Source organism: Neltuma alba, unplaced genomic scaffold (genome assembly GCF_004799145.2).
Source record: "Neltuma alba isolate B1F8T4 unplaced genomic scaffold, ASM479914v2 tig00010875_pilon, whole genome shotgun sequence".
NCBI classification, from domain to species: Eukaryota; Viridiplantae; Streptophyta; class Magnoliopsida; order Fabales; family Fabaceae; genus Neltuma; species Neltuma alba.
Window position 1 is genome coordinate 566166 of NW_021635666.1, and position 144179 is coordinate 710344.

General features: G+C 33.9%; 8 protein-coding genes and 2 long non-coding RNA genes across 11 annotated transcripts; 4 read left to right on the forward strand and 6 right to left on the reverse strand.

Annotated features, from left to right (window-relative positions):
• Positions 1–10857: 10857 nt before the first annotated feature.
• LOC114759601 (uncharacterized) lies at positions 10858–11749 on the forward strand. The gene is made up of 4 exons (XR_003741931.1): positions 10858–11125; positions 11227–11323; positions 11436–11562; positions 11668–11749. It is a non-coding gene; the product is annotated as an uncharacterized LOC114759601 (long non-coding RNA).
• Positions 11750–30715: 18966 nt separating this feature from the next.
• LOC114759648 (RGG repeats nuclear RNA binding protein A) lies at positions 30716–34773 on the forward strand. The gene is made up of 7 exons (XM_028948857.1): positions 30716–31113; positions 31672–31993; positions 32070–32135; positions 32283–32412; positions 32754–32909; positions 33005–33061; positions 34296–34773. The coding sequence occupies exons 1-7, from the start codon at positions 30912–30914 to the stop codon at positions 34470–34472; spliced, it is 1110 nt and encodes a 369-aa protein (XP_028804690.1). The 5' UTR covers positions 30716–30911; the 3' UTR covers positions 34473–34773.
• Positions 34774–41012: 6239 nt separating this feature from the next.
• LOC114759636 (glycine--tRNA ligase, chloroplastic/mitochondrial 2) lies at positions 41013–80453 on the reverse strand. The gene is made up of 36 exons (XM_028948841.1): positions 80129–80453; positions 79605–79655; positions 77797–77867; positions 76772–76853; positions 76598–76661; positions 75550–75605; positions 75332–75409; positions 75054–75128; positions 74898–74968; positions 73938–74054; positions 73707–73808; positions 73123–73249; positions 70586–70669; positions 70325–70411; positions 68854–68955; positions 68701–68764; positions 65693–65748; positions 62942–63013; positions 55450–55532; positions 54561–54609; positions 54217–54279; positions 54047–54136; positions 53885–53971; positions 51631–51702; positions 51488–51546; positions 50998–51091; positions 48367–48585; positions 48106–48200; positions 47495–47585; positions 47304–47408; positions 46735–46773; positions 45023–45112; positions 43390–43488; positions 42190–42271; positions 41927–42012; positions 41013–41332 (listed from the first exon to the last, which is right to left on the reverse strand). The coding sequence occupies exons 1-36, from the start codon at positions 80375–80377 to the stop codon at positions 41234–41236; spliced, it is 3210 nt and encodes a 1069-aa protein (XP_028804674.1). The 5' UTR covers positions 80378–80453; the 3' UTR covers positions 41013–41233.
• A 6225-nt stretch (positions 80454–86678) lies between these two features.
• On the reverse strand, positions 86679–87511 carry LOC114759618 (L10-interacting MYB domain-containing protein-like). Its single transcript, XM_028948828.1, has 2 exons — positions 87257–87511; positions 86679–87113 (listed from the first exon to the last, which is right to left on the reverse strand). The coding sequence occupies exons 1-2, from the start codon at positions 87509–87511 to the stop codon at positions 86679–86681; spliced, it is 690 nt and encodes a 229-aa protein (XP_028804661.1).
• Positions 86996–93565, forward strand: LOC114759599 (basic blue protein-like). 2 transcript variants are annotated; one of them, XM_028948799.1, is made up of 3 exons: positions 86996–87007; positions 91994–92196; positions 92974–93565. In XM_028948799.1, the coding sequence occupies exons 2-3, from the start codon at positions 92028–92030 to the stop codon at positions 93363–93365; spliced, it is 561 nt and encodes a 186-aa protein (XP_028804632.1). In that variant the 5' UTR covers positions 86996–87007; positions 91994–92027; the 3' UTR covers positions 93366–93565. The 2 variants fall into 2 exon arrangements, with proteins under 2 accessions (XP_028804632.1, XP_028804633.1); XM_028948800.1 differs by having other exon boundaries at positions 86997–87007; positions 91997–92196.
• A 6092-nt stretch (positions 93566–99657) lies between these two features.
• LOC114759612 (glucan endo-1,3-beta-glucosidase-like) lies at positions 99658–101687 on the reverse strand. Its single transcript, XM_028948822.1, has 2 exons — positions 101612–101687; positions 99658–100607 (listed from the first exon to the last, which is right to left on the reverse strand). The coding sequence occupies exons 1-2, from the start codon at positions 101685–101687 to the stop codon at positions 99658–99660; spliced, it is 1026 nt and encodes a 341-aa protein (XP_028804655.1).
• Positions 101688–106559: 4872 nt separating this feature from the next.
• Positions 106560–107420, forward strand: LOC114759619 (uncharacterized). The gene has a single exon (XM_028948829.1). It carries the CDS (start codon positions 106560–106562, stop codon positions 107418–107420), a length of 861 nt encoding a protein of 286 aa, XP_028804662.1.
• A 5666-nt stretch (positions 107421–113086) lies between these two features.
• Positions 113087–122400, reverse strand: LOC114759642 (sugar transport protein 5). The gene is made up of 4 exons (XM_028948849.1): positions 122198–122400; positions 116226–116545; positions 114272–114901; positions 113087–113655 (listed from the first exon to the last, which is right to left on the reverse strand). The coding sequence occupies exons 1-4, from the start codon at positions 122331–122333 to the stop codon at positions 113218–113220; spliced, it is 1524 nt and encodes a 507-aa protein (XP_028804682.1). The 5' UTR covers positions 122334–122400; the 3' UTR covers positions 113087–113217.
• Positions 122401–125819: 3419 nt separating this feature from the next.
• LOC114759641 (uncharacterized) lies at positions 125820–131257 on the reverse strand. Its single transcript, XM_028948848.1, has 5 exons — positions 130805–131257; positions 129777–130220; positions 128174–128266; positions 126926–127065; positions 125820–126449 (listed from the first exon to the last, which is right to left on the reverse strand). Exons 1-5 carry the CDS (start codon positions 131237–131239, stop codon positions 126002–126004), a joined length of 1560 nt encoding a protein of 519 aa, XP_028804681.1. The 5' UTR covers positions 131240–131257; the 3' UTR covers positions 125820–126001.
• A 7814-nt stretch (positions 131258–139071) lies between these two features.
• Positions 139072–139470, reverse strand: LOC114759634 (uncharacterized). Its single transcript, XR_003741932.1, has 3 exons — positions 139403–139470; positions 139228–139309; positions 139072–139137 (listed from the first exon to the last, which is right to left on the reverse strand). It is a non-coding gene; the product is annotated as an uncharacterized LOC114759634 (long non-coding RNA).
• Positions 139471–144179: the final 4709 nt, after the last annotated feature.

The window sequence follows — 144179 nt, forward strand, 5'->3', positions numbered from 1 at the left end:
AGACAAGGCCTCCAAACTTTAGAATTTAAAGAGACATGAACATATATTTAACAAGTATTAACAGGTCGATAAACCATATGAAAAATTATCCAAAAAATTCATATGGAATTCTACAATACATAGTAGTGGCGAAAGACTCAATAAAATATCTCTTACCATGCTAGATGATTTAATAGAGCAATCCACAAAAAAGAGATAATTGAAAATACAAAGCATTATATAATCTTAATTAACTGCGAATATCTATTTACCTCTATTATCCTAAGGTCTTTATTTGTTCAAAATTTACTCAAGTCCTAATCTTTGTGTGTGCATTTCTCTCAACAAAATTTATACCGTTATAAAGCTTTCATTGCATATAAAAACATATTTGTAAAATTAGCATTGTTATTAGAAGCGATTATGGATATGTTGTGGGTATCATAGGAAGAGTGTAGAATAGAGGAAGAAAGATGAAAATCAGAGGGAGACAGGGAATTAGAAAGAAAACAATAAGAAAGAATAGAGCTAGAAACTAAATACTTCATTAAGCGGCTCCATCAACTATATTAGTAATACTGTTCCCTTAGAAGCCATGCAAAATCTTGGCTCATTCTCGGCTCCTCTCTAAAAACACTGTTCACAATAGTGAATCGGCTCCAATATAATATTCAAATATATTACTTTGGCTTGTATGAAGTCGTTCAATTTTCTTGATCTTCACTCCAGCAGCAACATGCACATGTTGAGTCCCGTGCATTAGATCCAAATTTTGAATTTCAAATTCATTTGAAATTCAAAATCAATTCCGGCCACACATACTATTGTTTTATATATAGCAGCATAACTTTGTTGAGGCTTGTGCCGATGGATGTCCTCCCTTGTCTTATGGTTCGCATACCGCAAGAGTCCTCATCCCATAGATTAGCTATAATCATGTTCACAAGTAAGTTATTGCAATGCTTGCCCCATGTACATGTAAGCCACATCTCTGTTATGCATCAAGTTTAGTTCCTCTACGAATTATGATTATGTTTTGTTGAACTCATATTGCAGATCATCATCAGAACATGTATGTTTGTTTACTGGTTGAGGACTTGAATTTTTTGTTTGAAGATCCACAACCACTTCATGTTTACAACGTGGTAAGTTGGGTGTGTGTTCTTGACGATCCTTCTAGAAGGGGTGTTGTAATGAAGGGGTTGTTTCCATGTACATGAAATAGAGCGGGACGAAGATGTATGTATTTTATCTCCATAAAAAGATATGTGGATGGTGTGAGGAATACATGGTGGAGAATGTGTTCATACTCTGGACTGTAGGCTACCACACAGAGTTATTTGAACGTTTTTTTTTTCCAATCACCAGGCGGTGATGATTATATATCAACTTTATCTCCTTAAGGACCTTGACCAATGTACAACATACTTGAATGCATTATTTTTTTTTTTGTCAAAGATGCTTGAATGCATTGAGAAGCTGTGAATTATGATGTAACCTCAGGAATCTTACATGATTTTGAATAATATTTTGTAATTTACCTATTGGTATTCGGCCCAGTTTCAGTGCCTCCATATGGTTGTCTTTTTTTGCTTCCACAATTGTTCATGATACATAAGATAACGTGAGTTAGTATATCCTTATATGAGGTGGCCTAATTAGTTTAAGTAATATTTAACGTAATCAAAAGGGGCCCGATTTTAGTTAACATCTTCGTCTATGAGTTAGATCTATTAGGTTAATTAATTATATGATGATGGGCCTTTATTCAAGCAGGGCCATGATGAGTAGTTGAAGTAATGAGTTGGCAAAATTGAAGTTTTTATTATGGACTGATTATGGACTTACTCATTTGGATTTGGAAAACCACAATGCTTAACAATTTATCTAAAGTCCTAAAATACCAATATCAAAAAACAAAGTCCTAAAATACCTTAAGCTGCAACTACGAAGCTGGAGTGTGTCGGTTAAACCTCACCATTTCTTGCCCTAAAATTCTACTTGCAAAAGACGATGTAGATCAACAGCCATGACATGAAGACGCACGCAATCAACGACCTTATCTCCTCCTTGATGGCCCGAATTCTTGACTTGATAATTCTGGTATTCTGCTCTACTTCTTCATTCATCATTTTGTTATTCTGCAACTTTATTTTTTCAATTTCACCTCGAAGATGGACCTTCTCAAGGAATAGTTCATCTATATTATCCACTAGGAGGTTGATCACTTTTTTTAGTTGATCATCTACATCGTCGTCATGCCACTCAAAGTGTCCACAACCCCCCTGTTTAGTGATTTGAGCAATTAGTTTTTCTGGTATGAAATTAAAGAGTTTAGGAATAAAAACACTCCATTACCTCCCAGTACTTTGAGCATCTATTGAATCTTCTACCAGGGTTTTCTTTCGTCCAAGAAGTCCACCGAGGTGCAGTAAGTCTGCAATGACAAAACTTATGCGGACCTTCATGCTCATATTCAGCATCTGTCCTAAGTATGAGACCTCTTAGTATCGTGCTTCTTGGCCGGGTACTTGCACTACCATCCATCTTATCTGTAGGTAGTGATTCTTGTGGTAGGAGGCTATGTCAAATATAATGCCTAAAGGTTGTGGAGTAAGTTTATTTTTACAAGTCACCTATGCACATCTTTAGTGAGTGGTTGTTCTCATAAAAATTTAGTAATCACAATAATACAAAATAGGTTTGAAATCTTAGGATTTACCATAGTAACTTTTGTTATGTTTATTTTATGTAAAAAACCAATCCACATGTCATTTTCAAATTGTAGGGCACAAAAGTATTTGCATATGGTGAATAATAATAAGAATCAAAGGGAAATAGAATTAGATTTTTGACTATATGTTATTTTGCTTTATAACTGGCTACATCTGTGTCTTATGTACATAATTAGTTGTTTTACAAATTTTTAGACATTTTCCTGTGAAATGTATAATTTTACTGCATTTGAAGTACAGGCTCACTATTTAAGAGTCTGATCAAATCAGTGAGTGGTTATTCTTAAAATGGAGCAAAAGAACAATAGTACAATATTGATTGCTTAGGTGGTGATCCAGAAGTTGTAAGGTGGATAGCAGAATCTGCATATAGCTATTAGTAGGAATAATATAAACACATATATCTATGGGTGTTTGCACTATACTTTATTATGTTATATGCATTTATTTACCCATGTAGTATTAACGTAATCATATGCTAAAAATATTGAAGGCATTTCCCTATGAATATATATCTTGCAAGTTCGGCAGTAGAATTAATCATGGAAAGTTGTTGTTGAAACCAATTAGTGATAGGTGGTTAATAACAAAACACCTTGTAAGATTAAAATAATACATAGTAAAGTCGTTAGCTTGCTGAAAACGTCTACGTCGGTGCTGAGTCATAGTTAAGCAGACGCTTAAGCATGTAGCTGTTAATAACAATTAATAAAATGTCTATATCTGGTAGTTATGTTTTATACTTTAATTACGTTTTTATACTTTATCAGATAACATATACAATACACTGGTATAAAGCTATATATGAAATCCCTGTACTTGGTAGTTATGTTTTATATAGAGGATTCTCCTGGATCTTTCACAAACTTTATTATGCAGGTATATACTTCATTCATTGTTTCCCTTGCACAAATGAATTCCATTTTTAGTAGGTTTTGACTTAATTCATTTGTTTGCATTAAAGTGTTAATGTAGAGGTGTATTATTGAGTTAATTAATTACTAGCATCAGCGATGACACTTCAAGATATTTAGAACTCTCATCTGATAAATACTCGACATAATCACTAACAATATGGGTGACATGATACTAATGTAGCTACATGACAAATACACTTAGATAGGATAAAGGGTTTTGAACGTAGATTGTATAGACAATAGACGTGATTTGACCTAGCAAATGACACTTGCTCTGACCACACTAGCACACTATACTAAAGTAGTCAACTAGGCACATGACATGGTATTAATAAAAACACACGAACAATAAACTACATGAAATGCATAGACATGACATCAAGTATGACTAGACTTTCACCTAATAGATCTCAACACAGAATGTCTTACACCTAATAGACTTGTACCTAATGACAGAGTGGATGACTTCATGGTTCGTCATTGTAATGGACAAATCTGAGATCAACACCAAGCTCCTCCGGACAAGGTAGGTTAAGATCAAAGTCATGCAGAGTTCTTCCACCTTGGTTTGGTTCTACATCTTCTACATCCGTGGTCTTGGTTATGGTCAGCGCTTTGTATATAGTGTGTGAGGGGTGTCGTCTTCGTTTTGGCAGAACTGGGTACACGTTCATGTAGGCATGAGACCACAAGTCATGAACAGTGAGTGGTTGAGTGACGAAAGTAGGGTATGTGGCAGTCACATATGGTGTAAAACGTGATAGGAAATTGAAGCAACCACTGTAGTCCAAGTATTTATACCTATTTGCTATATCCCAGCCTTGGCAACGAAATCCTTGATGATGCATGTAGCCATATATGCAGCGAAGAGCTATGTAATGGAAGCTATCCTAGCTAGATGATCCCACTCATGTTTCCCCTCTCTCCAGAGTGTAGTATTGTAGAGCATTTGTTGAAGGATCAGTAGTAGTGATCACAGTTAGTGGTCCATAGCAAATTCTAATGAAGTTCATGCCATCAGCTCTATCACTTTGATCATACTAATCTCCTCCACTATAGTCATAGTTGTTTTTACAACCTGCATAGTGATTGTTATGTTTGATGAGTGACCAGAACTACACACGCTGTCTCCTTTTATAGTTGGAGCACATGTTTTTCAAAATAAATTATCATTATAATCCCAGTTAATGAGGTACTTTCTAATTGTTATTAGTGTTTTATGGCCATAGATTCTCCTTCATGATAAGTGCACACATGAACGTTTTGGTTCCTATAAAAGGTGGAGAAGTAGGGTTTATTAGTTGGGATTTCACAATGCATGCATCGTGGTGTCTGTACACCTCAATTTTTTGACAATCCGTGCATCGTGGTGGTAGCTGTACTTTACTCCTTAGTCTTTTGAGATGTGGGAATGATGATAATTAAGGTTCTGCTGATTTATATTTAATATGTTGTTAATGTAAGTTATTTATCCATTACTAGCCAATATTCCCAATGAAAAACCAGATGGAGATAGTTATAATTTTGATCATAGATTTCCTTACTACCGTCCTGTGGCAATTATATTAGTTCTCTTCTAACTATCCAGTTAGAGCAACGTTACATATTTGTCTGTATTCTATTTAATTAGAATATTATCTTTGTTGATTTTGAACAGTTGCCATTTTTGTGAAATGAATGATCTTTAAATTAATTAACAGCTACTATTTGGTGGCATTAAAACAGTAAATGAATTTTCCAAATCTATATACAAGATCCAACTGATAAATTGCTAAGTGATATGATGGTGACATAAAGTATAAACATCAAAATCTATTTTATACCTTTTTGTCAAGTAATGATTTCTTTTTACACAGTTTTTTGATCATACGATGTTTAACCTTAAAGCAGGAATGAACAACAATGAAAAGCCTGTTATGTAATAAATGAGTTTCTTTTTGACCTTATCATAGTACGTATTTAAATATTATTAAATAGGGCATATTCTATATGACTATGTACGATATTGGACTATAAAGACAAACAACTTGAATGTACATGTCCTTCCTTATATCCAATGTGTTTTACACCATGTGTCCTATTTGTTATTAATTAAATAGTTCTATTTATTATAGGTTTAGGTTTGTGCATCTACATCTATTATCTTGCCATTAAGAAGTTTGGATGTCTTTCCCATGTGTGTGAAAGAATTAAGTTGTTCTATTTATAATTTGTTACTTATATAAGTTATAACTGTCTAGTTAGACCATAAATACATATTTGCGTCTATTATATTTAATTAGAATACTATCTTTGTTGCCTCTCAATAGTGGATTTTTTTTTTTTTAAATCCATGATCTGTAAAATAATTATTGGCTACTATTGGGTGCCATTAAACTAAAAATGAATTTTCCAATTCTCTATGCAAGATTCAAGTGATGAATTGTTAAGTGCATTGACAATGAGATAAAGTATGAATGTCAACGTCTATTTTATACCTTTTCATCAGGTAATGATTTCTTTTTACACAGCTTTTTGATCCATATGATGTTTACCCCTAAAGCAAGAATAAACAGCAATGAAAAGCCTGCTATGTAATAAATGAGTTTCTTTCTGTCTTATCGTAGTACGTATTTAAATATTATTAAATAGGGCATATTTTGTATGACTGTGTACGATATTAGACTATGGAGACAAACAACTTGAATACATATGTCCTTCCTCTTATCCGAAGCATTTTACTTCATGTGTCCTTTTTGTTATTAATTTAATGCTTTTCATTTTGCTGTATTGTAGTACTTATATAAATGAGTATACTGAGTATATGGAGGTATGCCACTCATCGACTAAGTTAATACACAAATGAATTTAATGCATATGTCGTTTTGTATCTTTATTAAATGGTTACTTTACATCTATTTTTTTATTAACTATTTTGCTACAACATCCATAAATGCAATGTATGATGTGCGTTATCATAAGTGACCCAGCCTTTCAGTTCTAGATGCAGACATATTTGTATTGTAGGCACCCTGTTATGGCACGTTTATTTAATCATATTTCAACAACTACCATGTAAATATAAGTATTGATTATTGTTGGATCATTAGCGTATATGGGCAGCCATGTCTTGCTTGAATACTTCTCAAATACATGTTAAATTTTGTGAGGGACGAGACATGGGTGTAAATGTTTTATTAGTTCAACCTCTAACTACTCTGTAATGTAGAAGAGATTTATGGTGTATGATGGTGAATTAGAGTATAACTGTGTCTGTGTGCTGCATACCTTTTGAAGTGTAATGTCCGACTATTTGATCTTTGTCATTTTGAACTCTATACCAGATATGAGTACAAATAAAAGGCTGTTTTTTATAAATGCTTTTCGTTTTGTCATGTTGTAGTACATATATAAATGGATATACTCAGTACATGGAGGTATGACACTCCTTGACTAAGTGCATAGATAAACAAATTTAATGCATTTGTCGTTTTGCATCTTTATTAAATGGTTACTTTTCATCTATTTTCTTATTAAATATTTTGCTACTACATCCACAGATGCAATGTATGATATGCATTATCATAAGTGACCTAGCCTTTCAGTTCCAGATGCAAGCATATTCGTATTGTAGGCACCCTATTATGGTATGTCTATTTATTTAATCATATTTCAACAACTACCATGTAAATATAAGTATTGATTATTGTTAGATCATTAGTGTATATGGGCAGCCATGTCTTGCTTGAATACTTCTCAAATACATGTTAAATTTTGTGAGGGACGAGACATGGCTGTAAATGTTTATTTAGTTCAACCTCTAACTACTCTGTAATGTAGAAGAGATTTATGATGTATGATGGTGAATTAGAGTATAACTGTCACTGTATGCAACATATCTTTTGAAGTGTAATGATCTGTACTCATCCTACTCTTTGATTTATGTGATGTTAAACTCCATGCCAGAGATGAGTACTAATGAAAAGCCTGTTTATTATCAATGCTTTTAGTTTTGTCCTATTATAGTACATATATAAATGAATGTACTGAGGTCATGGAGGTATGTCTCTCCTCGATAACACTATAGAAAAACGAATTTAATGTATTTATCTTTCAAAATCTTCAATAAAATGTAATTAGTCTTAATGAAAAATTATTATTAAACATTTTGCTGTGGGATCCATAAATGCAATGTATGTTATGTCTTGTCATATATGTCTCATCCTTCTAGTACGAGTTGGAGGCATTCATCTCAGTAATTTCATTTATTTATATTGTAATACACTTACACAGATATGTTTGTCTTATTTGCTTTAAATTATTTGTATTACATTTACTAATCTTGGGATGATGTCTTTATTTGTATTTCTTACATGACCACTAATCTTCAGAATATGAAGCAATAATCATATTGTCGCAGTTTGTAATGGGAAATTTGTTATTTGTGTCTCATAACTCTTGCATTTTGTAACATCCTGAGTTTTATTGGGTTTTAATAGCCTCTTTTGGTTGATTTTGAGGATAGATTAGTGTTTTAATGTTGATCTTGGAGTCTGGGTTGGAACTTGAGGTATATTGGAGGAATAGGTGAACAATCCCTCTCAGGGTTTGTTCGCCGCGGCGCACCGGGAGTTCCAGGGGAGAGTATCCTTTCAGGAAGGTTTTGCCATGGCGAAGGTGAAGGCATGCCGTGGCGAAGATTTTTCTGGGCGAGCAAGAGTTTCCTCTCAGGAAGCTTTCGCTGCGACGAAGTCGGGTTTTCTGGCGAGTAATCCCTCTCGGGATTAGTTCGCCGCGGCGAAGGAGTCCGAATCTATATAGTCGCGGGAGGGGTTTAGTTGTGCGAAAATTAGAAAAATCTGAGGTAAAGAGAGAGGCTTTGCTAGGGTTTCGGTATTTTGGCTTGGAGGGGGCATTTCTAAGGATCCATTACCTCAAGTAAGTGATTCTAACCTCTAATCTACTTTCTTTCTTGGAATTTCTGAAGATCTATGGTGAAACCCTAGAGTTTTCTAGGTTGTTATGGAATTGAGGTTTTTGACCGATTGTTTTGAGTTTAATTGATTGCTTTGGGTTATGTTAAGGAGGGTTAAATTGGATGTTTAATCGGTTTAGATTGTTGTTAAGACTTCAATTGTTCAAATGGGATGTTTGGAGGTTGAATTCCTATAGTGGGTCCTTGAGGTTTGAACTCTAATTGATGCTTAAAAAGGGGACTTGATGTTTTAATAGACTCTTATGACTTTGGAATGTTGTTTTAGTAGTTATACCCCTTTGAGTTGGATAGAGTTTTGGTTGGAGCTAGGAATTTTGTGTCCTCAATTGTTATTTTGGCCACATTATTAGTTTGAAAGCTAATACATGGTGGTTGTATGTTTGTGTGCTTGTGTAGACCGGTTGTGAGTCTTTGGTACACGGGGCATCGTGGTGGTTTGTTATTCCTTGCTCAGGTGAGAGGTAACTACTTTCCAATCCTTAGTACATGCTTCTGTGGTATTGTGAGTAGATTTATGTTTTGTGCTCCGAGTAACAATTATGTTCAAAGTGTATGTTGTATATAAAAAAAAAAGGAAAACCGTCTTGTGGGGTTTCGATTGATGATGAATGAATCTTGGAATTGTGAAAGATATGCCACTGAAAGAAGTTAATTATGAAATGTTCAATTACTATTTGATTATGGTTTGAGCATGATGCATGAATTGGGAATTGGTGAGAGTTTTTTATAGTTACTACCACGTGGTAAGGCCTCCATTAATGCATGATGGTTGGCTCAGTACGTCTCCTATAGTGAGGGATAGGTCTTTTGGCTCCCTACGTCTCCCAGAGTGAGGGATAGGCCTTTTATGGCTCCTTACGTCCCCCATAGTGAGGGATAGGCCGGGTTCGGCTCTTGAAAATCCCCCAAAGTGAGGGATATGGTTGATAGGAAATTGCATCATTGCACTTGCATAAATTGTTGTGGCTATCATTTATAATATTACTTGTGAAATGCCCCACTTGACACCTCACGAGCACCTATTTAGTAGTACCTTGAATTGGAAAGATTGGTTATTGGGACGTTTGTCTCACCCCGTGGTTTACAATGTTTTCAGGTGACAGTTCTAGGCATGCGCCTTTGGGAAGAGACGTAGAGGCTTGAGCTTGGTTAGCTTTAGGCCTCTAGCCTTTGTTTATGTATGGCTAGTTGTATATTGCCACAGTTAGAGTCCTTTTGAATTATTTTGATTACCAGGCCTTGTTGTAAACAGGAGAGAATGTTATCTCCTTATTTTGGTTGGCCGAAGGCCATTTCTATTGCTTTGTGAAACTTTGATATACATGGTTGAAACTAATTGGATGGGCTGATTTTGATGTCCTTTTGTTACCCGGGCCGGAGGCTCAGAGGCCCAATGGTTGTGAATGATTGATGTTAGTTGCATGCACTGAGTTTGGGTTTGACCCGAGTTTGAAAGTCAATTTCTAAAATTATGCAAATTTCTTTCTACTATGGTAGTTCATTTTAACAGATTTCCTTTTCTACCATAGTAGTGAATTTTATGATTTTGAGGTCAAGGGTTTTACAAATTAGGTTAAGGGTTTTACACATTTATCTTAGTTAGGAATACAACTATCTTCCATACACCCAAGTGTGCTCATCAAAGGATGTATTTTTTTTTTGACAATTTTCAACAAAAATCACATTAATAATGATGTGACAATTACATAAGAGTTAGCGTGTAAAAGAAATACAGTGCTCTTCACAATCAATCAAAAGTTGTCGTGAATACTTGAATATGTAGTGGTCCTAAAATTCCCGCCACATCTTTATACTCAATTCCGAATTTTGAATGAAATTATGAATGAAATTTCTAGCGAGACTATTGGCAAGAAGTCCCTATATGCATTGATTTCTCTATATATGCATCAACTTCTGCATGAGAGTTCATCTCACCATATTAACTTTTGATAACAAACAATTTGTTATATACAAAGATCCAAAGATGAGGAAAATTTCATCTATTCAAGAGTTGCATGATGGAACAGATAGGTGGAGGATTATTGCAAGAGTATTCTGAAAATGGAATGTGTTCCAAAAGTCAACACCTTCAGAGTTATTCTGCATATCTATGGTGCTCATAGATCAAGAGGTAAGAGTTTATTTAAATAGATTTTTCAAGATTCATTCATCTTTTTTTGGTTATATGTTTAGTTCCTTTAATTCTATTAATAATTGTTTTACTTATCAATTTGTCATTTATATAGGGCATAAGATTTAGGCAAGTGTTATAAATGCTGCTTTGCATGAACAATATATGAATAACTATATGGAGGGAGCCACATATTTCTTTGCAAATTTCATTGTGTCTCCTAACGTGACCCAATACAGAGCAATAACTCACCCTTTCAAGATTACTTTCACGCAACAAACATTCATGAGGAATGAACTTAATGTCATCCCGAAGATATCATACTCTCTTATGAAGATTGAGGACATTTTGAACATATTTGAAAGAAATCATGTAGACTGCCTTATAGGTATGTTATTGTAGTCAACCATAATTTTCAGGTGTACTTTGAGATATATAGTTTGTTAAATTTCATAATCATTTGACCACGTATGTTTTATTATCTTTCAGATGTCATTGGTTTTGTCAAGTATCTTGGAGGATTGGAGGAATACAGAAAGGATAATGAGACTAAGCACAAGTTGAGGATCATCATAGTTGATTAAGAGTAGGGTCTTTAATCTTATTACCCTAATAAATGTGTTATTTATGTTACTCTATTGTTCTACTGTTTACTACCATAATTCTCATTAGATAAATGTCCTTATCAATATCACCAGGGACAATCAAATCGCATGTGTATTATTCGATGAGTGTTCAACCAATGCCTACACTTCTTACCTGGAGAACATGAATACTCCTGTATGGCTTTATTAAATCTTGCAAGGGTTGTATTTGCAGATGATGGTAAGTAATCATTTAATTTAACAAGAAAATTCTTTACTTGAACAAGATTTTTGATCAATGGATTCCTATTTAAAATAAACGGTTTATGGTTTATATTGATAACAGGTACAGCATAGATATTCAGCTCTTTTAATGCGACCGTGGTTTATTTTAATCCCCAGATTGATGAAGTTAAAGAATTCCTTGACAGGTACCGAATGACTTTATCAAGGTTGTTGCATAAGACTTTTTTCATTTGTCATTTCTATATAGTTAAATTAGGCTATGATACAATTTCCTTTTAATTTTCAATGCCAAAAATAAAGATTCCCCTATCTTTTCAATACTAAGCCAACCTATGTCCTCTGATGTCTCAACCATCTACTATGAATATATTGAAGAAGGGCAATAAAGTTGTGTCAGATATTCATAATCAAAAGATGGTAAGAGTTGTAATATAAAAAATAATGCTTCTGATCAATAAAGTTTACCATCATATTATAACAGTCCTTGTCCTAACTATACAGGATGATCCTTTCATAATAAACTAAAAAATTGTTAAGCTTAAGACAAGGCATAGGCGAAATTACGATGGATGTGCAAAGTGTGCAGCTAAGTCGAAGGAGCAGAATAATGCTTTATATTGTGGGACATGTAAAAAGGCTCCTGATTCAGTAGAGCCAAAGTAAATTAGAAGTTTCATGACTCCATGTCCTTTCAACATCATTAATTTGTCCCAAATATAATATAGTTTGATATTACACTATCTTTGATTTTCAGATTGAAGGTTACATATATATATATCATTGAGGATGATACTGGTAAAGTCTCGTCACTTTCTGGGATAAGTTAGCTGTTCAAATGTTTAGCAAAACTGTTGCAAAGCTGAAAGTGTCTCTACCTAAGGTATGTTAACCAAGAACCTTTGTAATTAAACTATTCTTAGCTTAACATCAAATTAAATGTCATTCCAATTTATCAGGTAACATGTACATTTTAAGTGTTCTAAAACTACAAAGCTATATGAAATCCATCATGTTTTTGTAGGGGATGAGTTTGAGTTCCCAGAAGAGCTAGATGAAATTGTTGGGAAGAAGATGATTCTAAAAATGAAACTTAATGAGTACAATAAAAAGTATACCCAGTCCAGCATAAGTGTCTTACAGTATACTAACTTTGAAGATCTCATGGATCAATTCACTGAAGTATCTGTAGAGGTATTGTTAACATTTACATTAACTTAAATCATTAAGAAATATATTATACTGTGACATAAATTGTATTCTTATTATTGTAGTCTAGCAAAAGACATGGGAGTATTGCTACTAAGATTTAGACTATTAACATATATATTCTCATCTTTATGAAATGACTGTTGTTTTAGTACCTTAACAAGTCTCATTTGGATTGTCTTCTTATATTATTTCATATAGGCTACAAACTTATGAAGTTTCACCTCACACTGCAAGTGACAAGTCTTTGAACGATGGGATAGCTGCTTATGTTGAGGTTGATGACAACATTACTTTAGCGTCATTTTCGACTGCAAGACTCCTGCACGTAATAAAGGGGAAAGAAAGATCATTGCAAGGAAAACTATCATTTTAGATGAACCGAGCAATAGCTTCAAAGGCTCATCTTTCATCAATACTGAGGACTATGTTGTCAAAGTTATTAAGCAAGAGAAAAATTAAAATTCCCAAGTCTGTTGTTTGTCTTGTCTAGGTTGTTAGGAGTCATGATGTCATTTTGGTCCCAACTCATGGTAGTACTTGTTTAAGCTTATTATTATGTGTTATTTTCATCTATTTCTCATGTTTCTCCTTCCATGTACTATGTTTACTTTAAGTAATGTGATGCTGCCTTTTTTAATTATGCATTCTATATGATATATAGAGTAAGTTTCTCCCATAACGAACTGCAAACCTTATATTCTTTAATTTTTTTAGTACAGATTTTATATGTCTGATGAGTGTTTCAGTTTGCAAAATAACTATTATATTATATAAGAGTAGGACGGTAATGTTGCTTGGGATACTAATACGTAGTATAACACAAAGCTTATAATGAATGCTTTAAGGTTAATAAGTACCCTATAAATCTGTTGAGTGTCAAGATATAAAAATGTGAAGTGAATTGTTGAAGTCGTACTTAAGATTTATGTTATCGTACGTGAGTATGGGCCAACTTGAAAATACGAGCAAAACTATTAGGCTTTCATATGAGTAACGTACGTGTTGGATTAATAGGTTTCGCTACATATATAAGCATGATGATATACATTAGGTCCTGATTTGGATTCAGCCCAACCATGTATATATACTTTTTGAATGACACATTTTAATAATCATTCAACACTTCTGCTTCAGTCTGCACCAGGTTGTTGCTAATACTTGGGATCATGATGAGTTGTTTAACACCTTAACTACTTGCAATAGATGAAATTAGGGAAATAGTTTTTTCATACAGACTGAGTTTTAAAGTTTTAATAGTAACTTAATAAAGCAAATTTATAGAAATTAAGCCAATATGATATATAGAAATTAAGCCCATTGGGATCCTGATGAGTTGTTCAAGGTCTTACTAGCTATCAGACTCTTTAGTTTGTTAATACAAATTAAGCCCGTGTGATTTTAGAGAAGCACAATACAGTGTATCAATAGCAAATAAATAAGAACACATACTTGTATACAAAAGCTCCTGATAAGATACATGTTACAAAAAATATATGACAATAATATGCATTATATATATAAAAAAAAAAAGGTATTATTTAAAGATTCATAATAGACACTCAAAATAAAATGTGAGCATGAAAGAGTATGAACAGATTGAATTATGCGTAGACACATCTAATGCTAGATGTTTAATATTTAATAGACTGAAGCAGAAGTTCGCATCCAGTCTTATGATACTGAATTTTTATTTTAGATACCAAGTATAAAATCTACATTGCACACATTGATAATCTGAAACGGTTGAACTACGGTAAACTTTTCAAATATATTTGCTAGCACACACTTCACAATATATATTGCAGAGACATCTAGTGGAACAATTGTTCACTTATAATTATATTTTCTCTTAGATTGCAAACATTACCAAGACGTCGTGCTGTATTCGTTCATTGAGTACAAACCTATAACCTTTTCTGTCTGTTCAGCTTATGTTTTTTGTAGATAGTAGCTGGCTTTTTAGCATAAAGGTCCATATTTTATTTCCAGTTAAAGACCACTGAACACATATTTATCCACACCTCATTTACTATCTCACCCTTCATTTATTTGCTGGGCGTACTATCACTTGCCCATCATTATTACAAGCAATAAATGACTACTGAGACGAGGATTTCTTTCAGTGTTGTTTATTTTGCATTCTGTAAAATATGGCATATTCTAATACCATCTGTATTTTAATGCATTACATCCATTACTTCAAAACTTCATGCACAACCCGAGGTAAATTCGTTTGTTCTACTCTATTATATCCATTCATTTTAGGGGAACTATTCTGAGTCTCACACACATTATGTTGAATGAAGATGCTCTTGTCATCCAAGAGTATTGAAGGTATTTGCAAACTTGTGGGTTACTAAGGATACACTCATAACCATGGAGTAACTATAGACATGACTTCAACCTCTAGTTCTAAAAGGAAGTCTCGTGTTGGAGATGTAAATTCTTCCACAGTCAGGTTTGAACAAAATACAGAAGACGTGCAAACTCAACCATCTACAGTTTATAGCCCGCTAGATGATACCTCCCTACCTAAGCAACAAAGAAGAACATGTGCATTGCAAAATATCACCAACATTACCTCCAACCTATCAACCAAATTTCAAATAGTTCCCTCATAAGTTATGTGGAACTCATCTTATTACAAACAAAATCAATCTTGTAACTTTAAGATCTCTGATATTTTATCTACCACATTCTATGCAAGTAGGTATATAACATTATTATTTCATCAGATATAGATTAAAGTAACACAATTGTAGAGTTTATATAAGCAAGCAAACTCCTGGGTGCAATTATGCTTTTACCAGCAATGGGAATGCAGTTGATTTAGATTCAGTATATAACCATAAAAGCGCAAGGTTCAAATTCTTTTCCAACTTAGCCAATGACAACAATACTAATAATAGCAATTAAGCAAGACCTGCTACACATACAAGACGTTCAAGTTATGGGCATACTTTTAATCTATACCTTAAATTCATTTGAATTATGTATAGTTAAATATTATCATTATGATTACATCAACATATTATATAATTTACTATTATTTTTCCTTCAATATGTTTTTAGTGTTTCACATTCAATGTTTATTTGGCTATAAGAATAAGATCACAATAATATTTTAGCAAATTGAATTTATAATTTATTAAAACAATTTTGTTCATATGCAGACAAAGCTCCTGTGAGTAATTCAAAAGAATGATAAAATAGTAACTAATCGAAGTAACTCCAGAGCTAGAACAAAGGGCAAGCAATCCAAAATATCAATCAATGATAACAATAATGGTCATCCATTATGTTCTTCAGACTTGTCGTCACAATACTTCTCAGAGATCCAAAGTTCAATTTGTAAATTCATCTCGTCCATTACTTGATTCAAATTGTAGAAATAAATTTTGGCAGTGTTTGTATATTCTTTATTCCAAATTGCAGCTAATGTAGATAGAATAGATTACATAATGACAGATTTCTCATATCTATTTAAGTCCAATGTCGAATTTGATGTTAAAGTGATGATTAATGAGGAAAATGAAGGTTCTTAAATGTCTATAAGTCAGTATTCAGTTATTATTTCAAAATATCAAATTGACTATCTAATTTATTGAAATGACATAAATTAACAAATGGAGATGTTTGTGCGGAAGACATGCAATCGATACCTCCTAATGGAAACTCAGACCTATCAATCAGCATGGAAGGTAGAATCTCTCCATAGATAATGTCTATTATAAATTATACTTTCATGATAGAAGATCTGTTTAGTAGATAATAAATGGAAATGCATATTTATACAGAATATATGGATGAAGGTGATCCATCCCACAAATGTAATCATTGTGGAGCAATGCTTTGGTATAATGAAAGGGTCAAGAAAGACAAAAAAAGATTTGTGAATACCTTCTCATTATGTTGTTTGAAAGGAAAAGTACAATTACCTCTTATGAAGGCACCTCCTCCATTATTGTACCATCTGTTTTTTGACAAGAGTACAGTCAACTCCAAGAACTTCTATGCAAATATTAGACAATACAATAATATGTTCTCCTTTACATAAATGGGAGGTAAAATTGATCATGCCAAAAATTGTGGCTAAGGTCCTTACTCCTTCATTTTGTCTGGTATAAATTACCACAGCATTGGTAGTCTTCTTCCACTTGAAGGTGCAAAACTGGTGTACTCTCAATTATACATATATGATACTGAGCATGAAGTTTCAAACAGAATTTCTGCTGTTAGGTAATATATTTATGTTTTCAATTTTGTTAGTTGTAAATAGATCATTACCTTGCAAAGTATTATTTAGCATTCAGATATATGATGTATACTATTACTCTTTATGCAACAAGCATCATACCCAATCCACCATTAACCCTAACTTGGTTGCAATTATCAAACAAGTTTTGGATGAGGTAAATCCATTTGTTCATCAATATCATTATGCTTCTTCAATTATTAATAACAATGAAAGATTTGAGATGAAGATGCGTATTATTAATGCACGAAATAAAGATGGTCACATGTATAACTTGCCATCTACTTCTGAAGTGGCAGTATTAATAGTGGGCGATATCGATATGACATATAATATAATAATAGAAGAGCTGTCAAGATCTCTGAAACGAATAAGTAAATCGCATGCAGCGTATTTACCTCTTCAATATCCATTACTTTTTCCTTTTAGTGAAGATGGGTACAGAGATGATGTTAAACACAGAGAAGAAACTCTTACATGAACAAAGAAGCGAAAAAGGCTAAGCATGCGAGAATATTTCACTTATCGATTAATGGCAAGAGAAAATGAAATTTTTGTTCTACTATATGCTTCAAGACTATTGCAGCAATTTGTTGTTGATAGGTACAATATGATTGAAGCACAACGGCTACATTGGGTTAAGACACATCAAAAAGAACTTCAAGTTGAATTATATCAAGGTTTGTCTGATGCTTTAACAAGTGGTGAGAGGGATGCTTCATCAACTAGGAGGCATATAATTTTGCCTTCTTCTTTCACTAGAGGTGCTCGATAGATGTTACAAAATTATCAAGATGCAATGGCATTATGCAAGTGGGTTGGATATCCAGAAATTTTTATCACATTCACGTGTAACCCTGCTTAGCCAGAGATTAGAAGATTATGTGATTATTACAAGGTCACAACATCTAATTCACCTCAAATTCTTTCTTGTGTTTTCAAGATAAAGTTACAGACATTGATGAGAACAATAAAGAAGAAGAAAATCTTTGGTAAAGTTAGAGCAGGTTAGTAATTTTAATTGTTTATCACTCTTTAAATTAATTAATATCTACAACATCTATTCTCATATGAAGTGATATGTTATTTATTTATTTTATGTAGAAGTATATACAATTGAGTTTCAGAAGAGAGGATTACCCCATGCACATATACTTTTGTTCCTTGATCCACGTGACAAGATTAGAGAGCCAAAAGTGATAGATAAAGTAATGTCTGCAGAAGTTTCTGACAGGGAATTAGATCCTACTTTGTATTAGTTGGTTAAGAAATTCATGATTCATGGACCATGTGGGATGATCAATCCAAAATCCATGCATGAAAGACTCTAGATGCAGCAAATACTTCCTTAAAAGGTTTAATGACAAAACATTGATAGACGAAGATGGTTACCCTACTTATCAAAGAAGAGATGATGGCAAATCAATTGAGGTAAAATCTGTACTATTAGATAGTCGATATGTTGTGCCTTATAATCTAACATTACTAAAAATGTTTGAAGATCACATCAATATAGAGAAGTGCAATCAATCTACATCGATCAAGTACCTGTTCAAGTATACAAGTAAGAGTGATGACAGAGTGGTTGCTGGTATCTTCGATGCAAATGGAGGAATATTTGATGAAATTCAAGTACTACAATTTTAGGTACATATTTGCATTTGAAGCAGCATGGAGGATTTTTGGCTTTGACATACATCATAGACACCCTTCTATTGAGAGATTGAGCTACTATTTGCCAAACCAACAAATTGTGATCTATTCAAACACAGATAATGTTGCTGAATTACTTGACAAGCCAAGAGTGTGTAAATCACAGTTCCTTGCTTGGATGAAATTTAAAGAGAAAGGTGGGTTGGCCAGAATGCTTACATATGCAGAGTTTCCAAATCACTTTGTTTACCACAGAGATAAAAGGGAATGGAAGCTTAGATAGAAAGGATTTGCAGTTGGGACAATAACTAATGCTTCTCTATCATCAGGTGAACTATATTATCTTTGTATCCTTCTTACAAAAGTGAAAGGACTAAGGTCATTTGAAGAAATACGTATGGTAAATGACGTTGTCTATCCAACTTTTAGAGAAGCTTGCTTTGTACTTGGTCTATTGGAGAATGACAAGAAGTTCATTTATGCCATAAAAGAAGCATCTAGGTGGGCATCAGGATATTCCTTGCGTAAAATGTTTGCCAGTATGCTACTATGTTGTTGCTTAGATCGACCACATATTGTGTGGAAGGAAACAGCAAAGATTTTGTCAGATGATTTACTTTACATCCCATATCATGATCAAAATTCCTCAAGTACACTCACCTATTTCAAATTTTGTTAAATCATACGTTTGTCCATATTAAGTTATTAATATTTCTTTGTTCCAAGACATGCAATTACTTCAGAACATAGAGAACAAGTTGCATTATTAGAGATAAAGAAGTTGTTGCAAGCAAATGGGAAGAGTTTAAATGATTTTCTGCCTATGCTTATGCCATTAGATATTCCAGAAATTGATGTTACTAATCAGCTTATACTTCAAGAGTTAAATTATGACAGGGTTGAATTGGAAAAGGAGGCAACAGAACTGATTAAATCATTAAATGAAGAACAAAGAGAGATATTTGACAAGGTAATGAATTCAGTTAGGAAACCTTCTGGTGCTTTCTATTTTGTGTATGGTTATGGTGGAACAGGCAAGACATTCCTATGGAATGCATTGACATCTGCATTACGAGTGAAAGGTGAGATCGTATTGATAGTAGCTTCAAGTGGCATAGCAGAACATTATTACCAGGTGGGAGAATAGCACATTCAAGGTTTGCTATACCTATACAGATCAATGAGTTCTCTGTTTGTTCAATAGGGCAAAATTCTCTATTAGCTAAGCTGATCAAGAGTACAAGGTTGGTTATATGGGATGAAGCACCTATGGTGCAACGTTACTGTATGGAAGCTGTTGATCACACGTTCAAAGATCTAATGCAATCTACTCTACCTTTTGGTGGCAAGTGCATTGTTATGGGTGGAGATTTTCACTAGATATTACCATTAATTCCAAAGGGAACAAGAGTAACAATTGTTAATGCCTGTATAACTTCATCATATTTGTGGTCTTATTGCACTGTTTTTAAGTTGACTAGGAACATGCATCTTTCTTTTTCTTCTTCCACATGTCAAGGGAATATGTCGTTGGAGCAATTCTCAAGATGGTTGCTAGCTGTTGGTGATAGTGAGATTGGACTACCTCATGATGGTGTTGCAGATATCGAGATTCCTGAAGAGTTGGTGTTATCTAAATATAGAAATGCAATGGAGGCAATTGTGTCTTCAACTTACGGTGATTTGGAACAAAATCTCAGTCAGAATCAATTCTTTAATGAGAGAGCCATATTAGCACCAACTATTGAGCAGGTAAATCAACTTAATGAATACATGTGTTCATTATTACCTAGTGAAGGATACGAGTATCTTAGTTATGATACTGTCTGCAAGAGAAGTGAAGATTCTGATTCTTTCGATAACTTGTACACAACTGAATTCTTAAACACAATCAGCAGTTTTAGCCTACCACCACACAAGTTGAAACTTAAAGTTGGTGCACCAATAATGTTATTGAGGAATGTTGATCTAGCTACAGGTTTATGTAATGGCACTCGCATGTTTGTTACTCAACTAGGCAAGAATGTCATTGAGGCCACTATGTCAAGTAGAACCAGAAGGTGCTTCTGCATAGAATGTGTCACACCCCAAGTTTTGGGCCTAAGAATACATGGATTAGCCTAAGATAGGTAGGCTACTAAATCCCTATGAGCAGAAGTCCCAGAAATGTAAAAGGAATGTTGAAGGGTTTCAGGGACTAAACTGTAAATAGAGAAAGTTCTAGGGACTAAAATGTAAAGAAAGTTAGAGGGTCCAGTGAAGTCTCAAGGCTCAGAAATGAGAAAAGAAGTTAGTTCAGACCAAAGGTTATGATAGAGGCCATAATAGGGTGATTTATAAGGTTTACTTGACCAAGGGCAAAACCGTAATTTTGAAAAGTTTCGGGCCAGGAATAGGTAAAAATGGAAGTAATACCCAAAAATTCTAGAAAATTCCAGAAAATGAAAAATGACATTTTAAGGCCTGTATATGAGGAGAAATGATGAAAATGCCCTTGAGTTGACTTAAAAGGAATTTATAAGTTTATGGCTCAGTTTGAGATGTAGAGGTAGATTTAATTCTTTGAGTCATAAGGAAACCTCAGAAAATTTTGGTAAAATGGGGATATATGATCTAAGAGGCTATAGAATTTATAAAATTAGTTTCAATCCTAGAAGGCCAACAGAATGGTTTTAACATTTTTTTTTAGGCCAGAACTGCAGTTTATGGGTTTGTTATGGGAAATTTAAAAAGAAATACTTATGGTCTGAGTTATGATTTGAGAAAATTCATAGATTTTCTACAAAATTAAATGAATTTTATGGTATAAATAGATAACTTTTTGGAGTTCAGGATTGAATAAAATACTCCAGTCAAATGTTAAATAATTAATGTCCCTTAATTAGGAGACAAAGTTAGAAAATATCTCAGATATTTTGAGGAAGACAAGTTCAACTTGAATTCTCTTCTTTTTTCCCATGTGCTTCATTTATGAGAGTGATGAGTCATCATATGAGTCACCAGAAGATATTTTATGGGCAGTAGAAAAATTAGAATGCAATACAGGTAAGTGTTAGATAGTTCCCTATCTACCCGGTAGAGTAAAATTTCTACTAGGTGACACAATAAGGTTGACTAATTGGTCAATAGTATTGACTATTTTTTTTCCTATGCTCCTCTAAGGTGACACCATATATGTGCCTTTTATTGGCCAATATCAATTATTAAAAATACCTAGAGATCTCAGAAAATTATGAAAAATTAAAATAAATTCATTTAGGAATTATGGAGATTTATAAAATTATTTCCAACCCTAAATGATGAGGAGATTAGCTTTAATTGAATTTAAAGCTAAATTAATATTGATAGATTGTCTGTTTTTACAGAAATGGCAATTTAAAGAGTTATATGGGAGAAAAATTATGAAATTAATCAAGGAAGTTTCCTTTACTGAGATATAATTAATGATGATCTGATATAAGAATTTTGAGATACTAGAATTTTTCAGCTATCAGATAAAATAAACCAATATTATATTACGATTCAGTAGATTGTCAGGATAACTGGGGTGGTAAAATTTCTGACAGAATGTCAAGGACACATGTCATGCCCAAATTGGCCAAGAAAGGGAAAAAGAAAAAGGAAAAGAAAATACTAAATCAAGTTAGATTAAAATTTAATTAAGGATAAGTAAAATGATTATGGTTAAGTCATCTTCCGTAGGATCATGACACGTGGCAAATATGGTTCATTGGATGGCTAGGATTTAACCATCTATCTTTGAAAAGTTAAAAGTTTCTAGAAGAGTAATTAGCCAAGTTAATCAAGGAATTAAGAGAGTTAACCTTGATTAAAGTCTAATTAATCTTAATGGATAAGAAAGATGACATAAGCCCTAATGACTCACCATCCAAGTGTCAACATATTAAGCCACATTGTCAACATATTAAGCCACATAGCCTAAGATTTGTACATGTGGAAAGAGGTAAAAATAGGAGGGCTAAGATTAAATCTTATGCAAGAAGGGCAAATGTGGAATTAATGAAAAAGGAAGCCTATAAACACCCCCCAACATGTTCATTTTGTGTGAAGCCTTTCAAGTAGGAAACCTCTTGCAAATTTTCATGTAGAGAGAGAAAGAGAAGATTTCTAGTGAGAGAAAGTCATTTGGAAGCAAGGTAAGCTTCTACAACTCTCCTATTTCAAGTATAATAATGATATGTGGGTTTTGTGCTATTTTAATGATGATGGAAAGTCATTCAAAATGATAGGGAATGGTTTAGATAAAGCATGGTTAAGATTAAGCATGGTTAAAGGTTAAGGATTAAGTGATTACGTGTTAGTTTTGTTGAGAATCCTTTTCCCTATAATTATATATATGGTTCGGCCAAATTGAGAAATATAGGAGGGAAGATGTTTCAATTCAATTTGATGCTTCCAATGAGTTTAAATGATGATTTAGTGTAGGTATATACCAAAAAAGGGGATGTTGGAAGCATTAAAAATTGAAATGAAAATTTTGAACCTATTTATCCCTATGGTTCGACCAAGTCAAGTTCAATGGAAAGGGATTGGATTTTCATAAAATTAATATGGTATTGGAATTATACATGGAAAATTATGTAGGAAAGCCCAAGAAATTCAAGAATCAAAGCTAGAAAAAATAAACCCTAAAAGTCAAGAAAAAAGGGGTTTAAGGGGTTATGTTAAGTTATGGAATTGAAATAATGCTTAATGTTGTGTCATTGGTTGCCTAATAGGCTATATACAATAAAGAGGCAAAGATCTAGTCAAGAGAAAAGAGTTCAAGAGGAAGGAAAGCCAACAAGGTAGCTTTTGTATTCTATTAGTTATTAGAGTTACTATATATTGTATGTTCATTGCTATTTGTTATGATGTTATGCCATGATGCTTCCATGTATGTATACCTGGGTTTATACAAGGTTGAGATGATATGTTATGTTATGATGTTATGTTTTTCCATGGCAAGTACATAATACTCAAGTATGTATGTATGCATGTAGCTTGAATTACATTGTGATGTGTAACCATAGTAACGTATGCAATGTGCTACTAAGATTCCCTAAGAATCTTACCCCCATACTTAACAAACGCTAGGGCCTTCAACCTCCAAGAGCAAAGGAAAAGAAGTAGCTATAGTGGAGAGTTAAGTTTGCTTCAAGAAGAAGAAGAAGAATGAAGAAAAACCTTATGTTGGATGAATGTAATTAAGAGTATGCTTTAAGGTTTTAAGTTATGGATATATGCTAGCTTATGTGTTAATACGTGAAAGCATGCTAGTGTTGTCTAAAATGCATGATTATATGGTAGGAGAATTAGTATGCAAATAATTGGTCAAGTAAGACAATTTATCCTTATGAGGGGGATAAAAGTCAACATTATGACCTAAACTTTGACCAAAGTCAAATTAAACAATTGAATGAGTATAGCTATGAGATTCAATGAGCAAATAGATGGGATTTTTCTCTTTAAGATGAGAGTTGGTTCACCTGAATCTGATAACCACACAAGAAGTTATGCCTTTCCAAAGTTAGGCTAAAATAAGTGGAAAATGGAAAAATGACCATATGAACAGTAACTTTTTCAAAAAAAAAACTAGGCTTGAATTTTAAGGCAATCAGTCCAGAAACTATTTTCTCTCAAAATTTTATCCAAAGAGCTTTCTGTAGAACTTAGAATCACTCAATTTTGATTTTTTCACAATTAGTTATGAATTTTCGAAGTTTGCCACATTTTTGGATTACAATAAATAGTAATCCGTAAAAGAAAATTTTCAAACTTAATTTTTCATAACTTGTAGTCTTCAAAAGTGATTCCAAATGCTTCTGCAAGGCAAGTTAATTGGTATAAACATAAGGTGTTACAGAATGGACATGAACCCTTCAGAGAGTAGATGGCCATTCAAATTGAGAAGGCGACAATTTCCTGTTACTTTGTCATTTGCCATGACAATAACACTTTCCTATAAAAAAGATTGACCATGAAATCTAACTCCGTCCCATGATTAAAATAGTTGTGGCATAAATTTTAACTCTATTTAAATTACTACAGTCCTTTGCCCATCTAAATTCTGACAAGGCAACACCAATGATGTGGGACGAAGTTATTCGACTGAGTGTTGCATTGGGGGCATACAAAAACAAAAGGAAGAAGACCTTAATATTTGTAAAAAAATTACGAACACTTATGATTGAGTGTGTGAACAAGCAGTCAAGATGTGCTCACATGAGATGATGTCATTTTGATAAGTGAAATGTTTTTATTGTTAGATGAATTGAACAGCTCAGATCTAGCACATCATGGGGGGCAAATAACAATAGGTAGCTAGCACCCTTTGCATATTGAACAAGAGAACTAATAACCCAGAATCCTAACTATTTGAACTAATCTTAGTAAGGTGTTAACTAACAATTGTAGCATATTGAACCTGGCTTTGATACCACTATTCATTACTCGTTGAAAGGTAGCAAGAGCATTAGTAAGGCCAAAAGGCATCACCAACCATTCATAATGACTTGAATGGATACAAAAGGCAGTCTTAAGGTATCCTTTGGCTCCATCCTAATTTAATATTACCTAGCATGCAAATCAAACTTTGTAAGCCATTGATCAGACTTCAATTCATTTAACAATTCATTAACTAGAGGAATGCAATACTTATTCTTTACTGTCCTCTTATTGAGTGTAGCCATCGAAGCTTTAGAAGCTACCCTAAAACAGACTTTATGAGCATTTTTATATGCTACTCAAGATATCGTTTGATCCCCATAATTATTTTCTAACGCCAAATGCCACAAATAAACTTTGTTATCTAGGTTAATACTCATCATTATCACCTTTCTATTGTCTAGCTCTATTTTTGTGTCTTATAAGAGGTTGATACTCTTAAACCTTATGAGTTCTTTGGCATCGAACATGAGGATCATTCCCTCCTAGTTCACTAGTAATCCTAGATTCCTTTTGTTAAGACAAGTTTGCAATTTGGTTGGTCAAAATATGTATGGTACAAGGAAAGATTTTAAGCTTCCTTAATTCTTTCAATGCATCTTCAAAGGCTGTCTGAAAATCTTGTTTTAGGCATATACCCTAAGTGACCATTAGCTCTGATATCACTGTTGTGGTATTGTATAAAAGGTGAAGAAAGATGAAAACTAGAGGAAAGAAGGAATTTGAGATAGGACAAAGCTGGAAATTAAATAATTCATTAAGAAAAACTATTAGCTACTATTATTAGTGTCTTCCTTATTTATATAGATAGAGCCACATATATGTAAAATAATAAAGTTGACGACTTAAGAGGCTAACTACATAGGGTTTAAGATTAGCATGCCTTTAACTAACAAATATAGCTTATTGAATTTTTAATCACGCCTTTAACCTTTTCTTAATATTAATGGTTTACATAATATTTTAAACATCTATTAATGGAGGACTCAATCTCTTTCCTTGGTGAAAGAAACAGAAGAAGGAGAAGAAGACAAATAGGGTGTAAATTTCTTTACATGTGTTATATAAAAGGGCATGAGCCCACTTTTATATATATATATATATATATATTATTTTCTTTTTTTTTGTTATTCTTTCTTTTTAATTTATACTATAGAAAATTTTATTAATGTAACGCTCATGTTTTAGCATTTAGAAATCTCTAAAACATCTTTCTTAATTAACCACTATTAACTAAGATTCTCCAAAAGTCACAACAATTAGGCTATATTTGTATTTTACTCAAGTAAAATTTGAATAATATATAGATAATTATAATTAGAATGTCTTAGGTGGGAAACATTTTAATTACTTTTATTTAATTCCATCAAGCCTTATTAGGTTTTCCCTCTCTTTTTTCTAAAAGGTTAATTTGGGATTTTATCCTTAAAATTTAACCATTCTGGATAAATTCTCTCTACTCAAATAATTATATAGTACTCCTCCAGTCCTTAATATAAGACCCATTTAACTAATTTGATTAGATTAAGGAAGTTAGGTAAGTTAGTTAATTATAAGGAAAGTGACATATTTTTCCTAAAACACCATAATCATCTTTCTTAATACCACCTCTCCCTCTTCTACTTGATTATAGTTGAGGGAGTATTCATAGGGGTAATTTAGAGAAAATTGATAAATATGATAAATGAGTCTTATATTTAGGATCAAAACCAACTCAAGAATTGGGTCCTATATTAAGGACCATAATTTCTAATTATCATAAAATAAGCTCATTCTATTCTTCTCAATATTAATAAATATATAATATCTCCAATTTTGTACTTCGTAAAATAATAATGGATGCCTTAATATAATTAGACCAAATTTATATTGATTAGGATTTTCTCCTTCAATTTTTAATCGTATTCCATTATTTTCTCAAATTTGTACTTGATCTACTCTAAACCCACATTATTTAAATAATTTCATCTTAATAATAATTAAATACTAGAAATAAAAATTAGGATGTTACATTTATTCTATTTTATGGTATTAACATGCTTTTAGTTTATCACATTGAAATTTTGATGTTTGAGTTGGGTTTTTTGTTTTTGTTTTTTGGCTATTGTGATTTCTTTGGACTCTTGTTATGCATAGGCACAAGCTCCTTCAAAGGCAAAAGGAAGGAAGTGGAGAGAAGAGTTATATGTTACATGTTTTATATATTTTGTCAATTTGTCAATTCTCCCAAGTTATACAAGTTGTATAAAGCTGCCTATATAAGTTGGCAAAAAAAAAAAAACTATGTATATAAAGTTCATGTTAAGCTTGCATAATATGTTTAAAAGCTCATGAAGTTCCTACATGCATGTTGTGTAAGCTTATATGTATGCTAGCAATGAGTTAGTATTTCTTTCCTGAGCATCAAAATTTTGGCTAAGATGAGACAAAGAAAATGAACAAATTTAACCATGAGATTTGGTAAATATTTAGAAGACATCCTAAAGTTTAAAATGAGTCATAGAGCATGTAGTTTGGATATCTATATTAGAAGATATGATTTTCCATTTTTTTAGTTTGTTTCAAAAATCTGAAATTATATTTTTAATAAAATTAATAGTATATTTTTTGACATATTATTTCCTAGAAAATTGGAAAAGTGATTGAGATGAGTTATATTTTCCAAGTGTAGAGATTGTATAGAACGTTAAATAGAGACCGTTTCAATTTTTTTAGTTTTAACTACGAATTTCCAACATTCTAGAGATTGAAGAATTATCAAATGAATAATAGCTCAAGTATCAATTTGTAGATTTTGGATTTTTTTGATTGTCTAAAGGTTTCTAGAATCCAAAAATGATTATAAAGTGTCTCTATTTTATCCACACAAAAAAAAAAAGTATCGCTAATATCGAACAGGTTTTGCCACCATCTAGATTGGTCCTTGTTAGAATGAAAAATGGTTAGATGGAAGAAGGGGCATAATGGGAAAGAGGAGATCGAGAAGATAGATTGAATTTTTCTTTGATGAAATAGAAGATAGATTTTAAGAATAACTTTTAAAAAATAGATTTTGAAAGAATAAGTTTTGTGAATAAATTTTAAAAGAATGGCTTTTGAAAATAGATTTTCTGTGAAAAAAATCTTAATAAAGTGAGAATATGTGGATGGTTGTTATTACAATCATTTTTTTCATATGCAAATTACTAAAATGGCATAAGTTAATATAATAATTATATAAAAATATATTTTAATTTATATTTTTGTTTGAAATAATAAATTGTATATAAAAAATATAATTAATTAATATTACCTCCAGTTTTTAATATAAGAGTTAATTTGATATTCAATTTGATTACCAACATAAGATCCTGATCAACTTTGTCTCATATTTATTTATTTTTATATACCAAACCATGGTTTTATACCTTCAAAAGCAAAAAAAAAATCACTTTATGAAAAATTATGGTTTTAATCTCAAACCATGATTTTCAATTCAAAAGTGATTTCGTACATAATTTTTGGGTTTTTTTTAAACTATGGTTTTTGTGAAAAACTAATTTTGATAAAAATTAGCGTGCATGAGTAGTTGGATTCCCAAACTTTGGAGTCCATAACATATGATATGGAATCCCGTTCTCCTTATTTTCGGTGAAAATAAAATTGGATAATTTGGCATGTTCATACTACCAAATAAACATTTTTCAAAATTTCAATTCTAATTCCATTTCCATACTCCTGATTCCAACATACTAAATAGACCCTTGAGAATTATGCAATGTTAATTGCTTTGATGAGCCATTGGCTCCTTTTCTTTTCGTATTTTTGTAGGTTTTTGTTTTTGTAATTCAATTTTTTATTTGTGAAAAAAGAGTTTGAATTGTGAATCACCACTTCCCAAAAAGTGTTACGCATTCATGGAGCACCATGCCATGTTAATACTCTCCAAATAAATATAATTAATGTTGGCAAAAAAAATAGAGAAAATGTACTTCAATTGAAAAGATAAAAGCATGATTATATTATTTAATCTAAGATATTCTTTTAACATAGAAAATAAATTATATGTAAGTTGTGAGCCTCAGGCTTTACATGGGCTGACATTTAGTCAACCCAAGCCTCCCACTTTTTTTTAATATATATATTTCTATTTTTCTGTTCCCCCTATTTTTTGTTATACAATATTCCTGAAATTATAATGAAATCTTGTTCTTGATAAGCCCAAACGCTTAAATACATTTTAATAATTACAAACATCAAATATTCAAATTCTCCAAAACATAAAATATTTTAATTCAAACATGATTTCCAAATGAAATGATTGACACAATCAACAATCATAAATCATTAAATAATCTTTAAAATAATCAAGTTTGATACTTAAACTAACAACCTAGCGCAATAATTCATAATCCATCAAATATTCTATTTTTAAATTGATAAGAAATAAGGACAGAATAAATGAGCTTTGAAATTTAAATTTTAGTCAGTAAATTGATGTATATAAATATTTCAGTTTGTAATTAGTGAGTTATTAAACTTAAAATTTCATTTAAAAAATCATGTTTGAATGAGATGTTTTTTTTCTAATGTTTTTAAAAATTTAAATGTTTGATATTTGTGGTTATCAATAATATATTTCAATGATTTAGTTTTGAGAAGCAAAATATTTCATTATATTTTCATGTGCATTGTGCAAAGGGAAAATAGGTAACTCTTTTTTCAAAAAAAAAAGGTGACCCATCATGGTTTCAGGCCACGCGAGTACGGGCCAAACATTCGCACATAAAAGCGGGCCTATATTCCAGCAAACTTGAACCCACAATTTTTGATGAGTTGATGAGCTGACTTGTGAGCTGAGCTCATGTTCTTAACTGTGTAAAAAAAAAAAAAAAACTCTTGTTATTAGCTCTAGATGTGGGGTATCAGATAGCTGGTTAAAAAAAAAACAAAAAAAGACACGGGATACCAGATAATGCCTCCTAATAAGAAATAATTTTTATTTATTTATTTTATTAAAAACAATCTTATTCGAGATATTGTCAGACATTAAATATAAAAATATAAGATTTGAATATTAGTTACACATAAGGATTAACTTCAATAGTGGTTGGTATAATTTTTGTTCTCACATCCAGGGGACGAACCTTTTTGGCCAAAAAACGAATACGTGCCAACTTTTGAAGTTTTATACACACACACAAAAACAACAAGGACCAATATTTTGATTTTTAAATTAAAAATAAAGTATATTTTTGGTCATTTAATTTTATATAAAATTTCATTGTGATCTTTTAAATTTAAAAAGTATATTTTTAGTTTTTTAATTCAAAAAATATTATTAAAAATAATGATATTAAAATCTTAAATTTTGATAAACTAACATTAAATGTTAACATATTAAGTGTAATTTTAAAAACAACTATAAAAATATAATTTAAAATTAATAATTTTAAAATTAAAAGAGCTAAAAATACATATATTTTAAAATTAAGGGATTAAACCAAAAAATAATAATAATTTTCTCAATAAGCCAGGGCTAATGCGGCCCAGAGACTCCGCCCACTTACAAATAAATTCTCTCAGTTGAGATGAGGCTTCGGTCGCTTTTCACTCTTGCACACCCTTCACTCCCCTTGCGGCTAGGGTTTTTCCCTTCTTTCTTTCGTTTCGTTCTGGTTCATCCCTGAATCTATGTGGCATTCCATGGAATTTTTACTTTTATAGCGTTTAGTGGTCGCTTTCTCTTTGGTATAACTCTGTTGAGAAGTGGGTTCATTTGTGTATTATTGTATTCTGTAATGGCGACCTTGAACCCTTTTGATTTGTTGGGCGATGACGCTGAGGACCCGTTGCAGCTAATAGCTGCTGAGGAGCAGAAGGTTGTATCTGCACCCAAGAAAGCTCCTGGGCAGGACCATGGCAAGCCGGGAGTTCGTGCTCTGGCTCAGCAGAACAAGCCTGCTCAATTGCCTACAAAGCCTCCCCCACCATCTCAGGCTGGTGAGCTTCTGATGAACTTCTATTTGGTGGAGCGCGTCCTGTTTAGTTGGTATCTGTTGGTATGGAGAACTGGATGGTTTTGAGTTTAGGCGTTCTGAAATTATGCAAATGGAATCTAGCTGTTAGACCTTTTGAAAATGTGGTCTTTTGGATTTTGGTCCTGACCCTTCTGTGCTATTTTTTTACGTTCTAAGTCAGCATTGCGATTCTGTAAATTATTTATGTAACAGTGGGTGAATATTGATTATGTCTCTGGACACTTGTATTCATGTATAACTTTATCTCTAGAATGATCTTTATTTTCTTTAATACTGATTGTTTTAGCCTCTTATGGATTAAGAAGGTGGTATTTACCATAAACTCTTGTTTTTGTTTGTGACGGTGTTGAACACATCACTCTAATCATATATCATTTGGCTGCTCCAAAGGTCAATTTGCTCTTTATTAATAAAAGCTTTTATGCCTTGTATATCTTTTAACTTGAATTAACGCTCATTCTATTGATGATTCTCTTGCATAATTTTTTACATTGTTGACATTTTTAACATGGTTTACTAGTGAGGGAGGCAAGGAATGAAACTCCTCGTGGAGGCCGTGGAGGTGTACGAGGAGGCGGCAGTGGATATGGACGTGGTCGTGGAGGAAGGGGTTTTAATCGTGATTTTTCTAATGATGAGAACTCATTCAGTGGCAGTGGAGGCCTTGCTGGTCAAGGTGCTCTTGTAGATGGAGAAACTGGGAAGCCTGTAGAAAGACATGGTTATGGTGGACCTCGTGGATCTTTCCGTGGCGGACGTCGTGGTGGATTTAGCAATGGAGAAGGTGGCGAAGAGGGACGCCCACGGAGGGCTTTTGATCGCCGCAGTGGCACTGGACGAGGGTTCACATTTTCCCTTACTTTTTATTTCTTAAATTTCTGTTGCTGCCAACACTGATTTGACCCTTTATAATTGCAGAAATGAATTCAAGCGTGAAGGTGCTGGGCGTGGTAACTGGGGAACACCAGATGATGAACTTGTGCAGTAAGCATTCCAGTTTACAATCCCTTAGTTTCCTGCACCTATTTCCAATTCTATGCTGTAGGCAGACAAATTAAAATATTCTGTTTTCAATTTTTATGGTTTTCATTGATGCTTGTTACATTTCTTTGCTGAATGTCATCTTAATAGGGCAACTGAGGAAGTTGTGAATGACAGTGAAAAGAATTTGAGTGATGAGAAGCCGGCTGAGGAAAATGTAGGAGATGATAACAAGGAGAGTCCTGCTAATGGAGATGAAGAAAAAGAGCCTGAGGATAAGGTGAGTGTCCTATTTCATGGAATGTTTTAGGCTGATTTACCTTTTCTGTTTTGATTTTTTGGGAGATGGTGGGAGGGGCTTTTGCCTATGTGCTGTAGTGTCTATGAATAATGCGAACCTGTATTCTCGTTCATGTTAATAAGAAACTCTCACTTTATATTCCCTTGTCACAAAAGTGCATTTTTTTTCCAATATTGGGTTACGCCTTGACCTGTGTTCTTATGTTAGTAAGCATTTTGCTACCATTTTGGGCTTTTGTAATCAATCATGCATACTATTTACTTTATAAATTTATAAACACCTTATGAGCAATATATAAATAATTTGTTTTTTTTTGGTAGGAGATGACTTTGGAGGAATATGAGAAAGTTCTGGAAGAAAAAAGGAAGGCCTTGCAAGCACTGAAGACTGAGGAGAGAAAAGTTGACACTAAAGATTTTGAATCCATGCAGCAGCTGTCAAGCAAGAAAGACAATGATGACGTCTTCATTAAATTGGTGAAATCATTTTGGCCTTCGTTTTCCATTCTAATTTCTAGCTATTCATATGCCTTATGGTATCTTTTGACACCTGACATTCTTTTCCCTTGTAGGGATCTGAAAAAGACAAGCGCAAAGAGGCTTTCGAGAAGGAAGAGAAATCTAAGAAGGTGTGACCCATGTTGCATTTGATCCTTTTTGTTGTCTTCGTTCAAAGACTGTGCGCCTGCCTTTATTTTTAACTACAAGAATTGTATTCTAGCCAAAGATACATTATTTAATTTAGCTATATAAAATATATTAATTTAATTATTTATTTAATATTTTATTGGTTTGTGATCATTTTTACTCAATTACTTGTTTGTCGATCTTGAAGAATCAATGTGTTAAATATCGAGTGGTTGGTCTTGAAGTAGTTTTTCTGTAATTAGTAATAATCAGACACTTGTTAAGATGAGCATATGTCATTCTGTATATGTGTTGCTTATCTTCACTTGTGATTTATGCTTATTCTTTCTTGAGTTTATTGTTTCCCCTTTTTTCAAAACATACACTTTCCTCCAGTACACTTTCCACACACGTTTATGCTGTAATACAAACGTGTACATTGGCAATCATATTTCCTAATGCTAGTAGGACGAATGAAGGTTAAATAATGTATTTATGTCAATGTAGATTATTTCTTTAAAGTATTTCAAACGGGCTAACACATCATTGAACTTTTAATTTTGGGGAAGGAGCATGTGTAATCTAAAAGTCCTTGTAATTTTAGTAAAACTGAAGATTTGTGTATTTTATAGTATTTTATATAGTTCCTTCTAAGTATCAACTAAATTTTCTCAATTCTGTCTCCTGCATCTCGTCTTAATATTTGTCACAAAAGATGGGGTTGTTTTAGATTGCAAATGATGGGTTTTTGACATTTTATCTAAATTTTTGTTCTGTTTGTTTATTTTGATTTTTTCCACAGATGTTTTGCCTATTCTTTTCAAATGGTTTAAATTTTGTTAATGTCCTTGGAAACCTTTTAATTAAACTGTTGTAGCATGCTGGAAGGTGTCTGTATTTATTTAGCAGCTACTTAAATTTGCTACTTTCTAGATGTGGCTTCCTCTCTGAGGTCCTTGTTACATTCAGCTGTTCCCCTGCGTTTCTTCCCGTAGTGTGAATCAATGAGTTGTGATTTGATAATTTATGTACCTTGGTTCCATTGTCACTCGTGCTTTGCTGGGCTGCTGATCACTTTTTCTTGTGGTGATCTCTAATTGTGGCCATTGTATGATTTATGATGAAATATTTTTAGCATTGTAACATAGTTTTTTTTAATTGTTTTTTCCTCCCTGGCAACCTCTTATTATAAATAAATTTACCATGTTCATTTTATTTCTTGCTTCTTGTTCTTAGTCTGTCAGCATAAACGAGTTTCTGAAGCCTGCTGAAGGAGAAAGGTACTATAACCCAGGTGGTCGTGGTCGGGGTCGTGGACGTGGTTCGAGAGGTCATGGTGGCAATATGAGCCACAATGTGCAAGCTCCACTGATTCAAGATCCTGGGCAGTTCCCAACCTTGGGTGCCAAGTGAGCTTTTGCTTATCCATGCTGACAAACTCGCCCCTTGTTTCAATTTTGGGTCATGTGCTTTCTTCTAAATCAGGAGAACTATGCTAATTGGATTTCCTCTCTATTAGCAGGTTATTTAAAGTTTATGCCTTAAAATGTAAATTTATGTTGTTCTTCACATGATTTCATCCTCCCTCTCTAGCTTTTTTATTGTTACTGTGCTTTCTTTAACTCTGTCTGACCTTGGGGGTATGTCTCGCTGGATAAACATGTTGCTGAGTTTAATTTCTTAAATATATCCAATATTCAGTTTTGCTTAAAAATATGGTTTTACACGCCCTTTAGAACACGCTACTTGATCTGAAGCTCAAGCTGCTAATATTGTTGAGGCCCAAATAAAAACTACCTTTAACTGTTTTCTTGGGTTCAGGCCCAAATAAAAACTTTACTTATTCAAAACTTACGAAGCCACCCTTCAGTGAAGACAGGGAGGCTTGGTTTGGATGGAGGTGAAAAAGGGAGCAAAATAGGGGGAAGAGGATACTATGAAGGAAAACTTATAAAAATAGTTTTGAGGGTTTTCCCTCATTATTATTTCCTTTCTATTTTTCTTCCCAGGTGATTGTTATAGTAGAGCGTTTTTTGTTTCTTTGCAAGTTGAATCATGGTGATGGATGATGATGCCTTTCGGGTTATCCTTAAATATATGGACGGACAAATGATTATGTTCTATTTTCTCGATACCCGAAAAGGAAATTGTTATCAGGCAATTGGGTTATGTGTGACTTGTTCTTGGATTGTGAGTAACCCTCTGCCTAAAATGTCTATGCCAAAAGGTACAAATGTTGCTATAGCATCTGCTGCCCTCAAACGCTAATGCGAAGTGATTACAAGTTTGATGCCTCTTTGGCACTGGGACTGTAGTTTCGTTCCTATTGCATATTTGGTATATGCGTGCCTTGAAGTGGATGTTTGCTGAGTTTTCTGCTGAGCCTGTCCACCATCTAAAAATTTTAGATGCAAGTGGTGAGACCGAGGTGCCATAATCTGATGATGCGGGAAGCGGGCATGGATTAAAGGCTGAGGTTGGCATTTAGGTAACCCCTTGCCGCCCCTTCCTGTTATAAGACTTTTTAGAAGTGAACTGAAATTAAGTTTTAGTACATTTTGCTTTAGTGAAAGTAGAGATGAATAGTTAAAAATATAAATATGAATAACTAGTGCACATATCAAGAAAAAATACGGGGAATGAGGCAACTTAGGCGTTTTGCTTATAAACCAATATAAATATAGAATTAGACGTAAAAATATAAATGATGTGACACTGTTATGGAAGGTGTTTGGGCTAAAATCAAAGTAACGTCTTTTAGTTTGAGAGCTGTTATACCCTATGATTCGAGGAATGGGGCAAGCCTGGACTGCTTTTTAAATTCTAGACGTTTTCTGTCACATGAAAAAAATCCTTGTTATACAAACTTTGATGCTTTTAACGTCTTAAGATTCTCAGGAATGTGATTGATGATTTAGGGACAAGAATCCTGATCTTGTAAATTTGAAGAGAGAGTTACTATGAAGTCTCAAGAAAAGAAAATAACTATAAAAGTCTCAAAAGTTATTGTTGTAAATTTCTAAATAACATGAGAGAGCATTGCTTTTAAAGTCCTTTGAGTCTGAGTCATATAAACATCAAATATATCTGAAATTACTATGACGTCTCAAGGGTAAAAAAAAAAGAAGGGAAAATTAATGAGAAGGAACTAAAAAAATTAGTATTTATTAAGAGGGATCTTAAAAATTGTAATTAATTTGAAGTACCAAAAATTAAAATATGAATTTACAATTACGAAATTATCCCTAGTCAAATCCTTATATTATCTCCAACACCCATCTTAATATTTGACTGTTAGTTGTCAATTGAAATATAAATTTATAATTACTAAATTGCTCCCATTTAAAATTAAAAACTGAACACATCAATTAACCAAAAAAAAAATAAAGTCCTATTTTTCAACCATTTATATCAACATCTACTAGCCTTTCATTCCAATATGGTTGGAAAAATTTTTGGCTTGCACGACTGCGATTTTGCCTTTCATTCTGATGTGGTTGGAAAAATTATTAGTGAAGCTTAAGTTACGAAGCGGTAGTATTTACCTGATTTTCATATTTTTATTAATAGCAAGAACTATATTTTTATTCATATGAGAAGCTTTGTATAGGTAGCATGATTGTGTTCATATGTATATATAGTTGGGATTGAATGAAGGTACAAATATATACTTTTATATTCATCCAAGAAGTCTTTATATTAGATGCTTTTAATCAAATATTAGCGAACCAGGATGCTAAAGAATTAAAATTTAAGTAATTATAACTCCTCATTAACTTAATAAGGAAATTTGAACAATATTATTGCATTATTAAGGAAAGTTGAACCAAATATTATGACATCAAACTGATGCTCAAAGGTTATAGGTTTCAAAGATACATGGTTAATATCAAGTAAATCAAGCAACTAAGAAAACATTAAAAAGTTAAAAGTTCACTTTAGCAAAGCATATATCCTATGAGCGATCCAAAACCTTGTCTTTTACATTGTCTCCATCACCACAAAACTCAATTTGAACTTGGATATATAATTGCACAAAATGGCGTGAGCAGATCAAATAACTTATCATAATGCAAACTAGAATATCTATGCACATATTGCACAATAATATTGACTTCAATCAAGAGCCTATGTTATTAATGAACTAAATATCTATCATATTCGCCTGAATTCTATGACACTACCTATCTTATTATCACTATTAGTTCGTATTCATCCAAATTTGTATACAATATATTGTAATAAAATTGGGTGCAAAACATATACATATAAATAGTGTAAGTATATTACTAATGTTTACAGTTCAGGGATTGAACATTGGGATAGAGGCCACAAGAAAATAAGAAAACATTCGATACAAACAAATTAAAGGAGGGAAAATAATACTCAGAATACATGTACTGTCCAATAAATAGTTGATTCCTTTTAATTTGTTTTCTTTGTTCTAGATTTACAAGAAGACAATTGCCATTGATAGAAACTTTGTGTGCATCAAAAAAAGATACGCTGAGAGAGAGAGAGAGAGAGAGAGAGAGAAAGAAATCAAGTTCAATTGATAACTAACCATCAAATTGAGATAGGAAGGTGTTGGAGATAATATAGGGATTTGACAAGAGATAATTTGGTAATTGTAAACTTTTATTTTAATCTTTGGTCTTCCAAATTAATTACAATTTTTAAGATCCCTCTTAATAAATACTAATTTTTTTAGGTCCTTCTCCCTAATTTTCCCAAAAAAAACTACCGAAAAACTTCTAATTACAAGTAAGAAGTTGTCATTGCTGTAAATTTCCAAATAACATGAGCGATCATTACTTTTGAAGTCTGTAGTGTCTCAATCATATACTATAAAGTCTTAAGAAAACAAAATAATTATAAAAAAAAATCTTAATTAGAAGTGAAAAATTGTCATCGCCGCAAATTCCTACATAGCAAACATTACTTTTGAAATCTGAGTTTCAATCATATAAACATCAAATATCTCTGAAATTAAAGTATTGGTCCAAAATAGATAAACCAACAATATCATATAAGATATCCATGAATTACTTTTTCATCTCTTATTCCAAATGATAATAATAATGATACTGGAACTAAACAAAAATAAATTAAATAACTCCATAAAAATCTCATTGACAACTTGCTTGCCATGGTTCTTCCCACTAGCTTTACCTGGCATGTTAGTAAGATGGGTTGAGATTTTGGACAAAATATTAGGAACAACAATAAAAATTCAAGCATGCCATCATTGTTAAAGTAATGAAATACAAGCATATGATATGACGAATCATCATGTGAAAGGTAATATAATTTATAATATATATGACTGAATAATATCATAAATTCATAAAACTTAGGATTAAAATTAACCAACCTGGCTCGGAAGAGCTACTATACTCAATCCCTTGCCTATCTCATGTCATGAAGGCATCTCTTTGCTACAAGGTTCTTGTAAAAAATTAGGGCATGTTTGATTTTCCATTTTCAGAACATCTTTTTTGCTTTTAAAAAATAACAAAAATTGAAAATGCGTTTTTAGTTGTGGAGAACGTTGTATTTTCATTAAGAACAATTATGCAAATACAGAAAATTATTCTTAACTATTTTAGATGTTTTTCAAATCTTTTCTTTTCAAAACTTGTTCTCAAAATTTACTTTATATAATTGTTTTGAGAACATAAAAATAGAGAATAGAATCAAACAAGCCCTTAGTTTTTGTGACATTCGTTTTCTCAAAATTGATGCTTATGGAATCATGTCTCAGATTTTGTCCTTTATTATTTTTTTTTTGGATCATGAGCATGTCTAAGAATTTTGTACAAGGTATGTTGATACATTATTACAAATAGAGAATATTTGGTGGTTAGTTTATCCTATAAATAATGGTTATGAAATGTCATTTATACACTTGTCATTATAGAGGCACTTTTTATTCGATGGTTATTTAAGTATGATATAATCTCAAAAAGTAAAATTTGACGGTTAAAAGCAATCCCTCAAATAAGTCATATCCAAGTATGATATAATCTTAGGCTGGGGCAAGTTATCCTTCGACTCATTTGAGCAGCCCAACAGACTTGATCATTTGAGTTGTGTTTTTGAATGTCTTATCTTGAGGACTTTCATGCTTGGTTTATATTATTTGGATACATCAATTTTTTGTATTATAAAGATTGATCTATTTAAGTTTTCTTGATTAATCCAAGTCACTTATTCTTAACTGCAGATTTTACTTATGATACTCTAAACTTCACTGAGGTATCTTAAAGATTTCTCTATTGTCATCATACCAAACTTGTAGATCTCAAGTGTCTCTATCCGGGAAATTTTATATGGTTTTTCTATCCTAGCATTCTGCAGATAAAATTCATTATCTAATAAAAACAATAAAAATCTATAGAAAAATCGTTTTAATTTAGTCTCAAAACTTATATTTTCATATTACTCCTTGGTTATTTTAAAATTATTTTCTAATTTTTAGCAGGTATACATTTGTTGAAGTAGGAAAATTACTTTCTAAAATTATTTCCTAGCGAGGTTGCGGATCAAGTGAGAAAAAGAAATGCACAGCCTTCACCGTAATAGAAATAGGAAACTTTCCTATCTTGCTCCTAAATCTAATGCACAATCTTTCCCCTTTTTGGAGTATTTTTGGCCCCCACTCTCATCTTTTTCCTCAATCAAAGTCGTCCAAATGCCTATGGAAACCCTACGAAACTAAAACAAAAGATGACATTCTCCAAGTCTTGTTCCACAAGCAACAATTTGATTACTCACTCACTAAATCCTAGAAGGACGTAATCTCAACAATTCAACTGCATCAAATTCTTCTACCACTAGGGAGTTTCAAGATCTTAATCTCAACAACATTGTTGCTGCCTTGGCCAAGAATCCAACGAGTTTCCATCCACAACAGACTTGCCAACCTCTCGTACTCTTGGGATGAGGAGAAGATAGGGTTTAAGTTCTGAAACTTCAAAAGAGAGCTGAACTTTCTAGTCTTTCAACTTTGATTCTTCTTTGTATTTTCAGTTAAGGTGCAAATCTATCAATAAATTATTTCTTTATGTGCGTCTAATACTATAAATTTTTCTTAAGTGTAGGAGTATATATGAAATTTGTAAAAAGGTACAAAATGCCATGGCCTTTAAGTCAACTAACATTGATTGCTTAACAAACATATATGTCAAGAAAGCAGTACAAAAATACAGTTTTTAAAATTGGGCAAAAACACCACAATTGTTGAAAATATCATGTATTTTTACACCATTTCAAAAATTCATGTGCATTTTTATACTATTTTTTTGATTGACAAGTTTATTAACTGGTCAACGTTAGTTGACTTCAAGGTTGTAGTATTTTTGTGTGATTTTGAAAACCTGTACTTTTGTATCCAAGAAAAATTTATGGTATATTGTATCCCAAAATAATTCAAAAGTAAATTTGCATCTTAATCCTTCTATTTTTCTAGCTATTAGATCCAAGGATTGGATTTACAAAGTTTGATTCATTGGTATTTGATTAAGAACATTGTTATGACTTGTCATTGATTTTTCTTAGAGGGTGTTTGGGTAAGAACAAAACCATGGTTTTACAGTATACGAAACAAATATGTAGAGGAGTTTATCTCAATTTGTGAAAAAGTACTTCTGAAAAGCGATTATGAAATTACACAAACACCCCCTTAATGTTGGGTTAGTACTTTCATTAATACATCTTTTGAATCCTTACCTCATTAATATATTTTTCTTAATAATTATGTTAACTACTTTTGTAATGGTTTTAACAAGTCATAATCAATCAAAATTACCTATTTATTATTTTAAAATTTAACAGGTATTTTTTTTAATTATTTTTCCTTTTTTTAAAAATGTGATATTAAACACGAAAATAAATAAACTTGATCTGAAAAATCCAAAAAGAAATTACCCGCAGAGAGGTAGAGATGAATAGTAGCATAGTCAATCTACTAAACCATCAAATGTTATATTATTCATCATAAAATATTACATATCAATTTTATTTGATGAATCACGATACAAAATTGGTAATACCAATTTTTCCTTCCCCCCAGCAAAAATAATGGTATAGGTACCCACAAAATGAACAGGAAAAGAGAGAAGAAAACCGCTTCTCTCTTCTAAGGCCTTTGGAACCTCCAAAATAATTCATCCTTAAAATCCCGGCAAAACTGTAAGATCTGCTATTCCTTTAGGGAGTTCAGCAATTGCTTTAAGCATAGCTAGCCTGTTCCTTCTGATTTTATCATCATCCTACATGATGGCGTATGAAATTAGGGATTTATCATGTATTTCCGAAAATATTTTACCATTATCCAACAGAAAACTAGAAGTATAAATGGCTGTCCATTTCAGACTGCAAGATTGTCACTAGAATTCGACATAAGCAGCCAAAAAAAACAAAAAGAACCATGTCAAAATGTGATTAAAAAGGACAAAGAACGGACTATTCAGAGACAAGGAATCAGAAATTTAAGATACCAATATATCAAAATATTACATAAAAATAAAAACAGGGAGGCACTCTTATTTGTTGATGTAATTGTTTCTTTTCCTCAGACTACAAATTATAAAAATTGAATAAATAGATAAGTCACAGGGTAAAATGCACAGGGTTGAGACCGGTTAATATTATAAGAGCTTAAATGCTGAGTTCTGATGACCCCAACTATAGTAGGAACGTTATTTCTCGACTAAGTTTGTGTTCGGTCCCTTTCTTTTAATCCCACAGGAAAGTTTATTAAAACAATTGCCAAGCATTGACAACCAGAAGTGCTATAAGACGGTTCTTCAACTGAACTGGGTATTATAAATGTCATGATATATCTAAGAGCAAAGCTAACGTACCACCATCACAAAGACATGGTTGAAGAAATCCTCAAGTGGCTGTATCAATTCAGATGAAACTTCAAAAAATTTATCAATCTCAAGACCTGTACAGTGAAGGAAACTCCAATATTAAGGTTGATCAAAAGATATGTATGGCAAATTCCCATTTCCAGGGAGGAACAAAAAAACTAGTTATATGAAAACAATAGAAAACCAGTCAGAGAAACAAAACTATTCTAGCAAACACGTATGGAAATGATATTATCAAACATCAATAACACCTGGATCAATTCTTTTCTTAACAGACAAGAAAGTGCTCCATAAACTCCTCTCTTCTTCTGTTTCAAAGGCAGCTTCATCCACCTAATCAAATGGTTTTTAAGCAGTGAGATATACCAATATTATCAGAAGACATGCAATTGAAAAATGATCGCGATTCCATCATTATTTAGCATCACTTGTATGATAAACAGTTATGAACTAAATGAGTATATACTTAACAATCAGCGCTCAAAATGCATCTAATAAACTAAATAATGTGATTCATTTGCGATAATCATCGGAACATTTACAGAATTAGATTGAATCCTTTCATCATTTATGGTTGAACTGTTAAAATATCACTCCCAAATCAAACCTTCCAAGGAGAAAATTTAATGCATCATTCATTTTTCCTATTGCGCTTAACATAGTCCTTACGATTATCAACCAGATCTTTATGGTTAAATTTACCCAGGACGTTATTTTGTGATGAGAATGAGTAAGGATACGACTTGAACAGCATTGTATTGATGCCTTCCTATATGGCACAGGATATTGATGCCTTCCTATATGGCAGAGGATTTGTTGGGACATCTATATACACACACATATAATAGTTGGTCCGCACAGCCGGGAAGATTGGCAAGCTAAAATGCAAAAGCAGTAAGACTAACTGAATTGTATCTTCTTGCTAGAGTCTAAAAGAAACGAAAAATCTACAAAGCAAATAGTCCGGTCTATTGAACTAATAAATTATCTCTGGAGTCTTCTAAAGTCTTTACAATAATGGATAGCTAAATAATTACGGGAAAAAAAACCGATATTGAGGGAATTATGCCTTAATTCTTGTCTGATGGTTTGTGCCCTTAGAAACATTAACTTCCAGCAAACATTAAATTATTTCATATTTTAATTAGAAGTTCCTAGATGGAGCTACTTTAACTTTATGTCTTACATAGAAGATATTACTATGTACTCTATTTCAAATCATGTGAACAATCATTAGCATTACTAGGGTATATACCAGCATTTATATCTAGTCATTTGAGAGTCTCTTTCATTAGTTTCTTTAGTTTCAATAGCAGAAAAAATCGAATTCTCTACCATCTCTGCGTATCATTTATCCCCATGAAATACCGAACAAAATAGACGACATCAAATCCCTAAAATTTAATTGTAATTTAGCTTCCTCTAAGAATCCACTAATTATTGGTAAAAACCTTAATATGAACTTCTTCCTTTCCACGGACAATTCTTGTGGGCCGAGAATATGCTTCAACAACTTTTGAGAAAAGCTCGCCTCTTGATAGTTCTTCCATCTACAACAACCATTGTTAGCCATCAACATGAGAAAGTAGATTAATAAAAAAACAAAGATAATCCATTTTATGGAGGAACCAAGTACCAGGACAAGAGATAGTTAAGATCCTAAACTAATGTTCTCCAACAAATCAAGGAGTCAGCTTGTTTTTACAGTATTCCACTCACCATAAGGGGTACCAATGCAGCGATCAGTCTACCAAAAGAAGTTACATCTCAATAGACGTAACATTCATTGAACAAATACTTTTCTATCCCAAAATTGACTTGGGACCAGCATACAGTCAGGGAAAAAAATAAGTGGAGCAAAAAGGGAGCCTAGAGTTTACTTTATGCATCTTAGAAAGATAGAGCATTGCCAAAATGACCAAGAACCATTAGGTATTTCTGATTCCGAATTCTCAAATGAATTGAATTTAGCTATTGATCATAATCTTCCTACTCAAAATTCTATTCCATGGTTTTTGTCCTATGAGAAGCTATCTAAAAGGCTTCAAAGCTATAAGGTCTTCAATACAACTATAAACAGCATTCAAATTCCACGTTGCATGGCGAAGGCTCCTAAATATCCCAAGCAGAGAGATGGATTGAATGAAGAATAGCATGTGTTGCAAAATAATGGTATTTATTAGGAGATGTCTTGTAAATTACAAGGCAAGCAACTGGTAATTTGCAAGTGGGAGTTTAATGTAATGCGCAAGGCAATTAAAAGCATTGATAATTAGAACGCAATTTTTCACATGAAACAATGGAATTGACTTTCACGAGACTTTTGAACATATGGCTGAGCTCAGCGAGACCTAAACAAATTTTTTCTTTTTAATATATAAGTAGAGATCTTGAACCTTACATGGTAGTTCCTCCAAGGCTAAAGTTAACTAAATATGATATTCCAGTGTGCATACTTAGAAAATCGAATCTCTCTATGAGCTCAAATAATCTCCACAAGCCCAGCTTGAGAGGCTCACTAGACAATAAAGAAGCGAGGCTATTCGCACAGGACCATACTTTGTCCATGAAGTCTTCAACCAATAAGATGACTATTTTGATAGCTAATGCAAACGATATAACCATCGCAAGAAATGATGATAATGAGATAGCTCATTTGAAGAGTGTATTCGGGGAAAAAAAGAAAAAAAATCCGGCAGTCACTCTGTCTCTGTCTGGTAGAGGAAGAGTACTATCCTAGAAGACTGATTTACCAAAACAGGTTAGCATGAAGTGATCTAAGCTAGCCAATATTCCAGTAAACCTTACTCCTAATGTTGGTTCAAAGGGATATTCAACACTTGTTGACAGAAAGCTGCATCAAGCATTAGTGAGTATGCTGATATATCTTTCCCACAGCAGCTGGATACCAGCTTTGCTGTTAGTCCTCCTCGCCCCCCCCCCCTCTCTCCTTCCTTTGATGCAACAGACACCAGATGCAAACCACCAAAAAAAAGAAAAAAGAAAAAAAAAAGAGATGCTCAGAAGAGATTAATATGATAGAACCCTAAAATCTCATTTACTACCAGCCCTAATTCAACTTACCTTGTATGCTGATTTTGCTGCTAGACAAGGCAAGTTTGCCCGTTCAGCAAGGATGGAACGAACTACTTCTGCACTTACTCCCTTGTCAACCTGTCACAAAAATATGATATAATGGTAAAACTCACCTCGCCATTGCGTCAGAATATATTCTATCTGAAACATAACAGAAAGACCTAATGCACTGAAGCAGAAAAAAAGGCACATGTTTTCTAACCATCAGTGTGATAGAGAACTGTAGAAGTGTTTGAAAAGCATTTTATCTGGCCATACTGAAATAATATGAGCAAGCCGCATATACTTATTTCTTAATCAGCCAAAGCAAAGTACACATATAGGGGAATAAAGGGAGAGTGTGAGATTGCATCCAATCTCGTCAAAATGGAAAAAGTACAAAAATAATTAATCCTAAAATCTGAGAGATGATGAAATGATCATATAAAAGCATATACTCCTCCGGTCCTTAATATAGGACCCAATTGTTGAGTTGATTTTGGTCCTAAATATAAGACCCATTTATCATATTTATCAATTTTCTCTAAATTACCCCTATGGATACTCTATCAACCATAATCAAGTAGAAGATAGAGAGGAGTATTAAGAAAGATGATTATGGTATTTTAGGAAAAACATGTCACAATTTTTATAATTAACTAACTTACCTAACTTCCTTAATCTAATCAAATTAGGTAAATGGGTCCTATATTAAGGACCGGAGGAGTACAAGGATAATTCTACTAATGAAAGGAATACTAGGGTTATATTGTTATGGGCCCAAGAGGAAAACACCACTCCACCACCCCCCCTCAAACTGATGAATAGATGTTGATCATTCCCAACATGCTTTTGATTTATAACTTCTTGATAGTACGAGACCTTGCCATCACATTTGCAATTTATGCTCCAGATGAGATATAGGAAATGTCAATCACTTTCATCTCCATCTTCTCCTTGAAAAACTGTCTATCAGTCTCATATGCTTAGTGTGATCATATTGTATAAGATTATCTGTGATACCAATAGCAACATTACTGTTAATCCAAAGATTTATTGCTCAAACCACTTCAACTCCTAGAATATTCCACAAGCTATTGTTCTAAATTCAGACGTCACCAACTAGCCAACCCCTACAGTCCAACCATTATCTGCTGCAGCATGTGCCACCACGGTCGAAGTTCTCTAGCCACTTTTATCACCAAAAAAGGAAAAAAGAAAGGTTCTCTACCCACTTTCTTGTCACTGGTGTGTGAGGTCACATTCGTTGCATTTCTCACCACATTTGCTTCAACGTGATCTTAGAGCTCCTTTGTGTGTAGCTGGGGCGCGTTTGTCCCACACTATGTTGTGCCTCTCATAGTTCTTCCTCGTACTATAATAAAGTTGTCACACCATATCTTCAGATCCAACAATAATGACCTTAGAGCTTGCAAAATGAAGTGTCTTTTCTTAGGCCTTTTGTGGAACTCCCATCATTACCTTTGTCAATATTATGAGATCAATACTACTCTATGGGGGCAGTGAGATCCAGTTTGCTCACCCTTGGGCCATGGCCGCAGTATCTCCCTTGTGTAATTAAATAGGGATGCAGTGCATGCTTCAGATCAATGAAATACAGAGTATTTTTCCTCAAAAGTTCCACATTTAATAATTAATGATAATATGAGAGATAAAGTATTAAACATCAAGCAAATAACTATTTTTATGAACGCACATACCAGGTACTGCTCCAATCTCCGAGTAACGAATTGATGCACCTAAAGGTAATATCATCATAATCAGATTTTGGTAAAACACAAAGTGTGAAAGCATCAACAAAGACCAAGGTCTGAAATTGAAATCTTGCACTGCCAGTGTGTATGTGTGATATATACATAAAATGTTATGAAAAATTTTAATTAAAAAAAGCTTCATTTTTTTTTTTCATTGTAAATGTATGAAAGAGCATAATCAAATCTATACCCTGAAGTCTCGTTTCCCTTGCTTTCACTCGTGTGATGGAATACAAATAATAATAAGTCGGCCTGATTTATTAACAGCCAATTGTAAATTATTAAGCAAAAAATTCATAAGAGCAAAAGCGTGAAGGGAAAAGTGTATGAATTTTTTCTTTTCCCTTTTTTTGGGGTGGCTACAGGTTTAAAACTTCCATCACTGTAGACTGTAGAGCTATACATAGGGAGATCAAAATATAATACAATAAAGTCAAAATAGTTACACAAATATAAGGAAAAAAGAGCATAGAACTGGTTTATCTATAATAAAGAATAGAGGACTTCCATCTTACATCATCAATTACACAAGGATCAACTTTAATGGGTTGGACATTTGCTGCTAGTTCCAGAGCCAGTTTAAAATGTAGGTTTTTATTCTTTTCCACCAACAACTGTACCTGAATTAAATAATAGAAAGCAGCACATTAGTACAAGTATTTGGATTTCAAAAACTTACAAAGTATACATATAATGATAAACTTACAAGACCATATGAGATTCTCCGCAGGCCAAATGGGTCATTTGCGGAACTAGGTTGACAACCAGCAGCAAATAAACCAACCAGGCTATCTAATCTGCAGGACAACAATCACATCAAGCAAGGTGCAGAACAAAGGATATGACAGATTCACCAAACAACAACGCACATATATAACACAATATATATCTATATATTGCTTCTGCAAAGGTCAGGAATAAACAAGCACAAATACTACTTTAAAAGAAAATTCCCCTTGTGATACTAGGATTCTCAACTTGCATGCACATTAATGGAACCACCATTTATTTCTTACATGTCAGTCCTAGTTCCTAAACCTAATGGTCACTGTCAATCTGAAACCAAAAAAATAAAAATAAAAAGAATACAACCAATGGAGGCAAAAGGCCAAAGCAAGCGAATAATCACAGGAAAATTCAAGGCATTCATTTTAAGATTATTAGATCTTTAACTACTTGAAGATCAATTGTGAAGCGTCTATAAGAAAAGCATGGCATATGTGCCACCCATTTGTTGTGGCAGAAACAAGTTTCTACCTCTTGTAATGTGAATCATCACTGAAAACAGACAACAAAGATTGACACTAAAATTTTCACCTATCAGCAATTGCCAAAACTATTCCAGCATCACTTTTGGGAAGAATATCACCAGAAAATCTAGGAAGGGTGATCTCAAACAGGGCATCAGCAACCTGCAAGGTACAGGGCAACAAGTTATGAACAAAAATAATTGTAGTTGACATACACATATGCTAGGAAGACAAAATATACAATTGACTGGCATGGAGACACGGATGTAAATGCAACTCTTAATGTTACCAAATAGAATAGTAAGAAAGCCTTCACCAAAAAAACAACCTGCTCTGAGTATCCATCTTCAAGAGCATAGTGACGCCCCATAATTCCAGAAAGCGATGTAAATTCAGTGACAACGGCAGTGACCAGATCAGACATAGCAAGTGATGCTGCTTCCTGAACAATTAGATGCACGCCCTCACTGATTTCCAAGAATGAACACAGTTTATCAACTATGTTTTCGACACGAGTCATCTTATCCAGCATGGTTCCAAGTTTCTCCTGTTTATTGTATTGGGTGTTAGGAAGAGAGACTATTACAGATTATGCACTATATCTCCAAGAACTACCATATATTAGTGACAACTAATATTCACGTAAACAGCATCCATTCTTAGCTTTCAATACAATCTTGAATACACCTCCACATATAATGCTCTTTAGGCTTGAAGTGGCACAAACCACAACCCATCAGATATTGTGCTGAAACAAATTTAGTTACGAACAAAAAAGGAAGAAACAAACTTTAGGCCTAGATCCCTACATATAGACTCCAATACTGTCATCCCTAACACCAGAAGCGGCAAACCATGCTTCTGAAGGAAAAAGAGAAGAATGGAAATCGAACCCCAAAACACTTAACTGGCCACTATTCTCAAACTATCAGCAATGAAGCCAACAAACTCAAACCTAATGCCAAGAGAAGGCAAGTCTGACACAGATAGTATGGGGGGAAAAAAAAGAAGAAAGAAATCTAACTTGTTATAAAAAATCAATTCAAACAATAATTTCAGTGCTTGGCATTCAAATTATCCTCAATGAAATAACCAAACCATGACTATATGAGCAAGCAATCATTATTATATTCCCAACAACATTAACCATATGTGCTTTTTCCTCGCAAGTTATGTATGTCCAGGCACAAGTGAGCTTCATCCAATGAGTCATGCAAGGCCTAGTGAAGAGCCCTAGAGCTCAAGATCAATGATAGCATCAATGTATGGTGGAGAAAACCATTCCTGAAGCGAATATTAACTTCCATACTGTACTATGTGTATTATTTAGCAGCATTTTGATAGCATTTGGTGTTTCATTTTATTTACTCTCGCAAAAATTATCTCTTTATATCACAAGTGTTTTTTCAGGTTGTAACACTTTTTCTTTTCACCTTATATTTCAGTCAAGATAAGCTAGTTTTAATTTAACATTGACATTAGATATCTTCTTGGGATTTTAGACATTGCAACTTAGCCTTCCAAACCTCATGTGTACTCCGAATATTCAGATTCCAACGAATAAATCAGATCATCATTAAACTCTAATGCCCCATTTGGTAGTATGGAACCGAGGCTGAAGAAGTGGAATTGGAACCAGAACCATATATTTGGAGCGTTTGGTAGCTGGGAACCCCCTTCTTATTGGAACCTGCTTCCATAAGAAAACGATGGAAATGGAAGTGGGTTCCATACCCCTACCATGGAACCCGTCTTAGTTCCATGGAACTCAAAAATGGTGACCATTTTGGCCTCCCACAGATCTGACAATGACAGTAAACAAGGATGACGACAAGGCAGAGGACAGCATGAGGACAGTGGGGTAGGCAATAGCAGAAGACACAGGCAATGACGGACGGCACCTTGCTCTTTAATCTGCAGTTTTTGTGACAGAGATAGTGTCTTCCCTCTTTGGTCTGGTGATTTGCCAACAACTGACAGCATCTCTCACTTTGATCTGGAAGCTTTATGCTGCCTCTCCCTTTCCTCTTCAATCTACGATTTCTGCTACACTATTCTCCCTGTTCAATGCGATTTCTGTATCTCCATTTTCTCCATTCGATTCTTTTGTCTTTCTTTGTTAATGGCATTCATTGCTACCTCCATTTTTTGTCATTCGATCCCTTTTGTCTTTCTTTTGTTAATGGGTGTTTCTACATCTTGATATTTTGTTCGTTGATGTTGTTGTTGACGGGTGGTGGTTGCTGGTAGCTTTTGTGGAGGTTGATGTGTGATTGTGTTTTTTGGGTGGAGGCTTGGATTTTTGGGGAAGGGTATATTGGTCTTTTCGTATTTAAAATTAACATATTAATTAAAAATTATGCCATACTTCTATGGTCATACCAAACACACTTTTAAACCCACTTCCTCTTCCACTTCCACTTCTACTTTCATCAAAAACTCTTCCATTGTATCAAACAGGGCATAAAATTCTTCAAGATATGAGCTGGGGTTTCTTTAATTGCCTACTTAACAATATGATTCTACATTTTTCTCACTTAACAATCCATATTAGCTTCTTTCAGTAATAAGTTCATTAAATGTAATTTGTTAGCACATGATTGAACCAGGGGAGCAGGGGAGATAACATGTCAGCCCGAGGATCCCGTAAAATGTTGTTGGGAATTACTGAGTCAATCCCATTATTGAATATGTCTGTTGCATTGAAGGGCTATGTAATAAAGCCATTTCTAATGGATAGTTAAGTAACTTACACACGTATTTTCTAAAATCTTTTACACTGATGTCATCTGAAGATTGATTTTACCCATGTTTTGATTTTAATATGAACTATAAACTTATGAGAAAATTGTTTGTCCGCTTGAGAAGAAAATACTTTCTTGAACTTTCAAATTAAGAGCCAAGATATTAGATCTCCTATTCATTCCCTACGGGTTGTTTGAAGTCTTGAGCAACTTACATGAAAGAGAATATTCTTCAGTTGATTTCGAAATTCTGAAAATCTTTTATGTCTGTCCATCTCATAGAAGAATTTGGCATCTTCATAGCGAGCCCTGAAAATGTGTACAATATGACAGGTTAAAAGTGGATGGAGTAGAGTCTTTATAAATGAACATAATGACTTGAGATGTTAAAACAAACAACATTATGCAAATAAGAGATTGGTTCTGAAGAACAAGCAATGGATGCAAAATATTTTAGCTTTTTTTTGTTCTTAAAAAAGCACATAATTGAATATGCACACATGTCCAGGGCCCACAGCCTATATCTCAAACATACTAAACAAAAACAATCTATTATTACGAGTACAAAGAGCATTACAATGAACGTAGTCATTAATACTTATGATATGGATATAGACTGTAAAATGCACATCGTTCAAATAATTGTATTAGAATACGTAAATTTTTGAAGTACTATATAACATTGGTTAATTGACAGATGAATACCTAAGCACAGCCTCATTTCCTCTCCTTACAACAGCTTCATTGATTGCTCCATTTGCAACCTAACAAAGATTTCATGTCACTTTACAGATGAAAAATTGACCATTCAATCGTCCTAGAAGATTAGGTATTTAACCAGAACTCACAGCAATAAAGTATGGCAACAATCCTCCGTTATCATCACATACAGCAAAATACTTTTGGTGCTTTTGCATAACCTGCAGGAGATGTACATAGTAATTATTTATCATTTTCATAAGTCCTCAAAACTTGGAAGCTTGCATAGAATGGTATCAATTTTTCCATTAATGAACAATTGAACATCCTGTCCGTTTCAAAATGAGGTTTCTGGCAATGCTCAAGATTAGCTAAGCACAAACCTTGTGAAATGATATGCCATATGACAAGGGATTGAGATTGGGTGCTCATCAATCTGGATTATTTCAACTAAAACAGGATGTTCCAGATTTAATGTTAATTTACTTTTAATTTTAAAAAATGCACAATCAACAATTAGAAATAAAATAATGTTCTAATTTTTACAGTTAAAAAAAAAAAAAAAGAATGTACGACAATAACAACTTTATCCCATTAGGTGAGATCAACTACATGGATCACATTATGCCAATGTACTCTATCAACAATCCACTCATTAGATAGACTATTTACTGGAAGAGTCAATTCCATAACTTATTTGAGTGCTCTTCTTGGTCATCCTCTACCTATCTTCAGAGAAATCAACACAATCTGTTTAACCCTCCTCACCAGCGTCTCCTTCAACGTTCTTTGTATATACCCAAACCACCTTAAAAGTTTTTCCACCAGCTTCTTCTGACTAAAAGCCACTCCAACTTTTCCTCATATGTGGTCATTTCAAATCTTATATCTTCCTGCATGACTACATATGCATCATTTTGCATGATTTATTATTTAATTAATTTTAGTTCCAAAAACCATAAATAGCTACCGTATGTACTTTATTAGGAGCTGAAGTACTTGTTTTCTTTCCACGTACTTGAATGACAACACGTGTGCTCTCCACGTGCCACCTGTAGTCTCAACTCCAACAATGCTTCAACATTGCCTGTAGCGTGTGACGAGGTAATATTGGCAATGGCAGGCCTCTCTGACAGCAACTTGACTTTCTCGATTTATCCCTTCAATTCTCCAAGATTGGTAACTCAGCCTTCGTTAGAGAAGTCAAGAAGACACTCTCTACGTATGCTAGGTTCCTCTATTTGTCATACCTTAGGAAGAAACTGCATTTCCTTCCCTACTTTATCTTCGAACTACAATATTTTACCCTCAGTCTTGGCTACAATATTATTATGTCATTTCAGATATTAATGAATATTCTTAATTTCCAATTTCAACACAGCAAGGTGGCAACAATTCAGGAAGTAGTAGAGGTGTTGTCAATCAGTTTATAACTACAATCCATGCCAAAAATGCCTTTGCTATAAGTTTGGTAAGTCAACATATGCATTCATTAAAGGAAATTCACTTACAAGCTGTTTATAGGATCTTGGGATACTTAAAGGGCACCATAGAAAAGGGCTTATTCATTGAAAGAGGCAAATAACCTAATGCAGAGATACAGATTGACATCTTTTTTTTTTGGGGGGGGTGCTTTAGAGGATAGAAGATCTACATCTAGGTATTGTACCCTGTATGGGGCAACCTAGTAACTTGGAGGAGCAAGAAACAAAATGTGGTGTTTAGCAGTGCTGGAGAAAGTGAGTTCAAAGCTGTGGTACATAGAATTTGTGGGGGGTTGTGGCTGCAAAACCTCCTCAAAGACCTACAGATTGAGGTGGAATTAGCCATCAAGCTCTATTATGATAGTAAGGAAGCCATAAGTATACATCATAATCCATTTCAACATGATTGAACTAAACATTTGGAAGTGGACAAACACTTCATCAATGAAGAGATTGAAAATGGAAGTGTGTCTTGTGTATGTTTCATCGGAGAAACAGATTGGTGACCTGTGATATGCTCACCACGAGACTGCCAAGAGAGAATTTTGATAAATGCACAGGCAAGTTGCACTTAATCAATATCTCTGATCCAACTTGAAAGGGTGTGTGGGAATATTCTACTCTTTATATTAATTATTTGTAGGCCTTTATTAGCATTTATTAGGCTTTATTAATCTCGATTGCCTTGATTTCCTTCCCGTCTATATATATTGGCATGTATCAATCGCCTGAGTATGAATGAAATACATGTTCCCCCCACAATTCCTCAAATAAGGTCAGGAGACATGCAAGCAAAGTAGTAGTAATCAACACATACTCTCCATGTAGCTTGTAAATTAAGATTATAAGAAAAATTTTAGAGACCAAGGCAAAAAGCAACAATCAAAATTGACTACAGACAGTTAAGAGCTCAACCCACCATAGTCAGAAGATCTTTAGGAAGCTCCAGAAAGGATTCTTTAAATTTTCCAAGCACTGGAACAGGCGCCTCAACAAGATTTACAACCTAAAATTTGGTTTAGATAGCTATTATTAGAACTCAAGATTTACACTAGAGAAAAGAGAAATTAACATCCATTACCTCATCAAGCAACCCATTTGGAATAAATATTCGACCATTTACACTTTCTGCTAGTGTGCGACATTGCTCCAATATTATACTTCTGCGCCCCTGCAAAATTGGGCAAGAAGGTTTCGCCACTTGATACACAGATATATCCATTTTTTTAAAGAAGAAAATCCCATTGCTACCTCTATTGCAACATTAATTCCAGCACTTTTAATAGCATCTGCATAAGATTCAGCGCTTTCTACCTGCAAAAGTTTAACCTTTCTGTTTGTACGATGATCAATGAAACACAAGTAACCAGGACACTTCTCTCTCTTAATATCTCACAAACAGACAAAAGTAGACACTCCATAGAGTGCAAAGAAACTGAGCCAACAAAGAAACACTTGATCTCATAAATCATAAAATACATCCAAAAGTGTATTAATTTAGCAAATCATGAAATGGGAAGCGGATACTTAGGTAAACAATGAAAAAATTATCAAGTAAAACATTTTCCAACTGACAAATACGAGTAGGCAAGCACCTGGACAACAGCTGAAGAAGTATTACGAAGACCACAAGATAAGTTTCCACTACATCATAGAAACGAACAGGTTAGGAGTTATAAATTCATCATAAATAAATAGAACTAGAAGGGACTTGAAGTAATGAGAATTCCTAAGGATTTAGATTGAACAAAGTCTCTTGGTTCATTATTTTTTATTTTATCCGTTTTATATGTCATAATGGAAGTTGCCTAGTATTTGAAAAATATCCAATCAGGGCAATTGCTCTTATGCATAACCTATCAAAAGTAATGGAAACGCTCAGAATATTTGTTAAAAGTTAGTAGTTAGTAAATGGTAGATGGTAGCATTATTGCACAAGTGTTTATAAATAACCTTGTATTCTTGCTCATTTTATATCAACACAAGCTACTCTTTCTCCATATTTCATAATGAATCTAGCTTACAGCGAATTACCAACTGAAAACACTGAAAATTGGCTAGAGAAGTCTATTCTATAACTCCCTAACTGCCCGGCTTCAGGACAGCATTATGATTAAGCTAGAGATATCAATTGGCTATAAATGAAACTCATTCTGCAAGTCATCTCGAGGCTTTCAAATGCATCCAAAGTAAATGTTTAGGAACAGAACAACACATGCAGGTGTGCTCACACAGACACAAAAGGGAAAGTGGGGACATATATACTCACATACACATATAACACGCACATATGGCTTTCGCAAAAACTTCATGAAAAGCAATCCAAATTTCAAATAAAGTTGTACACGTTATGCTAGAATGAAATCAACTTCATGTGAACATCAGTACATAAAAATAAAAAAGAATGAATGACTTTGTGACAAGACTCAGATGAAGAGGAGATGATGGAGGTGAAGTAGAAATTATCCAAAGACTCTGAACTACCTTATTAGCCCAGCAAACATAAATGGGACTACTACATCCCCATGCATGGCCAAAATCCAACGTATAGGCCTGCTGAACATTACCTACAAATAAAAAGCAAAGAAAACATAACCAACTGATTCAAATATTTCTGGGGAAACCAGCATAAATAATGATTCTGTATTAGTGATAACTTTGAGGATCAAAAGTTGTTAATTGCTTATTAGCCTTAAAAATGGTTCCTCGCTGCATTCCGTTGATTAGGGGTTGAAGGAGCTTGCCAAATGAATATGACCTGAGAAAGATGTTGAGAATCATGTTTTTCTCTCGAACACATGCTCTGATGCTATATAAGTATCAGGAACCTCAATTTATAGGCACAAAGCTAAGGAGAATTTCCAACAGTATCCTTGAAGTTCGAGAAAATGCATAATAGTGTCTTTAAGAGTTGACTTATTTACAATAGACTCAACAAAGAAATAAAATAAATGGCACAGTGATCACTTGCTGTTAGCAAAGGTTGGGCCGTGGGCCTCAAAACCCTAACCCTAATTAGTGTTGCCACCCAAAACCCTAATTAGGGTTAGTCATTGCAATTTAAATTTCAGATGTAATCTAGGATTTAGGATATTATTCTATTTTATCATTCAAACCAGTATCTTTCTGATTTTCCTAGGATTTCGGCCTATCCCTAAGATTTCGGCCTTCTACCCTCATCTAGATGAGGCTGTTGTAACCTATTTATATTCTGCTTCTTTATTCGAATGAAATCAATTAAGAACCATAAGAGTTCTTCATGGTATCAGAGCATAATGATTAGATTTGGTATGGGCCTGCCTCATGAAGGCCAAATAAACCCTAATCTAGCACCGACAAACCTATTAGTTTGGCAGCCAATGTGACCAGCAATCCTAGTGCATCCGAGACCCATCCTTTCTCTATTACCATTCATCACCTTAATGGCGAGAATTACCTATAATGGGCAGCTAGTGTGCGTCTGTTTGTCATGGGAAGAGGCAAATACGGATACCTTACTGGAGCTGCAGAACAACCAACAACCACAGACGAAAAATATGCAAAATGGGAAGCTGAAAACTCAATGGTGCAAGCATGGCTTATTAACTCTATGACTACAGAAATTAGTGCACACTTCTTTCCAACAGCATGAGAAGTGTGGGATGCAGCCAGAGATATGTTTGCTGCTGTTAAAAACAAGGCTGCCATCATTGAAATTGAACTATTTTTACATGATTTCAAGAAAGGCAACCTTTCTGTGACTCAATACTACACTGAATTGGTTGTCAAATGGCAGCAACTTGATTCCTAAGGCACATGCTTGGAAATGTGCTAGTGATGCTGCAATATATACAAAAATTAAAGAAGAAAAAAGGGTTTTCAAATTTCTTCTTGGATTAGATGCATCATTTGAAGAAGTTCGTGGGAGAATAATGGGACTTGAAGAATTGCCCTCTCTCCGTAAAGTCTTTTTCACTGTGAGAAGTGAAGAAAGCAGAAAGAAATTGGTGAGTAGCGACAATTCCAATGACACAAGCCAGCCGAGTGCCCTAATTTCCAAAGGCTCAACTCATGATGACAATAAGAAACAGAACAGATGGTGTGATTATTGCAAAAAAAAAGGTCATACAAGAGAGATTGGTTGGAAGCTGAATGGAAAACCTCCAAAGAGAGGAAAGCAAGAAGGCCGAGGATATGCAGGGTCTATTGAAGGAAAAAAGAGATCAGAATTCACCAAAGAAGAACTAGATCTACTTAGAAGATTCCTAGAGAAACATGATTCTCAAGAGAGTACAATTGCAGTTGGATATATAGCCCACACAGGTAAAACAGTACTAGCCCTTAAAGCTAAAGTGCATCATAAAAGATTGTGGATTGTAGATTCTGGAGCTATTGACCACATGACTGGAAATTCAGAATTGTTGACAGATATCAAGCCCTATCCTTTCAATATATTTGTAAAAGTGGCAGATGGGAAAGCCTTGACAGTCAAGGGACTGGGAACAACATATATAACACCTGAAATTATTTTGTATAATGTTTTCTATACCCCTGGTTTAAAATGCAGCTTGTTATCTGTGAAAACTATAACTCATAGTCAGAAATGTGGTGCTTATTTCACATCTATTGAATGCATTTTTCAGGATCTGGAGAGAAGGAAGACGATTGGCACTGCTAAGATTTTAGAAGATCTCTACTATTTGGAAGTGCAAGATGGTTTGCTGAAATCCTACTCTTGTTCAAATGCTGTGAAGTTTTCTTTATCATTGTCTACTAGATGTGAAAATAAAGAGGCACTGTTATGGCACTATAGACTAGGTCATCCCAGTTTTCATTACATGTCAAAGTCGTTCCCCCATGTTATGAATAAAAGTGATTACTCTTTCATTTGTGATATTTGTCAATGTGCAAAACAAACCAAAGCAACCTACAAACCCCATTCCCATCAATTTTCAAAACCCTTTCATCTAATTCATAGTGACATTTGGGGACCTTCTCAAATTCCCTCCTTATCCCATGCTAAATGGTTTGTTACCTTTATTGATGATCACAATTGCCTCACGTGGGTGTTCCTTATGAAAAAAAAATCTGATTTGTCTTCCATTTTTATCAAATTTCACAAGATGATTGAAACTCAGTTTCATACCCAAATTTTAACTCTTCGCAGTGATAATGGCCAAGAATATCTAAGCCAACACCTCTAAAGTTACCTCCAAGACCACGGCATAATTCACTAAACCAGCTGTGTTAATATCCCCCAGCAAAATGGAACAACAAAACGCAAAAACAGACACCTAGAAGTCACTCGAGCCCTTATGTTCACTCACCATGTTCCCAAACAATACTAGGGAGAAGCTATCCTCACAGCCGTGCATCTTATAAATAGACTACCCTCCAAAACCCTCAACTTTAAGATACCAATGGACCTTCTTGCACAAACCTACCCAAATACTTTATTGGCCACCAATCTTCCTTTGAAAGTTTTTGGATGCTTAGCCTATGTATATCACAAAGAAGGAGGCAAATTTGAAACCCGAGCCATTAAATGTCTATTTTTAGGATATTCACCATCACAAAAAGGCTACAAGTGCTACTCTCCCTCACTTCGAAAATACTTTGTCACCATGGATGTCAAATTTGTTGAGGATCAAGCATATTACACTAATTCTCCCATTCAGGGGAGAGTATGGGGGAATGGGAGCCTTTGCATCATGACCAACCTAATATTACACCAGAACCCAATACTATTGAACCTGATTCTAATTTTACAGATTCACTTCAACCTGACCCAAGCCCTCCACATCCTGAAATCACAAGCCTCACTGAACCTAAATCTGTTTCCACTCTAGAATCTAACCCAGAATCACCATCCCCTCCATCTGAACCTAGAATAGTGCCTAGCTATGCCTTGCCAAACAATATAACGGAGGAATCTGAAACTGAAACAGAGCATACTCAAGAGGAAGAAGTCACTGAAAACAGTAGGGATCTTTATGGGTCATGGCAAGGTCAAGAGTCAACCTAATCTACAGTTCCTAATGATCTCAGCTGGCCAATGGCACTTAGAAAAGGGGTAAGAGAATGTACCATGCATCCTATTAGTTATTTTGTTTCTTATGACAAGCTATCTACTTGTATGAAAAGTTTTGTGACTAAACTTGACAAGGAGACAGTTCCTTCTCATTTTGATGACGCTATCAAGGATCCAAGGTGGAAAAGTACTATTGATGAAGAGCTTAAGGCTCCAGAAAAGAATGAGACGTGGACTATAGTTCAAATACCACTTGGAAAGAAAGCTGTAGGATGTTAGTGGGTCTTTACAATAAAATACAATTCAGATGGATCTATAAACAAGTTCAAAGCCAAACTTGTTCCAAAATGATTCTCCCAAACTCAAGGTATTGATTACCAAGAAACATTTGCACCAGTGGCAAAATTGAACACTATTCAAATACTATTATCCCTAGCTGCCAACCTTGATTGGCCATTACACCAGCTAGATGTGAAAAATGCATTTCTAAATGGAGATCTTGAAGAAGTTTATATGAGGATCCCTGAAGGGCTAGTAGAATATGAAAATCTCAATAAGACTTGCAGATTATATAAGTCTCTTTATGATCTCAAGCAATCCCCAAAAGCATGGTTTGATAGATTTACAAAGGTGGTGAAGAGTTTAGGTTATATTCAATGTCAATCTGATCATACACTATTTGTCAAGCATTCAAGTATGAAAGTTGCTATTTTAATTGTGTATGTTGATGATATTGTGATAACTGGAGATGATTTTGGAGAAATAGAAAGGTTGAAAAAGACTCTAGCCACTACATTTGAGGTTAAAGACATCGGACACCTAAAGTACTTTCTTGAAATGGAAATTGCTAGATCAAAAGAAGGCATCTCTGTCTCACAAAGAAAGTACATACTTGATTTGCTCAAGGAAACAGGATTGCTTGGAGCTAAGCCTTCACCAACTCCTATGGATCCGTCTGTTGACTTAGAATTCAAGAAGGATGGTGTGGCAATTGATACAGAAAGATACAAACGACTAGTGGGTAAACTTATTTACTTGTCTCATACTAGACCTAATATAAGCTATGCAGTGGGAGTGGTTAGCCAATTCTCAGCACAACCACAGGAACATCATATGGAAGCCATTTATACAATACCCAAGTACTTAAAGATGACACCAGAAAGAGGAATTTTCTTCAAAAAAAGACATCAAGGAATATAGTGGTATATACCGATGCAGATCATGGAAGAACATGTCTTGATAGAAGATCAACAGGGGGCTACTTTACCTTTGTTTGGGGCAACCTTGTAACTTCAAGAAGCAAGAAACAAACCGTAGTCTCAAGAAGCAGTGCAGAAGCTGAACTACAAACCCTAGCTAACGATGTTTGTGAAGGCATGGGGATTATCCGAGTATTAAGAGAACTTAGATTCACTATTGATGCACTTATTAAACTATGGTTGTGACAGCATGTCGGCAATACAAATGACTCACAACCCAGTTCATCATGACAGGACTAAGCACGTGGACATTGATAGACACTTCATAAAGGAGAAGATTGAATCAAATATTATTGATCTTTCCCATATAAAAACCTCATTTCAAGTAGCTGATGTTCTTATAAAACCTTTGGAATGGCCCAAGTTTCAAAACTTCAGAGACAAGCTAGGCATACTGGATATCTACTTGCCAGCTTGAGAGAGAGTGTTAGCAAAGATTGGGCCATGGACCTCAAAACCCTAACCCTAATTAGTGCTGCCGCCCAAAACCCTGATTAGGGTTAGTTATTGCAATTTAAATTTCAGATGTAATCTAGGATTTAGGATATTATTCTGTTTTATCATTCAAACCAGTATCTTTCTGATTTTCCTTAGGAATAGGGGCCTTTTACCTTCATCTAGATAAGGCTGCTGTAACCTATTTATATTCTGCTTGTTTATTTGAATGAAATCAATTCAGAACCATAAGAGTTCTTCACTTACCACTGAAACAATTACTGTGATCACTTTCAAATATTCCAAGGAGGTTAGAAGTCATCCCTACCTGTCAGATGACGCTCCCAATAAGAAATGAAAGTAAACGCAATGATGAGGCGCCTTTTTATTTGATCTAAGGGATATGCTTTATTGTAATTTTTACTTTTCAAGGGACTTTGCCAGGAGACACAAATGAAAACGAGATTCTTTTTTTTTTTTGGCCTCTTCTTGACAATGTTAGAATTTTACAATCCATCCATAAGAGAGTTTGGAGCTTAAACTATTCATCTGAGTATCCACATATATCTTACCTTGAGTTCCTTATCTCCTCCCCCATAAAGGGAGGTTTTACTCTTAAAAACCTTGAATGGAATTCTGAAGCTCCTCCCCCAAAGAAATATCTTTTCTTTGAAAGGGATAGGCAACAGAAATGACATAAATCACCCATGTATGTCTCCTAATATTTGTACTATGAGCATGCGCAATAAATAAATCTTCTCACTTATTTTGTTTTATTATTAGTCCTTGAATAACCCATGTACACAAGCAAACATAAACTAACCATAGTATCATATCAAATCCTAGGATGTATATAACTAAAGAAATAACACAATATAAAAGAAACATATAAATATTAATTAACTAATTAATTAATAAATAATCCTAAACCTGCGCCTCTCAACACTTCCCCAGGTTAGATGTGAGCACTTCAAAGCACTCTTTAGCCATGGGAATCTCCTTCCTCATCTCCAACCCTCCATTTGGATCAAAAGAAAAGTTAGGAGGAAACAAATGGGAGAGAAAATTAGAAAGAAAACATTAACACTCCTCTTGTTTGGACTGGGAAAGAAAGAAAATGAATAAACATATGTATGACTAAAACACCCTTACCCTTATGTCAAAATATATCATGTTTAAAATAAATTAAATATCACAATAAAAACATATTAAAATTAACATCAAATAATTTAAAATTAAATTAAATTATTTGGTAAAAATTTATTTTTCATGTTATTATATTTTAATTTATCATGGGAAAGATATAATTTATCATTGGAAAAATCATGTTAATCATGCAATATGCTAACACTGAAAAATGACAAACTAAAATCGAAGTTTATTTTCATGGGCAAAATCAAGGTTTCTTGTTCTTTTTTTGTTAAAAAGAGTAATAAAAGCCTTCCAATCTTGGGTCATCTTCATATCATTGCAGCAGCAAGTAAAGCAATTCCACATGATAAATCGCAATTCATCTCAAAATCTCTCCAGACTCCACTTGAGGAGAGAAAAATTAGGAAGAAAATAGGCCGATTCATCCGATTTTGATATTATTGACCGATTTTTGCAGATATGCAGAAATCTTTCTCATTATTATAACGGATCCTCAAAAAAAAAAAAAAAAAAGAGTTTACACCCCCACCCTATTTTCTCCCCTACCTTTGTTTCCTCTTATATTTTCTATCCTATCCAAACTGGGGAAAACTCCCAGCAAATTCTTCTTCCACAAATGCGGAATAATTGAGACCAATTGGGTCTCTGTAACAGAAGCATGAGATAGAGGAACTTCTGGAAGGGTATAGGATTTCTGTGAATATCCCAAAATCACCCGTGGTATTTAACACCTGAAAGGACCTGAAATTCATCATGATCCGGTTACTAACAGGTCTTAATGGGAGAAGCACCACCAAGTCGAACCCACACAAAGTTGCACGAACAAGGTCGAATATATTCACACTAACACACGCACAGAGTCAACACTGGAAGACAAATCAAGGTACTAACTCACTGCTAATAAAGCTGTTATGTGTAGTGTTCGAAAGCAAAAGGTTTAGATTTTAATCCAAACCAAAACGGCTAATTTTAAGGTCATTAAGAATTTCTTCAATAAGGGTTTAATACGGTCAAATTTTGCAGAACTAAATTCACAAAACTGTTCTAGCTCTAGTCTTTCAATTTGTGTGCAAACAAAAGCCGCATTAACTTTTGCTGAATGATTTAAGCAGCTGCATACCTGAGAATTCCAGCGCATTGTCTTTGGAAAAGATATTTTAGCAATGGCAGCAGGCAAATCTTCAGATAAAACCTATTAACAATAGAAGGAATCATAGAGGCAGTAAGTTATCCCCTAACAAGAAATGTAACTGCGAGAAAGAAACAAGGCATCCATGATAGAATATAAGTATGATTCACACCTCAAACAGACAATTCTATCATAAATACTGGTCAAATAAATCTTGATATACATTACAGGTTAAGTTATTTAATATTCCTGCTACAAAATTTTACAAAGGATGATAACAATCATGAACAATCAAGGATAGTTATACACATTCCTATTGACATTCACATTGATCTTTTTCAAATGCTAATCAAGATTACGAGTTTTAAACTTTCAAACGACTACCCAAAAGCTATAACTAATGTTGGATTTGACAATAGCCTTGAGGAAAGGTAAGATTTATAGAAGTAAGCATCCCATTAATAATTTTGTTGGATATGACAAGTTATCACCTAGAATGCAAGAACTAAATTGGCTAAAGGAAAGATACCAAAGTTTTTAGGAAGCCATTAAAGATGCAATCGATAAAGAACTAAATGCATTGTGGAAAAATAAGACATGGAAGTTGATTTACCTATAAGAAAATTTATTGTGTGTAAATGGGTGTTCACCAGTTAAATACAATCAGATGGTAGCCTTAACAGGTAAAAAGATTAATTGGTAGCCAAAAGGTTAACTCAAGCAGGGGGGATTGACAACCCAAAAGACATTTGCTCTTGTGAAGTGCGGCACAATCAAAATAGTCCTCTCCCTGCAAATTTGGTTTGGCCCTTTTACCAACTCGATGTTAAAACACCTTATACAACGGTGATTAAGGAAATGAAATCTATATGAATGTTCTCCTTGGACTTGAGGCAATTGGTGGCCATGTCAACTTCACAAATCCATCTATGGTCCAAAACAGTCCACCAGGAGCAAGACCTGAAGGTACTCCTATGTTCTCTGATTACATAAGAGCACTAGTTAACATTAAGGGATATTATTGGTTGGTTGGTAAGCTTATCTATTTGTCTCATACCCATTGTAATATTTTCTTCCCCATTAACGTTGCTAGCCAATTCATAAATCAACCCCAGGAAAAACAGATGCGGATGGCCAAATATTGAACAATCTAAAAACGGCACAAGGTAAAGGCATTCACCTTAGGAAAAGAAGTACACAAAACCTAGAAGTATATACTGAAGAGTTGACTACGGTAGGTCAATAGAAGACATGAGGTCAGCCACAAGATATTTCACCTTTCTATGGGGAAACATGGTTATATTGAGGAGTAAGAAAAAAAAAATGTGGCATCCAAAAGTAGTGCGGAGTCTGAGTATTGAGCTTTGGCACTTGGCATATGCAAGGGAAAGAAGCCAATTGGATGCAAATAGGTCTTCTCACCCAAGTGTAATTCTAATGGCACTTTAGATCAATATAAAGCTAAATTGGTCACTAAAAGGTATGCTTAGACCTATAGGGTAGATTATGAAGAAGCTTTTGCATTAATCGCAAAGATGAATACCTTCCATATCCTATTATCTTTGGCTACTAATCAGGATTGGAAAATATTACAGTTTGATGTAAAAAATGCATTTTCACATGGTGATTTAAAGGAGAACGTTTATATGGAGGTTCCACCTGGTTTTTACTCTCAACTGGTTCTTGGCACAATATGTAGACCTAGAAAGGCACTTTCTGGCTTGAAACAATCACCAAGCCATGGTTTGGGAGGTTTACAAAACCTATGGTTCGCATGTGATACAAATAACGCCAGAAGTGATAATCTTACTTGTCTATGCTAATGACATCATAGTAACAAGATATCATTTGGAAGGCTCTGATTCTCTGCGAACATGGTTGATGAAAGAATTCATCATTAAGGACTTAGGAAGGGCCAAATAATTTTTGGGCATTGAGGTTGCCTATTCCAAACGTGGTATATTTATATCTCAACAAAATAGTGCTCTTGACACATTGCCGAAATAGGGAACTTTGGTTGCAAGTCTGTGTATACACCAGCAGAACAAAATCACAAGCTTTGTGAGGCATGGAAGCAAGCTCCCCCACCAAAGCCAAATCAAAAGCCTCATGAAATACCAAAAGATCGTCTGATCAACAAGGAATCCTACCCAAAGCTTGTTGGTAAGTTGATTTATTTAGCTTACACAAGGTTTGATATGGCATATGCATTTAGTCAATTTATGGATGATCCCAAAGAATCACATCTGAGAGTAATACATCAAATACATCGCTACTTGAAGAGTACTCCAGAAAAAGGGATTCTGATAACTGATGTAATTAGCAGTGAATGTTGGTAGTAGTTGGCAGTTAGGGTTTAGAAATTAGTTCTCTGGCATTTATTAGTCCTGTAAAAGCTCCTTGTACAAATAGCCATGTAACCTAGTTAACGAATAATCAGAAACATTTTTTCCTCTCAACATTTTGTCAGTTTTCATGCTGTCTCTTTCTAGAAAGCTCTAGATCAGATAGTGCTTCACTACAATGTAATGCTCCAACAATGACCTTGGGTTGAATGAACCATTTAAATCTTCAAAAGAATAAAGTTTTAATAAATTTCCAGCTTATAATTTTGATCAACAAACGCTAGCTCATTTTGTAATGTAATACTAATTAGTCAAAATAGATGATTATAAATCATGCATCCAAAATGATAATAAGAAAATGCAATAGCTAGATTCCAACAAAAACATAGAAGAAAACCTCCAAGGCATGTCTTGAGGACTCCTTTACACGAGCATAAACATATTCTGTTTTTCCTGTAATATCAAAAATCATATTGAAGAACCATCCAGGTAGTAGCCTTATCATATGGTATGCTGAAATGCTTGATAATGATATTGCAACAAGTCTTGCCAGACAAATAATTCTCATGTGCCCATACCAGCATATAGAATAAGCATCAAGACTACATTTTGGAGCAGGATAAACGCAGCTAAGCAGTTCATCAGTTAAAGTAGCCAATTATAAGGTTGCATTATTGGGGGGGATATCTTGCCTTTATTGTAAATATTCTTTTCTGATTGTGTTGTTTATTACTACCTCCGATCCTAATTATAAGAACTAGTTGACTAATTTGAGGAGATTAAGAAAGGAAGTTGAATTAGTTATTTGTCTTAAATAGGTATTGTCTTTTCTAAAATATCCTTGCTAATCAAATATATTAGTTAGAATTACCATTGTTAGAAGGACTACTTTGGAGAAAAATGTCTAAATATGAGAGACAAAGTGGATTGAGGTCTTATATTTAGGACCAAAATAAAAGTCAAACAAGGTCTCATATTAAGGACCGGAGGTAGTAGTATCTATTAGCGCCCTTCAATAGCCTTTACTCTCCTGTCTTTCCCTCACTGTATAGATACAGATGTAATGTACCTTTCAGAAATAGAAGAAATACAATTTTTTCATCCCAAACTTTCAACAATTATACACAAGATCCATGAATGAACGATTCTCTCAAAAGTTTGAGCTATCAAGCGAAGATCTTGAATAATTTTAAACTAACCACTAACATGCTGCTTCACAAAATCTCGCTTTGAACTACCAATGTAGACAAACACAACTTGCCGTTTCGTGTGCAGTCAGATATTGAGTATAATTAATACTAGTATTTCTTTAATTATTTTTTAAATCTGTTCTTCATTAGCTAACCCATCTTTCTCTTTAAAGAAGCCCACATGCAGGCATTTGCGACCTTCTGTCTGTCACAGTCAGTCCAGAGCACGTTGCCAGCCTCTTTCCCACCTAGCCCAGTCATGAGACTGAACCTACTATGAATTAGTCATAATACTGAGGATTTATAGAATATACATGCCACCTATGGGTTAAACAAGAAAAATGGGTTGAAGTGATATCAATTGGTGCGTACCTCTCTGAAAGGGAAAGACAAATTGAGTCATATGCTTGGTACAGGAAATGCAAAACAAAATTTGTGGACTCGGATGAACAAAACATTATGATTATGTAATAGGGGTGGAATTCCATGACACTTGAAATCAGTGATATGTGCATGTTCCTAAGCTCGACTAAGGAGATATGGGGTTCTGTCACAATAGGCCAATTCTAAAGTACGGGATGGTGCATAGATCTATAGTCAAATATCAAGTAGGGAGAAAGGTTTATGGCAGAAAATGGTCAATTACTATTGTATCAAGATGAAGTTCAGTGAAGATGCAGCTATTCTGAAAAGATCTATGAAGCCAAAAAAAAAAGGGACTTCTCAATTTCTTGCAGGCTTTTAAGTTTGATGCTATGAGATCTGAAATACTGGGGAGGGAAGAATTATACAACCTAGAATGAGACCATTGTTGTAGTGCTAGAAAATAAAGAACAATGGAGTGCTATGATGGATACACAAACAATGGAGAGCTCTACTTTGGCGTTCAAAACTGATGCCTAATAGTCTGATAAGAACGATACACACAAGAGTAGAATATTAAGTCCAACAAAGATTATTTGGGGTTCATCTAATTGCAAGAAGCCTAATCACACTATGCCCTGTGGGTAGCACGGACTTGGCTTTGTAGAAGTGGAAGTAGAAGAGGAATTGGGAAAATAGGCTGTTTGGTAGAGAATCCAGTTCGATAAAAAATGTTGGAATCCACCTTCACCGTCCTACCCAATGAACTCACTTCCTCCATCAAGAATAGCTTACATGACTATTTTACCCATCACCTTCTCCTTCCTGTAAAGGTTTCTAATGGAGCTAAAATTGAACCCCCAAAGAAAATAAAATGAATGAATAAAATCTAAAGGTAAAAATAAACTAAACCATGGATTAAAATAGCTTGAAACTTATACAGTGCCATGAAACAATTATTTATCTGAACAACAGCAGCTTACTGAGAGAGATCTTTTCCCTGACTTTGTCCTTCACAAGTGTTGATCACTCATGTTCTACACACATGATAGGATCCAAGATAGGTAGAGAGAAAAAGAGGAAGGAGAAATCTTCATTGAACTATGAAATCGGAATCTAACAAGTGTTTGGGTAGAAACAAAACCATGATTTTAAAAATACTTTTACGGTATACAAAATAAATATGTAGAAGATTTTGTCTCGATTTGTGGAAAGAGCACTTTTGGGGTTATCCAAAAAAGAAAATGTCTATTATAACATGAGCAAGGATCTTAAACTCATACCAATACAAAAGCCTAAGGAGAATTGCCCGAAATTACAATGAATCTCAAAATCTACTTTAACTCTCTCTACTGCCTTATTTATAATATAAAAATAAAAATAGATGCTTATTAAATATTAAATAATAATTAATAAATTAGAAAATAACTAACTAGATCCTAACCAGCATTGACTCAATGACAAACAAAACCTAATTGGGATATTTACAAATAATATATCTTTATTATTTGTAACAGAAAATAAATTAACAACTAAAAATATGCTAACTGATCCACCAGCTTCATCTACTTTCACCCACAATCCCATGATATACTATATCTATCAACGCAACCATCATATTTACAACAAAATGCATTCATAATTAATTATACTGAACACGTTTAAGTGGCATTCTACCAAACCATATCTGGAAATCACAGTGAAAACATTGTGCTTTTGTTATAGCAAGTTTGCATTCTCTTCCTTTCTATTTTGGGTATTGTCAGTAGCAAGTGCAGTCAAAACCAAATAATATACGATATAGACATAGTGTGACAAGTGAAGCAACAAAAAGCTTAGCTGCTAGACTCACCATCAACCTTCTTGTATATCAAGTGCAGTGGGACAGAATATCTACGAGAAAACCCTTCAATGGCCTGGGACATGAAATACCTAAATAAAGGACGACCTTTTTGAAACCAAATTTAATATAAAAGTAGTATAGGTTAACAAGCGCAGCAAAGACCTTTGCTGGATTTCCTTGTTCATCAAATGCTTTTGATACAGGAGGCCCTCGAACCTCAACCTCCTTTTCAGCTTGTTTGGTGCAAAGATTTTCAACAGTGACCTGTGAATTCGATAACAGGGTATACATAACTGTCACTTTTAGTGTGAAACATATGAAAAAGTGTTGAAAAACTTATACATGAGCATCACAAAAATTGCTACAAAAAGCATTAACTTTAAGAACTCAAGCATTTGTCCATAAAATCCTGAACATGAATACTTGGGCATTTATACACAAGAAAACTTGAATGTGCCAACTTGTAGTTATGCTATGATCAGAAAATAACAATCAAAATCTAGATTTTATTGGTACACAAATAGATATTTAAAGCGACTTTAGAGATGATGCAAAGTCCAAATGTTACACACTTGTTCGGTGCAGGGAAGAGAGCACCATCATAAAAAATGATTTGTTCAATATTTGAAGGAGCTCCGCAATTACAAATATGCTTATCCGGAAATACTTCTCTATGTAGGAGTATCAGTCAGTAATTGGAAATAAAATATAATGTGAAGTTGTAAATCATAATCCCTAATTCACATGTCATGACAAGAGAACAAAATCAAAGAAGTTGCACGAGAAAGAAGCTCATAAGTTTCTCAATCAATCAAGTTTTGAAGAACGATAGAAATTTGAAGAACGATTACTATAATACATGATCGCGACAATGCATATGGGAGAATTATGAAGAACAAATTATTCCCATCCAAGCCTCTTCCTAAAAATCAAATTTTGGGCAATTGCCCGATTTATCAAACACTAGATGAAAAGAAGCATCCTTGTGAAGTAAATTTTTCTAGATTTATGTTAGTTACATTCAGAGCTGTAGTGGCATCCCAATTTATGTTATTACATTCAGAGCTGTAGTGGCATGCCAATTTATGTTAGTGACATTCAGAGTTGTGGTTAGCATCCCAACCAGATTTGAGCCGTAAGTGCTTCACATATCCTTATGCCATAAAGCAGTCATCAAAGCTTGAGGAGGTGTGTTGGGAAGCACAATTATCCAAGCTAGAGATCCAGCTTGAGGGGGAGTATTCAGATGCGCTAGTTTAGAATTAACTAATATTATGCTTATTGTTTATTATTTCCTTAATTATGTCTTATCCTAGGATTAGATTTGGATATTATATCCTATATTCGTATCTTATCATATTTATCTAACTTAGAAGAATAAATCATATTTGCTTATAGGAACTTTTGTGATGGATTATTACATCACTTAAAAGAAAATAATCGAAAGTAAATGATTTGTCCCATTGCTAATTCAAACACAATGATTATGTTGTATAATTGTAGGATTTGGAGGATTTAAGTGGAGGGAAAAATGGGGCCTCTGAGTTATTATTGATCCTTAAATCAATAAGAGTACAATAGGATCTAGAAAGGCAAGTCAAGGTTCAATAGCAACCACAATAGGCATACATACCACTAATCTTCGTGGGGTACCAAACGCTTGCACTTCGCCATGGTCCAACCTTTGCTTCTCAAGCAATTGCAACATCAAATCCTTTAGCTACAATAACAAGCACAGCAAAATAAATAAAGAACAACAATGGGATATTATAAGTTTACCTAGCCATAGAAAGAAAAGAGAGAAACAGTTAGATTTTTAAAAAAAAAATCCAGAACAGAAAAAATAACATGATAAAAAATTCCATCTAATAATTCAGATGAAAATAAGTTATACTTGCTTGCTTGCATCAACAACATCTTGAGGTGGCATCTCTTCAGTTCCAATTTCAATAACAAATGCTCTTGATTGATCATGCACCTAAAACCAAAGAAAGATTAGAATCACACAACCTTATCAATAAACTCATCTAAGCAGGGCAGTACCTGCCAAGCAAGGCCTTGGTTTAAAAACAAAACGGAAAAAAAAAAAAAAGAATAGAGGAAAACCGTGAATTATGGCCCATTTAGAGATTTTGTAGCTTAATGATAGAATCCAAGCTATGATATAGAGAATAAGGAAGAGAAGGCTTCATTAAGTTATGAGATCATGATCTAACCTCTTAAATTAATAAAGATTAAAAGAAATCTTTAGTAGAAGATGAGCAAGGATCTTAAACTCATTCAACTAATAAATAAAGCCTTAGGAGAATCTCCACTTGTAAAACAAATACAAATTTTACTTCCAGATGATTTCTACAGGAGTTAAAACTTAAATATTTATATAAGAAAAATAACTAACGGCTCCAAAAAAATGCTCCTAAAACTACGCCATTAACCCACGACTCAGATAATGGGAATAACTACTTAAAATTAAATAAGCAAAATTATTGACATAATCTGCAAGTATCATAACCCACTACTCCTAAACTTGAGGACAACTCAACAAACTAGAAAAATAACCTAAATAAAATAGAAAATATCTAAAATAATTTAAATAAAGATTTATTCCTAATATTTCTTTAACTCCCCAAATCGCCTATAAAAGTATCCCACAGTAATCGGTGCTCTATCAATACTTCCCCATTGGAATTTCACCCTGTCTTCAAGGCAAAATATAGGCAATAGCTACGTTTCATGTCCGTGATTGCCTTCCCCAGAATTGCTTTAAAAGAGATTTCAGCACCTTCTGGCTTCATCACAACAGTAGCCTCGTCCTCTTTTGAAATTTCCAAGAGAGAGAATGGCGATGTGTAGCAATGCCCAAGTCTAACAGGAGTCCCAGACTAAAAGCAGATACCTTTACCATGACGGTGCTGGCACTCATGCTCTGAAATAGAAATGTGTGAGGCTGAAAGTGGATTGAGTTCGCTGGGATATACGAGATCTGAAGAAGAGAAGGTCGCATCTCCTTAGCATCACAATCGAAGGAACTAGCCATCAAAAGAGTTGTATTTCAAATGGCTTACTTCACAGCTTTAGACCCATAGGGATCATAGGCCTCATAATGCACTTCCATGAACAGGTCTATAAGAATCCATTTGGGCTTCTCGGCTATGGTCTAAGGCTCTAATGTGAAGCTAATAGCTTTGTACACTGTTTTAGGAGTAGCAACTTCCCGTTTATAAATTTTCTTTCCAGTGACTTCCAGATAAAACTGGCGAGCTGTGGTTCTCTAGCTAGGGGCCATAGTATGGTAAGCATGGCCTTGAACTATGGATGCTGCAATTTTAGAATTAATGATATCAAGGCGGGCTATGATGTAAAGCAATTGGTAAGGTTTATAAGAGGGGAAAATGTTCAGATGGGGCATTGCATGCTGAGATGGTCAGAATGAAGGTTTAGAAGCAGAGTTTATATGGAAGGAACCCATAATGGATCGAACGGCTCTGATACCAAATGAGAGGATCCAAGATATGATAAAGAGAGTAAGGAAGAAAGGGCTTTATTAAGTTACGAGATCAGGATCTAACCTCATAAATTAATAAAGATTAAAAAAAATATCTTTAGTCTTAAACTCATTCAACTAATAAAGCCTCGAGAGAATCTCCACTCACGAAACAAATACTAATTTTATTTCCAGATGATTTCTACATGAGGTAAAACTTAAATATTTATAGGTAGAAAAATAACTAATGACTCCAAAAAATACTCCTAAGACTATCCCATTAATCCACAACTTACAATGAGAATAACTGCCTAAAAACAAACAAATAAAATTATTGACATAATCTGCAAGTATCATAACCCACTACTCCTAAACTTGAGGACCACTCAACAACTTAGAAAAATAACCGAAACAAAATGGAAAATATCTAAAATTGTTTAAATAAATGTTTATTGCTAATATTTCTCTATTTTCCCAAATCGCCCATTATCCCACAGTAACTGGTGCTATCACTTTACAAGACATTACGCTATAAATACTCTAAAAGATCCACAGTTGAAATCCTAAAATTATTTGGTAACATGCAGAGATTGTAAAGGAAGTTTATCTTCTAGATAGAAAAACCATGACGGAAACAAATAATTTTGTCAAGTATGATGGCAGTATTTGCATGGTGCCCCTACTTCTTTGGAGATCAAGGGAGAAAGAAAGGAAGGAAGTTGACTTTCTAGAAAGGAGATACTTAGCGAAACAAATAATTTTTTTCAGGTAAAACAGTAGTATTTGTGTAGCGCACCTTCTCATTTGGAGATTAGCAAGCCTATATAAAAGGAGAACCTTAAAAGGAGGATGAAAACATCAACAATCCTATAAAGAACCAGCATTTTTGAAAAAGGGATGAATGAATAAATATTAACAACATTGATATTTTGGGTATGCAAACTAACCTTATCAACTGCAGCCACCAAAACTTCTTTTGGCAGTGATAAATTTTCAGGTTCAGAGATGAAACCAAGTGGGTAGCCCAGTGACTCCCTAGTCTTCAACCAAAGTTGTGCACATTGACGAGCTAAACTGAAGCAAACAATGCATGCAGAGAATAAGGAAACGCTAAAGATCAGTAAAAAGAAGGGAAATTATTTTTTTTTGTGTTTTTTTTTTGGGTGGGGGGGGGGGGAATAGAGTTCAATGACGTCGTATGTTCTATATAGCCAAATCCACCTAGCGAGATGAGACTTTGCTGCTGTTGTTGCTGTTTTCTTTTTCTTTTTCTTTTTCTTTTTTTTTTGGGGGGGGGGGGGAATGTTCAATGTAACTTCTTTCTCTCACTCACATCAGCTATCCCTATTTCCTAGCACTCCTAATCAAAACAAGTAAAAGAACAAGAACATCAAAATTGTCACATTTGACATAACAGCTAAGAACAACATGTAACCATGCTCATAACATTATAAATCACTGTCACTATTAAAACAAAAGTGAGCAATTACACGGTCACTTTAAAGTTACCATACAAATTAAGTAGCATTACCTACGCATACGACCAAAGTACCGAGCACGCTCCGTTACCCCAACAAAGCCTCTTGAGTCCAAGATGTTAAACGCATGAGACGTTTTCAGAAGCTGATCATACCTAGCATTTTGTGGAACAAACATCAGAAGATAAGACAAGACGGGGAGGTAAAAATAGCACATCCGCTAAAGGCAACAAAAGCGGCTAAGAAGATATTTGAAAACAAAATTAAAATGCCATCAAACGTACGCAGGGATTGGAAGGCCTAAAGCAAGTAAAGAGCGTGCTTCCTCCTCAAAGAAATCAAAATGTTTCTGCACATGATCAACACTGGCATGCTCCAAATAATATGCACTCATTTCCTTCCTATGGAAGGTAAACAAAATAAATTATTCATCTTAGAGTAAAGCAGTTTCAAGATAAGGAAAACAAACATGCGAGGGTCAGAATTTTGAGAAGAGGATGCCAAAAATTGCCAAACTACACACGCGCGCGCGCACAAAAATGTGACAATCACAAAACAAGCCTCAGGAAGATTATACTTGGAAGTATTTAGGCCCATATAAATATGTGCCACTGATAAATGAGATCTCAATGCTACATTTCAACACTCACGTATTCACAAATGAAACTATCACCACTCAATTGTCTGATAGTGCATGAGTGGCAGAAAAATGAGATGGAAAAAAGAAAAAAGAAAAAATGCATTATGGATATTTCAAAGTCAAATCACATCCTTCAAGATACTGTGATGACAATTTAGAAGCTATAAATGATCCTTTTTTACTAACCACAACTTCTCTGCAGACATAAATAGTTAAGGGGGTATTTGGATAGAAACAAAACTATGGTTTTAAAAGTACTTTTATGGTATACAAAGTAAATATGTGAAGGAGTTTGTCTCGTTTTGCGAAAAAGTGCTTCCAAACACCCCCTAAGCTTGGAAATATAACACATTTGTTGTTATGGGAGTAGGTAGTTAGGGTTTGATATAACCGACAAAACAGAAGGTAAAAACAGTACTGGAACTCAATCAATCCAAAAATTCACCTCTCAAAAGCTTAGAAGATTACAGTAGAGAAGGCTCAAACACAAAAGTCAAAATATAGAAAGGAGAGAAGTTGAAAAATCTTCTTGGCATCATCTTTCACCAAAAAGCATAAAAGAGAAAATATGATTGAATGGCAAGCAGTAAGAGAAGTGAGGTACTCGCTCTCCAAGAACAATTCTCCATATGTAATCGCATCAGAATATTTAATTTTCTTGAAGTGATCAACCCCCTGTCACAAAATTTAGGAAGCATTCTCTGAGTAGTTTAAAATGTAAAAAGGGTTAAATGCTAAAAAAGAAAATAAACCAGCATACCTGAAGTAACATGAGGATACGTTCAAGACCATAAGTGATTTCAACAGAAATAGGTGACAGCTGGAGACTTCCAGCCTGGGGAAAGACATATATATATAGACAGAGAGAGAGAGAGAGAGATAAGAACATTAACAGGAAGAAGCATTCAAAACGTTTTAGGTAACAAAAACCGGTGAGCCTAAACCCAAGAATATATGATTAGAGAACAAAACTAAAGTACAAAATTTATGTTCCTAAAATCACAAAGTACAACATTATTCCAGTGAAATAAAACACACCTGCTGGAAGTACGTGAATTGAGTAATCTCCATCCCATCCATCCAAATTTCCCAGCCCAAACCCCATGCACCAAGAACCTAGATAAATTTTCAATTTGGCATATAATCCAAGACCATATCAATATAGAGATGATTGATTAACCATACAAATAACTTGGAAGCAAGTTAAATTGGCATCTCAATGAGTTACATTAAAATTAAAATCAGTATTATATTACCGGACTCTCCCAGTTGTCCTCCACAAATCGTATGTCATGTGAACTGACATCAATACCTATCACAGATACATGCCATCTATAAGTTCAGATCGAGAGTTGAAATTTTGGGGGATTTAAAAGACAAACAGAAGGAATTGTCTCATACTGCTCGTTTTCACAATTTTAAGTAACTGATATAAAATTAGAAAAATGCCCCATAGAGAGGTATGCCTTATAACCTTATAGAAGGCTTATTGCTTGATGCATATGATAGGATGCAGTGAGGGGTGTAAAAAGAGAATTGCGGGCTTGGAATTTGGTGGAGGACATGTTGGGCCATATTCTAAGGCCCACTTCACAGAATTTCATTTAAGATGCTTACATTATCTGTTCTAATATCATATGCCTAATCGTATGGGCTTAGGAATCAGGTTAGATTTATTTCCATCATCATTCGATTGATTTCCAGTATCTTATATGGATGTTACTAGATTCTATCAGGGTTCCCAGAACCTTGAAGGTCAACATGAACAAAGAGGGAAGATGGTTTTTTCTGCATGAGCTTCAAATAAAGAACTGATGCTAATGCATTATCAAATAGGTCATCCTAGTTTCAATTATATGTCAAAGTTGTCTCCAAATTTATTAAATGAAACTGATGGTTTTCATCACTGTGATATCTGTCAATTGGCAAAGCACATGCAAACCATTCACTCTCCTAAACCATTTGAGCCCTCTCAACCTTATTAGTTCTCTCTTTTCATGGCATTTTCCAATTAGCTGTGCAAAGAAATCTCATAAAGTAATGCAAAAAGACTAAAAACCTTAAGAATGACCAATAGGTTATCAAGCTAAAAATCAATGTAAAAGAACAAAATTTCATGCATGATTATCTATCCAAAGCTTATTCAGCTTTCACATGTTATTTCATGACATCCTTGAAAGGTTTTCCTTTCAACTTTTCATGGCATTTTCCAATTAGCTGCACAAAGAAATGCTTGTAAAGTAAAGCCAAATGATTAAAAAGCACTTTAAAGAAAGAATTCAAAGAAGATTGAGAGCATTCTACCTATAGCTGATAGGCTGTGAATAAAAAGATCCTGAGAATTTCCAGGATCAGGCTTCAGAATTACCTACAATCAAAAAGTAACAGATATCAATGGCACATGCAGACACAGAGATTTTAATAGAAAGATATTCAAACAACTTTAATTCTGAAGTTGATTGAAATATCAAACTTGACCTGAAATTGAGTGTGTCTTTGAAGCCTGTTTGGGTTTTCCCCGTACCGACTATCATCAGGGCGGATACTAGGTTCAGCGTACCTTCCAACATGAAAATAAAATTACCAAAAACTTCAATTCTAAGACCCTTGAAGTCTTCCTCACTCATCTTTTAAAATTGACGATGACAAAATATTGAAATGAAAAAACCTTCCTAAAACATCCAAACAAAATATTTCTAAGAAACATCCAATAGGAGAGTAGAAAGAACCAAAGAGAATGTTGAATCTAAGTTGATTGAGCTCTCATATGTTTTATCTAACTCTCAAGTTGGTGACATTTTAACCAACGAACTTCCAAGGATCAAGTTTGATGAATTATGCAGAAAGCTGGGGTGATAAATATCTCTTTCTCAGCTTGCAAAGGAGCGTTAGAAGTGGGCCTATTATTTAGGCCTTTAAATTTACCTTTCCTAAATATTTTTATAATGAATTTATTGTGTTGATTCTCTATTTTATTTTTGTTTTATTATTATCCCTTACTTTTAGGCTGATTGATGGGAATTTCATCATCCCTAAACTTTATTATATGATATGATTATTTAGAGGAATAAAATTTTTAAAACAATTCTGAGGCCAATTTACTTCATAATTTTATTGCACAACATATAAAGCCAAGGAAAAATAGAAAATTCACTATAAGAGATCAATCAACATTTATTAATTCATTAGTCATTATTTATTAAATATTAAAATAATAAAAAATAATGAATAATTTCTTAAGCAAGTTTTACAGCACCTCAAATTCAAAAGTCAAATATACTAGATGTGAAGGTAATACTATAAAATAAATTGCTAGATGCTACAGAATATTCTTGATCAAAATAAACTTGAAAAGAAACATACTTCTATGCCCTATACTTTTCTAGGAGGTTCAAAAGAATTACAAAATCATTCATCTTCAAAACTGTTCCAACTTTTTTTCTATTGAACCAAATCTTGAAGATTTTGATATGTACACTGATAAATAAACATCAAAATCATACTTACGCAACATCCATGGCTCTGGACCAAGAACCCTTAAGTATGTAAGTGGATTCATAGTCCCAGCTCCAACCTGGTTAATATAGGAAAATAATGGGTGAATCAAAGACTATCAACATTCAACACGAGTAGAAATTGTTCCCTGAGCAGATAGAACCAAGAAGCTCTCTTTAGCAAAATAAGAAATGAAACAACAAAAATAAAGACGAGCAAATGCAAATCAGTGTATGCGAGTGTTAAAAGAATAATGGTACTTTTTACGCCCAAAAAAAAAAAGGAATAGTGGTACTATGCAGTAGTGGTTTTCTAGCCTGCAAAGCACCATGAAGATTCAATATAGGTTATCCCATGTACATTCCCCAAGGGAAGCAGACCCAAGAGTTGATCCCATGAAGTATAAGATTGGAAAGAACAATATTTTTCACCTTAATAGACCAGACCAAGAGGCTTTACATTACAAATAAAAACAAAATTTTATAATTATGTAAAGAAATATTTGAGCCCCCAAAAAAATTATAACATTCCAAGAATACCTGAAAAATATTGTAAACCAAGTATGAATTAGTAAGTTCATTAGCTTGAATAATGTTGTGGAACCTGGACTTCTCCTCGCCATCAAGCACACCCCCCCCCCAAAAAAATAATAAAAAACTACATTTCATCTCTTGAGATTAAAGCTAAATAATCAGGTAGGGAAGCCATCAAAGGAATTATCCCCAAAAAAAAAAAACAGAGAGAAAAGAAAAAAAGGGAGCAATGCTTTGTTTGGATAAGGAGAAAATGGGCGAAAAGAAAATACAGTGGAGAGAAAATGATGAAAAGAAAAGAAGTGAAAAGAAATCTCTTCTTTTCTTTGGATAGGCAAGGGAAGAAAAATGACTAATTTGCATTGATACCAAGTTAAATGAGATTTCATATCTAACATCGATTTATGCATTGGCCATTTTTATAAATGTTTTGAAAAATAAAAATAAGAGATAAGATTTGAATGAAGTGTATTGAGAAAACTTCACATAATTTACTCCCCATTGTGCATTATGTGCGCAGTAACGTGTTTTTTATTTTTCAAAATAAATAAACATACCAAAACACTGTTTCCTATATATAGTTGCACTGTTTAAATATGAGAAGAATCCCATAGAAAAACAAAATAAAACTGCTAATTCAAATTACTTTATACCATGTATCTTTTTAGTTAAATCAAGTAAGTTAAATGATATTTTATATAAAAAAGTTGCAAGTGAAGTTAAACAAAACTGCAGCATACAGGATTTGTTTTCTAATCCCCCTATAAACATAGTTTTCCTCAGTTCAAACAGGTCCTGGGATGCTAATTAAAAATAAAAAAAAAGGTAAACTAGAATTTTTTTTTGGGCCCCCCCCCCCGCCCCGCCGGGGGGGGGGGGGGGGATCCATGAGGAAGCCGGGATCCGCATGAAGAAGCCATGCAGAAAAGGTTGAGTATGAGTAGACAGAGGAGAATGAAGCGAGAGTGAGTGGCTGAAGGAGTTGCTTTGGAAATGGCGTTTCACTCCAAAATCTCTCCGTTTTTGTAACCAAAAAAATGGATTAAAATGGAGAGAAAACATGTAGGTCTCATGCTCTTTTTCTCCCCAATTTTTCTTTCTCTGTCCTCTTGTACGTCACATCCAAATAGGAAATAATCTATTTACCTTCCCGTTTTATCTCCTAGCTTTCTCTTTGTCTCTACTTTCTCTCCATTTCTCCATTCAAAGAGGATCTTTTCTTTTTTTTTTTTGGGGGGGGGGGGGGGTGTGGTGCGGCGGTGTAAATAGGCAGTGACCATTACCTCTGTGTTGCTGCATTGCATTATGGCACATCCCACAGAAGCCCAATATTCCTGCAATCCCAATAGTAACAACCAGTCAAAAAAGAAAAAAGACGTTTTGCAACTTGCCTTTTACTCGCTGCATATAGCAATAACAGTAAAGCGAAGGGAATCCTCCAAAATGATATCCGCCTGAAGTGTCTCAGAATAGAGCACCTAGGACGATTGTCACAGCAACGAACAAGATGAGGCACAGAAGGATCATAAATTGGGTCAGGCCCATAAGGATGAACTGGAGAAATCCGAACCAATCCCACTTCAAACAAAATTTCCATAACTAAAACCCATGGACCAGAATTTGCGCAACCCCCTCATCCGTTCGATCACTAAAACCTGCATTTCCATAAATTGAGAACCAAATGGATACGGTTTAATGGAACTGAGTGACCAGCCTTCATCTCGTCCGTTGCTGCGACTAAAGGCTCAACCATCAATTCAAAGGATCCGTTCCCAATACAAGCATCGTCAGAAGTTCGTTGCAGGACCTGAAGGCGCTGAATGGCTTGCTGAAAAGTAAGCACAGAACCTTTCTCAGTCTGGCTCTTTAACTCAGTAGAAGAATGCCGTGAAATCGAAGCAGCGCCAGCGGCAGAGACATTGGCACTGGTGAATTGACGGCGGGAGAGCGGCAAGCATAACCCGTTGGCCGCGACTTTGCCTGCCCGGAGCACCATGAGGTGAGAAGGGTGGGGCTTGAGAACGGAGACGACTAAGGGGAGGGCCAGGATAGCCATGGCCAGTGACTCCGAAGAGGGACGCCAGATAGCAGTACTGTGCTGTCCTAGGAATGCGAAATTAAGGACGGAGATAAGACGATAGGGTTTAACATCAGCCGTTACCGCGGGCTCACAACGGTCGGAACCCGCCTTAATTATTCGGGCAAAATTTATATTTTGTCCTATGGATATAGATTAGTAGTTGTTTTTCCCCCTCAAGGCCAATAAGAATAGTTCATTTGTAAGTTAGACTTATAATCCCACCCCTGGTTCAGCTAGTTGCCTAATGTAAATAAATTAAAAAAATTTGTTAAGTTAGTTATGTGTAATAAATAGATATTGTCTTTTATAAAATACTCTTGTTAATCATGTATATTAGCTAGAATTACTATTTGATAGAATCTTTAACATATGCAACTATTGTAAGAGTTATTTTAGAAATAATAGATAAATATAAAATACAAAGTGTATTGAGATTTTATATTTAGAACTAAAATTGAAAGTCAAACTACCTCTTATATTAAAAACCGGAGAGTATGTTTTTATATAAAATAAGTGAATTTGAATCCTCTTTTTATCTATTTTTCTTCTTTTTTCCCCTCTCACCCCATTCGCCTCTTTAGATTGAAAATAAATAGTTGAGATTTAATATTTTATAAAATTACTTTTTTGTGAGAAGTTTTTGATAGAGCCTAATAGCATGGTGTGATTCATGTAGCCAACTCCACTTAGTAAAATAAGGCTTTGACATTATTGTTGTTGTATTTTTTTTCTATTGCATATAACCTCTAAACGTGACAGTCAAATTTAAGTAGGGCTGGTAATAAGGGCCAACTTACGGGTTGCGGATTGGCTCGTAACGAATTGAACTCATATGGATCGGGTTGAAAATATTCGTTTGAAGGAGCTAACCCTTAACCCGCTAAGACGGGTTGGTAGATTTGCCCGCCAAACACTTATTTTTTTCAATAAAATTTTTTTTACTTTTTTAATATTTTTTTATACAATATCTAAAAGTAATAACAAAGTTTTTGTTTTTTCTTGAAATATTTGATTGAAAGCACCAAATAAATTATATGAGTATTTTTTTAATTTTTTAGATAGGATATAATATATAATAATATAATTATAATAATTAAAAAATTTTAAAAAATAAATGTGGGTTAGCCCAACAGGCGAGTTGCAAGCCTGACGATGCAAGTTAAAAAAGCTCGTTTACTAACGGATTGGCTTTTGACCAACCCTATCCGGCTATTTTTGGCGAGTTTTACCGGCCCCAAATTTGAGTAGTTTATTTTCTTTTAATTTTTTATGTAATATTATACTCCCTCCATTCCTTTTCTTTAAAAAAAAAAAAATCCTCATAACAAGGTTTCTAAGCATAAGAAATAATTTTTTTGGTCTAAAAGTTTAAACTGATTTTTAATTTTACCTCATTGAATATACGTCACTTATTATCTTTTTAATAAATTTTTACTCACTATCTCCAGTGTACTCTCTTTATAAATAAGGTATAATTAGAAATATATATTATATATTTATTGTTTTTAACTTATATTTTAAGTCATATAATTTTTGAAGTTGTTTATTATTAAAAAAAACAGAACCAAGGGAGTAATATAATTTTTATAAAATATTGACGTAAACCAAGAAGGACACTAAGAAAGACTACAGTAAGGAAGAGGGAGAAAGGAAGAAACTGTAGAAACTAGAAAATAGAAAACAGAAAAGCTCACGTTAGGTGGTTTCCCCTTTAATCGCTTGTCCCAAAAAAAAGAAAACAAAACAAAAAAGCGAAAACCTAGAAAGAAAAGTTACTGTCGTCTCATTCGATATTCAGAATTTACTGTCAATCCTAGTACTGCTTATGAAAGCAATTAATATTGATTATGACGATGGTGATCCTTATGAGAGTCTTAGAATAATAAAATAACAATAAATCAAAATAAGCCTAAAATAATACTTATCCTATCTTTAATATAATATCTATTTAACTAATTTGATTAGATTAAGAAAATTAGGTAAGTGAATTAATTATAAGAAATGTAACATGTTTTTTCTAAAACACTATAATCATCTTTTTTAATACCCTCTTCCTCTTCTACTTGATTATGGTTTAGGGAGTATTCATAAGGGTAATTTAGAGAAAAATTGATAAATATGAGAAATGGGTCTTATATTTAGGACCAAAACCAACTCAATAATTAGGTCTTATATTAAGGACCGGAGGAGTAATATAAATCACATCCTAATAATAAAATCCTAAGTTTAATCTAATAATAATGATCCTATAAAGAAAGGGAAAGGAATTGAAGGAAAAAATTTAATGAGTTTGATTTTAAAAATTTTAAAAATATGATTAAAAGTTTTTAATTAATTTTTCTTACTCTTTTATTTTACATATGATCTGTATTAAAATTTTACAACCCGCTTTTACAAATTTTCAAATCAAAACTATTAAAATTTTCTATCCCCTCCATTTTTCTTGTACCAAATATAGGGCACACGGCATCATACTATGTGCTCATGTATATGTGCATCACTCCACATAGAATTATAGTGTACATAATACAACTTACCCTTTTGATACTTAATGTAAGATGTATTTAACTGATTAGATTAAAGAAATCAGTTACTAAACATAGGGTAATAGGCATACTATGTGTTCATGTATATGTGCATCACTCCACATAGAAATTATAGTGTACATAATACAACTTACCCTTTTGATACTTAATGTAAGATGTATTTAACTGATTAGATTAAAGAAATCAGTTACTAAACATAGGGTAATAGGCATACTATGTGTTCATGTATATGTGAATCACTCCACATAGAAATTATATTGTAGATAATACAACTTACTTCTCTAATTATTAATGTAAAACCTATTTAATTAATTTAATTAGATTAAAAAGTTAGATAAATTAGTTAATTATAAAAAATATGACATGAATTTCTTAAAACACCATAATCATCTTTCTTAATATCTTCTATCCTTCATCTACTTAATTATAATTGAAAAGCATCAATAGAAGTAATTTAAAAAAATGATAAATATGAAAAATATATCTTATATTTAGGACTAATATCAACTTAATAATTAGTTCTTATATTAAGTATAAGAGGAAAATAATATAAAAGTTATTGTGAGCATTCTTGTTTGATGCCATGGGTTTAGCATGTGAGCCAACTACTTATACGCGACACAATATTTTTTTTTTTTTTGGGGTTTTGCACTTTCGCTTTATTTTCGGCAATGTACAAGTGTACCAGGGGTCACAAACCAACACTCTCTTTGTGGGCTTTCTTTTGTTTGTAGTTTGCAGCTGTAAGTCCAAGGTTCCCTCTCCCTCTGGTAGAGGATTTAATATTTTGGTCTGGCAAGCATTTTCTTAGTGGGCCTCCTTTATAGCCCTTCTAATAGAAATGTCATGCTGATGTAACCGGAAAACCAAAAAAAAAAAAAATGTCATGCGGACTGTTATTGATAGGTTGTTAATTAGTCATCGGTTGCAAGTTACCATTCCAGTTGATTTTACCGGCACCATTTGGTTTACATGAAAAGATACAAAGTGTATGGGTCCAGCAATTGAGGGTTAGACAAGCTCATCAAAAGGAGCGAATTCGATTCTTAAGATCATCGAAGAGTTTGGTAAAGCATGGAAATTGGAGGTGATTCCCACATAACTATTGCTCTATCCCAACCAATAACCTAGGCACACCAAGGTTACCCAAATGGCATTGTGTGATTGACAGGTGATTAGGTGCCCGTTTGGATGAGCGATTGGAAAAGCTGCTTATTGGAAAAACTGCTTATGGATAAGTGAAGTGGGATAAAAGCTAAATTAGATAAGCTGAATTGTGTTTGGATTGGAGTTCAGAAAAGTCCATTTGCAAAAGTGAGATTGGTAAAAAGTTGTTTGGATTATGGTTGAGTAAAAGTAAGTTTGGTTGTAAAATGACCAAAATGGATATGAGTTTTAATAAATAGTAAAAAATAGGAAAAAAATAATTTCACATAATACAATGGAATTAAAATAATTCAATACGAATAAGTGAATTAAATTTTAAAATTAGAGAAATCAAAATTATTTTAAATATAAAGTGAAAGAAGGAAAAAATTGAATAGAGATAATATAATAATGAAGTAAAATTTATTTAGTGAATTAGAATTACGAACCGTAGAGAAATCATAAAAAATATTTAAGAAACGAAGTGCAACATGATAAAAAAAATTAACATAATACAATAAATTTAAATTAATTTAATACGAAGAAGTCAACTAAACATAATTTAAATGGATAACAAAGTTTTGAACTCCAATTGACAAAGTAAAATAAAATAATACTCCTCCGGTCCTTAATATAGGACCCAATTCTTGAGTTGGTTTTGGTCCTAAATTGGATATCCCGCATCAACCAAGTAATATTTCTCTAATGATTCATGAAACAATTAGAGAGATTGTCAAAAGAAAAAAAATGAAATAATTAAAAAAAACATGCGTGATTGAAACTTATAAACATATACCTGGAGGTGGATGAGGGAAATTAAGAGATGAATTTGTAATAGCACTGTCAAATATACGAGCATCATGTGCAGATCCCTCCCATCCTGCCAAGACAAAAGTGAAACACATATCCCAATCACATATAGCCATAACATTTTGTGATGGATTTCCTTTTTGCCAATAAATTTGTCTCTTTTTGCAGCAGGGACAACACACTGAATATGAGTGCCATCAATTGCTCCGATTGCGTCCTTGAAAAATGGTAATAACGTGGATCGGTCTCAATTTTTCTATGAGTTCCACGAAATGTAGGAGGATATGGGTCGAATAAGTTCAATCGATAGGCTAAGGCAAGCTTACAGTACATTATGAAAGTGCCTACTTACAGTTTCCCCTGAACGTTGAAACCGTTCCTGGAATCCTATTGCATTGTCCATGTGCAACCGTGTTTAAAAACATCGCGACCATTTCTTCAATTCCTACGTATTTAGACTTTCGTAAACCGTGTTCCTCCAATTTGGTACATAAGAGGTGGAAAACATGTTTATCCCTCTAAACATTTCAGGACATCGATCATCATGGCCATTCATAATGCCTTGCACCCATAAATTTCCTGTTTGCTCACTAGTTCTGCAGGGTTGTTTAAACATATACATTTCACAGTAATGACCAACCAATGCACCTACTGCTTCATATTGTGTTAATTCCTCATTAATCTGTCTTGAACGGTCATCTCTCATTCCACTGAGAATCATCATCCAATCCTTCAAAGTATCTTCATTCAATGGTGAATCATTATTCCAAGAAGCCATTTCTGGAGTTAACCCTGTAACTATGATGACAACAAAGTGTAAGCATATAGGATTACCCTAAAGAAGGTGTAAATAATTATCATACTGCAAACAGAAAAACTAAACACATATATGATAAGTAGAAATTAGCATAAATATTACAGTCATTACTAAGATTTTACAACAGGTCACATAAGTTTGACTTTCGTAAACCGTGTTCCTCCAATTTGGTACATAAGAGGTGGAAAACATGTTTATCCCCTCTAAAACATTTCAGGACATCGATCATCATGGCCATTCATAATGCCTTGCACCCATAAATTTCCTGTTTGCTCACTAGTTCTGCAGGGTTGTTTAAACATATACATTTCACAGTAATGACCAACCAATGCACCTACTGCTTCATATTGTGTTAATTCCTCATTAATCTGTCTTGAACGGTCATCTTCATTCCACTGAGAATCATCATTCCAATCCTTCAAAGTATCTTCATTCAATGGTGAATCATTATTCCAAGAAGCCATTTTTGGAGTTAACCCTGTAACTATGATGACAACAAAGTGTAAGCATTATAAGGATTACCCTAAAGAAGGTGTAAATAATTATCATACTGCAAACAGAAAAACTAAACACATATATGATAAGTAGAAATTAGCATAAATATTACAGTCATTACTAAGATTTTTACAACAGGTCACATAAGTTTAGGTTCAAACAGCAATTAGTTCAAGTTAACAAGTGCAGTACAGTAAAACAGTGAAACAACAAAGTCCTAAACTAAATCCTAATCTACAGGTCCCTTCCATGTGTCTGGGTCTAGTGCTACCGGTATCAACCACTCCAATAACTTGCTTCTATCATGCATAAACCCCAAATAGGCTCGCCTAGCCCACCTCAACCGCGTAAGCATCTTCGCACATGCATAATATAGTTGAGGGTTACCATTAAGCTCCTCAAGGCAAGCCAGGTGTCCCCAAATCTTCTCAACTTGTTGGGGATCTTCAACCAATGCTGATGCTCACTTTTCAGAAGCAGCTGCTATAACACTCAGGCTATCAGAAATTTTTGTAGTCGCAGCAACTTTTTTCTTCTTCTTCGCATCAGACGTCTCACCCCTCTTCCTCTTTCCATAGCTTCCTGAGTCACTTGGTCCAGTACTCGAACGGTTGTTTAAGTTGCAACTGGCAAAATCATCTGAGATCCCTGCGGTGGCTGTTGGGTCAACACCGAAATTTTCATCCTCACTGTCCCCCGACCCTTCCTGTTGGTCGAGCCCGACTCTATAAACATCCTCCTCTTCTGTGTCAGGCTGTGGAGTGAATGCTGGCTGAGGTTGTGAGGCTGATGGTGCATACATAAAGTCTCCCGAAGCCACAACATCTTTGAATATCTTCATTAGGTCTGATGCAAACATCAACCCCTGATGTCTAAATTTCTCGAAATTGGGATCCACCTACATTAACGTAATTAAGCAAGTGTCAGCGATGACGAAATTGATATTTAAAATTAAAACTCAACCAACACAAATAGTTACCATTAATTTCCGTTGCCACCACTCATCGGAGGCCAACACCCTATTTGTCGCTGCATCATAACCAATGCCAATCTCCCAGACATAAGTTTCTCCCACAACTTCCAATCCTTTCTCAAAATGTCAAATCTATTCTTAAGTTGCTTCCTGTCATACATTTTCCCACTCCTTTTCTGAAAATTCTTTGTAATTTTGTTCCAACCCGGCCTCGTAAATGATGTTCCTTGGCGTTCCTTGTGCACAATTTGCTCAACACAAACATCGATTAGGATTTTCGTTGTATACGAATCCCAACTCACTTTTTCTTTATCGTTATCCATTTCTAGGTGGAAAATAATATAGATAAGACTAACAGAAGCAAACAAAGCACAAAAAATGTTCAAATTCAAGCTACATTATGTAAGAAATAAACGACTTGTTTTACTTGCTCAATAAATGGCTTGTCTTATCTCCTAATTTTTGGATTCCAATCGGCTCATGCTCACTCCCTCTGCTCCTCCCCCAAAAAAGTGTGTGTGTGGGTGTATATATGCGAAAGTGTCATGCAAAACAATTTATAAATTCATAAGAGTACTTAACAATTTTCTTAAAAACCTGTCCCACAGAATTGAGGGTAAAAATTTTTTCAAAAAAAGAATTTATAAACGTATAAGAGTAATCAATAATTTTTCCCTAAAATATCCTTCACCCTTGACAATCCAATTAATAAGAAGATGATGGATAATAATTGAAGGCAAAAATAAAAAGAGAATACTTAGGTCAAATTACTTGAATTGGTTAAAAATGTTTTATTGATGTGTAAATTAGAAGAAAACTTATCATAAACTAATAAGAAGTGGACCATTTGACAACATTAATTGACATCGAATGTAATTTGGGACTCAGATTTCTTTTGGAAGAATATATGGCTTATTCCTCCTGTCTCCTACAACACTCGTTTATAGCGAGCAATTAGGATCTATGCCAGGTTTGGCCCAAAACTCAGATCTAAAAATCAACAAACGTCAAGCATTCATCACAAAATTCACTGATCACTGAAACACAGCACAAAACCAGGCCAAGAAGAAAACATTCAGACAGCACGGTGGTTCGATTTCAGTCTATCTATCAGCTCACAATAGATCAACAAACACACAACTCTACATGCTTTGATTAATAGCGTATCACTCCACATTCACCGAAAACCAACACAAACATATGGGAATCGGCCAACCTCGCACAAATTAGACCAATGAAGTTAGGCAGAGGTAGATCGGCCAACGCTGATCACTGAAACACAGCTCAAATCAGACCAAGCTAAGATCTTCGACGCACACCTGAGATGGACCAGCTGACGGCGGCGACTGGTTGGGACGACGATAGCAGCTCCGACAGGGTGGACTCGCGGATGATAACGACCAGCCTCTCGGTCACTGCTTGGGCCAGAACGTGCGTTCAGTAGCTTAAATTGTATAAGCTACTTTTTTTTTTAAGCCCAACCAAACAGCATCTTAACACCAATCGAGCTTATGCTGATTTTAAGCTACTTAAAACTCTTTAGAAGCCCAACCAAACGGACCCTAAATTGTATGTCACCTGGTTGGTTCCTTGTCCTTAGTTTTGTGGATGAGCCCAATTTTGCACCAAAAATATGTATGGTGGTTTGTATTAAAAAAAAAAGTATGGTTGTTATTAATAAAAATAATTTTCTCGAAACTTAATACTACCTCCGGTTCTAATTATAAGAGCTAGTTGACTAATTTGGGGAGATTAAGAAAAGAAATTAAGTTAGTTATTTGTAATAAATATGTATTGTCTTTTATAAAATATCCTTGCTAATCAAACTTATTGACTAAAACTATCATTATTAGAAGGACTACTTTAACACAAAAAAATACATAAATATAGGAGACAAAGTGGATTAGGATCTTATATTTATGATCAAAATAAAATTCAAATATAGTCTTATATTAAGGACCGGAGTAGTATTGATATGTTTATAACTGTTTTAATCATATATCTCAAAAAAAATGACGTTTAAAAAGAAAAATATTTAGGTCAAGTTATTCTAATGGACTACTTTTTATGTTTTTTTTAAAAAATCAATTATAAACAATTAAACAATTATACAAGTGAGGTTGTTGTAATAGATGTTAGGAAGAAGGAATTAAGAAAATATCAATTTTATAAAGGGAGTAACTAAAAAAAATTTAAGCAATGTATCGATATCAAAGTGCTATTAAAATCCAAATCAGCAAAAAAAAAAAAAAACCATTAACGAACTCTTTTTGCATGTGATGCAGTTAATATAATTAAAAAATGTAAAGAATATTTGGAGAACTTGAGTAACTCAACACAACAAGAAACTTAGATAAGAGATGCAAAAAAAGATTAGAAAATTGCAATTTCACCCATATGAACATTATGATAAGAAAGGTAATAGCAAAAGCAGCCTTGGAGATTTTTTTTTAAAACCAAATTATATATATAATATTATATATGACAGTTATATACTATATTTCTCCTGTGCAGCTTCCTGTAGCACACCCAAACTGACCCCTTTTTGACCACAACGGTCTGACTGGCACGGCGCCCATGCGTCCATACAAATATCTATCCAAGTATCCATAATTCGCATCGCATCCTTCGCTCCAGGGAAAATTCGGAATCTTTCACAATAAAAGGAACACGCAAATAATTTTAAAAAAAAAAAAAAGAAAAGCTGTTTTTTTTAGAAAAAAATATTGGCGAGATTAAGTAATTAAGTTCTTCAACCTTTATTAAACACATTATTTTCTTCTCATCGCGATGGTTTGATTGAGGAATAAGGGATTTCACATTTCTTAATTGAGGTTTTGAATTCCAACTTTCTTAGATAATAAGCACATATATATATGTTGATAAAATAATTACCATATTTTGATTCTGATTAGGTTCCATGACATTATGATTTTGTTATAAAAATAACATTGGCTTAACTATAATTTGAGAACACACTAGAATTTTTAGATATTTTAAATATTTAATATTATTAAGAAATATTTGATTTTAATTTTAACTTGTTGTTTTTTATCATTAATTATTATTTGTGTTTAATTTCCAAGATTCTAGAATATTTTGTTATTAATTTCTATAAATAGGTTGAGACTGCAAATAGCCCTCAATTCATTTATTTTTTAAAAACGCTTTTTGATAAATGAAATTTTGTTTTTTTGTTTTTTGGTCTTTTTTTAGTCTCACCCTTCTTTCTTGTTTCCTTTTCTTTTATGCGTAGTCTCTCTATCTCTCACTCTCTTCTATGCTTTCATCTATCTCTTCATCTCCTTCGTCCTTTATCACAGTTCTCCTAAATTAAAACTCAATTCTTTTTTAACTATATGCTTAAGACTTGAAGAAATAATAATCAAGATCTCAATTACGTAGTCGAATTGAGAAGAACTTGTAGTAAGATATATATCATTTTCATTTGTGTCTTTATAGTGTGGACTCTATGTACAATGTGTTAGTTATTGCCTATATATGCTCTAGAAAGAATCATCACATAAATTCAAACTTGGAGCCTTTCACACAACTTTTGTGGGTCCAAAGAATATAAACACACGCCCCCCAACAAACACATTTCGTTATAACGTATTCATAAGAAAGTTTTGTTCAAATTCAACCCTAATCGATGAGGAACATTGCGTTAGAAGAGTCTCACATCAATAAAAATTATACGAGTCCAAGTAGATTAGTCAATAACACTATAATATAGTTAATCCTAGAGAAGATGACTTGGATGATTGAGAATTTTAGCAGAAACTTAAGCTTAATTTAAAAAAGCATGAGTAGTTAATAAATACAATGAAGAGATGTGAGAAGTAATTGAAAATCACTCCACGTAATTGCGAAATATTTAGGTCAAATTTTTTATAATATTATATTATTTCTCAATCAGACTTTATCAGTGTCCATTTTTTTTTCATGTAAGTTTATGATTAAATAATGATACATATGGAACACAAACATAAAATAAACGTTTTTATTATTGTTTCTCCTAGAAAGTATTTTTTTTTTTAAATTTTAACCATCCAAACTTAGGATTTAATAAATACTTGATGTTACATAATAACTCAAGGTAAATGATCATCCAACACCTGAAATATTTTGTAAATGTATTTAGTATCTAAAAAACTTAATGATCCATTCATCACCTTTAAATATTCTGTGACTTATTTAGCCACCGTAAGGATTTTTTCTAAGAGAACCTAATAATTTATCACCAAAAGAATATATTTGTGATCACATTCACACAATTGGGAGCAGCCAAGGGAGGCCAGAAAAGAAGGGCATGGCGGCCAATAGCATCAAAGTTAGTCAACTTGAGAACGCATATTATTTACGTAATTAATAAATCATCTTTAATAATTATCTTGTTCTAGAATATTCTATATCAGCCTTGCTTTTTTCATTTTTGTTTTATCCCCATGATATCTAATAGACTTTCAAGTCAAATAAGGCAACGATCCATCACAACGCATTAGGTAGGGACATGACAACTGGACTACCACTACGTCAATTATAACTACTCATTACTTTATTATTATTATTTATTATTCCCAATAATTTATTCAATTTTAACAAAGTTAGTGGCACAAAAGATTAAACAACACTCATAAAGGGGAGTAGGTGGCTCAATTCATTTATATATAGCCCTTCTTTTCTCCACCAAGCCAACACATATCTTCTTCATCATCCTCAATCCCCTCACCCTCATCCTCAAGCTGTCTTCTTGCTTATAGCAATCAACTGAGCTTTTGTTTTCCTCTTTGTGATTCTACTAGAAGAAGAAGAAGAAGAAAGAAAGAAAGAAAGGAGATGGCTAGGGTTACATTAATGGCTGCTTGTTCTTTGATGGTTCTGCTTCTGGCTGTTCCTTCTGTGTTTGGAACAGACCATACTGTTGGTGGCAGCTCTGGATGGACTCTTGGTGGGAACTATGACTCTTGGGCTTCTGGACAAACCTTCACTGTTGGTGACAATCTTGGTCAGTTTCTCATAAACCCTTTTTCATGCTTTTTGATTATAGCTAAAATAGATTTCCTTGACCAATCCTTGGTGATAGTGAAAAAAGGTTGTGACTATTTAAGTACGAGATCTTGAATTTGACTTCATGTGAATACAGAGAACTTTTTTTAGAAGAACTACTTCTAATTAGACCCGACAATGCTCGAATATGATTTCATTAGATGTTATATTAAAAAAAAAATAAGTAGCATTATTTATTAATGATAAGATTTGAGTTAAAATTGAAGGAACTCAATTTCCTATGAACTCAAAATCACGTCACGGTGCTTTTCTGCATTTGGATCTTGAGTTGTTATGTGTGTGTGTGTGTTTTACATAAGGTGTTGATGATTTTCATGTCCAGTTTGACTGTAGTAAACGGTACGATAAGAACAATTAAATTATATGTCCAGAGTAGTGTTTGAATTATTATTTTTTGAACCTGGAGTCTATTTTTATGAAAGAGTCCATTTCATTCTAAACAGGGTACATGCTCTGTTTTTATTTTTCTCATACACTTTGTTTTGCTGCGTTTTTCCATTGGTTTGAGTTATTAGCTTCTTATTCCATTCAAACTTTTAACTTTCTCAAACCTGTAAAATTTTCAAAATAGATTGCACTTTTTGAACTTTTCTTTCTTTATTGTTTTTTTGTGCGCAACTTTTCTCGTTTTGAACATTTTTTACCTAATTATTTGATTTTTCCTCTCCAAGGACACCAAGCTAACCAAATGATGTTGACTTATTTTGATAACTAGTTTTCACATATGACTCCACCCATGGAGTGGACACAGTCAATGAGGATGGCTACAAGAGTTGCAGCACTGCCAATGCCCTCAAGACCTACACTGGTGGAAACACAAAAATTGCTTTGACTACACCTGGCAAAATGTACTTCATTTGCCCTACTCCAGGCCATTGCTCTGGTGGCATGAAGCTTGCCATCAATGTGGTCGCCGCCGGCTCCACCCCCACCACACCTGCCCCGTCGGGCTCAAAATCACCATCTACTCCATCCACCACTACTCCAGCAACTGGCTCATCACCACCCCCACCGGCCGGCAACGGAGCAGTTGGCGGATTTTTTAGTGCTAAACAATTGATGGGATCATTGGTTGCATCATTGTTGATCTTGGCCTTCATGTGCTAGGAAAGAGGCAGTGCTATTTTTTTCCCCTCTCCTTTTTGTGCCTGTTTTAATTATTATATGAAGATGTGATGGTGATTTGTGATCATCATGTTCTTGGTTTGTTTTTAATCTGTGTGATCTGTATTCAACAAGGAGGTTAGATTTGATGTTGACATATATGTTATATCCTTTAAATGAATAAATTTTCCTTCAGATTTTAATCGTGAGCATTGGTAAATAGTTCTATTTTCCTTTATGTTTAAACTGCATATATTATGCACACACTTAATGGCAACTTTTCTATTCATTCATAATAGAGCAAGTTTTTAACAGTAAAAAAAAAAAACTCATGGGAAAAATGTTAAATTATTAGGTTCAAGTAAGAATTTTCACGGAGTTAAAGTGCATCCAGCACTTTAAAGTATTTTCTTATTTGTATCTAATATCTTAAAATATTTTGTGATCCATTTAGCATTTAAAATATTTTTTAGATATTTAGTACTATAAAATATTTTACAATACATCCAGTACTTCAAAATATATTTTTTTGTACATCTAGCACCTAAAAATAGTTTTTGATGCATTTAATACCAAGACAAAAAAATTTAAAATTCTAGATATACTAAAAAATATTTTTAAAGTGTTAAATACATCACAAAATTTTAAAATGTTAAATATATTTTTAAAAAATTTTGAAATGCTGTACACACCCTTAGCCCATTTGTATATGCAAGCCGAAACATGCACTACTCCATAAAGCCAGACTAAGAACCAATTGCCTTGGGCATCCGTGCTTGGTGCCGTGGTAGGGTCCATGGTACAGTACAAATGACGTGTCAAAGTCCCACTTCTAAGTTTGTTTTATAAGACTAAGAGAAAGTAACAAACTAACATGCATTATTAATAGATAATGGCATGGGGCTTTCAGTTCGTTTCATTATCAAGGAAGACTTTCATACACAAGCTTTGTCCAGATTCACACCTTTTTTCTCTGGTCTTTCTTTAATGAATAATTCGTTGAAAATGATCTTATTGTTGTGGAAGAGAGTCTTCGTTCATCTTATTACATGTATATGTAATTTTAACTTGTTCATAATTCAGTTTTTTAATCTAAATTTGATGCAATTCGATCATTATAATGTTGACTTAATTAAAATACAATTTCTAAATTTGGTTTCATAGAACTCTTTTTTGTATAAGGCGATATAGTACAATTCTATTCCTATAATTTTATCCTAATTTTTTGTCCTTATATTTTAAAAAAAAATAAAATTAGAGGATCTAAAATTATTTTTGAAACTTAAGGACAAATATTTTAAATGGCTAGAACTATAAGAATTGAGTTGTATCGGGTCAACATTTAGGTGCTGAGTTGGATGCAATTCAAATTCAGGGATTGAAAGTATAAGAAACAAAGGATTAACTTTTTCGTAATATAATAAGGGCCCATGAAAATTTATATTCTCTGAATTGCAGTTTTTTTAATAAAAGAATATACACCGGCTTATGTTAGGGTTTTCTTTTTGGACTGATATATTAGGGTTAGTTGTAGCTGACACGGATTCTGGTTTCTTAATAAATGATCAAAGATTCTATTCTTAGGTTTTAGGTATAAAGCAAACTAGTTGAAACTCAGTTATGCCTTTGCATAAAAGTATTCTTTTATTACACCAAAAATTAAATAACTATAATAGTTTATTGCACCGTAGAAAATGGACTACGTACTCTTTTATGTCAATTATTTGTTTCGCCAACCCAAGCCTTGATTTTAAAGAAATTTTGAAGGAAAAGTCATAAAATGACTCTCCGCGGTGGCTATGCCAACGACTCCTCCTCCATTTACTAATATATGATATTCTTTTTGGCTTCTAACGCCGGTCACATCATTCGATTGGTCAAACAGGCTATCATACTTCGAATCTTTTTTTTTTTTTGCCAAACAAATATTAAAATTTCAAAATTTTAATTTCTAAACTACATATGTATCTCTTAAACATGTTTATGTTTTGCTCTAATTTTATTTTCTTGTCATATCTTTCAATAATTCTTTTTTTTGATCGATTTCCATGAAGTACACAATAAAAATCGATAATAAATAGTATTTTAAAAAAGAAAAATACTAAAAAAGTACAGATTAATTAACAAGTCATGTATTTTTAAGGAAAAATCCCCAAAAAATGATTCTTGAATTTTCAAATTTTGAACTAGAAATTAATATAAAAATGTGTTGTCGTTTTCTTTCAAGTGTAGTAATTTTCCTTGCAAATTGAAATTTTGAAATTCAACAATCATTTTGTTTTCTTTTTTAGATTTTCCCCATTTTTATGCTATATGCAACTAACTCTCAATTTTGTTTTGCCACTAAGTAACTTTCTCCCCCTTTTTTTTTAATATAGCTATCTAATTTGGTTAAATTCGATGTTGTCAAACCTCCAAGTATTTTTCTTTTACATTTGTAGAGACTTAAACTCCAAATCTTGTGTTTAAACAGTCAAATCACGTTCTATTATGATCAACATCTCTCAGTAGAAATAACCATAGAGTATTAAAAATTAACAATAAATTTCTGTAGAGTTTTTAATTTACGCATAAAACTTCCTAAATTATACTAATATACTATTTGTTTCAAGTGTGAAATGTCAGGGAACAAAATTATATATCACTTGAAAAACATTTACAGATAATTGAGATTCAAGAAACTTCTTTCCGCAAAAAACAAATGTGAAAGAAAAGTTACATTGAGAAAAGATCCTTGGTCATCTCACGTATCACGTTTCAGTTACCACCTAATAAATTAACAAACTGTACCATAATTAAAGTATTCGGTGCAAACATTTTAATTGATAACATTATTATTATTATTATTATTATTATCATCATCATCATCATCATCATCATCATCATCATCATCATCATGCATTAAATATTGAAAATGATTATGCATACTTTTACCTATGAATTATTTTTTTTTTAAAAAAAAAGTTTCGGACATCTCAAAAGAAGAACAACTTATGCCAACCAATATGCCTCTAGAAGCGAGTATTATATTATATTAAAGAACAATTGAGATATGTTTCATTTGATAAAGAACACACCTGGCAAATTCTATTCATTATTTAATATATCCATTGATTGTGGAAGAAACTAATTGAAAAATTAATATATATATATATATATATATATATATATATAAACACAACGTTCTTAGAAAGTATAGTCCTCATCAATAATATATCCATTAAATAATAATCCATTATTAATTATCTCTTCCACCAACTCACCCTATCTTTAAAAAATTGGCATAAGGGACATAAAGTCATGAGTTGTTGAGAGAGATGGTCAATGAAAAGGCAGTTGAGGAGGCTGTATTTTGACATGGAATTTTATTTTTTATGTACACGCAACTTTTCAATTCTTCCCCTGCTTTACAAATAGGCTGTATTTCTCCATGACTTTTTTTTTCCCCCGGGGGGGGGGATATGACTTTTTCGATGAAATTTGCTTGGACAAGCAACTTCTCAATTTTCCCACTACTTTACAAGTCGCCCTCCTTGTTTCTTTTTATTTGCAAGAGTTAGAGCAGGTACTAAGATTATGGCTACGTTTGGATTTGAAAAAACCGGAGGAAAATAGAGAGAATATTAAGAAGAAAATTTTCAAAAGTCAATAATTTCTTTTTTACTATTTTAGGGAGTTTTCTCTCCTAGTATTTTCTCCTCTCTAATTTTCTATCCATCCAAATATAGGGAGGGCATGGGTAGATTACAAGAGGGATGAAATCCCCAACACCCAATTTACATTATAGCTTTCATTCTTTTAGTACATCGAAACTTCCATGCTACAACATTATAGATTGTTCCTTTGGTTCTTAATGTATAATCTAATTATTGAGTTGATCTTAATCTTAAATATAAGACCTATTTATCATGTTTATCAATTTTTTTTAATTTGTTCCTATTGATACTCCCTCAATAAGTAGATGAGAGTGGGAGAATATTAAGAAAGGTGATTATAATGTTTTAAGAAAAATATGTCATATTTTTTATAATTAACTAACTTACTTAACTTTTTTAATTTAATTAAATCAGTTAAATATATATTATATTAAAGACCGGATGAGTATAATGCTATTGGTATAAATAACCCTATTTTGGGCATTTAAGAAAAAAACCCAATGGACAAGATATTTAGAAAGGTACCCTTTTTGTTTTCTTTTATTGCCCCCTTTTTTTGTGTTTTGTTTATTTTTTAAATTAAACTACTGTTGCAGTACTTTGAAACGCTATTATTGGATTTGCAACCATTGCAAGAAGAGAGGTAGCAGTTTAAAACTGCTACGACAATTTCATAAATACAACTATTACACGTGGAGAAAGTTCAAGACTTCTTTTTGGCTAGTAAGGTTCAAAGCAATTCCATTATTGATAAACCTCTAAATTCATCAAATAAATAATCTCTTGAGACTGCAAAGTAATCTAACAAGAAAAATCAATTTCATCACAATAATTATCTTATTTATATAATTATCCAAACATACATTATATATCTCGACAACATTAATACTTAATTGAACTAAAGTATACATTTGATCCCTTAATTTTACATCAACTTTTGTTAACTCAACAAAATTAAATGGTAATTATGCAACTAAATCCCCCCCAATCATATTTAAATTCTAACCTTTAATACTACCTCCGTTCAACTGGATCTTATATTCGAAAGAGGATGCAGTATAATCATTTTTATATATAATACATGGACATTAAAAAATTTTTAACAGCATTTGTTTTTATTTCATTATATTAAAAGATTTAAATTTAAATGTGTTTTGCTAGTATTTAATTGTTGAGTTAATATTTTTTGATAAATAAGAGTAGATGTATTAAGACTAAGAAACTGAAAATACACTTTATAATGCCACTAAAAAATATACTTTATAAAGTTAATAGAATAAATGAAAACCTTATGTAAAATTAAAAGATCAAATATATATTTTGGTCTAAAAGTTTTTATACCATTATAACTTGTTTGTGACAGGTTTCACTTTTTTAATCATAGTGAATTTTATAAATGACTTTATAAGCTATATATGGATTTAATCTTTTTCCCCCTAACATGATATTTCCTAATATTGTATTTTTAATACTTTATATCACGATTAGCTTTTGTATAATGCATGATTCACGTTCTTTTAACTATGATAGTGCCTTTTGAATGTTAAGTTTGTGTCTTTTCTATCATAACTAAGGTTTCAAATGTGTAATTTATTTGTTTAAATCATGTTAGGATTATTTATACTCTTTTCTACCGTGTCCAACCTTTTCAAACTATGGAGTTTATTTATTTTCTACTATATGGTAGACTTTTGTCAATGAATTTCTTTATTTTCTATCACCATAGTATTGTAAATTATTCATATATGACTAAGTGTGCGGTGTGTGAAGGTAAAAGTTACTTCGATGATTCTTAATTTGATTTTAAAGTATATATTGCATAATATGACCAGCATATTATTTTCCTTTTTGGGTAAAATATAGGGTTAATGTATATCCAACATCTCAAAATATTTTCTTTGATGTATTTAGTATCCCGAAGTATTTTGTAATGTATTCAATAATCTCAAATATTTTTTTTAAGTGCAACCATTTTCTAGTGCATTTAATATCCTAAAGTATTTTTTAGGTGTTTCTAACACAAAATATTTTTTGGTGCATCAAGCACCAAGGTGAAAAAAAAATTCAAGAGACTGAATGTACCACAAAATATTTTAGATGTTGGATACATCTGAAAAAATATTTCAAAATGCTGAATATACCTTAACCCTAAAATATATTATTTTATTAAAATAAAATAGAGTGAATATATACCATTCAAGAAAAACATGCAAGAACAAAAACCAGCTGATTATATTTATATCATATGCTCTACTATATCTTAATTGGGTTGGGGCTGTAATCCACAAAGAATGAACTTGATAAAACCCAACATTACCAAAAGTCTCAAGTCATATGACGCGGGGTTGCAAGGTTGGAATTTATAAAGATTTTATTGCAAATAATTATACCAGTTGCAAGGAAGTCCTTAACCCTTGAGATAATTCTTTTTGCACTTGGTCAAAATTATAAATTATTGGTTTAAGATATATTTAATCAATTTTTTCTTTTGCCATTGATCTCATCTTAATTAATAGCTAAATTTAACATGTACTGTCAATATGATTACAGAATATAGCTAATATTATATAACACACCAACTGACAACAAATTATGTCTAAATAATATACTTCCTCTTTCGCATGTTGATCAAGATGCCATCAGCAGGGAAAAAGTGGATAAATAGGACTCATATCAGGATTAAATATTCCCCAATTTTGCTCCACAATCCCTTCCTTTTTGTCCTCATTGAACATCGCAAATATGAACGCATCTACGGGTTGTGTTGGCTTCCTTGGACTACCCTTACCACTTTGCACAAAACTTAGAAGCTTTTGATTATATGTTTGAGCATTCTCTATGCTTGTGAATGGCTCATTCCCTTTTGTAGGCCATCCTGTCTCAGCCACCAGAATAGGCACATTCCCAAATCCTATTTTCTCCATTGCCGCATTAACTACATCAACCATAGCTTCAAACAAACTGAAATATTTCAAGTTTCCGTCTATTATAGGACTTGGGGCTTGAAAAGTTGCATACTCAAAAGAAATATGTTGTGGGTCTGAGGCATAGGCCATGTAAGGATATGCGTTGATCAAAAGAGGTGATCCTGTTTGAGCAAGAAAACTTGATACATGCCTCATTACTTCCACAATCTCATCTGAAAACACACCATTTGAAGGAGGATATCCGTTTCTAAGACCGGCCATAGACATAACTGTTGTGACTTTGATACTATCTGTTGGGCCTAATATGGAGCTTTTTGCATTGTAAATGTTTTGCATGGCTTGTGTGACTAACGTCGCTTCAACTCCTGGGATGACTTCATTCCCTATGGTGATCCATTGAATGTTGACGTCATCTGCATAAGGTGCCACGTTGGTGCTCACCCATTGGTTTGCTGCTGATGGGTTTGAAGCTAGGGTTTGAATGTCTTCATTTTTAACTCCGATGCTTACTTTGAGGTTTGAACCTCTTAGGGCTTCCAATATGTCATGGCTTGGATCAAAGAGACGAAATGATTGAATGCCACATTTCTTGCAAAGGGCTATTACTTGTGAGGGAGGTGGAAGGTTGTCTGCATTACGGCCATAATTTACACCAATGGCCTCTTGTGTTTCCAATTTGAACAAGATGGCACATGTGAGTTTGTCATCATTTAATGGTATTAAAGATTAAAATTAAATGTGAGAAAATACACATTTCATTGATTGAAAGAGGACAAAGAGTTTGTGCTCATCAATTAATATGTATGTTTGTAAATGAAATTTATTGCACAAAATTGTCATAAATGATATAAAACTTGACGTTGAATGCCCTTAAATGCTCTAACAACTAGAATTCTAATGCATCATAAAGTCGTTCAATTGTTTTTGACTAATAGGATTGCACATGGGCAGGCCATTTTTTGAGGGCATTTGTTATCAGGCTAGAGCAGGCATACTGAGCACGCTCCACGATCACTTTTGAGGTGTTCATGAATTTTGGGATTATTATCACTATTTTGGGCTTCAAAATGAGCTTTTAGGACCTTAAATACTATCCAAATAGACACCTTAAACTTTCAAGGCAAAAATTAATGCATTATTTATAGCCAACATGTGACATTTTGGACTCCCCATATAGATATTATCAGTACGTAATCCAAAATTAAGGACATTATGTGCGCAAAATAATAAAGCTCAAGTAGCTAGAGAGATCATTCTTTTAAGGTGCTAAACATCTCTTTGATTGACCAATGTGATTGATATTTTGAATCCTCATTCGAATGGAATCAAAACTATCTTTAAATTGATGAGAAGATCCTTTCAATTGATTAAAATGTCTATTGAACAAAATTAGATCTTGTGTAATCACATCACATTACGTCTTATAGTGAAAAATATATGAATTAACGATAAAAAGATCCAATTATATATAAAATAAAAAACTTTAAGAGATTTGTTATCAATTTTTTGTTATCACAAGAAAATCATATTTATGTAGGTCAAATTTTATAGATGTTTTCTACAATTAAATTAGGCCTAATGGCAAACAACCTTAGGATATTCAGTCGAAATGATAGCATATATAATTTCATAAGAGAAAGAAGAAATATGTTAAATAAGAGCTTACCAACAGAGATGGCCATAAAAATTGCAAAGAGTAGAGCCACTGTTAGGGACATGAATCTGATCCACCATGAAACCATCTTTAGCCCTCAGCAATACAAGTTAAAGACACTTTGAAATGCAATTCTTATTCTGTATTTGGTGTATATGTGCACATATACACATGCTAGTTGACACGCATTAAATTGCAATATTATTCAGAGTATGGAATAATTAGTGTCACAATAATAACATTAAATGCAGAGTTCTCTTTTATGGTAATAGGGGACCACTTCTTATTTAATTATTAATAAACAAACACTAACATAATTGAGTCTAATGGAAATGGTTAGTCTTTCACAATTGAACGTCGACATAAAGTTTAGCCACCATGTAGTATTGTTTATTTTCAAACAAATACTGTAATTTATATGCACAATCCGATTAAGATATGGGAACGATAAAGGCCGTATATATATAGGAGATATGGGCCAAAAATGGAGTAGAGCCATATTACTATATATTTAAATACTTCCTAATATGTGTTTTATGTTGAAGGGATATGACGGTATTCCCAAAAAAAAAAAGGGGGGGGAAGGGATATGTAAATGAACATATCATAAGCTTCAAAATAGGCCCACTAATTTAGTTTTGGTATTTGCGCGTCTATCATTGTAATATGTGACATATAACGATTGATGACTAAAGACATGAGTTTTATGTTGGGGAGACTTACAAATGTGGCAGGATTTATAAGTTTAAAGAATTTTTCTTTTTAACAGGTTAGTCTTTTGGAATTGTGTTCTTACTTTAAGCTCATGTTCATAACACATTCCTCTCAAAAAAGAAAAAAGAAGAGTTTGAGTTTATGTTGATGAACATGTACATTTTTTTCTTATGAATTTTAACTTCTAAATTCGAAGGAACACTTTTACTTTTAACTTAATAAGACTATAATCGTATAAAGAATAGATATAACTGAATTGAGATCCAGATATGAGATGATAGGTTCTATAATCATGCGAAGGAAAAGGAAGGGGGGAAGAAAGGGGAAATCTGTTTTGAGAGCGTTATGATTTTGGTCTTTTTAATCCGTTATACTACCTTCGGTCCTAATTCTAGATTACAAGTGAGGCCTTATAATTAGGATCGGATGTAGTATTTGATTAAATATAATAAAAAATTCTTTCTATCATATTCTCGAAGTCATTTGCCAATTATCAAACGCATTTCAAGCATCAATATTGCATTTTATTTATTAGTTAAATGATCTTGTCAAAACTCAATATTTTTAATGCATCTTTTTAATTTACTTATATATTTGAATAAGTAAAACTATAAAAATGAAATTGAGGGTATGCTTTTTAAACTTTTAAAGATGATAAAGATTATATGAAAGATAGCTAAAATTCAGGGGCATTATATGTGTTTTGACCCTTATATTTTATTCAATTCTCATTAATTATTTCTAATAAACCACACAATAACAAGCTACGTATTCATCAAGAATCACTGAACACAATGGGGGGCAACGTAGATCAAATTAACAGAAGATGACCAAGGGCCACACCACAAGGATGATTGATGTCACGGCTTGAGTCTCATAAACACTACTTTTTTATTCATTCAATTTAAGGGACATTTTACTCTATTAAGATTATTTTAAATTACAAACAAGGACTATTGTCCATTAATAGAATTTCAATTATTCATTATTTACAATTTTCATAATTAAAGATTTAAGGGTCTGTAATTGTCATTTTCCTGAAGACTCGTTAGATACCTAGCCAAACTAGCCCATAATATAATAGGACCATTCAAATTATTAAGTGGCCTCAAATGCATACCCAAATTCCATACAATTAAATTACCCCTTTTTTTTAATTATATAAAGCATGAGGTCATCTCACCACAAAAAAAAATTAAAAAAAGAAGAAGAAAAACGAACAATGTGATAACCAAAAGAACAATTATACCATCTTTGTCTTTAATATAAAAACTAGTTGATGATTGAATTTGGTTATAAATATAAAACCTCAATCCATTTTATCTCTCAAATTTATAATTCATTCTTTAAAATATAGAATTGGTTTGGGTGATCATCCTTAGATAAGCACCCCAACACTCATCCCCTCTGAATCTTTTAAGATTTGATTTGGATGGTCCGGCTTTAATACTTTTAATTAAAGAGTTTCTATCTAAGATTAATCATGATTAAAAAAGAATATTTTAGAGAAAATTTTAAACATGAAGAGTAAAATTGCATCGCAAAAAGGATTATGATGTTGAATACACATGAGAAATATTATTAGAATGTTGGGTGCTAGTTTCCTCTTGATTAAATTCTAGCATGGCCTATTTCTGCCCTTATGACCAACCCATAATACGATAGGATCATTCAAATTAATAAATGGGCTCAAATGCACACCCGAATTCCATACAGATTAAATTGGGCCATTTTTATTCACAAAAAATTTTGGCCCAATAAAAGCATGATGAAATCTTACAAAAAAAACTAAACAGAATTCTTTCCAATGTCATAACTTAAAGAACAACCATATTTTTACATCAACAATTGTATTCCAAATGCGGACACTCTAAATAGCCATGATCACAACGTGGCACGATGTTTAGAGTTCTCGCTTCCAGGAAATAAAGAGCACCACCAATATAACAAAACCCTGAAGAACAGAAAAGGTGAGGGCCCACAGAAACGCAAACCAGAATATTGGTACCTCAATGCTACCACAAATGACGCTGAAGTTCGAGCTTTGGCCAGTAATGGGAAAAAGTAGTAGAATTGGGTCAGTAATACCAGCGGTGGTGCCAACACATTAGAGCGTAATGGTGTACTAAGAATCAGAACACCTGTAGAAGCCATTATGAACTGTGTCATCTGACTGATGTCTACAAGGAACTTTCCAAGTGCTTCATTGAATTGGAATGAGACCTTGGGTGTGTTATAACTGGGAGGGGGCACAAGCTCAAACGGGTCATTACTCAAATTCGTCACCAGGTCACAGCTAATTTTAGCCAACAAACCAATCAAGATGTTACGAAGGCTTGGATTTAAATCTGTTAGCTTGCGAACACAATAGCGTAAAAATGGTTCTCAATTCCTTGCCCGACGGCCATGATCCATCATTGCCAGGAAACCATGAAAGGAATTCCCACTCTTGTTTTTAATAGTTCCGAACCACCTCTAATAATGAAGCTGATAACAAAATGGAATGATTGCCTATTTTCTAGTTTAACCTGCGCTTTAACAATGGCTTACTTGTCTAACCAGATAGATGGCATGATGAACTCCAAAAGTGGAAATTCAATTGATGATAATGGTAAGACTGGATCTGCTGTAAAATCTTATAGTGTTTGGGTAAACGTTTGCTGGCCCAAACATGACTTAAATTTAAAGATAAACCCATTGAAGATTTGTTGATGTTTGACAGGGCTTATAGTACATTAGGCTTACTGGATTTTGAGCTCTCTCATCATGTGGTTGGAATAAGCCAAGAGGAGGGAGCTTATTTTCCAATATGAAGAGCTTATTTGTTGATGTTTGGGAGGCCTTTTCATTTCTCTAATATTTTCAAATTTAATTTACTCAATAAATTTCACTTTTTCATATTAAATTAATTTAAATTTATTGTATTATATCAATTCATTTTTTTTAATCATGTTTCACTTTACATTTAAAATATTTCTTATGATCTCTAAAGTTTTCAAATTTAATTCACTCATTAAATTTCATTTCTTCATTATATTATCTCAATTCATTTTTTTCATGTTTCACTTTATATTTAAAATATTTTTTTATGATTTCTCTGAAGTTTTAAAATTTAATTCACTCATTAAATTTAACTTCTTCATATTAAATTATTTTAATTTCATTGTATTATGTAAAATCATGTTTTTAATCATGTTTCATTATTTATTAAAACTCATATTCATTTTGATAATTTTATAATCAAATTTACTTTTACTCAATCATAATCTAAACAAAATTTTACCAATTTTACTTTGAATAAACCCCCTAGGCCTTTTCATTTCTCTAATATTTTCAAATTTAATTTACTCAATAAATTTCACTTTTTCATATTAAATTAATTTAAATTTATTGTATTATATCAATTCATTTTTTTAATCATGTTTCACTTTATATTTAAAATATTTCTTATGATCTCTAAAGTTTTCAAATTTAATTCACTCATTAAATTTCATTTCTTCATTATATTATCTCAATTCATTTTTTTTCATGTTTCACTTTATATTTAAAATATTTTTTTATGATTTCTCTGAAGTTTTAAAATTTAATTCACTCATTAAATTTAACTTCTTCATATTAAATTATTTTAATTTCATTGTATTATGTAAAATCATGTTTTTAATCATGTTTCATTATTTATTAAAACTCATATTCATTTTGATAATTTTATAATCAAACTTACTTTTACTCAATCATAATCTAAACAAAATTTTACCAATAAAAAGAAGCAAGCAGTTGCAAGCAGTGGGTCTAAAAACGATGGTGTGGGTCGAAGTGCAAGTGTGGACCGAAGTGCTATAGTTGCAAGCCCAATGGAGGCTTATTTAAAGGTTAAAAATAAATTGGCAAAACAAGGCCCTACACAAGTAAGCTCGGCAAGCAAGATAGTGGTGCCAAAAAGTTCCACTCATGTTGATAAAATAATTAGTAATGGACTTCCTCATTTGACTCATAGTGGGCGTTAGATGCTGGGGTCAATTATGTGGATAGGGGTTCAGTCCCAATTGATCCGAATATTACAAATGGTGCATCTATTCCTTTAGATTCGGGTTCAGGTGGACGCACGTCTTTTGTCTTGCATTCTAATCCTTTGACGAAAGATAATGATGTGGTTATGCGTGTTGAAGGTGAAGTCTCGCTTGGGACTTATAATCAGTAGCTTCTTGTTGTTTCTGGTGTTCATCTCTCCTTTATCTTTATGATTATAATGACTTGGAATACTCGAGGTGCCGGTGACGCCTCTTTTCGACGTCTTTTATCTGATCTTATGGTTCGTAATAATGTCAATATTTTTGCACTTCTAGAGCCGAGGCAGGATGGGGAGAAGGCAGGATTAATAGCTCGTAGGCTTGGTTGGCCGAATAAATTTTTGGTGGAGGCTAGAGGTTTTAGTGGAGGCATATGGCTCTTTTGGGACATGAATACTGACTTTGTTGTTCTATCTTCGAGCGACCAATTTGTTCATGGCAAGGTGAGGAATGGTAATGGTGATGAATGGTTGTTGACCTTTGTTTACGGTCACCCCAATACAATTCTTAGAAGACAGTTATGGCAGTCCCTTCATAATATCTACAATGCTTCTAATATGAAATGGGCTGTGGCAGGGGATTTCAATGTTGTTGCCCATAGTGAAGATCGTTGGGGGAGGGGTAGGCAAGGTAACTCTAGGATTGACAGGTTGTTTCGTGCTTGGATTACGAACTGTGGCTTGATTGATATTGGTTTTAGTGGGCCTCGCTTCACCTGGGGGTATGAGAGGAGTCAAAGCAGGATTGACCGAGTCTTTGTCAATGATTTATGGCATATTGCTTTTCCCAATGCTGCTGTTGTTCACTTGTCCAAGTACAAATCCGATCATTGTCCGGTCCTCCTTAAGACTGACAATTTCAGCACTGATTGTCCTAATAATCGGCCTTTCCGTTTTTTTGCTCCATGGGTTCTTCATGATGAGTTCCATAATTTTGTCAAGGAGAATTGGTTACCACAACATGATTGGGGTGCTTCAGTTTTTGAATTTACAAAGAAGCTTTTGACTTGGAATAAGGAGGTCTTTGGAAATATCACATGAAATAAAGAGAAACTACATCGGCGACTTGAGGGAGTGCATCGTAAAATTGCGTCTACAGGGCCAACCATGCATTTGGAGAAAATTAGAAAGGATTTGTGGCACGAATTGGAAAACATTCTTAAGCAAGAGGAGGTGATGTGGCTGCAATACTCACGATCTTCTTGGTATATCAATGGGGATTGTAATACTCGGTACTTCCATGCAGTTGCTAACGGACGACGACGACGTAACAAAATTGAAGCTCTTAAGCTTGATAACGGGATGTGGTCTTATGATTCAAATGAAATCATGAACATGGGAAGCAGATTTTTTGAAGAGCTTTATACAGAATCTGGCTCTCCAATAGGATCTCTTCACTTCTCTTGTACTTATCCGGCTATTGAGGATAGGCATCTGCAATGTTTAGGGAGGAATATTGATGAGAAAGAAATTAAGCAGGCTCTTTTTGATATGGGGCCCCTTAAGGCTCCGGGACCGGATGTCTTAAACCCCCTATTTTATCAAAGCCAATGGAATACTGTAGGGGCATCTCTTATTTCTATGGTGAAAGAAGTTTTCAACAATCCTTGCTGTGTTGAGGATATTAATGGTACTCAGATTGTCTTGATTCCTAAAATTGATCATCCACAGACTATTCAAGATTTTCGACCCATCAGTTTATGTAATGTGATTTATAAGGTGGTAACCAAAATCATCACAAATAGGCTCAAGCCCATCATGCCTCTTGTGGTGGTGCCTAATCAATGTAGCTTTGTGAGAGGGAGACAAAGTTCAGATAATATTATTTTAACTCAGGAAATCATACACTCCATGAGAACTATGAAGAAAAAGAAGGGTTTTATGGCCATCAAAATTGATTTGGAGAAGGCTTATGATCGTGTTCGATGAAATTTTATTTTTCATTGCTTAGCAGAACTTAAGGTTCCTAATTATATAAGAGACGTCATCCATTATTGCGTGTCCACTCCCCATATGCAATTACTTTGGAATGGGACTGCTGCTAAGGAATTTTGCCCGTCTCGTGGGGTGCGACAAGGAGATCCTATCTCCCCATATCTCTTTGTTCTTATCATTGAGAAACTGGGCCATCTTATTCAGAGTGCTGTTGATGATGGCGACTGGCGCCCTTTTAAATTAAGTAAAAGAGGTACGCCAGTTTCTCACCTATTTTTCGGTGACGACCTTATCCTATTTGCTGAAGCGGATATGGAGCAGGCTGGAGTGATCAAAGCTATTCTTGATGATTTCTGTGACATTTCTGGACAGAAGGTAAATGCAAGTAAATCACGGATTTTCTTCTCAGAAAATGTGAACCATAATAGGTGCCGTGAGATTAGCACGTTCTTGAATTTTGCACCTTCTTCTGACTTAGGCAAGTATCTGGGTATGCCTATTCTCCATAAGAGGGTGTCGAAGTCTACATATAAATATATTCTAGATAAAATGGATTCTTGCTTATCGAGTTGGAAAGCCAATACTCTTTCGCTGGCAGGTCGACAAACACTGGTTTCATCTGTAGTTTCGGCCCTGCCGACTTATGCCATGCAAACTGTTCCACTCCCGAGTGCAATCTGTAGTGAAATTGACAAGCGCTGCCGTAACTTTATGTGGGGTAGTGGGACTACGTCTCGCAAAGTGCATCTGGTTTCTTGGAACAATGTTTGCCGTCGTAAACAGGATGGTGGGTTGGGGCTCCGTCATGCTTCTCTCCAAAATAAAGCCTTCATGATGAAACTAGGGTGGTCTTTAGCTACTCGCAGTGATTTACTTTGGGTGAGGTTTTTGCGTGAGAAATACAAGACTGGTGAGGATATTGTCCCAAGAGTTGAACGGAAGAGGTCTGAGTCTAGCACCTGGAAGGGCATCAGATATGCGTGGGAGAAGGTCAGCGAGGGGTTGGCATGGCGTGTTGTGGATGGTCGACGAACACTTTTTTGGAGAGATTGTTGGGTTCCTCATCTAGACAAATTGGAGAGCCTTGCTATATGCGAGATCCCAACGGATTACTTGGAATGGAAAGTGGCCGAGTGTATTACGGCATCTGGGTCGTGGGATTGGCAGAAGTTCAGCGAGTTTCTACCCCCTCAGGTCTTGGAGGCCATACAAAGAGTACGTGTGAATGCTACAGGGGGAAACGATACACTGGTGTGGCGATGGTCTGCTGATGGAAGCTTTACGACTAAGTCAGCGTATGAACGTCTCTCTATGATTCACCCTCCTGTTCATAATAGGAACTTATGGCGGTCTGTCTGGAAATTACGAGTGCCACAGCGTAACCGCATGTTCATGTGGCTTTGCTCCCATGATCGTTTGCTCACAAATGTGTCGCGACAGCGACGTGGGTTACATTCTACAGGGCTATGTGAAGCTTGCTATGAAGCACCTGAAACCATCCTTCACGTGTTGCGCGATTGTTCCACTATCAGGCATGTCTGGACCTCCTTGCTCACCGGGGAGTGTTGGGATCGATTCTTTAGTAAGTCAATACTTACGGAGTGGATTGGGTGGTGCTTGTCCCAACGGGCCTTGGTGGAGGGCTATGAGTTTCGGTTATGGTTTGCAATTCTTGGAAGAAACATTTGGTTGAGGCGAAATGATCGTATCTTCAAGAATATTGCTTGGAGAACTAATGATTTACTTGCACGCACTAGAGCCAGTCTTTCTTGGGGCTCCATGAATTTATTGCAGAAACAATCCTCTGTGTTTACGAGTGTCGGGTGGAGACCACCTCCGGCTGGGTTCGTAAAGATTAATGTCGACGGATCACGGAATCTAGCATTGGGTCTTTGTACTTGTGGCAGAGTGTTAAGAGACCATAACGGAGAGTTCTTGCGGGGCTTTATGTATAAGGTTGGGTATGGTTCAATCCTCATGGCAGAAGCTTGGGGTGCACTTTGGGGATTGAAGTTAGCTTGGGACATGAATTTAAAGAAAATCATTGTTGAAAGTGATTGTTGTGATCTGGTTCGTACAATCCAGTCTGAGATACCTTGTGACCATCCGGACTATGGTGTTCTTGTGGAAATTCAGCGGATGATTGCAAGGGAATGGGAAGTTGATCTGGTTTTCTGTGATAGAGAGACAAATAAGGTTGCTGACGCCTTGGCCGCTGAAGCTTGGACCATGTTGACTGATTTCCATGTTCTTTCCTCTCCTCCTGACAGAGTGGTTGCCTTGCTGAAGATGGATGCAGCGTTTCATTTGCATAATGTTGCCCCTGTTAGTTAGTTTCTGACTGTAACCTTGTTTTATCAAAAAAAAAAATAATAACATTAAATGCAGAGTTCTCTTTTATGAGAATAGGTGACCACAACTTATTTAATTATTAGTAAACAAATACTAACAACGTCGAGTCTAGTAAAAAGAGCTAATCCTTCACAATTGAATGTTGACGTAAAGTTTAGCCACCATGTAATATCATTTATTTTCAAACAAATATTGTAATTTATATGCACAATCCGATCAAGATATGAGAACGATAAGGGTCATATATTTTTTGACTAGCAGATAAAGGCCATATATATATATGATATGGGCCAAAAATAGAGTAGAGTCATATTACCATATATTTAAATGCTTTCTAATATGTGTTTTTATGTTGAAGGGATATGCAAATGAACATATCATGAGCTTCTTAATAGGCACCACTAATTTAGTTTTGGTATTTGCGCGTCTATAATTGTGATATGTGACATACAATGATTGATGACAAAAGACAAGTTCATTTTGTTATGAGTTTTACATTGGAAAGGCTTACAAATGTGGTGAGATTTATAAGTTTAAATGATTTTTTTTAATAGGTTAGTCTTTTGAGATTAGACTATCATTTTAAACTCGTGTTCATAACACATTCCTTTCAAAAAAGAAAAAAAGAAGAGTTTGAATTCATGCTGAGGAACATATAGTGTGTTTTTTCTTATGAATTTTAACTTCTAAATTTGAAGTAATACTTTTACTTTTAATTTAATAAGATTGTAATCATATAAAGAATAGATATAACTGAATTGAGATGATAGGTTCTGTAATCATGTGAAGGAAAAGGAAGGGGGGAAGAAGGGGGAAAATTTGTTTGAGATCATTATGATTTTGGTCTTTTTAATTCATTATACTACTTCCAATCCTAATTATAATATCTTGTTTGTAGAGGTAGTATTTGATTAAATGTAGTAAGAAATTCTTTCCATTATATTCTCAAAATCATTTGCCAATTATCGTACACATTTCAAGCATCAACATTGCATTTTATTTATTAGTTACATAATCTTGTCAAAACTCAATATTTTTAATTTATCTTTTTAATTTACTTTTATATTTGAATAAGTAAAACTATACAAATGAAATTGAGGGTATGATTTTAAATTTTAAAGACGATAAAGATTACATGAAAGATAGCTAAAATTCAGGGGCATTATATGCATTTTAACCTTTTCATTTTATTCAATTCTATTAATTATTTCTAATAAACCACATGATAACAAGCTAAGTATTCTTCAAGAATCATTGAATACAATGGAGGGCAAGGTAGATCAAATTAACAAATGACGACCAAGGGCCACACCACAAGGATGGTTGATGTTAGGGCTTGATTCTCATATACACAACTTTTTTAATTCATTCAATCTAAGGGACCTTTTAGTCCATTAAGATTATTTTAAATTACAAACAAGGACTACTGTCCATTAATAGAATTTCAGTTGTTCATTAGTTTACAATTTTCATAATTAAAGAGTCTGTAATTGTCATTTTCCCGAAGACTCTTTAGATATCTAACCAGACTAGCCCATAATATAATAGGACCATTCAAATTATTAAGTGGGCTCAAATGCATACCCAAATTTCATGCAAATTAAATTGCCCCATTTTGTTTTCATATAAATGCCTGATGTTATCTCACCCAAAAGGAAAGAAAGAAAGAAAAACTAACAACGTGATAACAAAAAAAAAAAAACAATTATAGCACCTTCTGTATTTAATATAAGAGCTAGGTGATAATTGGATTTGATTATAAAGACAAATGCTCAATCTAGTTTATTCCCAAATTTATGAGTCATTCTCTAAAATATGAAATTGGATAAGCACCCCAATGCCCATCCCTTTTGGATCTTTTAGATTTGATTTAGACCGTCCAGGTTTAATATTTTTAATTAAATAGTTTCTATTTAAAAGTAGTCATGATTAAAAAAAGGTATTTTAGAAAAAATTTAAAACATGAAGGGTAAAATTGCTCAACGGAAAAGACTAGAATACTAAATACATATGAGAAATATTACTGGGGTGCTGGGTGCTACTTTCCTTTTGATTAAATTCTAGCCTAGCTTATTTCTACCCTTCTGGCTAACCCATAATGCAATAGGATCATTGAAATTAACAAATGGGCTCAAATGCACAGCCGAATCCATGCAAATTAAATTAGCCCATTTTTATTTACCAAAAAAAATTGCCCCCTTTTTTTTAATATAAAAGCATGATGCTATCTCATTAAAAAAAAAAAATTAACAAGGGTTAGGTGTAAGGAAAGGAGCTAGTCCCCTATAATGTGGTCAACTAAAGTTTGGATTCTTGTTGTAAGAGGCGTTTACATTTAGTGCCCGATAATATCTTGAATAGAACTGCTTCTAACAAAAAAAAAAGGCCTATGCCTACCAAAAAAGAAAAAAACAGCAAACTAGCAGAATTTTTTCTAATGTCATAACCTAAAGAACAATTATATTTAGCTGCAGTTGGAATTTTACAGCATAAGATAAATTCTCTGGAAAATAGGAAGAAAAAACATAGAAATTAACAAGTGCGAGATGGATCATGGAAGATTATTATTATGATGGACTTCATCTTTAACAACAAAGCGTCGCCAAAACCAATGCTTGCCCCAAACAGCGTACATAGCCTCCAGCGGTATTCCTTTCGTCTCCGGCAAGAAAAGGGCGATGAAGATGGTCATCACGGCGATCCAACCCGCGTAGAACAAAAACGCACCGTATTGGAAGTGACACAGCATCGTCATAAACGTCTGAGACAACACGAATATGGTCAAGAAGTTAACGGCAATACTGATGCTCTGTCCCGTGGTTCTGATCTTCATGGGGAAAATCTCACTCGGAATGAGCCAACTCAGTGGGCCCCACGACCACCCGAAGCCAGCCGCGTAGAGGCATAAGAGAACCAGCACTGATATTGTGTTGCCCTTTGGGAGATGCTGTGTGCTGTCCGCAAGTGCCAGCGCCACTGCCACCGCGATCTTCATACAATAATAGTTCATCATCACAGTAGTTATGAATTTCAGCCGTTTTCAATTCAAAAAAGCTTTTAGATAAAAGTTTATTTCTTTGTTGTAATTAAATTCAAAATAATTTTTAATAAAAAAATCTTTAAATAATAAAGTGTAAAGTTCATCTATCATTTTTTCAAAACATGTCTGGTACCTAAAATATTTTATAATTCATCTAATACTGTCCAATATTTTGTGATTCTACTAACTATTTTTTTTAAGTGTTTCCACTAGCACCTTAATACATTAAGAGTAAAATTGCATTATAAAATATTTTAAGATGTCAGACACACTTGAATTTTTTAAGGTGCTATTAGATGAATCACATAATACTTTAAAATACTAATATACCTGAAAAATATTTCAAAGCATTAAATAAATCACAAAATATTTTAGGGTACATAACATACATGAAAAAATATTTCAGAGTATATATAAAACCTATTTTACTATGTAATTATGTTTAAGACCGGAGGAGTATTATTGAGTAGGCATGTTGAAAATCCTTTTTCTTTTTGATAAGAAAAAGTTTGAACTTCAAATGGGTTTGATTGATGATAACAAAATGAAACGTATCATTTCATACCTGACAAGTAACCATTTGAATGCCTCCTTCGATGAACAACAACCTTCGACCTAGGCGATCGACAATAAAGGAGGACACCGTGATAGATCCAAGGTTAACGAGTCCCAGAATAATGGTTGAGAGCAAAGCGGCGTCGTTTCCAAGGCCCACAGACTGAAACAGATTCGCCGAATAAAACCCCACGATGTTAATGCCGGTGAGCTGCTGGAAGAATGGGATGGCAAAGGCCATCACCAAGTGAGGCCGATACTTCCTTTCGAATATGGTCGTAAATGGCTCTTGTTCGATGGCCTTGGACTTCTCGGCCCACTTGATGAGGTCGTCCAGCTCAGCTTCCACGTCAGCAGTGGACCCCCTTGCTTTGCGAAGGGCAGTCCTGGCCTGGTCTATCTTGCCACGCTGGACCAGGCTGCTGGGCGTGTCGGTGATGAAGAAGGCGCCAATGGTCATGATGGCGGCCGGGGCGACGGCGAGGCCGAGAGATACGCGCCACCCCCAAGGGTGCTTGGAAGTGGCGTAGTTGATGCAGTTGGCTAAGACGGCTCCGATGGCTATGAAGAACTGAAATCCAGTGTTGAACGCACCACGCCATTTTGGCGGAGCTATCTCTGATAGGTACACTGGTGCTGCCTGCATTATCAAATATCAAATAATAATGTTATATAAAAGAATTAGCCACTGTTAGCTTTAACTATATTTAAGATTTTCTTTTTTGATCTGGAGGATAGAGGCTTGAAGTTACACATGAGATTAAAAAAGTGACTACTCTATGATTTTTTAAAAAAAATGAGAGAATTTTTTTAAAGTAAACTTTAAGTTAAACATGAAAAGTTGTTTAAAATAGGAAAAATAACAAAAATTAAAACTTCGAAACCTCAGACTAGAGACTGGAATGTCGTTGCCCCATAATTTTTTTTCCCCCAGGATAAACTCCTCTGAGTACCCTACTGCTTTACAGAGCTCCAGCCAGAGCTCCGTTGACAATCCGCCGAAGTTCCCTGGGTGGTGGGGTTTGCTTACGGGCATCTTAGGGGGAAAAAAAGTGAGGGGGCAGTGGACTTATTTGAACTTTTAGAATTTTAATGGTATTTTTCTATCATTTTTCTTAAAATTTTCAGCTTTATTTTAATAAATAATTTTAATTAACTTAACAAAATAAATTTAAAATTATCTCAAAAACTGTCGCGTGTAATTTGTGATAAATTTTCAGTTGTAATCTAGTCCCTAAAAAACAACCACTAAAATTATGTGATACAACTATCAGTCAAATTTAGTCAAAAATAATAAATACATAAGATATATACGTATCTTTTTAATTATATTTTTGTTTGTAAAGACAGCATATGAGACATAATAAATGAAAATTATTTGTAGAGAGATAATAAGTGAAATATATTTATTGAGAAAAAAGTGAAAAGACTAGTTTAAACTTTTTGTCAAAAAAATTTGTTTTTTATATTTAACAACATCACCGTAGCAGAGATAGTTTCTGATGAAAAGGAATGAAGGAAATATTGCCTTTGTTTTTTAATATAGAATTTATTTTGCAACGTAATATTAAGAACATGAGGTAATATTTCCTTCCTGTACGTTGATGTAATAATGGGCTGGGTCCGCAACAAGAAGTGACCAAAACAAATGAAAATGAAAGAAATTAAGTAGGGTCCAGACAAAAACATTCATTTCATTTGTCGCTCACCCTAAAAATAACCTCCAAACCATAACGTAAAGATCAGGGAAAATCATTGTGTGATTTCAAAGAAGGAATGTAATTGTTAAAAAATCTAATAACAAATTATTGATAAGTTTGAATACAAGAAATGACAATAAGTTATGCCTGAGACTTTTTAATGATTATATTCTTTTATTAAAATCTCATAATAACTTTCCTTAAAAAATTATGCTCACATAATAAGGAAAAATAGTGTAGAATGCATGCATTATTTGTACTTACTTGATTGGTGAAACCGACCCCAAGGCCAAGCAATATACGACCCAATATGAGCATAGCAATATTTTGAGCACCTCCGTTGATGGCGCCACCGGCGAGGAAGGTGCAACCACCTAAGATCATGGTGTTCCGGCGACCAAGTACCGCCGTCACCCGACTCGCCACGAGAGACGAAACCAAGCCGGCTAAGTATAGTGACGACGTGAACAAGGTCAGAATCTGACTATCATACACACAATAGATGTTTGTTTCAGCACTGCTAGCCTTCTTCAGTATTGCCGGGAAGAATTTCTTTAGAAATGGTGGCATAGTCGTAACACCTCCTGAAAAGTTCATATTTATAGATGTTTGTAAATGGAAGAAAAATCTGAGTTAGCATGATGAAATAATTTAGCATACTTTCCCGGAGTACGACATATATATGTATTAAATTTAACTTTTTTTCTTACTGTACTAATTAAAAGGATTAAAGTGCTAGATGTAATTAAAAAAAAGCATAAAAGCCAGTATATAGGGTTTTTTTTTTGTTCTAAATATAAGACTCTAATACATTATATTTTTCAAATTTATAATTTTTTTCTCAAACTCTCCTTACAAAATCAAGATGAATTCATCATAGTTAATTTTCAGTGCCAATAACTATAGGAGTATTTTAAGAAAATCAATATATATTTTTAACAAATAACTAACTTAATTTTTTAAATTTTTATAAATTAATAAATTAATTTTTATATTTAGAACTAGAGGTAGGAGTTGTTTATGCACATTAAGGCTTGTGAATTGTGACAACTATAGAAGAAAGTAAAGACTTTTATCTGGTAGTGTGAAATCCGATATCAAAAAAATTAGATGGCCCCTATAAATACTTTCTATGGCATTATAATTTAATGTTTACTTTGCATTTGATATGGTTTAGGATTGTTATATTAATGATGCAAGGTTTCGGAAGGCAATGATAAGATTCGACCAATTGATCCATTGTTGGTTATCCTTTATATTTGGTTTAGTATTATATAGGAAAAAAGAAAGAGAAAGTAATGAAGAAAAATTATATAATTCCAATTCATTGAATGTCCCTAGAGGAGGGAAAATAATTAAATGTTTATAACTGAAGAAATTATGATATTATATGACTTATTTATAGTGAGTACGGTTTAAGGTAATTTTCATTTAAGTACTATCTTCAGTTTTTAATATAAGAGCTCGTTTGACTTTTATTTTGGTTATAAATATAAAATTCTAATTTATTTTGGCTCTCATATTTATCTATTTTTTAACATAATCTTTTTAATAATAACAGTTTTAGTCAATACACTTGATTAGGAAGGATATTTTAGAAAAGACAACATATATTTATTACAAATAACTAACTTAACTAATTTTTTTAATATATTTAAATTAGTTAACTAGTTCTTATATTAAACACATGATATAGTACATTAATATAATTAATGATTATATATTTAATTATATATATAGGTCTTTTAGTTAGTTACAACCTTGTTTTCCTATAATTTTGCAGTGTCAATCATGGAGATGGGGGATGCAAAGTCCAATATTTTCTAGAAACATAGAAAACTTTTGACGAGAAAAATCCTATGAGAATGGATAAGGTATACTGTAAAAAAAAAAGAAGAAAGAAAATATGGCAGGTTATTTTATTTTATTTTTAACGTGATTTGAGTGGGTCCTACAACAAGACAACCCTGTTTTTTTTTTTTTTTGATCAATTACAATAAGACAACTTTTGACATAATATATTCCGTAATATTTTAATGCTTCATCACCAGTAAACTGGAGAAATGAAAGCCATTATATGTATAGGGTTGTGTAATTTATAAGAGAGAATTATTATGAAGTCCCTAAAAAAATATAATTACTAAAAATTTCAACAACAATAAAACAATTCGTAGTGACAAATTTCATAATATTTTTTTACCAGAATAAATTTCATAATATGAAATAATAACTACTCACTTATTATTGAGACTTACTAATAATTATTATTATTTTCTTGGAAACTCATAATTCTCCTTGTATAAAATTATAAGACATTGTGATTTAAGTGGTCTGGGGCATAATTTTGAGGTTCTTTTCAAATTTTTTTAAAACTTCTTTTTATTATTAGATTCTCCGTAATGTCATTCTTCTTATATTCTTTGAATAATACACATATGGAGAACAATGCAAGTCATCAAAATGGTTTTGCAAGTGAAATTAGCCTGGGTATTATTGTTTGTATAAAATACAAGTGTGTAAAAATTAAGTAGTTCAATCCAACCTGATCGACCTACAATTCAATTAAACTAAGTCCAATAATGAAATTGAATCATACCATGTTAGATTAGCTAGTCAGGCTAGACTAGATTCTAGACCAAGTGATCAGACCACTTGATTTTTTCTGACCTAGTTTTTATTTTAAAAATATAGTTAAAGGTTTTATTGTTGCTGGATGTTGTTAGAAATTCTTTTGATTTTATGATTAAGTTTCAACGTTTTTGAATGAGTTTTGTAAAATTATAGGTCATTATTATTGTCTTCGTTGTGTTTATTGGGTTGATATAACTTGCCTCACTTAAAAAGAAAAAAAGATGCTTAAAAAAAAAAAAGCAAAATGAACTCTTGCACTCTCCAAACCTATCCAGGCAATCTAATACTACCTTCGGTCCTAATTATAAAAACTAGTTGACTGATTTGAGGAGATTAAAAAAATAAGTTTAATTAGTTATTTATAATAAATATGTGTTGTCTTTCAAAAAATATACTTACTAAACAAGTTTATTGGATAAAACTAGCATTATTAGAAGGATTATTTTGGAAAAAAATACATAAATATGAGAGAAAAAGTGAATTGGAATCTTATAATTAGGACTAAAATAAAATTCAAACGAGATCTTATATTAATAATAAAAGGTAGTAGTAGTAGTTTGGTTCACTCTAATCTTAAATTGGTATTAAACTAAACCAGATCACAGGCTGACTTATGTAGCCCAAGATTTTTTAGATCTCCGGTTCATGATTAACTCAGTCTAACCTACTCCACGCACAGCTCTAATATAAAACTTCAAATTAACAATATTTATAATTTAGTCGTTTAGTGTTATAATAAACATTCCTCCAGTCTTTAATATAGGGTTGGTCTTAAATATAAGACATATTTTTTATATTTATCAAATTTTTTTAATTATCCCTATATATACTCCCTCAACCATAATCAAATAAGTAAGAAAGGGAGGATATTAAGAAAGATGATTATTATGCTTTAAGAAAAACATGTCATATTTCTTATAATTAACTAATTTAACTAAATTTTTTAATCTAATCAAATTAGTTAAATATGTATTATATTAAAGATGGAGGAGTATGTTATATATAGGGAAAACCATATTGGAGGTACCTATACTTTTTTTTAATTTTCAATTTGGTACCTATGTGTTTTTTGTTCTTAACTAAATCTTTATTTTTCCTCTATTAATATCATTAATCCTTATGTAGAGACTAAAAATATCAATAGAACAAAGTTATAAGAGCTAATGTTGCTAAAAAGATAAAATTAAATGTTTAATTAAAGGGGAAAAAACACATAGGTACCAAATTAAAAATTGAGAGAAAGTATAGGTACCTTCAATATGGTTTTCCCTTATATATATATATATATATATATATATATATATGATGTGATTACTGATTACCATATAAAATATAAATTTCAAAGTGCGCAGGTGATCCCCACATGCCCGTCCTTGCCCATGACCACGTGTAAGCCACTAAAAATGAGTTATAATTACGTTTATCTTCCCCTTGCGTCACACCTCACAACAAACTTTCGCCGTTGAAAGTTTGGTTTGCACCCGTCAAGTTGGCGGACCAACTCCGGCAGATGCAGGCAGAACAGACAAAACTAAACTACTCTTCCGGTTCTTAATATAAGACCCATTTAACTAATTTGATTAGATTAAGGAAGTTATGTAAGTTAGTTAATTATAAGAAAAGTGACACATTTTTCCTAAAATATCATAATCATCTTTTTTAATATTCTCTCTCCCTTTTCTACTTGATTATGGTTGAGGGAGTATCCATAAGGGTAATTTAGAGAAAAATGATAAATATGAGAAATAGGTCTTATATTTAGGACCAAAACCAACTCAAGAATTGAGTCCTATATTAAGGATCGGAGGAGTATCATTTTAAACACAAAGGTTTACTTTTAAAATATTACTACGTTACATTATTTTCTGAATTTAATTTTTGTTATGTATAATATTAATTAATAAATTTTTTTAAAAAAATTTGGGGAAATTTTTTTTACTACCAATTTTTAAAAATCAAGATCTAATAAATGTTAAAGTTCTTTAATAAACTGGTTTTCATGATCAAACGGCATAGTTAATATAAAAAATATTGCGAGAAGTTTCTCGTAGATGTAATTTATAGCCTTATTAACCAGATGAAGAGACATGGTCCGTATACTACCTATTAAGGAGCAGAGGTAGCATTTTTTGGGGCTGGCAAGAGACATAGCCGCCATTAAAAGTTTATAATATCCATGAAATGCTTGCAAAAAATATAATACCCATGAAATGTTTCAAAATATAAATTCCATTACTTAAATTAGACTAATTAATACTTCACCAACGCCAAGTATTTGTGAATGTGCATGAACTAAAGTTGTGGTATAATCATAAATATTTATTGACCAACTAAATAAATCTAATCAATTATGATTGTATGATACTCATGATGTTCCTTTATGTTTGGTAACATATCATATCGACTGTGTATCTTGATACCTTTAATATAATAAATATATCTCTTTATATAGCCATAAATAATGCCTAAAAAGTTCGACAGGAAAAAAAAGAAGGTCTATATAAAGTTAATCTAACAACATTCATTCAATATAGAATAAGCGTCTATGTCATCTCATGAGGCCACGAAGGTCACTCTTTTAAGTCTAGCTATCATATAATATAACGTTTAATATCGACCATGTATATGTCTTAAATGTAATGAAAAGTACATTAAGTCTATCATAAAATATTTACTCTTTTTTGTGCTTATTATAAGAGCCTCTAATATGTTTTATAATAGGGTTAAAATCATTTTTAATCTATAAAATTTGATATCATCTTAGTTTAAATTCTCGAGATTTGAAATTAGTAATTTTGGTCTCTAAAATTTAAAACCAATGATTTTGATCTATAAAATTTGATCTCATTTTGATTTTAGTTGTTGTTTCAGAGACCAAAAATCTTTATGCATATGGACCAAAATTTTTTATGAAAATCAAAATAAGATCAAATTACAAGAACTAGATATGATACTAAAACATCAATTTTTTTTTGTCGCTTAGCATTCCTAAGTAACTATAATACTTCTTGACTAATTAATTAATTAACTTCATCTAATTAGAGATTGTTTATATATATACATACACAAAAAAATTTAGGTGATCTAAGTTTCAGGAGCTCATTAGAGCTAGAGAATTACAAAAATATTTACTCGTCAATAAGATCCTCATGTCGATTATAGAATTTGAACTTACAATTTTGTGAATTATGAGTCAATTTCTCAGCAAGTGAACTAATCTTTGTTGGCTAACTATTTACTTTTGTTAAGAGCAATTTTGATATTTTACAAGAAACAACAAATTTTAACTACTACTAATTTATGTGAAGTTGTCAACAGATGTTTATAACAAATACATGAAGAAGTAATAATTTGCTACAGCAATTTAGAAATTGTTTAAAATGCAGAGAAATCAATAGACGTACATATATCAAGCTAATAATTAATTAATTAAAATATAGTGACCGCAATAGATCAGCTCTTACTTTTTTTTTTTTTTTTGTGCAGTGTGCTGTAGAAGATATTGAAGAAGAAGCAGATCAAGCAATAGGAATAGGAAGCCGTAAGAGATATTAATGAATCAGAAAGAGGAAGAGAGAACTAAGAAGCTAAGCAAAGAAAGAAACCTGAAATTCCGATGTCGTATCCAAAAATGAGACCACTAGATGCGGCAACGATGCAGGTGATGACGACGGAGAGAGTTATCCTGCCGTCGCCGGCGGCGTTGGACGGAGCATCAACGGCGAAGCCTCCGACAGCCATTTCGACAGTTTGGAACCTCTTAGTGAAACTAATCTGTTCTGAAGTTATTTCGTTCTGATTGCTCTCTGTCTGTGAAGAGAGATGTCAGTACAGTGAAGAAGTATTTATAGGCCCAGTAGAGAGTGAAGGTTTTGACTTTTGGAAAATGGGTATGGCTTAGTTTGTCCTTAACTTCTGCCAATTATTCTAAAGTGAATACATAATTATTATACATTGAATTCACAATTTCTCCGAAACGAAAGGAAATATTTTACGTAGGTTTTATATAAGTAAAAAAAAAACATAAAAGTGTGCTCAAAGTTTATATTAATTTATAAGTTAAACTTACATATTTATAAATTAAATTTAATAATTTATATTTACTAGTTAAAATTTTATTTTACAAATTAAATTATGTTATTTAAAATTTAAAATTTTAAAGTTTGAAAAAAGTGAATTTATTATAGGACTTTTTTTTGTATTTAATTTTTTTTATTTAAGATCTATGATTAATTTTCCCAAAATGAACATTTTCTTTATGAATGGTATTTCAATAAACTTAAACAAGTTTGGCGCTGGCCAAAACATATACAAAGAATTTTCGCTCCGCTTTTAAGGTATTTGTTGTGAAAAAGGTAATAATATATTGTAAATATAATTTGACTTCCGTCCAAATTTTGATTTGATCATTTTTTGTTATAAGGGTTTAATTTCTTTACGGATCCGTTTAACGACACATCCTATAAAACATGACTACCATATAATCTAAGCCAATACATTATGATATTATCATGTTTGTGGCTTACATTATGTATAGTATAAGCATACCCTCATAATCATTTCATACATTAAAACAATTAAAAAGCACTTAGGTGATCAACAACATCAGGTCTACTTCATGACACGATGAACTAATATTCAAATTTTTATTAAAAAACATGTTCATATTTAGTATTGATAGTATATCGAGTTTATACTTAAGCCTAAGGAGGGTGAAATTAGGCTTAATTAGAGTTTAACAAACTACTCTTTCTATTTCGTATTATAAGAATAAATTAACTACTTTATACTCCTTTGGTCCTGAACCCTAAATCTATTTTATACTATAAATTACATTATAAAATATGTCTTATATTTATGATCGGACGAATATAAATTAAGATAATTAGTTGAAATTAGTCAAGTTCAAAATATTTTTGTAATTTTTCAGAATTATTACTCTTATAATTAACTTTAAAAATTAAAAATTGTTTAAAATATTTTGTAGAAAAATGAAAGGTTAGGGGGGTTAATTAGAAGAGAATTTAAATGAGATTTATTTGAGGGTTCACTATTAAAAAATGACGTACAAAAGTTCATCTACATCAATTGACACAAATAAGTAACATAAAAAATATACAAATTGTCCAAGTGATTTAAATCTAGTTTTGTTTCACCAAAGCGTTTGAAGCATGTATTGTGACAAATTATCTCAAATCTCATCAATCTCCTTGCTTCGGTGTGGTTCTTAGTTATTAAATATCTGCAAAGTGAAATCAAACAATTAATAAGCAATAATCATATTCAAAATACTCAACAACCATGATAAAATCATTATCTTGCATATCTAGTTATTTCGTGAAATTTCTCAATACTTGCCCTTGGAACAATTATGCACGTAGCAAATGACATAATACTTGCACCATATCTTCTCAGGTTGACAACAATATTAAAATAAAAAGATATTACTTTGGGTCCTTAACATAAAATCTTATGGGCATCTGATACTAAATATAAAACCCATTTTATAGTATAATTTACATTATAAAATATATCTTATATTTAGGATTAGAAGAGTATTAATGATCGGAGGTAATATAATATAATAAAACCAAAAGTGAGCAAAAACAAATTTGAAGAAAGAATATATGAAAGAATCTTTAGTTCAAACTACTTTTAATCCATGTTGGATTTATCCCTTTTTTAAGGGTTTCAATTTTACATCCATCATCATAGTAATTATGCTGTAGTTGTCCTATTCGTCAAATGTGCAAAGAAATCAGATATATAACTAAATTCATAACAAGTAAATTCACACACTAAAACTTGCTACGTTTCAAATTAAAGATGCTTTTGGTTTCAATGCTTGGCTTTTCACCTAATAAATCAAACTAATACAGTGTTTTCTTGGGGACGGTAAAAATGAAGAAGCAAAGGAGGGAGATGCTACTAAATCCTTATGCTATTTTTTTTCCTCTAATTTTTTTTAATCAAATGCACATATGAACTGAGTTGGATGCAATTTTTAATGGTGTTAAGTAATATTTTTTGCCACATAAGATAATTGATTGATGACTCAACAAAATTATGTATAATAAGGATTAAATTATTAAATGTGAAAAGGTTAAGTATTGTGTTTAAATAAGTCAAAAGTTTACATAGTAAGTTGCACCGAGTCATAAGATTGGATTATAAGTAAATTAAAAATGGAAAGATTAAGATTAATTTTCCTAATTTCAAAAAATAAATAGAACAAGGACAAATGTCTTTATAAAAATATTTTCCCTCTCCTCTCCTCTTGAATCAAGCTAATTAACATTAAAACCTCTCCCCTTCACCATTCTCCAATCAATTCAATTGAAGTAATATTAAAATTCTTTTCCTTTCCTCCCTGTGCTGAGCCAAAAGAGCCTGAAAGAGTTCTCTAAGCTACTATTGACAAGAATGTTTCTGGCCTTTTGCCAACAATTTCAACTTAGGACTGATTTTAACTAAAATAAACTTAGGACCGATCCACCTTCTGATTTGTACTATTTTTATTTCAGTTTTGCACTTGTCCTCTTTCCTTTGTTGTTATGTAATTTAAATCATGTAAACTCTCATTTTACTTAATATAATTCTGTTCTTATATTAAAAATAACTAAATTTTAAAAATCAGGTGAGCTAGTTATATATAAAAAATATATAGAGTTTCCTATAATAGTGCTCATTTTAATTATTTACATTGAACATTTAACAACATAACTTATAAATCATGAAATAATCTCAATGACATTTAGCACCCCAAACTAACTAGCCCCTACAATTTCATGAACAAAATTGCACCAAAAAATAGTTTAAGATATTAAGTGCTATTAAGAAAAGGGAAAACCATATTGAAGGTACCTATACTTTCTTTCAATTTTTAATTTGGTACCTATGTGTTTTTTCCCTTTAATTAAACATTTAATTTTATCTTTTTAGCAACATTAGCTCTTATAACTTTGTTCTATTGATATTTTTAGTCTCTACATAAAGATTAATGATGTTAATAGAGGAAAAATAAAGATTTAGTTAAGAACAAAAAACACATAGGTACCAAATTAAAAATTGAGAGAAAGTATAGGTACCTCCAATATGGTTTTCCCTTAAGAAAATAGCATAAATCTTAGTCAAATTGGGAAGAAAAATAGAAAATACCAAGAGAGAGCTCCTAAAACTCAACTTTAAAGTGTACTTTTACGAGTTGTTTATAATGACAATTGGACCTTTAAAAACAACTTTTCAATCACCATGTACAATATACGTGAGAAAAGTTCTCTTGACTTGCGTAATAAACAGCTCCAAGTAAGCACTTAATTGTTTACTGGGACAATACAACATTTGAATATTCCTTAATTTAAATACTTTACAAGTCAGTAATCCTCGGTAAAACAAAATTTCAAGAGAATCTATACAGGTGGTGGATTAGACCATCTTCTCTTTACCTCTGACTTCCATCGCACTTCTTTAAGTTTTCCATCCACCCCATAATCTCTCTCCATCACCAGGTTTATTCCTTCATCAGAGTACCATCCAACTCCAATACAAAGAATACCATCCTTACTGATATCCACATAGCATGTTACGCCCCCAGGAAGCCAAAGCATGGTTACATCCTGCATATCCAGCATCTCTTCTTCTCCAAAAGAGTTGGTACTCCCTGGGAAGCTCCTCTTCTTCAGAGTCTCTGTACAAAGGTATACATATGGGGTACCGTTGCTGCTGCCGGCTTCCATCATATTGTCATCCCCAAACACCGGAGTTGCACTGACCTCGAAGACTTTCCAAGACCCTATCAGCTCCGATGGCCTGGTTCGTTTTCTTTGGGATAATGGCTTTACATCGAACTCCAGATCACTGTTCACGATGGTGCTAGCGTTAGTGATTGCCTAACACTCAAGGGAGAATAACAGTAGGAAGGGCCAAAAAGGTCTGGGCTTGGTTTACAAAAAAAGTATTTTCTTTTTATTTCACAAAAATAAATATATACCATGTTTTTATTTTATTTTAATATCCCCAGGCAGATAAAAGACATTTTTCAGTCACAAGATCATGTGTTAATTCTATTCTCTGTTACATTCTGCAAATCAAACAGATCAAAGTACAGAATTTGACGCAGCAATAGGTGGCAGAAAGAAATTACAAGAACAAACAAGCATTCAAGAATCAAGATATAACGTACGCTTCTTTTGTATTTCATCCGATTTTGAATGGAAATTTGAATTTTGTGGAATTCTTACCCATAGCTAGCGTCATGTTCATATCTTTCAGATAAAAGTGTTTCGCAGGAACAAATGCAGACTTCTTTAAAACGAAAATAAAGCAAATTGTACCTAGGGTCTTTGATATTGGCAGGACTAGCCCATTCTTCTTCATAAACGGCAACCCTCATTATCTGTATGTCTGAACCGCCATCTATGAATTCTATGGTATGGACAATACGAATCCTTTTGTGGCAGCCTTTAACCAAGCACTATATATGAAAAGTTCGTGTGAGATTAAGAAAATCTTTTTCCTGTTTGCAATATAATTTTCCAGATTTCAAATAATAATAATACTAATAGGAAAAGAGAAAGTCCAAATAATGAAACACAATGATTTCAATCTAACTCCAACACTTATCAGTAGCAAGAGCTTTATATTTACATTCAATGAGGCTATCAACCTACCAACATGAGAAGGAACTTCAAAACTTGTGACGACTAATGAAGCTACCAAAGAATAATTGGACGGGGAAAGATAAGGAACAAAAATGTCATATGGTCTGAAAACATTACTGCTCAAGGAATTACTGCATATTTGATATCCCCTGTAGGACAAATACCAGATCATAATAACAATTGCACTAGACCAACATAATATGACAAAAAAAAATTTAAGAGATCCAATCATGTGATGTTTAAATAATAAAAACATCCACCAGTCATGTTTAAAAAGTTCTTAAAAATATTATAACAAAGGTGTGAAAATAAGCAGAAGTTTAATCTTTAACAAATTTGTCAGTAAAAGCAGTGCTGATTACTTCTGTTAACATATTGCTATCATCTGAAACTTCAGCCACCACAACACACATCTATAGTTAACCATAAATTTTCATAATCAAAGTCACAACTAAAAAGTACACTTAAAGAAGACACTTAACATGAAGAGATACGCCTAATATACAAATGGTCATCATTATAACGCAGGAATTCCAGGAAAATATTTCCAGTTCTGGAACAATCAACAAGATAAATTGCTAAAAATGTTCGGTGATTAACGAATTAATTATGTATTAATTTCACAGAATTGTAGACACAAAAAACAAGCAAGCATTGTTGTCAACAAAAACAGATGCATTCTTTATTGACTAAGCAGAAGTAACATGCACGAGTACAATGTCTCATCAATAAAAACAGTTTAAATCTCTTATTGATTAAGCAGAACTGAGAAATCTATTCATTTTTTCATTTTGTCTATACAACTTAATCCATATTTATTCGACCCATGATGAATCCATATGACTGAAGCTGCTAAACTAATTCCTAATTCATGATCTAGGCAAGTCAAAACGGACACAAGAAGTAAGATGCCGAGCTTACTTGTTCGAACTTGTAAGTAGGAGTGATATAATAATCTGCATCATCAATTTCACCCAAAGGGATATCTACAGGACCCCTGGAGTAAGATCCATCCTGCAATTTGATAGCCATAATCATTAACAGAATGATTGTGTGAACAGAAGTGGTGTTATATTTACAATGATTACGTAGATAGTAATGTTTCGCATATCACATGATCCCTTTGATATTAAGATTTAGGGTAAATTACACGCTGCTCCCTGGAAAGACGTTCAAATTACATGGTTGCTGATCATAAGATCCATTTGATGCTAAAAGTTCGGATAAATTACACTCCCTTCTCTGGAAAGATGCCCAATTTATGTGATACTGATTTAAAGTACAATCTCCCTTGTATTTAAAGATGCACTACATCGACCAACCTTCCAACAAAATACAAGCTATAATTATGCCTATTCTCTATATAATAAGCACCATACATGTGCTAGATCAACATAATAATTATGTAAACAACATTTTGAATAAATTAAATTTATGGTTTTCAACTCCAGAAAAACATAACATCAAAATACAAGCTGAAAAACAGAAAATTTCAAATAAGTTATACCTTCAATTTAAACCCAAAAAACAAAAATATTGTTCATCAAGATATTAGAATTATGTAGTGGCTTCAACGAGATTTGTATATATTTCATAATAGAAAAAATGACTATGTAATTTGAGTATCACAGGGGGATGGTAATTTATCCTCATTTATCCTAAACTTTTAATACATTTTCTCAATATAATAAGACTTTTTGAGAGCTTAAAATTAAAAATAATAAGTCTACTTCATAAGAAATGATGATTTCTATGAGAGTAAGACAGCTAAACAGGATAAAAAGTGAGTTAATCACAGAATCCGAATTTTCCGCTTGAAAGATTCATAGCAAAAAGATAGATAGTTCAAAACGGTTAATTTATTTAAGCATATATCAAAGAATGTGAGCAATGCTATTGGATACCATTTGAGGTGACCGTATTCATTCGATTTTATATTAAACTGTGTATACCAAACAACATGATTCACAGGACTAAATGATGGACCCCATTGAAGAATGCGAGCAATGCTACTGGATAACATTTGAACTCTGATGTGATTATTATGTCATGTTTTGATCCTAACTACATGAACAACTCTAAGCATCCTTGTTTTTCCAGCTAGGACATTATTTTAAAGTTATAGAAATGAATACTTTTTGGCATATCTTAACATTATACAAGAGTTTAGCGCTCTTCTCCATCAATTCCAACATCAAACGATAAGGATAGGAGGGATCAAACAGAAAAGGGGCAAAAAAAGGCACATAAACATAAAGGAGTTGAGAATAAACACGTTTCGATTACTATGACAGAAAATTCAGGAAGTTTTGTGAAAATAGTTAGACAGGTTTTCAGTTCACAGAACCATAAAAAATAATCTTTTCATGTAAGTATTATTAATAAACATAGGTCACACATCCCATGCTGAACGGAAGTCAGTAAAACATAACAACAACACAATAATATGATCATGTGTCCTGGCCATGCAAAATAACGATGTCTACAAAGAAATCAATGCAAGCATGTAAAAGGAGCAGCTTACTTCAAAGTAAACAAGGCCTGGTTCACATTCCATAACATCTTCTTCCATCACATCACTTCTTTCAAAGTCAAAGGACTCAAAAGTAGGCAACACAGTGCTTGTTGCATTGTCACTGATGTTCTCCCTTGCAAGTACAGGGGCACCATCATCTCCAGATCCTTCTTTAGCTATGTCATTGCCTTCCCTATGCTGCAGTGTTTCACCAAAAGGGTTCAAAGTCACCCAATTGATTTTTCTCTGAATCTGAGATGTCGGTCTACCAGAAGATGATGGCACTGCCTCAATGCGGGAAAGAGTATAACAGTCATACAGGTTTTCATTCCTTTTACCTATTTCAACTGGCTCCATTTCAGCAGTAAGAGGAGAAAATACCGCACCCACACCCTTCCAAATCCCACTGACACTGCTAGCAAATGTATTCCAAACTGGTTTTATTACAGGTTCCTGAAAGAGTCATTTTGGTCACCTTCCACTCCCACATAGCAATATAAAGTATTAACATTCTACAGTTAATACAGACATTGAGTAACAAATATAGTAAACAAATTGTTTTATGGAGGGTTGGGCCCAAAATGTTCATCCAAATAATGGGAATGCCTTATTTGAATTTTTTCCAGAAATAAAAGAATTTTAAGGTATTCTTAGTTATGTTTTTCACTTAGCATTACATCAGTCGTCGGTCATTTGAATGTCCAAAATCATTCAGCAGAACAAAGGTGGAAACAAGGCACATCGAAGATAGCACTCACTATTTTTTCGCCTTTCACTAGAGTACTTAAGAGTGTCAAAGAATATAAATGGCAGGTTTCTTCCTCCTTCCATCCCAGGAATTCTCATTTATAAGGAAACAAATAAAATTCCAAACTTTATATAGGCTTGTCGAGGATATCAAGCATTATTCTTATTGCTTTCTTCGTAGCTATATTTTTATAACAACATCTTAGCATGCAAATCCTCGCTTTGTCCACTCACTAAAATACATCCTCCTTTTCCATATATTTTCCAAAATTGAACCTACTTGTCCATACCTGAGTCTGAAGAACTGTTTCAACCTCCGTCAACATAGCCCCGGAGACCAAGACTCTACCACCCCTACCTCGCTTCTTCCTCTTCACCATCTTCCTTCCCTTGTGCTTCCTCCGATAAGCTCTCGCCCTCTCTTTCTCCGCCGCGGCATTCGCGAGGTCGTTGTCAATACTCCAGACATTGTCCTTCTTGCTGGTTATTCGCAGCCTCTCTTTGGGACCAGAGTTGTGATGGGGTTTCTGGGCCCGAGCGACAAGCGTTCGAGAACCAGGGCTTGGAAGGCAACAAGATGAGGAAGAGTGGGGGGAAAATAGGTTGCGGGTGGAGGAGACAGTGCGATGGAATCCAAGAAGGTGGTGGTCACAGTGGTGAATTGCGGTGGTGAGGTGAAGAGATGGAGATTGCATGTTCGGGAATTTGGGGGGAGACAGGTCCATCAAACTGAAAAACGATTTTTTACTTTTTATTGCTTGCTCGAGAGTGGGGTGCTTCCCTTGTCCTATGCTTCGTACAACTTCCGTAATTTCTGTTTTTTTTTCCCAGCTCAGGACCGAAATACTTTTTTAGTTTTTAATATAAGATCTATTTAACTAATTTAATTATATTAAAAAGTTAGGTAAGTTAATTAATTATAAGAAATATGACATATTTTTTCCAAAATACTATAATAATCTTTGTTAATATCATTCTCTCTTTTCTAGAGATCCATAGAGTAATTTAAAAAAAATTAATAAATATGAGAAATAGATTTTATGTTATGACTAAAATCAACTCAACAATTGAGTTGTATATTAAAGATCGGATGACTAATATTTTTACTAATTAATTTTAAAATCATTCCTGATAAAAATAAGTTTTTTGCCAACTTAATAAAAATTACCTTTCTAATTTTAAATATAAGACACATCTTATAATATAATTACAGTACAAAATGAATCTTATCTAATGAGTATTAGTCAAACGAATTTGATTAATCAGTGGAACTTTTTTGACTAGTTAGAGATACTATCTTTTTTTAAAAAAAAGTAATCCATCCCTATAGTAAAGTAATTAGTGATTATTTTTTAAAAAAAGAGAAAAACTAATTAGTGCCTAGGTTCCTGGTGGCAGTAATCCATTTAATGACTTGGGGAAATGGGTGCTGAAGTGATCTTTTTTTTTTTTCCCAGCAAAACAAAAATGGGCTAGTCAATTAGATACGTATTTAAAATTAACCAATATGATCCATTTATTTTAATCGGCGAAATGTCCCCCCCCAAAACCTCGTGTCTTTTTGCTATGTTATCCTTGGGTCTGTCCCCAAATATTTTTAGTAATTTTAGTTTTTTAATCAATAGAGAGAGTAGGTCTTCGTCAAAAAAATAATTGAAGCACATCAACAAGAGAGAATTCTCTCCATATATAGAAGGATACGTGAGAAAAAGGGGGGAAAAACAACAAGAAGAAAAGTTTTGGTAGATTTCACAGAGCTTTCTCTCTTTCACTTATGCTTCAAAATAAATGTCATAATTTCAGTTAAGAAATTACTGTTAGTGGCTTTAATTAAATTACCACAGAGCAGATCTTAACAGTATGTTTGGGGCGCTGTCTGTCATTAGCTTTTGGTTGGCAAACTCAAGCGTGGAGTGAACTGAGATCTCAAAAATTTATGCAAACAGGAGTCGATGAATAAACAGCAGTAGTTGAAAATATAATTAATTAAAACACAAATGCAAAGCATAATGAGTGAAGGGATAAGAGAATGCAAACTCAGTGATTTATCTTGGTCCAACAACAATACCTATGAAGCCACCACAATCCCCATGACCTCTTCCCTAAAGTAAGTAATCACACTCCCTTCCCAGAACAGTTGAATTCTCTCAAGATTATCAGCTGATCTTGAGCAACACTCTTGAGAGAGTATAAATTGATCAACAGAATATAATCGCTCATAGATTGGATGTGTACAATGGAGCTCAATGACTAATGAGTAGTTAGCTCAAAAAATGAGTGATTCGCAAAATCAATAGAGTCTTTGCACTTAATGTTATCAAGATTTTTGTTGCAGACTTAAATGTAACTCTTATATATAGATAAAAATGATAAACACAAGATCTAGTTATTAGTCACTAAAGGTAACGGTCAGGGCAGAAGCATTTAATGTAGGGAAAATTTCACTGTAGGACCGCAGAAGACAATTAATCTCAAAGAGCCCCCAAAACTTTCTGAAACCTCACTGCAGGACCAAGGGGCCAATCTAATATTAATTCCACAAACGAAATGACGCCACTGCCCCTAATCAAAACTTATTTCCTCCGAAAATGAGACATATTATCAGCGGGTGTAAAAGACGGAAGAAAGACGGAAAGGGGGGAGATGGCGTTATTTCCTGCCTCTCCCATGCAGCGCGTCGGTGCGGAAGGGAGATAGCTGACAACCATGAGCTGAGAAAGCACAGTGGCGGAGCTTCACTTTTGCGGTCCGTCCCTCCGCCGTCTTTCGGACTCCAAGCTAGAGTTGGTGCAAGAGAGAGAAGTCGCAAGTGTGCCCTACAGTGTTGCGTGTTCTTTGGAAGTAGCGTCAGGTTGGCGTGGGAGGTAAGATTTTGTTGTTAAAATTTTGGTTTTGTTGGTGTGATTCGGTTAGCACAGGTGGGTTGTGATGGGTGAATGAGGAAGAAATGAGTATTTAAGTGCATGGGCATGTAGGTTGGGAGTGAGTTGCAAATCTTACGGTTTTATGGTTTAAGAAATTCATGCTGATGCTGTTTTAAGTTGTTAAAGATGTGGTGTTTGTAATGTTTTGAAAAGTGGGTGCATATTGAGAATAATGCACTGCTGAAGGAACATAGGTAGGCGAAAAAGAAAGGGAAATGGGTGTGTGGGCTGGAATGGGTTATATGACAGGTAGACGCGCAGAGGAATGGTGAAAATACATAGTACGATGGTAAATTTGGTAATTCTGGTTGTGTGCGAGAAAAAGCAATATAATGCTGTGAAAATACTAATTCTTGTTGTCAATTGTCAAATTGCTGATGTAAACGTACATTGTGTCATACTTGAATGATGTGCAGCAGCAGAGGATAAATGGCTAGCAGTAGTAGGAAATAAGTATTTTGCATCTTTCATGTTAGAAGGCACTTTGTAAAGACCTCAGAAGGGAAATTCATTTATGAAGGGGCATCATTACTGGAAGATTGATTAGAGAAGGGATGACATATGAAGAACTACAATGCATGGTAGCTCATGATGTGTGGCCAGGGACTTGTGAATATAAAATGAAGTACACAGTTAGCTTTGACCGGGACACATTCTTGGATCTTGTTGACGATATTGGTGTTGGACAAGTAATTGAGTACAACAATAGTAGTGGCCATGTTTATGTGAGAATGAGAAAGACTTCACACAAGTGTCACAGCTGGACAGTGTACAAGAGTAAGTTGTTCTCAACTGGTTTTATTAAGATTGTGTGTAGGATAAGAAAGAATATGTCCAATTTTGATAAATTGAACTGTAATACTCAATAGCTGTATTTGTTTATGCAGGTTAGATGATTTGGTTGGCCCTTGTGGAATGTCAGTATCTGCAATTGAATTGGATCTAGACACAGACAACATAAACATATCTTCCGTACAAGATGTGCCAACACTGATAGGAAGTGTAGGTATGGAAACGTTGCCAACCCCAATAGCGGTGATGAATTCATCAAAGTGGGCAGATTTGTTGATGTCAAGAGGACAAACCTTTGTTAGTGCTGAACATTTTAGAGAGGCATTATATAAGTATAGCCTTGCACATAAGTTTGGTTACTGGTACGTAAACAATGATAGGCATAAGATGATTGTGAAGTGCTGTGTAGATGGTTGTCCCTGGGAAATTTCAGCATATGGTGTAGGTGAGAATAATGGATTCCTAGTTGTGAGAAGATTTAACCATGAACACTTGCATTATGTACAAGACAACTTAGTTGTCCCTCAGAGAAAGAGGTGCAAACTTGCTTCAGCAGTCATAATAGATGAGTTGATTTCTTGCATACACAAAGCTCCAAATGACATTGGAAAGAGAGTATGGGTTGAGGCTCAACTACTAACAAGCATATAGGGCGAAAGAGAAAGCATTGGCAAAAATTCATGGTTGTCCGCAGGAGTCTTATATGCTAATCCCTTGGATATGTGAAAGGCTGAAGGAAAGTGATCCAGAAACGGTAGCAAAGTGGGTTGCATCATCAGATAATAGATTTCAAGCTGTATTTATTGCATACGGTTGCTGTGTAGAAGGGCTTTTGAAAGGTGGTAGACCTGTATTATATGTGGATGGATGCCACTTGAGTGGTCCGTACAAAGGAACGTTATTGGGAGCACAAGCGTATGACGCGGATAATGAATTATTCCCACTTGCATATGCGATTGTTGGAGGTGAGACGCTTGATGACTGGGCATGGTTTTTGGTAACATAAAGGATATTACGGGATCATTAGAAGTGACAATAGTATCGGATAGACACAACTCAATAAAAGGTGCAGTGCAAGCCGTGTTTCGAGGAGATCGACATGCTTTTTGCTACCGTCATGTGAAGGAGAATTACAGTGCTGAGTTTTTGAAGATAACCAGGGGAAAGAGGAGGACCAGCGGATAGACAAAGGAGGTTGCACTAAAATTACTTGATTCTATTGCATACGCAAGACTTGATAGAGACTTTGATTGCAGTATGGAAAAGCTAATGGCATTTTGTCCAGAATTGGGACAATGGCTTCAAACAAATGGAGACATTGAGCGTTGGGCACAAAGCAAATTTCCTTACAAGAGGTGGGATAATATCACAACAAATCTAGCTGAATCCTTTAATGCTTGGCTTGTTGGTGAGAGGAAGCACAACATAGCTGTCTTGATACATGAGCACAGGGAAAAATTAGCAAACAAGATGTATCACAGTAAAGAAGCCATGAGGAATTGGAGCAATGGTGTGGGACCTAATATAGAGGAAAAGTTGATGGATCATGTGGCCAGATCAGAAAGAATGGATGTGCAAAATTATGGAATGAACAATTTCAGGGTCAGATGGGGAAACCTAGATGTACGGGTAAATCTTGTGTTACGTGAATGCACCTGCAAAGGTTGGCAAATGTCAGGACTACCTTGTCCACATACATGTGCTGCAATCAAGAAGGTATATGGTAATATATATGCATATGTCGAGGATTGCTTTTTACTCTCAGCCCAAAAGAAAATTTATGGCAGACTCATGATTCCAGTTGAGACCCATGACATCCCTAGGCCAGATTCCCTTCGATATGAAGATTACTCGTCCACCATCTTCCTACAACCACCATTGACAACTCGGCGTGCTGGAAGACCCAGAGTTAGGAGGATTGAATCACAATTCCAGTAGAAGAAAGCGTATCATTGCTCAGGATGTGGTGAAGCTGGTCACACTAGAAAGATTTGCACTAACCCGAACCCTGGGTGACTTTGTTGCTCAAAATGGTCTTTTATTTTTTTGGTTCAACACACAGCTACTTTTGTACATAAATGAGCCCCACTATGTAGTTGTTGAGTTGTTGGGGAAGTAGCTATGACAACCCATTTTGATTTTTTGGTGGTGGGTTCGATTATATTTTGTATAGTGGTGTCAATAGTTGAAAAATTTCATGACAGTAGGTGACTATAGCTGTCGCAGGTTATGTTAGGCTGTAATCTGTCCACATGCGAATGGACTATTTTTAGTTGTAAATATTTGTATGTATGTTACAAATTGTGTAATGTCACTTGCAAACGGAGATTCCCCTGCCTGTCCACTGACGGACAGCTTCTTCAGTGAAGGTCGTCATATGTAAATGGACTGATTACAGTTGTGAATATATATATGTATGTTGCCAATTGTCTAATGTCACTTGCAAATGGTATACGAAACCAAACTTGGACAGCTTCTCCAGGTGAATCAGTCCACATGCAAATGGACTATTTTTAGTTGTAAATATATGTAGGTGTGTTGCGAATTGTGCAATTTGCAAACGGGCTCTCCCCTACCTGTCCACTGACGGACAGCTTCTTCAGGCGAGGGTCGTCACATGTAAATGGACTGATTGCAGTTGTCAATATATGTATGTGTGTTGCCAATTGTTTAATGTCACTTGCAAATGGTATACGAAACCACACTTGGACGCCTTCTCCAGGTGAATTAGTCCACATGCAAATGGACTATTTTTAGTTGTAACTGTATGTACCTATGTTGCCAATTGTCTAATCTCATTTGCAAATAGGCCCTTGCACACCTGTTCACCCACGGACACCTCCTTCAGTACGAGTAGGTCAGATGCAAATGGATTATTTATAGTTGTGAAAATATGCATGTATGGTGCGAATTGTCTAGTCCCACTTGTAAATGGGTTGTCCCACACTTAAGTAAGACGCATGCATCAGGTGAATCAGTCCACATGTGAAGCCAAGTATGTGTCTTGCAAATTAGCTAGTCCCCCTTGCCAATGTAAACGGACTGATTCCACGTGTGAATATAGGTATGTATTTTGAAAATAGGCTAGTTCCCCTTGCAAATGCGCTCTCCCGCACTTGTTCCCTCACGGACACATGTTTCAGCTGCACCAGTCGACATGTGAACGGACTGATTCCACGTGTAATATAGGTATGTCTTGTGCAAATTGGCTAGTTCCCCTTGCAAATGCGCTCTCCCGCACTTGTTCCCTCACGGACACATGCTTCAGCTGGACCAGTCAACATGTGAACGAACTGATTCCACGTGTGAATATAGGTATGTCTTGTGCAAATTGGCTAGTTCCCCTTGCAAATGCGCACCCTGTTCAGGTCAAGGACGGCACATGTAAATGGACTGATTTCAGTTGTGAATATATGTATCGGAGTAGCAAATTCCCTAATTCCTCATGGAAATGGACACCTTATTCAGGTGAAGGAGGGCACTTGCATATTTAAGAGGACATGTTGTTCAGCTGATGAACGACACTTGTGAATGGTCTAATTGTTGTTGTTAACTTATTTGTCTCTCTTGCAAATTGTCTAATCGTTCGTGCAAAGGTCTAATCCCTGATGTAGGTTGTTCAGTTGGAAATGGACGAACATTTGGTGTTAATTCCTGTTTTATTGGTGCAAATTCCCTAATTTCTGTTGTCAACCGTACATCTAATGAAAGTAAACAAGTAGTGATAATATGAATCTATCAAAACAGTCTTCATTAACATCTTTTGTATGCACAACATTTTAGTCCGCATAAAGTGTTCACAACAACAATTACAGTGCTTATCAGCAAAAACTACAAGGTAGGAATTTGATCAGTCATCGCTTTCTATTGCGTTGTCTGTTAATGTGGTCAAGGTGTTTGGTAACAGCATCTGACTTGATGTTTCTTTGATGAGTCACGAGCCACCACAACAGCTCACACCGTATAGATGTGTATTGATCCTATGGGACAACAATAACTGTTCTCAGTAAGTTGACACAAATGCATGATGTCATTAATATATAATTCAACACCTACCGCTGTATAATAAGGCATGGTGAATAGAACTCCATCCTTCTCTTATGGGTTGGGCCACTCTCTTAGATATGTGATGACATGAACCCCACAATCATCACTGAAAAAATGGACACATCACTATGCTGGCTTATCTATGTCGATTATAATTTATGACAAATAACTTTCAGTGAACAAAAGACTCACGTATTGTCTTGAACATGAACCGTGGGATACAAGATGTCATTGTTTGAATCTGGGTTGGCCAACCCCTCCAGCTCAGGCTTCACTCTCCTTAGTATTTCAATGAAGTGTGCCCTCTACACAATTATAAATGATTATCACACAGGGGATACTATGGTTGTCCATAAAAGTAGCAGAATAATTACACCACTTACAAAAGTTTGCGCCATCATTTGCTGCCCCTTTAATGCTGGATCAAACTTATTCTTCTTCTTTTGGTGCTTCATTGTATCCTCACCACCACGCAGAGAGTCCAGCACATAAAACTTTAGTGTGCTCAGTTCAAACACAAAGCAAAACCAATGCAGTGCAAACACAACAGGTGCAAATATGTATTCACATTCAGCCAAATTGTATCCCAGGTGTTGGGGAAGTAGTTCTTTCAGGTGTTTGTCCACTTGCCATGCTGTGTGTTGCTGCACCATCCTTGCCTATCACAACAGCAAATTGCACAACAATGCAAATTGTCAGTGAAGAAATTGTATCGATAACTTGATTGCACAATTTAAAGCATTGATCCATTAACAGGGGATAGCACTAACCGTGAAATCTGCATCAAATATGTGTCTTTTAACCGCAGAGGCACTCTCCTGTTGGTCAGCGTTCAAGGTGTGGGCAATCAGAGTCATGATCTGTAGAATAAAGGAGCAGGAAAATTAAATTAAAATTGTGGCACATTCCATATATGGCCACTTTGATGTAACTTGAATAGGTGCACGTACCCTGTTGCTTATCCACCTTCTGGGACCCAGTGCTTGTAGGTCTGATCGTGTTGCCAAATGCCCAAACATATCTACCATGACCCTACAACAAATATGAAAGTGAAAATAAGTAGTCAGTGTTGCATAGTAGTATTATTCACAGGCTGTCTTTTCCATAATAACTGACTATACTTACTCTTGAGCCTCATCTGGTTGACACCACTCAGTACACACAGTATAAAATGCATCCCTGTCACTCATTTTCACCTTTCTGCCATAAGTAGACATGTAAGGAGATTTAACTGTTGGGACTTACGTCTACTTGACCTCCTTGTGGGTAGCTGCACTGCTTTGCCCACCATTTTCCCTTCTTCGTTTCCTTCTTCCGTTTGAGCTGCCTGTTCATCTTCAGTATCCTTTTCTGCAGCTTCATCTTCTCTCACATTGTCGTTCTCGTCTTCATCTTCCTCTTCTTCTTCTTCTTCTTGCTGTTCATCATCATGCGATTTGTCACCACTTTCATGTGTTTCTCCGCTCTCTACAGTCATAACTTCATCATGTTGTGGCCGCTCATTTTCATCCTCCTCAGTGTGGTGTTCTTTTCCTTCTTCTTCATTGCCTCCCCGGTTAAGAAGTTTGTTTTCCAGCTTAACTAATTCATCACAAACTAAGTTTTGAATCTTGGCCATCTCATTGTTCAATGTGTTGTTGAAATTGACCCAAAACTCCTTAATGTCCTGCACATTGTAAATGTATGTCATCAAACAGATATTAAGTCTCACCAACAGACATTATCACATTGGTATTACTCACCGGATGATGGAAACTTCTACTGCTCCCCGGTTGTGTTGACTCATTCACTTCAGCAGCGGGTGGACTGTAGAAAATGCCATGTCGACTCTCCTTTTCCGCATCAATTCTCCTCTTCACAGCCTTATCATCCCAATGTCTGACGGCGTCTTTGTCTTTTGGTTCACCTCCCTGCAGAGGGAACCTTTGCAGGAAGTACAACTACAGAGAAAGAAAAAACATGACTCAAAAATCAAATTACATAATACATCAACAGTTTAATGTTCAAAGCATATCCAACAGGGCATATTTTGTAAGGAAATATGCAAGTACCAATAAAAAGTAGATGCACCCTCTGACGACTCTGGCACTCTCAGTCTGTCCTTCCTTACTGCTCCTATTGTACCGTTTAATTTCCTCACTGAGCTCGTCAAGCACAAAGGAAGCCCGGTCAAATTTTTTCCAGTTATTTTCTGTGCAGGCCATTACTTTTAGCACCTTGTCACTCACACTTGTACTTCCCGTGGGACAAAGAAGAGTGCCCACTGTGAAAAGAACAAAATAGAATTCAAAGTTTCCATCTTCTTCATCACTCTTTATCTTCTCCGCAATTTGAGAATATGTCAGTGGAGTATAGTCCTTCTTCAGCTCATTTACTTCATCCTTGAAGCCATCCAACTTCACTTTGGAGCCCTTATCTGGTAACCCAAGAACCCTCTTAACATCTGTACTAGTGACCTTCTTTGTCTTCCCCCTTATGGTAATTTGTTTACTTGGGGGGTCATATGCATGAATCAACTCCAGACATAAATCTCTGGGCAGCTTATTCAAAGTAATACCAAGAAGATGACCAAACCCCATTTCTTCTACCTTGCGCTTTAAATTTTTTTGCCATTTATAAACTTTGCCACTTCCTTGAATTTTGTGGGGGAGCACCGAGTAGAAAATGGGGACACATATTTCTCCTTCTTCTTCTTCTCCTCTATTAGCTGTTCCTCCTTCTTCCTGTACGGCTCCCTGTCAGCATCACTCATCTCCTTCCAAATTGCTGAAGCCGCATCTGTGATTGCTCCCATATTTCCATGCATCTCCTGCTTCTTTTGCTCCCAATATTCTCCCTTGAATACTTTCCAGCCGGTAACTTGTGCGTCCTTTTTTCCCATCTTCTTCCTGTATCCAATAATCACAAAGTCATTAGTTAGTACATTAAACAGCAACATTCATACCATCCAACATTTCTTGTAACATAAACCCGGAAATTGTATACACACTAATTATTATTGTTAAATCCTTAACTTGTCATATGACAGGACATCAAATTGTTACATGCAGGTTAACTGGATAATGACACCATTCTTCGTGTAAATTAGCTAACATTCATTGTCAGGCCACAAAAGATCAGATTCCAACTAACATTAAATTATGCAACAGAGGTGGTTAATTAACTACTTTTCATGTCAATTCCTAACTTTCACACTCCAACACAGATCAAACAATTACACCGAACAGTCGAAATTCTGCTAATTGCTCATGTCAATTGCCTAATTTTCCCTGTGAGGCCGCTGCAAGTTGTTACTTTATTGATTGATGTAAATTTCCTAACTTCCAGAGTCAACCACTTAAACAGAAGCTAAGTGGAATTCACCTAATTGCTCGTGTCAATCACCTAATTTTCCCTGTGAGGCCGCTGCAAACCAGATTCCCACAAACATGCAATTATGCAGCAGAGGTGGTTAATTAACTAATTGTTGAGGTAAATTTCCTAACTTTCTCAGTCCAGCACGCATCAAACAGTTACACATAAGCTAAGTGGAAATCCAGCTCACTGGTGGTGTCAATTGCCTAATTTTCCCTGTGACGCAACTGCACACCAAATTCCCACAAACTTAGTGGGTAATTTACTGATTCTCCATGTAAATTTCCTAACTTGACAGATTCAACAAAAATATGAAACCGTTAGACAGGAGCTACGCGGATAATCCCCTAAATCCTCGTGTCAATTGACTAATTTCTCCTGTGAGGCCCGCTACGGATCACATGCCAACAAACATGAAATTTTGAATTGCAAGTTGTTACTTTACTGATTGTTCATGTAAATTCCTAACTAACTTCCAGAGTCCAACACACATCAACCACTTAAACAGAAGCTAAGTGGAAATTCACCTAATTGCTCGTGTCAATCACCTAATTTTCCCTGTGAGGCCGCTGCAAACCAGATTCCCACAAACATGCAATTATGCAGCAGAGGTGGTTAATTAACTAATTGTTGAGGTAAATTTCCTAACTTTCTCAGTCCAGCACGCATCAAACAGTTACACATAAGCTAAGTGGAAATCCAGCTCACTGGTGGTGTCAATTGCCTAATTTTCCCTGTGAGGCAACTGCACACCAAATTCCCACAAACTTAGTGGGTAATTTACTGATTCTCCATGTAAATTTCCTAACTTGACAGATTCAAAAATATGAAACCGTTAGACAGGAGCTACGCGGATAATCCCCTAAATCCTCGTGTCAATTGACTAATTTCTCCTTGAGGCCCGCTACGGATCACATGCCAACAAACATGAAATTTTGAATTGCAAGTTGTTACTTTACTGATTGTTCATGTAAATTCCCTAACTTCCAGAGTCCAACACACATCAACCACTTAAACAGAAGCTAAGTGGAAATTCACCTAATTGCTCGTGTCAATCACCTAATTTTCCCTGTGAGGCCGCTGCAAACCAGATTCCCACAAACATGCAATTATGCAACAGAGGTGGTTAATTAACTAATTGTTGAGGTAAATTTCCTAACTTTCTCAGTCCAGCACGCATCAAACAGTTACACATAAGCTAAGTGGAAATCCAGCTCACTGGTGGTGTCAATTGCCTAATTTTCCCTGTGACGCAACTGCACACCAAATTCCCACAAACTTAGTGGGTAATTTACTGATTCTCCATGTAAATTTCCTAACTTGACAGATTCAACAAAAATATGAAACCGTTAGACAGGAGCTACGCGGATAATCCCCTAAATCCTCGTGTCAATTGACTAATTTCTCCTATGAGGCCCGCTACGGATCACATGCCAACAAACATGAAATTTTGAATTGCAAGTTGTTACTTTACTGATTGTTCATGTAAATTCCCTAACTTCCAGAGTCCAACACACATCAACCACTTAAACAGAAGCTAAGTGGAAATTCACCTAATTGCTCGTGTCAATTGCTCTAATCACCTAATTTTCCCTGTGAGGCCGCTGCAAACCAGATTCCCACAAACATGCGATTATGCAACAGAGGTGGTTAATTAACTAATTGTTGAGGTAAATTTCCTAACTTTCTCAGTCCAGCACGCATCAAACAGTTACACATAAGCTAAGTGGAAATCCAGCTCACTAGTGGTGTCAATTGCCTAATTTTCCCTGTGACGCAACTGCACACCAAATTCCCACAAACTTAGTGGGTAATTTACTGATTCTCCATGTAAATTTCCTAACTTGACAGATTCAACAAAATATGAAACCGTTAGACAGGAGCTACGCGGATAATCCCCTAAATCCTCGTGTCAATTGACTAATTTCTCCTATGAGGCCCGCTACGGATCACATGCCAACAAACATGAAATTTTGAATTGCAAGTTGTTACTTTACTGATTGTTCATGTAAATTCCCTAACTTCCAGAGTCCAACACACATCAACCACTTAAACAGAAGCTAAGTGGAAATTCACCTAATTGCTCGTGTCAATCACCTAATTTTCCCTGTGAGGCCGCTGCAAACCAGATTCCCACAAACATGCAATTATGCAGCAGAGGTGGTTAATTAACTAATTGTTGAGGTAAATTTCCTAACTTTCTCAGTCCAGCACGCATCAAACAGTTACACATAAGCTAAGTGGAAATCCAGCTCACTGGTGGTGTCAATTGCCTAATTTTCCCTGTGACGCAACTGCACACCAAATTCCCACAAACTTAGTGGGTAATTTACTGATTCTCCATGTAAATTTCCTAACTTGACAGATTCAACAAAATATGAAACCGTTAGACAGGAGCTACGCGGATAATCCCCTAAATCCTCGTGTCAATTGACTAATTTCTCCTATGAGGCCCGCTACGGATCACATGCCAACAAACATGAAATTTTTGAATTGCAAGTTGTTACTTTACTGATTGTTCATGTAAATTCCCTAACTTCCAGAGTCC

Excerpts from the sequence above, each read along its gene's own strand:
- LOC114759648 (XM_028948857.1), top strand. The coding sequence starts at position 30,912 with ATGGCGACCTTGAACCCTTTTGATTTGTTGGGCGATGACGCTGAGGAC. Across the intron at positions 31,994-32,069 it reads CGCAGTGGCACTGGACGAGG|AAATGAATTCAAGCGTGAAG; the intron begins GTTCACATTTTC and ends TTATAATTGCAG. Across the intron at positions 33,062-34,295 it reads AGGAAGAGAAATCTAAGAAG|TCTGTCAGCATAAACGAGTT; the intron begins GTGTGACCCATG and ends TCTTGTTCTTAG.
- LOC114759636 (XM_028948841.1), bottom strand. The coding sequence starts at position 80,377 with ATGGCTATCCTGGCCCTCCCCTTAGTCGTCTCCGTTCTCAAGCCCCAC. Across the intron at positions 76,854-77,796 it reads GAGCCATGGATGTTGCGTAA|GTACGCTGAACCTAGTATCC; the intron begins GTATGATTTTGA and ends TCATGTTGGAAG. Across the intron at positions 68,956-70,324 it reads GTACCCCACGAAGATTAGTG|GTCACTGTTGAAAATCTTTG; the intron begins GTATGTATGCCT and ends TCGAATTCACAG.
- LOC114759618 (XM_028948828.1), bottom strand. The coding sequence starts at position 87,511 with ATGGATAACGATAAAGAAAAAGTGAGTTGGGATTCGTATACAACGAAA. Across the intron at positions 87,114-87,256 it reads TGTCTGGGAGATTGGCATTG|GTGGATCCCAATTTCGAGAA; the intron begins GTTATGATGCAG and ends ACGTTAATGTAG.
- LOC114759599 (XM_028948799.1), top strand. The coding sequence starts at position 92,028 with ATGGCTAGGGTTACATTAATGGCTGCTTGTTCTTTGATGGTTCTGCTT. Across the intron at positions 92,197-92,973 it reads CACTGTTGGTGACAATCTTG|TTTTCACATATGACTCCACC; the intron begins GTCAGTTTCTCA and ends TTTGATAACTAG.
- LOC114759612 (XM_028948822.1), bottom strand. The coding sequence starts at position 101,687 with ATGGTTTCATGGTGGATCAGATTCATGTCCCTAACAGTGGCTCTACTC. Across the intron at positions 100,608-101,611 it reads TTTTATGGCCATCTCTGTTG|AGGCCATTGGTGTAAATTAT; the intron begins GTAAGCTCTTAT and ends TGGAAACACAAG.
- LOC114759619 (XM_028948829.1), top strand. The coding sequence starts at position 106,560 with ATGACTTGGAATACTCGAGGTGCCGGTGACGCCTCTTTTCGACGTCTT.
- LOC114759642 (XM_028948849.1), bottom strand. The coding sequence starts at position 122,333 with ATGGCTGTCGGAGGCTTCGCCGTTGATGCTCCGTCCAACGCCGCCGGC. Across the intron at positions 116,546-122,197 it reads ATACGACATCGGAATTTCAG|GAGGTGTTACGACTATGCCA; the intron begins GTTTCTTTCTTT and ends TGAACTTTTCAG. Across the intron at positions 114,902-116,225 it reads GGGTCGGTTTCACCAATCAA|GCAGCACCAGTGTACCTATC; the intron begins GTAAGTACAAAT and ends TTGATAATGCAG.
- LOC114759641 (XM_028948848.1), bottom strand. The coding sequence starts at position 131,239 with ATGGACCTGTCTCCCCCCAAATTCCCGAACATGCAATCTCCATCTCTT. Across the intron at positions 130,221-130,804 it reads AAACAGTTCTTCAGACTCAG|GAACCTGTAATAAAACCAGT; the intron begins GTATGGACAAGT and ends TGACTCTTTCAG. Across the intron at positions 127,066-128,173 it reads CTACTTACAAGTTCGAACAA|TGCTTGGTTAAAGGCTGCCA; the intron begins GTAAGCTCGGCA and ends TTTCATATATAG.